Raw genomic sequence first — 144179 nt, 5'->3', positions numbered from 1 at the left:
GCAAAAATCATAACATTGCCCACTTTCATTAATACGAATGAAATATTTCACAGAACATATAATAAGCAATTAAGGAATAAAGACCCAGAATTAACTCATCGTGCCACAGGATTTCAACTGAACAGTAATTTTTGTCTCATCTTATTATAGCCAAGGCCCATTAATTAAATATTATGACCAGTTTATGGACCAAATTATATGGATGACAGTCTATCATAGAAGTATTCCCTCTATTTGCCAATTTGTAAATAATAAAATGTTCTGTTTTGATATAGGCAAACGAAAATATATAAAATAGCATGGCCGTGAAACACTTTTTCCGGTATATTTACAGGTGTTGCCGGCATAAAGAAAATTTCCATCAAATACATTTAGGATATTCTAGATTAAACTGTTAAATTATACTGAACTTCAGGACTCCTCAGGGTCCACAATGTGCTAATATATTTTAGGAATCTATAAAAGGGAATAGACAATGTTCAGCATTTTTTCAAAATTCTTTTTATGTTTTAATTATTTTATATTTTATTTTAATTTGCAGAGAAGCTCACAGTGATAACTCCGCTTGCATCACTATTTGAGAACCCAGTCCCAAGACTCCTGTGTAAATGTTTGGCAAAGAAGCAATTGCCATTCCAATGAGCTGAATTCAAAGTGGAACTGGTACCCCTAAGCATTTGATATGTACACACTTTTACCCAGTGATGAAAGTGATACTCAGGGCGACAGCTTTCTTTTGTGACTTTTCTAATTCCTCCAATTCACTGGGCAAGAGTTTCATTGCGAATAGAGCAGGGAGGTTGCTAGACAAAAGATCCAGCTGGTTACTTCACTTGGTTGCAATTACCTCTTGCTGCCTATGCAGGATTCTGCTCACCGTCCTTGCATGAGCAGGCTCCAAACCCTTGACAGAGCTCCAGTAAGACATCTCCTTTTGCAGGTCTCTCTGGGAAATACTGTGTTCAGATGTGCTGATAGCAATTTAAAGCCAACTACTAAGATTACAAGAGGTCATATTAAGGAGCTGGGAAACCACGGATTTCTCTGCCATGCAGTTTGTTTGTGAGGTCGAATATGTTGTTCCTGACATTTATTCCTTTAGGAAATGGGGATTGTGGGGAGGTGGCTGTGTGGACTGTTATTAATAAGGTAATACATGCCCCTAGCCAGCCTTTTTCTACCATGTTTCCCCCAAAATAAGACCTAACCGGAAAATAACCCTAGCATGATTTTTCAGGATGACATCCCCTGAAAGGAAGCCCTAATGCGTCTTTTGGAGCAAGAATTAATATAAGACCCGGTCTTATTTTCAGGGAAACACGGTACCAACTTTCTAAATTATCAACTGTACACCTCATCTCATTCCACCTGTTCTCTGACTCATTGAGAAAAGAGATGCTTTTGCATATTTTGCAAACTTTCTGATTAAAATGGGAGAAGCATACTCAAATCTTTTTGATATCTTTACCTTCAGCCAGTCTCCTTGGCAGCATTTGCTATATCTCAGTAAAGTCTTCCTTTTTCAATCTATCAAGACTCTTAGATTTTGACTAGCTTCTAGTTTGGATCTGGGTTTTTAAACCATTGTCTTTAAATAAATAAAATGCAGTGTAGTGAAATATTTTTGAAGTATTTGTTGTCTGAATGCCCAGGGAATGTTATAATATTTTTTCCTAAGAATGTCGCCTCACAGTCTTGCTGATTTATTATCCTATATCCCTTTATTATTAATCTTGTACTTTGCTTGACCCAGAGGTTTCATTTTGAATCCTACAGCCAATATCTAGGTGATTATTATGACACATCTGTTTCTCTTAATCGCTGGGCTAAGAGGCATTTATTTATAATTATTTCTTCTGACTTAGATACTTATATGAGGTCCTCTTTATTTTCAGACTTCTTTTATCTCCTATTGGTATATATAGGCATACCTCGTTTTATTGCATTTTGCTTTATTCTGCTTCACAGATGTGTATTTTACAAATTGAAGGCAAGGTCCTCCACCAGCATACGGGTTATGACTTGCTTTATTGTGACACTCACTTTATTGTGGTGGTCTGGAACTGGACTGGCAATATCTCCGAGGTATGCCTGTACTGTGTTACTGACCGATTTTTGAAGACGGGTTTGTTCCAGTTTGATGGAAGACCAAACCTTCTTGATCTGCTTTTATATCAATGTCCCAGCCACAGTCTCAGTTTTAAAATTGCCCAAGTAGATATTTAAAAAAATTCATCAGATGCTCATTTTCATATCAGGTTTTTCAAAAGTTCAGATGACCTATTTAAGGTCAACATATCTTGGAATCTCATGGACTTTTCTCCTAATACCGTGTTTCCCTGAAAATAAGACGTAGCCGGACCATCAGCTCTAATGCGTCTTTTGGAGCAAAAATTAATATAAGACCTGGTCTTATTTTACTATAAGACTGAGTCCTATATAATATGACATGATATGATATGGTATGATATAATAATACCGGGTCATATGTTAATTTTTGCTCCAAAAGATGCATTAGAGCTGATGGTCCGGCTAGGTCTTATTTTCGGGGAAACAGGGTATTGTAAGATTCATTTGTTCACTCTTCATTCTTTGGTCATCTTCTTTGGGGTGCCTAACTTTGCAACCTAAAAACCTGCCTCTTGCTCTGTTTCCTAGCAATTAAATAAATATAATGGATGGGCATTGACACTGAAGATTTTCTTTTTAGAACAGGAAACAGTGAACAGTGTCATTGTCTCCATGATACACAGGTGGAAGGAGGAGATGCCTGTGGAAAGCAGAGTAATTCCCATTGCTGGCTAGGGAGAGCCAGCATCTGCTGTCCAGGAGGACAGCACTTTTTCTGCTGCAGTGAAGGAGGGTTAAGGAAGTCATGAGGGAAACCCCTACCACGGACACCAGAGGCTCATTTCTTTCTTCCACATTGTGCTCTAAGATTGCTGCGCAAGAGTCTACCTCTGTCTATAGTTTTCCTAAGAACTGAAAAAGAAAAATATAAGAAAAACTACTCGAGGGAAGCTACTTTCCATTGTACCTGCAGGTGTTGGTTTTTGATCATGATCACTTTTAGATCTTTCCTGGGAAAGCCTCCATCTTGTTCTGTTTGATTGCAGATTACCACTTGGTTCTCCTAAAGGAGAAGGTGATATTGCCCAGGGCCTTTCCTGAGTGAAACGTGCTCCTCCGAGGGAAAAACACAGGGCGGCTCTGGTGGAGAAACTTCTGAGAACTTGAGGGGGCAGGTAAGGTTCTTTAAAGTTTAAATTGGCCACTTGCTCTCTGGAAACTTGGGTCATAACCACTCAGATATTTTGCTCTGCTGATGTCATGTGGTGTGGAAACCCTGTTCTTGTGTCTGAAAACAATCCTAAAGAAAATCAGCATCATTGTGGGGAGGGGGAGAATGGGAGGAATGTCCCTGGCCAGGAGGCCGGAGGTGCCCCAGGAAGCTGTTTCCTCTGAATAGTTAAATGGCTGCCTCTCAACTTGCACAATGTCACATTGAATTTGAAACAGGGAACTTTTTATATTTTTCCCCTGATTGTGCTGGCACCTGGCAGATGCCTATTTACCACAGGCATCAATACACATAGTAATCAAAGGAAATCAGAGGCACAGATTAGCAACAGCTGCAAGTCATTAGTGACAGACACGGGAAAGCACAATTCTGCACCCAACTTTGAAATAACCAATATGAGTATTTCAGAGCACGAGGGTTACCGCAGGGCACTCGCTAACATGAGAGCAGCCAAACAATAGCTGGGCTTGTCTCTCAAGAGGGCCCTTTTCTCAAAGGCAGCACCATATACTCCACATTAGAAACCAATCCATCACACGATATTGGTCCATTGAGTGTCAGCCCTTTTCAGAGTATATATGCCCATCTTCTGATCAAAGGTTATCTCAACTGAGAAATAACCTATGGCTGGTGGGAAAACTTACCTCCTTTATTATTTTAGTAGTGGGAATTTGTGTGTATTCCTGAGGGCTTAATTGTATCATTGACCTAGTTGTAAAGGGACAGAAAGCGGGGAAAATAAGACATTCCCATTTTATTTCATATTTTTTCATATTTCTATTTGGAAATCAGCTCTGATTGATAGCCGTTCTCTTCGTAGTTACATATTTTCACAGGCAGCCCTAACCTTAGCCTAGTCCAGAAAATACTATTCAATTTTAGCTTTTCCCTAATCAATTCATTCAATGCCTCAGCAGAATACCAGTTGGTCATTTAAAAATTTCTAGCTGTTGCCTAATATGTCCCAAAACAAATTTAGCCAGTATGGGTTTCTATTTTAGACCATCTCTGGAAATGCAGATTTACTGTACAACTGGGTAATGGCTTAGAGATAAACAGACACAGTGAGCTGCTGTCTGATTAGCACGACTGGGCAAAATTTAGCATTATATATATACTGCAATATATAATTGGACCATTGGACCATAGAATGTGGATTAAATTGGTCTCATCACCACATGTGGTCTCTTCTTCCTTTACTTGCTATTAAGGTTGGATTATTATTTTCTGTTTTAGAAATTTCTCCTTCTCCCTCATCTTCCTCCCCAAAAATATCTTCCGAAGGTTTTTCTAAAAATTCTTATAATAATAAATAACTTGGTTTGGAGATTAGGATAAGAAAGGGAAAAAATCCTGCCTTTTTTCTAGTTCAGAGCCAGCCATTAAATATGAGCTCTTTAATAACAAGCAGTATGCTATTATTTTAGAAGAATGCTTCTAGGAAACATGGATTCCGTGCGACACTTGGCACATCATAGCCATTCAGGTGCATATTATAGTCTGATATGTTGTTTCTTAAACTTTTGGAGGAGAGAAATTATTTTGTACTTGATCGAATACCATAATCTGTAGGCTTAGGTTAGGGAAATGTGATTTCTTGGGTCATTTGATAAGGAAGCAAAGACATTGTATTAATTCATAATTTTACTTACTAACCAATTCAGCACATATTTATTGAAAATCTGCTATGTCTCAGGGACTGTTAGGCATTGTGGACATAGCAACAAAATTAACAAATTGGTTAACGAGTTGGTTATGAGATAACCCAGCTGATGATGCAGATACAGGCAACTTACATTTGAGATGGCTGTTTGACTACAGTTCATTATATACATCTTTTTCTTTCCTTTCTCCCTCTTTTCCTTTCTTTTCTTCTCTTTTTTCCTGCCTTCTCCCTTCCCTTTTTCTTCCTCCTACATTTCCTTCCTTTTCCTTTATCTGTCTTGTGACTTAGACTTTAGAGGGACTAATCATTGTTTGTTACACAGAATTACTTAATTAAGTAAAACATACATTTGTGAGAATTAATCTGTATTAGTTAGGGTAAAGTGACTGTAACCAATCAAGTCCCATTTTCCAGTGGCTTAAACCCACAGAAGTTTATTTGTTGCTCATGCAGCAATCTAACGAAGGTGTTCCTAGTTGGCACAAGGCTTTTCTCCATGCAGTGACTTAAGAACTCAGGTTCCTTCCATCTGGTGACCCTGTCAGGCCTTGGGATCCTTGGCTTCCAGCTGGTGGACAGGGAAATGGAGTGGGAAGAAGGCACAGCCATTTCTTAACCAACTACTCCTGCAAGATGCAAATATCATTTCTGTTCATATACTGTAGGGAGAGCTGCCTAGATATCCCCACCTAGATGGAAGGGGCTTGTGAAATTTTATTCTTTGCTGAATAGATACTTCAGAGTGACAGTTCTATACTGTGGAAGTGGGAAGACAGGTATGAGTAAACAATTATGTGTCAGGCACCATGCTAATTTCAGGAGATAAAAGATATCCTTTAAGATAGGTGCCCAACTAACAAAGAACCAAGTACTAAATAAAGTCACACGTGAGCACAGATTCAGGGACAAATAACTTGCTCAGGGATGGATTCAGAAATGAGGCAGTTGAAGCAGAGACTTCAAGGGCTTCGTCTAACAGAGAAGAGGAAGGAGGGTGTCAGGCCTGAGCAAAGGCATAAAGCTGAGGAGATATCTGCTATGTCCACACAATGGGAGCAGCTCCATGTGTAAGTGCCCAAGAATGTGGGGTGACTGGAGCCAGATCAGAGAGGGCCTCGTGGGCTGTGCCTCTTACACAGAGAACTGGGATTGTGAACATGTGTTGTGCGCTTGAGACTTCAGACACAGGTCTCCTGATTCCACTCCTTTCTGAAACCCTTGTGTGTTGATAGTTCATTACATATATATGCCAGGAAACTGTTTTTTTAAAACTTGAGGCGTCATATGTGACTTTTTAAGAGGGAAGGTATTCGGTTTCCCAGAAAGGAAAACATATCCTTCGTCACCTTGTTTCTAACTGGGTAAGAATGTGCCATCTTACAAAAGAGGCACATTAAGATGTATGAATTCTCCTATCTGACTTCAAGATTGATATTTCAATATATATTTAAGCTCCCTTCCCTTTCTCCCAATACTTGTGGTAGAGAATGTGCTTTATTACAGTGCCAGAGAGTTCAGAACTCCAGTACGAAAAGGAGGCCGAGGTGGTCTCAGCTGTTCTAAGTGGAGATTTACCATGTACTGTGCTGACTAAGCGTGGCCTAGGGGACGTGCCAAAGAACCGGTCACTAAGGGATGAACATGGGAAGCCAGCTGCGACACACACACATTGCTTTTCCCAAAAGTTTTCATAACTAGAATTAAGGGACTAGAAGAGACCACACGATTTTGATGTCCCTGTATCCATGGCTTATCCTTATTGTATAACACTGTTAACTTCATAGTGAGTGTCTACTTTCCTTTTTCTTTAGATGATCTCAAGCTAGCTAGCCAATATGGTCACTGCTTTGTATGCCCACTTACATATGAAGAGAGATTATCATAGTGAAGTACATTTGTAGGATTTATTTATCGATCTAATAAATATTTAATGAATATCTACTGAAAATCAAGACTGCGTGGGTCTTGGGATGGGAAGGAGAGGGAGATAGAAATGTGGGTAAACAGAGGTTTCTGCCCACATCTAATAGAGAATGTACGGCTGTATATAAATAGCTCTAATACCACAATGACTGTGAAAAGTTTTGTAAGGAAGGAGTGGACAAGAGGAAGAATTTGTTACTGGAGGGAAGGCCTAATGGAGTACCCCAGGAACTGGGTCTGAATAGTAGAGGTGGAAGGAGGTAAATCTAGACAGAGAGGGGAGCTGGAACAGGGAGACGAAGATGAGTAAGTACAGGGCCTATTTGGGGGGCATGGCATCCTCCAGCTTGCTGGAGACAGGACTGCATATAGTACGGGAAAGGAGTGAGGGAGAGTGGGGAGAGGGAAGGAGTGTCAGGGACGTACACATTTAGGACCTGGCAGATGTGGTTAGGGACCTTAGATCCCTAAAATGCAAGGTCTACTTCCAAGCTTTCAGGCAGAGAAGGTATCACCCAGACTTTACTGACAAAGACCCTGAAGCTCAGAGGAGTTACCAGAGACCTGCCTAAGGTTACACAGCCAGTTGCTGCCTGAGGAAGAAGAGGCTCAGATCCCTCGGGGCAGGGCTCCTGGCTTTCTACATGATGCTGGGTCAGAGAGGGCGTCTGAGGACAAAGGCCAGTGTTCATGAGTCCTTAGCTTTGCACACAGGACAGTGGAGAGTCAGCCAATTGTGAACACATTTAGGGCTCTTTGAGAAAGAAGATGGTCCTCTGAACACAACCCTGCACCAACCAACCTGAAGCTTTGGCTTCTGTGTTTTTCCCCCCCTAAAAATAGAAGTCCAATTATCCTCATTACTTTGGAAGCCAGAGGGAGTTCCACGGGTTAGGAGGACAACTTGTAAGATATAAAGACAAATGATGACTATCAGAAAAAAGCTGTTGAGAGAATGAAGAGACAAAATTTCCTATAGCTTGAAATGGATAAGTGTTGTCCAATTGGCTTTTTTTTCTTTTCTTTCTTTTTTTTTACTGTAAAATACAGAATAGAGAATGCTGAAGATTTCCTTTTTAGAACTTGGTAAAAAATAATAGCAGATGAACATTAGGCAAAATCAGAGGGGGATTTTGCTCACATATGAAAGTTTATAAGAAATCTAGTTGAGTCTGGTTCCAGTATTTGCTGAAGTTTGTGGCTGTGTCAACAAAGATGGGTTAAAGTAAGCATATTTTAGATCCTAAACAGAGCAGTCTCATAGTCTGGAATAGAGAGTAGTTTTAAAATGTTTTAAAATGGGTTTTCTTTTCTTTCCTTCCAGCTGTGCCTAGTGCTAAGGGAAGATGAACTGGCATGTTCTTTGTTACATAGCAACATACCCACCCATGGGAGTGAGGCACATTACAGTTTCAAAACCTGAAGTCCTTTCAATCAGTTGATAGTGGCATTGGGGAAAATAGATTGGGAGAAGCTGTGTAGCCATTCAATATGGCACTCTAGCACCTGGAATATTTTAGCCACATTCTTTGAAATAGAGCTGATGATCTTATTGGTAAAACTGGCCCAATTAAATGGAGCAGTGGATAAAATACCCTTGCTGGGATTTGTCTTGGCATCATTTGGCCTATCTTGCCTGCTGCTGTATCTTTCAGACTCCAGTGATTATAATTGAATAGTGTGCAGAAGAGCATTAATATCCATATGAACTTATTAGTTCTACTTTTGTACCTTCTTGATTTTACTTATAACTCTCTACCATGATTAGAATTATCTTTATTTTATGTATTTGATTAGCCTCCTAAGCACCTAGGACCAAGTGACCCTTTGCTAACCCAATATTCCTTTGCTTTTCATCCATTTTCTCCCTGAAGCAAATTCAATTTTCTAAAGACTTGTGGGAATTTTAATCTTTTTCTGTTTATAAAATACTCTGTAGATTTTGTGCTTAATAATTATTGTAATATAAAGTTTTTATAAGCCCAAATCTAATACTGAAGTTTTCTTGAAATGTTTTAGGTTTGTTTTCTTTCTTCACCTTTATGGCTTATTTAGGAGCATTTTATAAAAACACTAATTTTACAAGTTCATTTCTGGTCCTATAAAAACAAAGCCTACATTTTGAAGACAAATGATTTTTAAATAGTCTTAATACTAGGAAAACTTGTTAAGATTAACATAAAAGTTAACATAATAATATTGTTTAAAGCTATAACATTTTCCAAGCACTCTCCTATTTCTGCCCTCTGGGACAGGGACCATATCTGGTGGAGCTCAGAGATTTGTCCACAGTGTCTACACAGAGCCTGGAGTATAACAGACATTCAGAAATAATTGTTGGATAGTGGGGATCCAAGATGGCAGAGTAAACACTGTGTTTGCCTTCTCCCATTACCACATTAAAATTACAACTAAATTATAGAACAGTCAACCTGAAGAATCATTTGAAGTCTAGGTGAACAGAAGTTCTATAACTAAGGATATAAAGAAGAAGCCATGTCGCGATTGGTAGGAGACATGGAAATGCAAAATAGGCCAGTGCCACACCTGCATATGGTGGCTGAGAATCAGGAGGGATATCTTGGCTGCAGAGGTCCCTCCCAGAATAGCGAGGGACTCCAGGCCCACATTGGGTTATGTAGCCCAGGAAACTGATGCTGGGAAGAGGAGTCCCCACAACATTTGGCTGTGAAAAACAGTGGGGATTCTAACCATCTCGGTGGGATGGAAGACTGCAGGAAGCCCAGAGGTCTTCTAAGGGATGGTGTACATACTTGCTCACAGGCACTCACCCTAGGCTCTGGGAGAGGGTTGATGAGCTGGGAGGTGTCAGAGACATACAGGGAGAGACTGAGTTGTGTGGCTTCAGGGAGAAGACTGGAAGGACAGTCTACATTGTCTCTGTCTAGAATTCTCCTCCTGTGCAACCAGCAGGTGGGTGCTATATTTTCTGTGTTGAGCCCTCCCTACATGGCCAAATCTGAATCTACTGTAGCCTTGTGAGCTCTGCTCACTCCACTTTGGTGATCCCTGGGGCCCTGCCCCATCCAACTCGCCCAACACTGGAGGCACTTTCTCGGCTAGTAGCTGCCCTTGCTATACCTACATTATACTCTTTGTTGGACAACTCTTGGGAGTCCAAGGGCCCCCAGCAGACAGTGGCTGGACTCAGTGTGCTCTGAGACTTTTGCTGAGTAGTTCCAGGCTCAGCACTGGCACCAAACCAAAATATACATTAACATGGTGAATACTGAAATGTTATTGGTTTCAGGGAGTGGTGACTCCCTGAAACTCTGCCTGACCCAACACCCATACTGCAGGAGGCTCTTTCATTGGCTGAGCCTTACAGGAGCTGGTAGGCAGCAGCAGGACTCAGGTGCCCTAGGCCTTTTGCTACCTCAGGCCTGGTATTGATGGCAGCTATCCTCAATTCACAGTGTGGCCTCTCCCATGTGCTTCCAGGTCCAGCACAGGGAGTGACCAACTATGAATTGCTTTGTAGCTCCTACCAGCTAATCCACAGTCAGTCACAGACAGTAGATGACCTGGGACTGTACTGAAGCCCCTCCCAAGACACCCCAGCACTAACATCCTTGGAGGTTGAGTTCAGAACACAGTAGAACACCACCCAATTAGCCCCACAAGTGGCACACCCAAAGGGCAGTCTCAGCAGGCACTAAAGCTCACTGGGGCAAATCTCATTCCCTCACCAGCAGCCCATAAGCTGTGGACATGGCCAAACCCCACATTTAGTCAGCCTGAGAGTCAATCCCACCCACTGACATGCAGACAGCAATCAAGGCTCAACTATAGTAGGAGGGCACACACAACCCACACAAGGGGCACTCCTGGAGCACCTGGTGCAGGTGACCAGGGAGACTGTCATTGAACTCCTCAGAGCACCTACTATATAAGGCCACCCAGTGAAGTCTAGGAGATGTAGCATATCTACCTAATACATAGAAACAAACACGGAGGAGACAGCCAAAATTAGGAAACAAAGAAATATATAGGAAATGAAATGAGAAAACTCCAGAAAAAGAGCTAAGTGTAATGGAGGCAAACAAACTACTAGACACTGAATTTAAAACAATGGTTATAAGGATACTCAGGGAATTTAGTGAGAACTCCAACAAAGAAAGAGCAAGCATAAAAAAGGACATATAACCCATAAAAAAGAACCAGTCAGAAATGAAGAATATAATAGAAAGGAAGAATTCACGAGAAGGAATCACCAGCAGACTAGATGAAGCAGAGGATTGAATCAGCAATTTGCAAAACAAGGTAGCAACAATTGGAACATCAAAAAGAAAAAAAATATTTAAAAAAATGAGGATTGTTTAAGGATTTCTGGGACAACATCCAGCAGGCTGACATTCGCGTAATAGGGGTACAAGAAAGAGAAGAGAGAAAGCAAGGGATTGAGAACCTATTTGAAAAAATAATGACAGAAAACTTTCCTAACCTGGTGAAGGAAATAGACATACAACCCCAGGAAATGCAGAGAGTCATAAACAAGATGAACCGAAAGAAGCCAACACCAAGACACACCATAATTAAAATGCCAAAGGTTAAAGACAAAGAAAATTGTAAAAGCAGCAAGAGAATGGCAGTTAGATACCTACAATGGAGCTCCCATTAGATTGTCAGTTGATTTCTCAACAGAAACTTTACAGGCCGGAAATATTCAAATATTGGCAGGAAATATTCAAAGTGATGAAAAGCAAGGACTTACAACCAAGATTACTTCAACTCAGCAAGGCTATCATTTAAAATTGAAGGAGAGATAAAGAGCTCCCCAGACAAGAAATAGCTAAAGGAGTTCATCACCACCAAACCAATATTACAAAAAATGTTAAAGGACTTCTTTAAGAAAAAGAAGGAGAAAAAAGAACATAAATATAAATAATAAAATGGCAATAACTATGTATCTATGAATAACCACTTTAAGTGTAGATATATTAACTTCTCCAATCGAAAGACATAGGGTAGCTGAATGAATAAGAAAACATGACACATACATATGCTGTCTACCAGACACCCACTTCAGATCAAAAGACACACACGATGGGAAAAGATATTTCATGGGAATGGAAACAAAAAATAAAAGCTCGGGTAGCAATAATTATACCAGACAAAATAGACTTTAAAACAAAGGCTATAATAAGAGACAAAGAGGGACTTTACATAATGATAAAGGGATCAATCCAACAAAAGGGTATAACTCTTGCCAAAATTTGTGCACCAAACATAGTAGTACCTAAATGTATAAAACACATATTGACTGACATAAAGGGAGAGATCAACAGCAATACAATCATATTAGGGGACTTTAACACCCTATTGACACCAATGGACAGATTTTCCAGACAGAAAATCAACACGGAAACAGGAGCCTTAAATGACTCACTAGACTAGATGGATTTAATTGATATATAGAGGGTGCCAAAAACATGTATACACATTTTAAGAAAGGAAAAAACTGTATTAAAATTGTAATACAGTGAATGGTGCTAGCATTCATTTGATTAACACCATCTGTTTAGCAAACGTCATACTGCACATTGCTACCGTAATTTGGTTCAACTTTGAAAAGTAATACATATTTAACATCCCTTAAAATGTGTAATTTTTTTTGGCATCCCCAGTATTTAGAGCATTTCATCCCAAAGCAGCAGCCCATGCATTCATTTCAAGTGCACATGGAACGTTTTTCAAGATAGACCACATGTTATGCCACAAAACAAGTCTCAATATTTATAATGATTGATCAAAGTCTTCTCTGACAACAATGGTATGAAACTAGAATTCAATTACAAGAGAAAAAAAGGAAAAATAGACAAACATGGAGGCTAAATAACATGCTACTAAATAATGAATGGGTCAACAACAAGATCAAGGAAGACATCAAAAGATACCTTGAGACAAATGAAAATGAAAATAATGATCCAAACTCTATGGATACATTGAAAGCAGCCGTAAGAGGGAAATTCATAGCAATACAGGCCTACCTTAAGAAACAAGAAAAATCTCAAACAATCTAACCTTACACTAAAAGGAACTAGAAAATGAACATTAAAAAAAGCACAAAGTGAGTTGAAGAAGGAAGGAATTAATAAAGAGCAGAGCAGAAATAAATGAAATAGTCTGAAAAAACAAATACAAAAGATCAGTGAAACCTTGAGCTGGTTCTTTGAAAAGATAAACAAATTTGATAAAACTTTAACCAGACTCATCAAGAGAAAAAGAGAGAGGACCCAAATAAATAAAATCAGAAATGAAAGAGGAAGAGTGACAACAGATACGTGAATTTTACCAAACATTCAAAGAAGAATTAACACCTATGTTTCTCAAACTATTTCAAAAAAAATTCAAGACGAGAGAAAGCTCCCAAGCTCATTTTATCAGGTCATCATTACCTGATTCCAAAACCAGATAAAGACATTACAGAAAAAGAAAATTATAGGCTGACATCCCTGATGAACATAGATGTAAAAATCCTCAACAAGATATTAGCAAACCCAATTCAGCAATATATTAAAGAGAGCATACACCACCATCAAGTGGGATTTATTCCTGGGATGCAAGTTTGGTTCAATCTCCGCAAATCAATTAACATGATACAGAACAGAAAATGAAAGATAAAAATCACATGATTATGTCAATAGATGCAGGAAAAAAAAAAAAAAAACTTTTGACAAAATCCAGCTTCCATTTATGATGATAAAAACTCTCAGTAAAGTTGGAGTAGAGGGTACATTCCTCAACATAATAAAGGCCATATATGACAGACCCACAGCTAACATCATACTCAACAGGGAAAAGCTGAAAGTGTCCTCCTTAAGATCAGAAACAAGACAAAGATACCCACTTTCACCACTTATATTCAACATAGTATTGGAATTCCTAGCCACAATAATCAGACAAGAAAAAGAAGTAAAAGTCATCGAAATTGGAAAGGAAAAAGTAAAACTGTCATTATTTTCAGATGACATGATTCTATATATAGAGAGACCCTAAAAATTCCATGAAAAAACTATTAGAACTGATAAATATATATTTATTCAGCAATATTTAACTATTATTTCTTATTTTCTTAATTTTTTTTTTAAAAATTAAAATTTATTTTTTCAGTTACAGTTGACATTCAGTATTATTTTATATTAGTTTTAGGTGTATAGCATAGTGGTTAGACATTTATATAATTTATGCAGTGATCCCCCTGATTAGTCTAGTACCCACCTTGCACTATACATAGTTGTTGCAACATTATTGACTGTATTTTCTATGCTGTACTTTACATCCCCATGACAATTTGTATTTCTTAATTCCTTCACCTTTTTTTACCCAGCTCCCTAATCCCCTCCTCTCTGGCAACCATCAGTTTGTTCTCTAGATCTATGGGTCTGTTTCCGTTTTGTTTGTTCATTTATTTTGTTCTTTAGATTCCACATATAAGTGAGATCTTATGTTTTTTGTCTTTCTCTTTCTTACTTATTTCCCTTAGCATAATAGCCTCTAGGTCCATCCATGTTGTTACAAATAGTAAGATTTCATTTTTTTGTTTTATGGCGGAGTAATATTTCATTGTATATATGTACCACTTCTTTTGTATCCAGTCATCTGTTGATGGGCTCTTGTGTTGATTCCTTATCTTGGCTATTGTAAGTAGTGCTACAATGAACATGCGATAAATGCATATATCCTTTCAAATTAGTGTCTCGGATTTCTTCGGATAAATACCCCAAAGTGGAATTGCTGTGTCATAAAGTCTTAGAGAACAGCCAGTTAGTGCTCATTACATAAAAGGAACCAGTATTAGGAGGAGGCTTGAGAAAGAAGGTGAAGAGGAGATGGGTCACTGCCCCCATAAATATCTTGAGCGTTATTCTGTGTTGGTTTGGTGTCTTCATCCTCTACAAATGCCAGTTAATTCAGGGTACTCAGCTCTAAGTAGAAAAACCAAAATTAGTCAGATTCAGTCTTTAATTTTAGATCTATAATACCAAGATGACTTAAAAATTCAACTGTGTATTCTGGAAAGTGGAGATACAAAAATTTTTTAGAGCTTTGACATGGCAAATAAACGTCACACTGGAGTAAACAGCAAGCTCATGGCCAGGTGTTGTGGGAGAACTGAAGGAAAGGTGCATGTGAATTGTGTGGAGAGCAGGGCCACCAGAGAAGGTGGGAGGGATGTCTACTACCTGGCAAAGGGTTAGAAAAGCATTCCTCTGGGACAGTGATACAAGATGACTTGGCGAAGAAATAAATTAACTTCAAGCCATCAGTAATATTCTACTACTCACAACAGTTCTTGTGCTTCAGGCAATGCAGAAAAACCACAGTGTCTAGTGTGGATGTGGGTGGGAGAAGTGGCTGGCGAGAAGTATCTGTCAAAGGACAGGGGAGGGAGGAGCAGGGGATGGCAGGTTGTGGGTGGACTGACTGATGCAGGGGAGGCAGAGGCAGATCCTGAGGGAGACTCTAAACCTCTTGCTGTGTGGCCTGGGAGCTTTGTCTAGCTAGTAAAGGAGGGTTTGCCCAACAAAATGGAGGCTCATTCAGTAAAGATATCTGGGCACCTGAGTAAAATCAGATATGCTTAGGATGTGGGAGGGAGGGTAGGGTATGGGTGTGCTTGACTGGGGGAGATTTATCAGCTTATTATACAAAGCACTGAATTAATTGTTGTATGTTAAACTCGTAACAGTTTGGCAAAGCATCTGCCCTATATTCAGAATGTTCCTAAAAAGCTGTACATGTATAAATGTATATGTGGGGGAGAGGGTACATAGTGAGGACTGGGGAAAGTGGAGGCAAGCCATACCAATTAGAAAATGCCATAAAACCATTGACTGGTGATGCATAGATGTGATTATCATTGCACGAGGAGCAGAGAGCAATGGGAAAGGCGGAATGGCAAAGGTGTTGGTCGGACCCACTGTGGGTGATTGCAGAAGGAACAGAAAGTTATAATCTAGAAATATCCCACTCAGCATTGAAATGTGAAGTCATTTTAAGAATGGAGCAGTGGTTGGTTTGAATCCACTTGGTAAAAACAATGAAAGTGAAAATTGACGCTAAATGTCTTCATTCTGACAGACTATCGTGCTGCTCTTGTTCGACATAAAGGTTTAAACATTTAGTGATGAGGGTGAAATATCACTCAAGACAGATTCCATTTCACCCAAGGCTGTCAGATTTGTGTGAGTATAAGTTACCAGGACATCAAATATTATTCCTTTAGAGATTATAATGACCTGCTGAACAAGGGCTAATTTGGAAAAAAAAATTCAATTTGTGTATCAGGGACCTTTTACTTTCCTATGATGTCTTTGCATGTGATTAGATGAATGTCTGGTTTCTGATTCCTGCTGAAGCTTGAGAAAAGATTAGATCACTCATTCCCAACTGGTCATTCCTCTCCGTAGATGGGAGAATCAGTGCTAATTGATACTCTTTATATTTAATTACACTTAATTTATTCTGTTTGGCTGCCCTGAAACCAAGAAGAGGAAAACAGTGTTCCACATGCAAATCTTTTAACATAAACATTTCTTAACCTCATTTGCTTCAGGATTGGTCCAAATATAGAATCCTTAAGATAAAATGTTTAGAATGCTTTCTTACCTGTATTTTGATCCGTCTCTTGAGTCCCTCTTTCTGGAAACCATCTCTGCGATTTCTATGATGTGAATTCACTCATTCTCTATTTCCTTAACACTCAACTCTTTTGTATTCTTTATTATTTTAATCATTTCCCAGTTCCTTTGTTAGCTTGCCTAAACCAGTTCCATAACCCTTAGGTCCATCTCTCTGCCTTTGAACCACCAGACACAGAGCTCTGGTTACAGTGCTCTTTCCAATGGCTTTGAAGGCATCAACCTTCCTTCAAAACTGCTTTCCACTTCCTTCTCAATAAAGTTCACCAGTCCCAACTCACCATTCCGTTTTCTACTCTTCCTGTGTATCCTTGAAGCTGTTTAATTTGCTCTTGCCCCAGTGTCCTGCGTTTTTCCCAGCTGAAACATCATTCCACTCTGCCCTGTCTCTTTGAATCCCATCCACCATTCAAGGAGCAGAGCCCATCTCTCCTGCTCAGGAATGCCTTCCCTGACCACTCCAGCCAAATTAGATCTTTCCCTTCTTTAACATTCTTTGAATTTATTGTCAAGTGCATTGACATGGCAGTCTAAGGCGCCAACCTAGGGAATTGAAAGGATAGAAAGGAATGTTTGAGAACAACAATAACAAAAATCATTCCAATATGAATTTTGCTACTTACAGGTAATGGAGTTCAGATAAGTTTGTTGATCTCCGTTGGCTTCTGTTTTTTTTAATTCCTAAAATGGAGAAAAGCTATTCTGTCTCCTCTTCCTGATTGTCATGACAATTAATCAATGTAATATATGTAAAAGTGCCTGAAATCTATCAAGTCCTATACTGCTATAAGTTATCATATTTGTTGTTGGAGAGCCCTGTGATTGACTCTATAAAAACCCTCTTTTGTTACTTAACACTTCCTTTGTCCCTATTTAATCAATATAACCACCCAAGGTACAAATATAATGGCATAATGTTATTTTCTAATTTATCGCTTGATCTTCTCCCTCCCCCAACCCCCTTACTTATTAGTAGGAATTCTATCTTTTTCTTGGAACTCCCCAAATGCCTCCTTCTCTTACTTTTAAAAATCATGGGGTTTATTATTGAATATATTCCCTATGATGACATCATAAGCTATATAAATGCCAAATTATTATGTTGTATATCTAAAACTAACATAATATTGTATGTCAATTATACTTTAATAAAAAATAAATAAATCAAACAAATTAAAGCGTTTGTTCAATCCAAAAAGGGCAAACCTTGAGAGGGGACTGAAAATTCCAGTTAGTCCACTCTTGAACATAAATTGTGTCCAGCCTGGTGGACACTTCTGCATTCAGTAATAATCCTTTTGCAGGCCCACATGCCTATATAGGTGGTGGAAGCTGTGGGTTGCCAAGCATGGCCACATGCCATTTGGCCACACTGGCTATGGCAGCCATAGAGGTGACCTGCTCAAATCTCCAGGAGAACGTGCTGTGGGAAGCATAGCTGATTGGTAGCCTCCACTGTCCCACCTTTAGATTGATGGAGGTGGAGCTGGGGAGGGGGTACTAGAACGGGGACATTCCTGCCCAACGTAAATGCTTATAACAGGCAACTTTGGGTAGGTACTCTCCATCGGCCTTGCTGAGACTTCTTCAGAACGCAGTCCCACTTGCTTCTCTCTCTCCCTTCACAAGTGTCAGTCCTGCATCATGGTCGGAGGACCCTCCTCACCTTCTCTTGTTCCTTTCCCCTTTATTCTTGAGGAGAATTTCCCCCAATAAATCTCTTGCACATCCAGTCCTATCACAGTATTTGTTTTTAGGAAGATCCAAAATGACATGCAAGGATTTCCAGCTTCACTCCATACTTACCGGACTTTTAGACTTGTTTTGACTTGACGCTCCTCCTCTCCTGGTGAGCTCCACTTTGGGGTTTCCCTTTGTTGCCAGCAGACCTTGGGGAATGGACATTTTGTTCTTTCCTGACGGATGCCCTAATTCTGAATTTCAGGGAGTTTTAGATTTTCAGAAGACTCATGGTTCTTTTCTGCAACTTGTTTCACTCCATCCATAGGGCTCAGCAGGCAAGGGAGAAGCATTTTCTGTGGCTGATTACGGTACATATGTCTTGTTACGTCCTTTACTCAGAGCAAGGAGCTGCCTACTACCCTTACAGTTTGAAATCCAAGACAGGAGCAGTTTAAGTTATTCTCTTCCTAAAAAATCTCGTCCATGTGACTTGCTGTTTCCACCCCTGTCCTTAATAGAGGTTCACGTGGTTTTAGGTATCCCTTCAGTGAGCACCCTTTCATATATTTTGTCTTACTTCACCATATTGTGAGGTTCTTAAACGCTGCTGCTTGTGTTTCAGATTGTTCATCTGTAAAATTGAGGGCTCGGTTAAATTATTTTAAAGAACCCTTTTAGTTGTGTGATTTCTAAGGAAGACATATATTAGAGATGGGTTGGGAAATAATTTTCTTCCTTTAAATATCATGTCCATTCTCTTCAATAATATATCTTACATTTATCCATAGACTTTTACAGTTTGCTCACATGCATTACATTTTTTGATCTTCATACCCAACTCGTGGGTATGAAATGTCAGTAAATATTAGCTGCATTTTACATGTTAGGAACTTGAGACTTGTGGAAGTTAAATAAGTTTCCAAGTTGCTGGAGGAGTCACTGGGTCTGGTGCCCCTTGTCCTACCAATCAAGATGCTGTATGACTTTCTTATCACTCCAAGTCCTGCAACCACTAACTCAGTAGTCTTCATGAAGCACCTTTTTGTTTCTCTTATTCTCAACCATCTGCACTTAGGGACAGAGAGTTAGAGAAGGTATCACAGATCCAAATGCCTAAAAGGGCCGGCAGGATCGATTAGTCACACAGGCTCAGAATACTGCATCTGGGAGGGAGGGGACTGTGATAAATTGAAGAGCACATATCCTGTCTGAAAGGGACAATCCTTATTCAGCTCTAGCTCTTTGTTAGTATTCAGGAATGCTGGCCCAGGGTGGCTAAATTTTCAGTTTTTCAAGGGAAGCTGGAAATAATGTATTTTAATGTGAGATCTGCATTTTCAGATGCTCAAAATAAATTAAAAAAAAATTAAAACCCTGTGAAGCCAACCCACACACACATCACAGTGGTGTTTGGTCCCGCAGATCCCTAAGTTAGGGACCTCTGATTTGGAGGTATGAACCATGCTTAACTAAGTCTGCTGGTTTCTCCCTCAAAATCCTCAGAAGTGATTTGAAGTATTTTGCCACTTTTATTAAAAATTTGGTATAAATAAAAGAAATAAGAACAGCAAACAATTGTTGGATGCCTACTATGTTCTAGAGAGGCCACTAGGTGCTTAACACATATCATCATCAATTCTCCTAGCAAACTTAGGAGATAACTATTATCCTTCATTTTCAGATAAGAGAGCTGAGGCCCAGAGCTAACCTAATTTGCTAAGGCCACAAAGTCAGTTAGTAGCAGAACTAGGATCAAACGCAGGCTTCTGGCCTCGGAGTGCGTTCTTGTGTTTTATTTATTACACCATAGTGCCAACATCCTCAGAGAAGAGAGAGTATGGATAAAGTGATAAATATGGTACTCATTTTATTTTGAAACAAGTCAAAAGTGGTCTCTCTATATGGAGAACTTAAAAGACAAGCATAATTTCCCCCCTCCGTCCCCCTCTCCTCCCCTTGGAGGGATTTTCTTGTGAGCATGGTTAGAAAGGGAAGAGGAAAGGAGATGGCTCAGAGTGGGATGAGCTCCTCCTTTCTTTCAAAAACTCTAAGCCAGAAATAGGCTCCCAACCAGCCAGTGTTTGGCTTTTGTATTCAGATATTCAGCCTGAGTCTGCTTTGACCGGAATGTCCTGTAAGATGGCCCCTCGCTTACTACTGCTCTCTTTTACTCCTGTTTCCAGAAAGCAAAGCTGGGGGGAAAAAGATCTTTTGTTTCAGGTCTGAAGTCAAGTCCAAATATAACAAGATCCCGATAACTTCCTCCACCCCCTAGGGTTTAAAACCAAATTCCCTCTGCCCAGATGGCTGCTACAGAGAGACAGAGCATTCCCCCACTGCTTCCTCTTTTTGTTGGCTGCCCACTGATTATAGCTAATGACTCCCAGCTGTACTGCCTCTGAAGACTAGAGGAAGATGAATCTTTGAAAAATAATTTAATAACACGACTCCTCCAGGGATGGGTGGGGCTGATGGCAATCCTGTGGAGCCCTCCTTCTTTCAGCATTTAGCTGGATAGTGTGCCTTGGATGGAGAGACAGAGAGTTGCAATGGGCATTTTGAAGCCCTCTTGGTGTTCCCTACAAGAATCTGATTGACTCTTTCCTAATCTTGGTTGAAAAAAAAAAAATCTCCAAATACTAAAAAAGAAAAGAAAAGAAAAATCAGGTCAATGCAATATACACTTCTTCAGCTCCAATCCAGAGAATCTGAGGGAATATCTTTTAGGGTTATGACTTTATCCAAATCAGATAATACTTTAGGATCAGTCTCTTTAGAGGGTTTTCCGACATGTTTATGTCATACAAATAATTCGATGTCTACAAGATTTTCAATCTTGGCAACCTGAAGTTTCTATCTTACCTTTGAAATATCAGATTCTTTGAAAGGTTGATTTCAAATACTGTGACCCATCAGAGAATAAAATCCAAGCTCAAAAGGTACCAGTCATGAAAACTATCCCTAGTACATTTGTACAGATTAGTAGCTTTTATCTTCTTCCTCCTCCTTTTTCTCCTCTTCGTTTTCATCTTCTCTTTCCTCCTTCTTTTCCTGTTTCTTATTTGTCTTCCTCTTTCAACAACAAAAACAACAATCTGAATTACTGGGTGGCTGGATGGGGGAAGAGAGGCTGAAAGAATTTTACCAACCTGAAATTTGATAGCTTTCTCAAAGTCATTTTCCAGAAGTGTATGATGGAATTTGGAATCTCTCCCCCTCCATGAAGTCTTCCCCCCAAACTGCAGCAATGCCCACATTGAATATCTCCTGTGCACAGAGCCAGGTGCTGAGGTTAGGTACATAAACAAGTCATTGGTTTCTTCATGTTCTTTCAGAGCATTGGCTGAAGAAATCACATTCCTGAACAATCGATTTTTGTGTTGTCTAGCTCTATAATGATTTCTTTATGGAACATCTTATCTTCCTGGGAGGTAATGTGGCTTTGGGGAAAGAGCGTGAACTCTGGAGTCAGAGCTGAGTTTGAATTTTGACATGCCTCTTGCTTAAACTTTCTTGGATTAACTGTTTTCATCTGTAAAATGGAACTTGCAGGCTTGCTGTGAGAAATGACCTCATGTGGGATGCTGGCAGGATGCTTTGAAAGCCTTCTTTTAAATACTTTAATTATGGTCTTTATTATTATACTCCCCATTCATTATATATTATACAGTTATATATATTTGTATATGCATACAAGTATGTGTATATAAAATCAGGCAAAGGAAGTTTTCAAAGGGCTTTCAATTGGCTCTAAGGGAAAAGAGGGGAAAATGGATTTCTATTATATAGTGCTTATAATTTAAATCTTATTTTCTTTCTTTCTTCTGTTTCAGGTGTACAAAGCAAAGCAATAGTTAGACATTTATACCCCTCACAAAGTGATAACCTCCCTTCCCCAAGCTACTACCCCTCTGACATGGTACAATACCATTGACTAGCTTCCTTATGCTATAATCCAAATCCTGTGACTATATACATATATATATATATATATATATATATATATATATATATATATATATATAAAATACATATATAAAATACATATATATATATATATAAAATTATAGTTGACATTCGATATTATTCTACATCAGCTTCAGGTGTATAGCGCAGTGGTCAGGCATCTCCGCAGTCTATGAAGTGATCCCCCTGATAAGTCCAGTGTCCATTTGGCATCTTACATGCCCTCTTGGTGTTCCCTACAAGAATCTGATTGACTCTTTTGATTTGTACAACATTGTTATTTTCATCTTGTTTTAATCTTCAGGATAATTAATGGTAGTTACCATTAAACTTATTTTAAAGACAGGAAATTAAGTCTTGGAAGGGTTAAATGCCTTCCAAGGATAATATCTTTGGAGGATTTCCCATTGTGGTTATATTGTGTAAATTTAAAAGCTTGTTTTCCAGCATTTCCATTTTGGTTTTGAAGCATTGGATCTTCTGAAAGGTTGTCTTCAAATACTTGTTCCATTCAAGGTTTTGCTCTATTCAAGAATACGATTAAACATGCATAGTACATCCTAGGGAAGCGGAGTCAAGGAAGAGGCCTGCTGCTTCTTTATGGTGACTATTAAGCCTCGAGCCCTTAGAGTGCTGAGAAGATTTTCAGCTTGATTCAAGGGCTGGCTCTCCTGGGAATGAGTTCAATAAGAGCAAAAGATAACTTATCTTGAGAAACTTATTTAAGATTCTGATTTCAATGAAATCTCTCTTTTTTCTAAATATGTATAAAATCCAGAGAAAAATGTCTCATAGTATTATGAATGAATACTGCTTTCATGAGCTTACTAAAGGGGCAGATACTGAGTTTGGCACTTTGCAGGAGTAGCTGGCCTCCCTCCCTCCTTTTCCTCTTTCTTCTTTCTTTCTTTCTTCTTCCTTTTCTTTCTTTCTTCTTTCTTTCTTTCTTCTTTCTTTTCTTTCTTCTTTCTTTCTTTCTTTCTTTCTTTCTTTCCTTCCTTCATTCCTTCCTTCCGTCCTTCCTTCCTTCCTTCCCTTCCTTCCTTCCTTCCTTCCTTCCTTCCTTCCTTCCTTCTTTCTTTCCTTCTTTCCTTCTTTCCTTCTTTCCTTCTTTCCTTCTTTCCTTCTTTCCTTCTTTCTCTCTCTCTTTCTCTCTCTCTCCTCTCTCCCCCTCCCCTCCCTCCCTCCTTCCCTCCCTCCCTCCCTCTCTTCCTTCCTTCCTTCCTTCTTCCTCCCTCCCTCTCTCCCTCCCTCCCTTGCTCCTTTCCTCCCTCTTTCTCTCCCTCCCTTTTTCCCTCCTTTCCTCCCTCCTCCTTCCTTCCCACCTTCCCTTTCTCCTTCTTTTCCTTTCTTCTCCCTTCTTCCCTCCCCTCATTGTTTTGTTTGGGAGGGGTTGTGTGCCTCACATACTTACTGATTATAGAGGGGGGCATATGATCTAGATTAGGCCTAATTCTTTCAACCAGGAATTTGAATATTGAATGCTGCTGCCAGGGACAAAAAGCAACTGGAGCTGGGTCATGTGATGGCTGGACCTTAGCTGGGCAGTCCGTGGAAGGGCTCCTGCTGCTGACGCCTGGGGCTGCCCATGGTTTTTGCCCTTCCTGAGACCTGATTATTAACCTCTTCCACAATTTGGTGAGCTATCTCAATATTTTTCCAACATATTAATTGTTTTGCTTAAATTAGTTTATGTTGCTTAAAATGAAAGAAACTTAACTGACTAGACATATATTATCTATCTTAATCTTCACAACAATCCTACATAGTAGGTATTATTTTTCACATTTTACAGAAGAGAAACAGAAGCTTGTAAGGATAAGTAATTTGCTCAAGATCAAACTATTAGGAAGAGGCAGAACTGGTATTCAAATTCAGTTCTTTCTGTCTACAAAAACCAGTGTTGTATCTACTATGCTGTAATGGCTTAAAATTGGAAAAAAAATGAACATTTAAATAAATATTTGCAATGTTTGAGACAATCTACAAAATTAATAGCTTTACAATATAAAGAGTTCTTAAGAATCAGTGAGAAAAAATTTAACATACTCATAGGAACACTCGGTAAAGGACATGAATACCTATTTTTTGAAAAATTTACAACACAGTATCATACATTTAGAAAAAACTTAACCGCATCAATAATACAAAGAATGCAAATTAAAACAATGGAGTACCATTTTCTTGATTGAAATTATAAAACTAAGTGTTGGCAAAAGTTTGGTGAAAACCTTTCTCTAAATATAGGTCTGTGCACACTTCAGAAAGAAAAATTTGTTCAGATGTATTTAGAATTCCAAATTTGCTCAAAACCTTTGATTTAGACATTTAGTCTAAGAATACAATTGGTGATATACTGAAAAATTTATGTACTAGGATATTTAACATACTGTTTTTTATAATAACAAAAGTAAGAAGCAAAGTAAATGTCTAGTGATCCGGAAATGGGAATAATTGGGGAAAAGCCAATGATATGATATTAAGTTTATAAATAGCAGAGATCTAAATATTCACTCACTCGACAATTATTTAGAGCAGGTACAATGTTCAAGGCAACATTCTAGGCTTTGGACAGACTACAATGAACAGCACAAAGTCTCCGTTCTCATGAGCTTACATTCCAGTGGGGGAGATAAGCAAGCAAATACATATATGATTAGATCAATATTTGGGATCAATAGAAAGCAGAGTCAAGGGAATAGAAAGTGATTCAGATGTGATGACACACGCACCACGATCTGAATGAAGTGAAGGATAAGCTGTATGAAGATATGGGCTATATCCATGAATTAGTGCTCTAGTACTGGATATAAACCACTGCAAAATTAAGTGGTTTAAGATAAATACAAATAATTTGTTCTCTCCACATAATTTTTCCTCTCTGAGGTAGGTAGACAGGGTTTAACTGATTCAGTCTGGGACTGGCTGGGCTTGGCACAAAGTTGAAAATAATGCCCATGTGAGTCTCATCCTTTTTGACCTAACAGGTAAGTTGGGCGATGTTCCTCTCGTGATGACAGAGGCACAAGAGGGCAAACCCTACCACACAAGTGTATTGCAAACCATTATTTGAGTCATGTTTCCTAACAATCCATTGCAAATTCCGCTGACAGGCTCCATGTCAGCAGCACAAGGGAGCATAGTCCATCCAGAGGAGGAAATATAGGTGAATGAATATTTGATGAACAATAATCCAAACAATCCCATGAGAGTAGAGCATCCCAGAAAGAAAGAAGAGCATGTGCCAACATACTATGGTGGAAGTAAGCTTGGTCCAACAAGAAGGCTAGTGAGGTTTAAATAGAATAGGTGGGGAAGAGAGTGAGAGGAGGTGGGACAGGTGAGCCTAGGTCATTTAGAGTCTCTAAGGCCAAGGTTAGGTAAAGAGTTTAGATTTATATGAGGGTATTAGAAAGTTGTTGGAGGTTTTCTGCAGGCAAATGACAATCTAATTTACATGTGAGTAACATGACCTTTATTTTATATAAAAAGAAATATGTCTATAGAAATGAGGCTGAAAGAATATACACACAGGTATTAACAGTTGCTATCTCTCAGCAGTATGGTTATGTAAAATTTTATATTGTCTTATTTGTAATGCTTTGTTGTAGTTTCCAAATTTTGAGAATAACCACAGATTGATTTTTCAAACAGTAAGAAAATTATCATAAGATAGAAAAATTAATTAAAAAGCAAGATACATCCAGTGGACTAGTTAGCCACTTTCAGCTTTAATTTCCCTGGTCTCTACACTTGGAAGAGCTGGTGAGTTAAAGTCAAAAATCTGATCATGGTTTGGTTATATCTGTATCTATCACATATATGCAAATATATATTTCAATATTAGCATATCTTTCATTTTATTATAGAATATTTCACACTGATACAAAAGTATAGACACTAATATAACAAAAAAATCATGTATTTACCACTGAGTTCATTATATAATAAAATTTTTCCTTATTTGCTTCAGATCTCTCTTCCTCCCTCCCTTCCAAGTTAAAATCTTACAGAAATAGTTGAAATCCCTGTAAAAAACTTCATTCAATTTCTCTCCTGCCATATACAGAGATAACAAGTACCCTGAATTTGGAGTTTTAATTCCTGTGAATATTTTATACTTATTCTATATGTGTATCCATAAGCAATTTATAGTGTTTCTTGGCCTGTCTTCTATTTTTATTAAATGATATATATCTATGCTTCTCTAACTTCTCACTCAGTATTCATTAATATGCATTCACTAGGGCATTTAAACTCCTATAGAGAATTCAACTGTATAAAGAGACCACGATTTTATCCATTCTCTTGTTGATGGATCTTTAATTTCTTTCTATTTTTTCTCAAACAGTGCAGAAATAAACATTCTTGTACATGTTTCCTTGTGAGAGTTTCTCCGCACAATATATACCTAGTTGTGGCATCACTGACTGTCCTTTATAATTGAGATATAATTCATATACCATAATATGCATTTGGGTATTTATCCAAAGAAATCCAAAACACCAATTCAAAAAGATATACGCATCCTTATGTTCATTGCAGCATTATTTACAATAGCCGAGATATGGAAGCAACCTAAGTGTCCATTGACAGACGAATGGATAAGAAAGAAGAGGTGGTACATATATACAATGGAATATTACTCAGCCATAAAAGGAATGAAATCTTGCCATTTGCAACAACATGCATGGATCTAGAGATTATTATGCTAATTGAAATAAGTCAGACAGAGAAAGACAAATACAATATGATTTCACTTATATATGGAATCTAAGCAACAAAATACATGAACAAATAAAACAGAAAAACGATATCCTGAGTTCATAGATTGAAAGACTTAAAATTTTAAGATTTAAAAATTTTAAATACTCCCCAGATCAATATACAGATTAAATATAATACCTATCAAAATCCCAGCTGCCTTTTTTGCACAAATTGACAGGCTTGTACAGTTCAGTGGTTTTCAGCGTATTCACAGAGTGCGCAGCCATCATCACAATCTAATTTCAGATTGTGCCATAAAGAAATCCAGTACCCACTAGCAGTCATTCTTCATTCTCCCCTCCCCACAACCTCTAGCACCTACTAGTCTACTTTCTGTCACTATAGATTTACCTATTTGGAAACTTTATAGAAATGGAACAGTACAATATGTGGCCCTTTGTGTTTGGCTTCTTTCACTTAGCATAATGTTTTCAAGGTTCATTGATATTATAGCATATAGGAGCACTAAATTTCTTTTGTATTGAATAATATTCCACTGTATTGATACACCACATTTTGTTTATCCATTCATCAGTTGATGGGGACTTAGATTCTTTCCACTTTTTGATTATTATGAATAGTGCTGCTATGAGCATCCATGTACAAATTTCTGTATATTTTCAATTCTCTTGGCTGTATATGTCGGAGTGGAATTGCTGGGTCATGTGGTAAATCTACGTTTACATTTTGAGGAGTTGTGGAACTGTTTGCCAAAGTGGCTATAGCGTTTCACATTCTCACCAATAGTATATTTCTCCATATTCTGACAAACACTTTCTTTTGTCTGTCTTTAATTCTAGCCATCCTAGTGAGCATGAAGTAATATCTCATTGTGGTATTGATTTGCATTTCCCTGATGAGTAATGATGTTAAGCATCTTTTCATGGACTATTGACCATTTGTTTGTATTCCTTTGAGAAATGTCTATTCAAACCCTTTGACTATTATAAAAGTGGGTTATTTGTCTTTTTGTTGAATTGTGAGCATTTTAATGTATTCGAGATATTAGTCCCTTATCAAATAGATTATTTGCAAATATTTTTTCCTATTCAGTGGAAAATATTCACTCTCTTGATACTGTCATATGAAGCACAAATGTTTTTAATTTTGATGGAATCCATCTTATTTATTTTTGTTGTTTTTGCCTGGGTTTTGGTGTCATAGCTAAGAAGTCATTGATTAACCTAGAGTCACGAAGACTTAAGTCTATGTTTTCTTCTAATAGTTTATAGTTTTAGCTCTTGCATTAACATCTCTGATTCATTCTGAGTTAATTTTGGTGTATGGTAAAAGGTAGGGGTCTATCCTTTTGCATGTGATATCCAATTGTCCCAGCACTATTAGGTGACAAGACTATTCTTTCTCCATTGAATTATCTTGGCACCCTTGTCAAAAATCAGTTGGTCATAAGTGTATGGGTTTATTTCTGGACTCTCCATTCTATTCCATTGATCTATATAGCCTTAATCCAGTACCACACACTGTTGATTAATGTAACTTTGCAGTATATTTTAAAATCAGGAAGTGTGAGTCTTCTAACTTTGTGATTATTTTTCAAGATTCTTTTGATTATTTTGAGTCTTTTACATTTTCAGATGAAATTTAGGATCTACCTGTCAATTTGTGCAAAAAAAGCAGCTGGGATTTTGATAGGTATTATATTTAATCTGTATATTGATTTGGGGAGTATTTCCATCTTAAAATTTTAAGTCCTTCAATCTATGAACTCAGGATATCTTTCCATTTTATAGATCATCCTTAATATCTTTCAGTGATATTTTATAGTTTTCAGTGTACAATCTCACACTTCTTTTATTCAACTTATTCCTAAGTATTTTATTCTTTTTGTTGCTTTTATAGATAGAATTGTTTTCTTATTTTCATTTTCAGATCATTCATTGCTAATGTATGGATATAAAATTGATTTTGTATATTGATCTTGTATCCTGCAACCTTGTTAAACTTGTTCTACTAGTTTTTATCTCTTTATATTTTTGTGGTAACTTATGATTTTTTATATACAAGAGTACGTCATTTGCAAATAAATGTCATTTTACTTCTTTCTTTTCAATCTGGGTGTCTTTTGTTTTATTCTCTTGCCTAATTGGCATGGCCAGAATCTCCAGTACAATGTTGAATAGAAGTGGTCAGAATGGACAGCTTTGTCTCGTTCCTGATCTTTCAAGCTTTTAGTCTTTCACCATTAAATATGCTGTTAACTGTTAGTTTTTGTAGATGTCCTTCATTAGATTGAAGGAGTTCCCGTCTACTGGGGGTACCTAAAAAATGTATACTCATGACTTGCATTCATCTTTTGTTATCAGCATGTATTACAATATTAATACAATTTTTCCCTTTCTTAAAATGTGTGTACATTTTTTTGGTACCCTCCGTATTTAGTAGTAATAGTCCCTCTTTTACTTTTTGATTTTGGTAAATTGAATTATCTCTCTTTTTTCTTAGTTTAGCTAATGGTTTCACAATTTTGTTGATCTTTTCAGAAAGAACCAACTTTTGGTTTTGTTGATTTTTTCTATTGTTTTTTTTTTTTTTAGTTCTGTACTTCCTATATTTCTGTTCTAATGTTTATTATTATTATTTTTTTCTTGCCTTAGTTTTGGTTTGATTTTCTTTTTCTGGTTCCTTAAGGTGTGGACAAGAAGGTTATAGATTTGAAATCTTCTTTTCTAATATAGATGTTACAGTTTTAAATTTCTCTCTCAGTACTACTTTAACTGCATCACATATATTTCAGCGTGTTATGTTTTTGTTTTTATTCATCTCAAAATCTTTTTCAAAGTCACTGCTGATTTCTTCTTTGATGCATTGTTTGTTTAAGAGTTTGTTGTTTAATTTGCACATATTTATGAAATTTCCAAATTTTCTTCTCTTATTGATTTCTAATTTCACCTCATTGTAGTCAGAGAATATATTTCATATGAGTTAAATCTTTTTAAAAATGTAATATTTGTTTTGTGGACTAACACATAGTCTAATGGAGTGTTCCACATACACTTGAGAAAAATGTATATGCTTCTATGTTGGATGGAGTGTTCTATAGATATACATTAGGTTTAGTTGATTTATGGTGTTGCTTAGGTCTTTTATTTCTTTCTTTATTTTATCTAATTGTTCTGTCCATTATTAAAAGTGGGGTATTAGCTTCTCCAACTATTGTTATAATGTCAAGTTCTCCCTTTAATTTGGTATTACTTCATATATTTTGGGGTCCTGTTATAATTGTCATATCTTATTGATCGATTCATTCTCTTGTCATTATTAAATGTTCTTCTTTGTCTCTAGTAACAATTTTTTGTGCCTAAGTCTATTTTGCCTGATACTGGTATAGCCACTCCATCAACTCTCTTTTGGCTACTGTTGGCACAATCTTTTTATATCTTTTTACTTCTAATTGATTTATGTCTTTGAACTTAAAATGTGTCTGTTGCAGACAGTATATAGTTAATAGTTGATTTATATTTTCTATTTTTATCCATTATGCTCATCTCTGTCTTTTGATGGGAGTGTTCAGTCCATTTATATTTAAGGTATAATTGATAAGGTAGGATTTATGTCTGCCATTTGCTATTTGTTTTTATATGTTTTATGCCTTTTTTGTTCATTGCTCCTCCTTTGTTCATTGCTCCTCTTTTACTGCCTGCTTTTGAATTACATAGATATATTTTAGTTTACCATTTCAGTTCCCATGCTTCCTTTCCTATATATTTTTGATTTATTTCTTAATGATTGTGTTGGAGATTACAATTAACATCTTAATTCATAACAATATATGTCAGATTAATAAATCTATATTACAAGAATATACAAAATATTTGTTTCTATAGATTCATTCTATCCTTTCTTTTGGTGCTAATATTGTCATACAAATTACAGCCTTCTTCATTCTGTACACATCAATATAAAATTATAAATATTGCTACATGCAGTTGTCTTTTAAGTTAGATAGAGGAAAAAGCTACAAACAAAAAACACATTTATGTTGTCTTTTAAATTTATGGAGTTACTTTTAGATCTTTATATCTTTATTACTTCATGTGGACTTGAGTTTCTATCTATCCTTTCACTTCAGTCTGAATGACTCTAGTGTTTCTCATATGGTAGGTATGCTAGTGACAAATTTGCTTAGTTTTTGTTTATCTGGAAATGCCTTGTTTTCTTCTTAATTTTTGCAGGATAGTTTTACCGGATATAGGTTTCTTGGTTGGCAGTCTTTTTTTCTTCACTTTGAGTAAGTCATCCTACTGCCTCTATTTCCACAGTTTTTGATGAGAAATCACTGTTAATATTATGGAGGACCCCTTGTACATGATGAGTTGCTTCTCTTGTTACTTTCAGCAAAAAAGTAGCAAGACATCTGACCATTCTAGATGTGGATATTTTTGAGTTTATCTTACTTGGAGCTCATTGAGGTTCTAAGAAATGTAGATTGTTTTCATCAAATTTTGAAAGTTTTTTGCCATCATTATTTCGAATATTCCTCTTGGGAAAAAGTCCCCCTCATGGCTACTGTACATGCTTTGAGCTAAACAGCTACAGACAGGGAAATTTAAGAATGGTTTGGGCTGCAGCAGTGGCTAAATTGTGGAATGTGAGAGGCAAGCACAAGGGATTCCCCCTCTGAAATCCCCACCCACCCTAGGAGAGCTTGCAGCAAGTGACATCTGTAATGTTAAGAATTATTTGAAACTCGGAAAAATCACAACCCTTTCCAACAGGAATACAGGTTGGGAAACTGAGGCTAAAGAGGTGAGAGCAGATAGACTGATGGCTCCTTGGACCCTCATTTCCTCCCAAGGACATGCTGCTCAGTGATTCTCCTTAGGAATCCTTGTGCCAGGTGTCCACTTCCCAAACCCTTAGTCCTTCCTTTAAGAACTGAGGTGACCTTGGTAAAATCCTTCTCCTTTCTTCATGGTGGTTTTCTCACCTGTGAATCGCAGTGAAGGACACATGGTTACATACTTAATACATATTTATTGGATGGAAAAAAGTTACCCCTTTCTCTCTCTTCTTTTGTGACTCCCTTTATGTGCATTTGTATGCTTGATGGTGTCCCACAGGTCTTTGAGGTTCTATTAAAAATTTCTTTATTCTTTTTCTTGTCTTTAGGTGGATAATCTCAATTGACCTATCTTCATATTTGCTTATTCTTTTTTCTGCCTGTTCAAAAGTACTGTTTGGCCCTAATAGAGAAATTTTTATTTTGGTTACTGTACTTTTCAACTTCTGAATCTATTTGGTTCTTTTTGATAATTTCCTTTTTATTGGTATTCTTTATTTTATAAGACATTGTTCTCATACTTCCCATTAATTATTTAGGTATTTTTTCATTTAGGCCTTTGGACATACTTAAAATAGCCAAAGATTTAAAATCTTTTGCTGATGAGTCCACTGTCTGGGCTTCCTAAGGGACAGTTTACACTGGCTGCTTTTTTTCTGTATACAGACCATATTTTTGTGTCTTTGGCTATCTTATAATTTTTGTTGTTGTTGTTGAAAACTGGACATTTAATATGATATAATGAGGATGTGGCAATTCTAGAAATTAGATAATCTCTTGAGAGTTTGTTGTTTCTAATTGCTTTTATTGTTTTTTGTGTTTATTTAGTAATTTTTCTGAAGTAATTCTGTAAGATCTATATTCTTTGTTGAATGTGGCCATTAAAGCCTCTGTTCTGTTAGCTTAGTGGTCAAGTAACGATTGGACAGATATATCTTTAAGTGCCTGGGGTTAATAATTCTCTCAATTTTTGATGAGCGCATCTATGTGCATGTCATGGTACTCCATCAACACTCTGTGAGGCAGTTTATAACTCTGCCTTAGCCTTGACTTCCATCTTGCACAGAGCCTCACGGTTAGTCAGAAGTGAGGGCTTTCCTGAACGTGCACACTGCTCTATGCATCTGTATGATCTTTTTGATTCTCAAGAATATGTCAGAACTTTCCAAAGTGTCCTGTGGACATCTCATTATGCTAGATTTTCCTTTTAAGCTTTAAGGTTAGCCTGTTATTTGCCTCAGCTGTGATCTACTGCCTTAATCAGCTTCAATGTTCAACAATTGCCTCTGATTGATTTTGATAAACATCACAGGAGAAAAGGCTGTTTGTACTGGAAGAACTCTGAGTCAGTTCAAATAAAGACAGCTTTGTGGGTGAGATTTTCCCTAGAACCCCAAGACAGGTCAAATAAAGACAGTTTTCTGAAGATGAGTCTTTGATGGAGCTCCAGTCCCTTCTGCCCACTCCAGTGGCTGCTAGGCTGAAGGTTTCCACTGTGATTGCATGTTACTAGCTTTTGAAGTTACCCTGGAGCTGGGGAGGGCGAGATGGGAATAGGGTTGGTAAAAATACTACAAATCTCACTGTTCTTTTCTGAGTCATCTTTTTTTTTTTCTTTCATCAACCTCATTGGGATTGCTGAAAACCTTTGGTTAATTTCCAGAGTTCTAAAAAGGTTTATTCTGACAATTTCACAGTGGTTGTCTTGCTTTTTTGGAAGAGAAAAATTTCAGAGATTCTACTCAACTCTTGTCACTGACATCACCACTTAGTCCATAACCATTTTACCTGTAAAATCTAAATCAAATATTAACCGATAAGATGAAATCATGGAATTTTTTATGCTATGCCAAAAAAAAAATAATGTTAGCTTTGCGATTCAGAGGAAAACATTTTTCTAACATATAAAATAAATAATAACACTGATCTCATGTATTTGGAATCCCAGCCTATGATGAAAAATAAAGACAACAGGAACAGGAAACTAGTTGACATAATCGGAAAAAGCCCAAGTAAGTTCAATTGAGGAATACCATCATTTAAAAAGTGGGTAGAGTAGGCGTACCCAGGAAAAGAGACTGAAGTGTATTGAACAGGAAGTCAAATTAGATGAATGTTAGGTCAAGGAAGCAAAGAGGATATTTTGATTAGAGGGAGTGAATAACAATGTTGCATGTTTTTGGGTGTTAAATAAAATAAAAATTATGGCTGTTGGATTTGATACAATAGAAATCATTGATAACTTTACACAGTTATTTAGATGGAATTGAGTGGCACATTTGAGATAGAAACCAAATTGGAGTGCATGAAGAATGTTAAGATATGAAGATATAGAACTTTGACTCTTGACAATCTTTGGAGAAGTTTGCCATGAAGTGAGGAGAGGGTAATAATGTTTAGTTAGAATAGGGAAGAAGTACATGGGAGAGTTTGAAAATTTGGAGACACTTGAACATTGTTGAATCTAATAGAAAGGGGCCAATAGGAAAGAAAGGATTAACCATACAAGAGAAACACACTTAATAATACAAGGTCCTTGACCAAACCAGAAAGGATAGAATTTGAAATGTAGATGGAAGAATTTACCTTAGATAGAAGGATGAAAGATGAGTATGTATGTGTTTTTTTGGGACAACAGAGGGAGTTACTGTCTGATAGTTTCTATTTTCTCAAGAGGTCATCTGATATATGATAGAGAAAAGATTGATGGTGGGGTGGGGGTGTTGTGGATACTTGAGAAACAAAGTGGAGAATGGGAAGGTTTGGTGATAGGGATGGTAATATTTTTAGGTAGATTTCAAGGGCCAAGAGAAGTTATTAGTATGAATTTATGATGGTTCTGGTCAGCATGGTTGAATTCCTCTGATAATACTCAGCAATTTGTGAGATATCCACCAAAATGGGGGGATACTTGAATTAGTCTAATGTTGGGATTTTGTTAGCAATTGCAACTAAAAGACAGTGGAGTAAGGAAGACCTCATTTATATAGGGAATCTAAAAAGGCCAAACTTATAGAAACAGAATAGAATGGTGATTATGAGGGGCTGGGAGTGGGGTAGGGAAAATGGAGAGATGTCGGTTAAAGGATACAAACTTACAGTTATAAAATTAATAAGTTCTGGGATCTAATGTACAGCAAGGCAACTATAGTTAACAATACTATATTATATACTGAAAGTTGCTTAAAGAGTAGATCTGAAATGTTCTCACCACACACACACACACACACACACACACAAAATGGTAATTATGTGAGGTGATGGAGATGTCAAATAACCCTATTGTGCTAATTATTTTGCAATCTATACATGTATCAACTCATCACATAGTATGCCTCGAACTCACACAATGTTATATTCAATTATATCTCAGTAATTATGGGGGAAAAACATTAGCAGAAAAGTTGTTGAGATTATGAACCACAAACTCTTAGATGAAAAAGAAAGGAAATGAAGCCTGGAAGAAGTGGAAAAGGAGAAAGTAGAGGTTTCAGTAGGACTGAGGAATATACCTGGGGTGCCAAAAAATGTATACAAGTGGACACTTTGGTCAACGTTGCTCAAGCAGTAGTTCGTTGTAATCAGAAGTGTCTGGACGCGGATGTTAACCACTTTGAGCACCTCTTGTAATTGCAGAAGTCAAATGTAACTTGTATTCATCTTTTGTTATCAGTATATATTATTACAATTTTAATAGTTTTTTCCTTTCTTAAAATGTTTTTACATTTGTTTGGCTCCCTCGGTATGTTCAGAGCAACTAAGTGTGTAGGCTGGAATGACAGTAGTCTGTTGTCAGAGGGTGGCTTATATTAACGAGTAGTTTCAGAGATGGAGCAGTTCTGAGTGATGTCAGGTATAGGAGAGAGTAGCCAAAATGGAGTGGAAGATAAAGTTTCTAAAGTCATAAAGCTGCCTTGGCTATGAAAATAAAGTTACTCAAGACAATGGCGGAATTTAAGGTAAAGAGAGAAAAACTGCAAGCCAGTTGCCAAATAATTCAGTTATGTGCAACCCATACAGTGAAACAAATATTGAAACTTGAGTCTGAAGCCCTGGATTGTACCTTTTGAAACTATACTCAGAACTGTTCTTGTCTTGATCTTCCTATGTTTACCACCTTCAGTTGCATGATAATTATTTTTAGAATCTCTCCTTTATCTGATTATAAGCTTTAAGTTCAAGCTTAGTGTCTTAATTATCATTGCATAACTCAGATTACATTATCTATGTGAAACATGCAATAAATTTCTTATTGATTAAATGAATAGGAGGAAAAAAAAAAAGGAAAAGTAGGGACTATTTTGGAGAGTAGAGAGAAACACTTTCCTTTTCCTGAGTGCATTTTTAGAGATCTTTTTCTCCTCCTCTCTCCAGCTCCAGTGGAATCAGTTAGATGCTTTTTTTTTTTTTTTTTTTTTTTTTTAATAAGAACAATATCTAGAGACTTTGGTGAAGCTGAGTAAAAGAAACAAGGCTTGCCTGCTATGTACTTTTGATTACCTGCTTCCTATTTGTCTTTCTACCACCTTTCAGCATTGCAACTCAGAATTTCTTAGTATCAAGTATAAAGTTGTCAAACAGAATTTATGTTGGTTCAGATTTTAAAAGCCTTATCATGGGTTCACTTTTTCCATCTGAAAGCCAGGAGCTGGGTAAGAGAGGACTAATTAAATAAAGAGAAAAATTAAAGTCATCTGGATCTTTTACAATGCATTCATCTTCTAAAGTTGTCCTTGGAATAATTAAGCTTTTTAATGAATGAAAATTGTTTCCCATATGGTCTGACTTGTCTGCTCCTTAGCATTTTTGCTCATTAACAAAAGTGTTATTAATGCTTTATACTTAAGAAAATCATGAAAATGGAGAATGATTTGATATGCACACACAATAAGTTCTCACTTAACGTTGTCATTAAGTTCTGTGACTTTAATCGAAATAACATATAATGAGACCAATTTTATCATAGGCTAATTGATATAAAGAGTTAGGTTCCTCCAGCATCTCATCAATGTTATAACGAAATGATGTTGAACAAAATGATGATATTCCAGGACTTGCTCTGTGTGTGTGTATTTATATATAAATATAATAAAATCTCACATTATACCATTTGTAAATACTAATTTTCTTTCTTAAACCTGGAAACTAGAGACAGCAATGAAGGATGAGGATGGAATAAATTGAATGAGGAAGGGACAACACATTTAATTCTGTGGCCTAAAGATGTAACCAGGGCTTGATTTCTCTTTTCTTGGACACATTGTGTTTGTCTTTGGTATATTCTTATACTCCTTTCTGGGATAAAAGAGTAAGTGGGCTTTGACAGCTGTCACCACATTGATCCCTGTGGTTGACCTTTCTGGATAGAGAATGTGTTTTTCTTTCTTGAATACCGTGTTTCCCCGAAAATAAGACCTAGTCAGACCATCAGCTCTAATGCAAAAAATTAATATAAGACCTGGTATTATATTATATTAATTATATTGTATTATACCCTATCTTGTATTAAAATAAGACCAGGTCTTATATTAATTTTTGTTCCAAAAGACTCATTAGAGCTGATGGTCCAACTAGGTCTAATTTTCAGGGAAACACGGTAGCTGTGTCTTCCTCCTGAAGCTATGCAGGAAGATATTGAAGAGGATGACTTTCAAGTCAGTGTTTAGTTACGGACATACACATAGTCAGAAGCACCAGTCAACATTTCTCATGCCTTCCTCTATTTATTGGTACTTCTACCCTCCCTTTTTCCAGCAGTCCGTTTTCCCTGTAAACCTTTGGCTGACCCCAAATCCAAAGCTGTGATGCTTCATGAAGGCTTCCCTTCCTCAACATGCTCCATGCTTTGCATTTCATCATTTCCTTCCCTTCAATCCTTCCATTACAATTTCCCTTCCTTTGTGAACAATGAATTAATAAATGTTAATTATCTGCTCTGACTTATCACAATGTTTAGATCTGAAGCTTACAGAACTTATCTTTTAGTTTGAGTCAAAATTTACCTATACAAACAATCACAAAAAAGCAATTAAGGGTGAAATTATATTATGTCAGCCAAAGGAATAATTTTCAGAGAAAGAGGAGGTCAGTATGTGCTGGGGTAGAGAAAGACTAATGGAATCCAAATGCACCAGTATCTGCAGATAAAGCATTGATGTTTTATTTCCTTATTGAATAACTTACTGAAATAGTTGGAAACTAATGAAATAAGGTTTATTGCTTTGTAGGGAGGTTTCTGATCAGGGTTGTATGCCCCTCAAATCACTTAGCTTCCTACATGGTGTCCTTTTCTCCTATCAGCTAAAGGCTCACAACCCCTAATTTCTTATTCATGGCGGCACTGTGCAAAAGCCAAGGCCAAACATGCACAAGCACAGGGTTTTGCTCTCAGTGTCTTCTCTGTTAAGGTTGCCTGAAGACAAAGATGATCCCAATGATGTCATCCTGACTTCCCGAGTCTTTGGATGCACAATGTCTGTCATTTGGGAAGGATCTGTCTATAGGCTAACAATTTTCAAATGCTTGAAGTTTATTTAATTTTAATAGCTTTTCAGTGAGATGACGAATCAGACTTTCTGCAAACCATTTTGTAAGAATTAGACCTGATACTTCTGTTCCCTATGGTAGACCAGTTAGCCAGCCACTCTCTCTCTCTTTTTAAACTAAATTTGATTTTTGAGAGAGTTAATCTCATTCCCTATCACAACATTATTTTTCATAACAGCAGGAAGAAGTTTGATAAACTGTTCTAGTTTCTTACATTTGTGAATTTAATTCCCACTTCGTCAAAATGGGCTTCTGTCAGGGGATGAAGCCAGATGCACCAAGTTGTTCAAGTCTTAAATGTGTCTCCAGCTTGTTGAAGCAATTGCATTAAAAACTTAATAAATATGGTTGCTGACTTTTCTGCTCCCTCTGTGTTCCTATGGCAGTTATACTATTTACACTTGAGCTTTTGCCACATCTGGTTAGAACTCAATGACTGCCCTCCCCAATCCCCCTGTTTTAAGTTACTATCTCCCTCAAGGTTTCTCTTCCACGCATTGAACTTCCATTAATTTCTTTCTTTGAAAAGAGGCAGGGTGGTGTAGCAAGAAGAGTATGGGCATTAGTCCCAGAGACACCCAGGCTTTAATCCTAGCTCTGGCATTTGCTAGCTGAAATATCTTGTATATTTTAACTTTTCTCACATTCAGTTTCATCACACTTACCTTGAAGAGTTGTTAGGATTAAATAAAATAACCCAGGCAACAGCATCTGCCACAACGGTTTGCATATAGCAAATCATTCTGCCCATTTTCCACTTATATTTATGAATTTGGCCATAATCAAGAAATAGTAATTTCTTATTTAAAGAGGGCTTATTCGAAACCTAGTTCTAAATTCCATCTACACTCTCTATAGGTTGTTATTTAACTCCCGTTGTGATTTCTTAGTTATTGTTTTCTATACAATTTTTATTATTACTTTTTAATTAATCTAAAACTTGATGCTTATGTTGTGCTTTTGTGCATTTATGTGCCTTAATATGCTCTGGTAGGGTAGCATGCACAGCCTGAAATCCATCTTGTTGGCTCATCGTTCTGTATGGGGTATTGCTGACATGGTCTGCTTATTTTGAGCATCACAGTCTTAACTGCAGAGTTCACTTGGTCAAGGAATTCAGTTATAACAGAAGTGGGCCTCTTCAACCTGGAACTCTGTGAAGACAACAGAAAATATCTATTGAGCTCCAGGGAAACATGGTACAGCCTTAGTCTGAATGTTTCCACTTCTCTTCTTGGAAATTATACACAGCAAAAAATTTAAATGAAAACAAATTCACAAATTCCATTTTCAGTAAGACCCAGAAATCTCTTAAACTACAAATTCTGTATACATGCTGCCAAAAGCAACTCAGGCTAATGGAAGCAGGCAAGAAGCTGCAGGGTAAATGGTGGTAGGCAATGAGAGGAGTGGTGAGGAGGGCATGAGCTGTGGTGAATTACAGACAACACAGTAAGTGTTCACTTCCAGTAGGGGCGGGCTCATCCTGAATGGCAACTGCAGTGAGTAAGAATGAATTCAGGGTTACCAACTTGTCTCAGTTTGTCTGGAACTTCCCTAGCTTTAGCACTGAATGTCCCATGCCCTAGGAATCTCCTCGGTCCTGGGCAAACCAGGATGTTGTTCACCCTGGATGAGATGGAATAGGATGTGGGATTGTGGGGAGATGAGAAAGGCCTTGGGGGGGAGGTTGGCACACAGATGTCAGACTATAGAAAGTACAAGACAAAATGCACCAAGAAATAATGGGGCTACTACATTGGAAGGTAAAAGATGTCTCCATTGTGGCAGTGGCTGGTGAAGAAATTGGAGAATCGCATTGGTAGAAGCCCTTCTGAACCTTAAAGGCAAAGGGAATTTGGTTGAATGGAGGCATCACTTTAAAAGGGAATAGTCTGTTGTGACAGACAGGAACAGAGGAAGCTGTGAGCTGTAGTGTGGCAGACTGGAAGTCCTCAGTCCTTCTCCCTGCCCCCTAGTAACCTTTGCAAATAGCTGGTCTGGGAAAATTAAACTCATTCAAATATGAGTAACAAAAAAAGGAGTTGGAAGAGCATCTGCCCAGAAATACTATTAAACTGTGGGAAAGGTTTGGAAAATTTTGCTATAAGTGAATGAAGAAGAGCACCAGAAAACTATTGCCAAAAAACAGATAAAAATTATTTGATATTCCATGTACTAAAAAACTTAATGGAGTAATAATAACAGTCATTAATGAAGGTATACAAAGCAGAAATACAATAACTCAGGACTGGACAACAGGAGGTGATGAATAAATTAAAAGAGGAGGTGAAATGGGATTTGGCAGAAATCATGAAGGAAATAAAATAAACAGATGAAATTATTTCAGAAGTAAAGACTAAATTAGATAGAACACAAGAAGAACAGACATCATTGAAAGCACACTCGAGGACAGAGTAGATTTAAGAAAAGTGAATAAAATGAACAAAAAAGACAGAGATAAAAAGAATTAGAGGCAAAATTATAGGAATAAAACACAAGCAAACGTGTACATATGGAATCTCCCAAGGGCGGAAAAAAAAACCAAAACAAAAGAACAGAACAAATGTTTAAAAATAGAATTCAAGAAAACTTTTCTAAAAATAAAATAAGGCATGAATCTACATATTTAAAGGGCTTACCATGCACCAGGGGAAATTGATCTAGAAAAGGCAACATCAAGACATGTCCTAAAGTGATTAGAATAAAGAAAAGATATTTGGATCCACCAGGTAAAAATATCAAGTCACTTATGGTGGAACAAAGTTGGCAGGCATCAGACTTCTAAAGATACAAATAAATCTCAGAAGACAACAGGACAATCCTTATAAGATATTTAAGCAATAAAGAATGAGCCAGACGTTTAATATATGTCCAAGATGTCTTTAATGTCTAAGTCTACAGAAAAGCAGTTTTGAATATGCAAGAACCTGGGAAATATTATTCATATAAGCCTGTTTTGAGGAACAATGAGAGGTTGAGCTCCTGTCAACCAGAAAATGGCTGGGGAAACTTTGGTGAAAACACTGGCAATGAGCATTAAATATAAATTGCAGATTTAAATTCAAAGCTAAAAAGGGGGCAACCCAAACAGTAGAAAGTCTGAAAGCAGTAGAGGGGTAGGACCAAGAATATATTTGAAGGAGATGAGGTACTCCCCTCATGGTACAAAAGAAAACAGGAAAAGCTGATTAGATGCAGGAAGATGGTTTCTATTTTCTTCTGAAATAAGACTGAAGTTCATCCCCTGAAAGGGGCTAGAAATAGGGTAAGGATCACTAGTGTAAGAGAAAAAAAATTATGGAATAGAGTGGGAAATCAAGATTCTAGACAGTCATAATAGAAATATGTATAAGAAGAGTTTGATGTTTAAGGAAAACTTGGGATGAATTTGTGAAAGTTAAGTATTTACCATGAATATTTACCCTGAATATTTATGAATATTTATTCTAAATTGGGTAGTATACAGAAGTTGAATAATTGATACAGAAGTTTAAGACAGACTTTAATATTATTTTACACCTCTGGACATTTTGCTTTGTATGTTTCTTATGCACACCTATTCACTTAGTTTCCTTTTTCTGCTATATTATATAGGATAAGGAATATCTTTCCTATTGTACCGAGTCTGGTACTGCACCCACTTCAAGTGTTCATTCAATAAAGGTTTGATAAATTAATAAATGAAACACATCTGTAAGATTCCATTCTGCTTAACAATTATTTTCCAACTCTCATCCTTACTGGTCCACCTGAAATGACTCTTACTTTTAATAATCATTTAGTTTTCAGGCTCTGAGAAAGTAATATACAAACTTGAAATTCCTGATGAAGTTTAGAATAAAAATTATAATAAAATTTATAAATGCTAAATTGCAAACATTTCTGACTTAGCAGATCAAGGCGTAATAGGTGTTTCAATGTCCCTTATCCAGAAAGTCCAGTGACTTTTTCAATAAAATAAAATGCCATATATGGAAGAGTATACGGAACACTGTGTTCATAAGTCTTCCTCTAGTTGGACCAATCAGGAACAACTCAATTGCAGGTATGAATTTACAAAGGCAACTTAGCCAGTCATTTTGGGATTGTTAAACAATCAAGCACCATAGAACTGGAGGACTATACTAACTGAGGGTGAGAATAAGCAAATATCTGGGAGCTTTAAATGAATTACAGTTTTGAATTATTTGCTTATTGATAATGGCATTTCCAAGTCTTGCTTATTGGTTTCCTACTGACCCAAAGAGAATTTTCCAAAGATATTCTCTCAGTTCAACTGCAATTAAACCAATATACACTTGACACTGTTTTCCCTACAAAATTTGATAAGCATATATTTTACTTTATTGTTAATTTACTGTGAAATGTCAATATTGAAATATAGCACACTGTTCATGAGTTTGTGTAAAAGAGAAAACATCTGAGGATTAACCAATATCAAAAGTAATTAACCAATGTCAAAAATAATTGGTTACCAAATTATTACTTACATAAGTGAAAATAAGGCTAAGATGATGAACAGTAAGCAAAACAGGAAAGAACTGAAGAAAGTTTGGATACCCTACATATTGTATAATTTATCTTTTTAAGTGAGGGCAATTTCAGAATGATGTTTCAGAATGTCTGTAACAATCACTATACCTTGGTATGGAATAATTTTGAAGGTAAAGATAAAAGAATAGTCTAATTCAAGAGGAGAGAGCCATTTCACCTTGACATATTTTATTCTTCAACAAGTGCCCCAGATCTAATATACACAGCTTTCACTACTGCATGTTTTGGGGAACAAGACTGTGATGTAGTTGAAAGATCACAAACTTTGGAAATAAGCAGAACTGGGCCCTCCCTAATCCTCACTGCAGTATCTATCAACTGTGGGACCAGAATATAACAATACCTTCTTTCTAGGATTGTTATTAAATATTAGCAAAGATGTGAGTAAAGAACTTAGCAGAAAGATGGGCACATAGCAAGTACATAATGAATGATAGATATTCTTGTTATTACTATTTCATGGCAAGAAATTTTACTAGGGTTAAACAATCTCAGAGTAACAAAACATCCACAAATCTCCAACAGCCATCTGTTTCGAGCAACATTCATACTGTGAAATGCTAGCTCACTTAAATGATTTGGAGTCCCTCTTATAACTCACCATAATGAGATTTGGCCTGCACCAGAGAAAAGCCATTAATGACCTAATTGTCAAATCGAATGGCCTGTTTTCAGTCATGATTTTATTTATTTCCTCTGTGGCATGTGATGCTATTGACTATTCTTATCTTCATTCATTCATTTGAATCCCCCAGCAACATTCCCTCGATTCTTCTCTTGTTTCACACCTGTTAGAAGTTTGAAGGGGACTTTCTGATCTCATCTTCTGTGAAGACTTCCCTTACGTTTATCAGGCAGAATCGCCACAGTTCAGCAAAAGCTTTATTCGGCATCTCGTATGCACTTGCTCCTCTTCAGGTAGGGAGGTCACAAGGATAAATGAGATTGAGGTGGTAGAAATTCCCAGTGCTTACTGTATCGAATTCTCTCTTTCCTGAACACACAGGAGGTTATATTGCTCAGTCCCTCATAGGAGATGGGGCTATGTTACTAGTTATAGCCATGAGATGTGAATGCAAATCAGGGACTAAAGCATGTGAGAGCCAGTGCACTACTTCCCCTCTCTCTTCTTATGTCGTCACGAACCAGAAATGATGTTTTGACCTGACAGTGTCACACAATGGAGGGAGTGGGTCCATGATTGTCAGATGGAGGAAATTTCTACTGACTTGCATCAGACTTTGTATAATTGAGAAAAAACTTGTAGTAAGCTGCTGAAATCTCAGAGTTTGCTATTGCATCATATTTTCTCATTTCCAATCTTATTCTATCCAAAACTACTATAGTATGATATTCTTGGAGGAAATGGGTGTGTGTGTGTGTGTGTGTGTGTGTGTGTGTGTGTGTGTGTGTGTATATACAGATAGTACTAGGAAAATGTGCGAAGTGCTATGATGGAGTAATCACAGGATGCTTTTGGGGCACTGTAGAGGGGAAGTGAACTTCTGACTGGGGATTCTTTAGGGAAGGTGTGACTTCATAGTTCTAATTCATTTCGTCCCATCACTTCTTTTCATCCCTGGGCCCAACTTTAGGAGATGCCAGGGGAGAAAGGGCCACTGTAAGCAGCAGTTTGCCTAGATTATTGTCAGTAAGAAACTGAAAACCAAGCATCTGCTTTTTCCCCGTTCAGGTTCTTGACAGCTGGGGTTTTCTTTCAAGCCGTGATGCCTGAAAAGACCAGATGAGACATTGAGGATATGAATCTTCATGATTTTTTACTTAGCACAACTCAGACGAAGGTCAATCAGAGAAGCTAGCTATATTTGAAAGATCTCCTGAATATACATTCTTAAATTAACTATTTTATGTCTTATTATTCTTTTTATTTCTATAATCTTTGTCTATGTTCCAAACACCTCATAAATTTCTCTTCAGATCTTCATGTAAGGTGGAGCTAATTGGAAAATGTGCTGTCTCTAGTTACTCTGTATTCATTTGCATTTGATATTTTTGTCATTACAGGCATACCTCATTTTATTGCACTTCACCTTATTGCAATTTGTAGATATTGTATTTTTTACAAATTGGTTTGTGGCAACCCTGTGTCGAGCAAGTATATTGGTGCCATTTTTCCAACAGCATTTGCTCACTTCATGTCTCTGTGTCACATTTTGGTAATTTTTACAATAGTTCAGACTTTTTCATTATTATTATATATTTTATGGTGATTTGTGATCAGTGATCTTTTATGTCACTATTGTAATTGTTCGGGGGCACCGAGAACCACTCATATAAGATGGTAGGCTTCACTGGTAAATGTTGTATGTGGCCTTTCCACCAACTGGCCTTTCTCTCATCTCTCTCCCTCCCTTGGGCCTCCCTATTTCCTGAGACACAACAATATTGAAATTAGATCAATTAATAACCCAATAGTGGCTTCTAAGTGTTCAAATGAAAGGAAGAGTTCCATGTCTCTCACATAAATTAAAACCTAGGAATGATTAAGGTACTGAGGAAGGCATGTCAAAAACCAAGATAGGCTGAAAGCTAAGTCTCTTGCACCAAACAAGTAGCCAAGCTGAAAGTGTAAAGGAAAAGTTCTTGAAGGAAATTAATAGTGCTACTCCAGTGAACACATGGATAAGAAAGTGAAACAGCCTTATTGGTGATATGGAGAAAGTTTTAGTGGTCTGGATAGAAGATCAAACCAGCCACAACATTCCCTTAAACCAAAGCCTAATCCAGATCTAGGCCCTAACTCTTTTTAATTCTACGAAGGCTGAAAGAGGTGAGAAGCTGCAGAAGAAAAGTTTGAAGCTAGCAGAAGTTGGTTCGCGAGGTTGAAAGAAAGACACCCTCTCTACAACATAAAAGTCAAGGTGAAGCAGCAAGTGCTGATGTACGTAGAAGCTGCAGCAAGTTATCTAGAGATCTAGCTAAGAGAATTAATGAAAGTGGCTACACTAAACAGCAATTTTCAGTGCAGATGCGATAACCTTACGTTTGAAGATGATACTATCTAGGACTTTCGTAACTAGAGCGGGAGCAGAGAGGTCAGTGCCTGACTTCAAAGCTTCAAAGAACAGGCTGCCTCTCTTTTTAGGGGCTAATGCAGCTGGCAACTTTAAATTGAAGCCAATGCTCATTTACCATTCTGAAAATCCTAGGGCCCTTAAAAATTATGCTAAACGTATTCTGCTTGTGCTCTATAAAGGGAACAACAAAGCCCCGATGACAGCACATCTGTTTACAATATAGTTTACTGGATATTTTAAGACCACTGTTGAGACCTACTGCTTAGAAAAAAGGCTTCTTTCTAAATATTACTGCTCATGACAATGCATCTGGTCACCCAGGAGCTCTGATGGAGATATACAAGAGATTAATGTTGTTTTCATGCCTACTAACACAACATCCATTCTGCAGCCCCTGAATCAAGAAGTAATTATGAGTTTCAAGTTTTATTATTTAAGAAATACATTTTGTAAGGCTATCGCTGCCATAGATATTGATTCCTTTGATAAATCTGGGCAAAGTACAGTGAAAACCTTTTGGAAAGGATTCACCATTCTAGATGTCATTAAGAAATTCATGATTCATGGGAAAATGTCAAAATATCAACATTAACGGGTGTTTGAAAGAAGTTGATTCCAACTCTCATGGATGACTTTAAGGGGTTTAAGACTTCAGTGGAGAAATTAACTGCAGATATGGTGGAAATAGCAAAAGAATTAGAATTAGAAGTGGGGCCTGAAGATACGGCTGAATTGCTGCAATATCATGATTAGGGTTTCCAGGCGGGAATTCCCGCCTGTTCTCCAGAAGTTTTTTCGCTTTCCTCTTCCCGAATCCCGAGATACAAACTGTTTTCTGTTCTCCATGATAAATTGTTTTCACAAAGTGACGGCCAATACTACCAACCACCCGGGTTCAAGGATCCGATTTTCCCAATTTCCCAACCAAATTTTCTCCGGATTCAGGAACAGAAAAGTGAAAAAAATTCCCGAGAATGGACGGGAAGTCCCACCTGGAAACCCTAATCACGATAAAACTTGAATAAATGCAAATTGCTTCTTATGGATGAGCAAAGAAAGTGGTTTCTTGAGATGGAATATAGTCCTGATGAAGATGCAGTGAAAATTGTTGAAAGGACAACAAAGGATTGAGAAGAGTACTTAGTAAACCTAGTTGATAAAGCAGTGACGGGATTTGAGAAGATTAACTCCAATTTTGAAAGAAGTTCTACTGTGGGTAAAATGCTATCGAATAGCATTGCACACTACAGAGAAATCATTTGTAAAAGGAAGAGTCAGTTGATTTGGCAAACTTCTTTGTCTTATCTTAAGAAATTTCCACAGTTATCCAACCTTCAGCAACCATCACCCTGATCAGTCAGCAGCCATCAACATCGAAGCAAGACCCTCCACGAACAAAAAGATTATGACTCACTGAAGGCTCAGCAATTTTTTAGCAATAAAGTATTTTTAATTAAGGTGCATACATTGTTGTTTTAGGTATAATGCCATTGTACTTAGTAAACTACAGTATAGCATAGACATAAATTGATGTGCACTGAGAAACCAAAAAAATTAACATGACTCACTTTATTGTGATATTTGCTTTATGTCAGTGGTCTGGAACTGAACCTGCAATATCTCTGAGGTCTGCTTATACAATGCCATTACTATAAGGTTTGCATCTTATTGACAGGGAAAATGTTAGTTTAGTCCTAACCTCATTTGTTAGGACCTCTACATGGCCAGAGTGCTTCTGGTATTTTGTTAATTTCACTCTTTTAAAGCTAAACGTGTTAGCTATTCTACAGTCAGGACTTTTTCAGTTTGTTTTCATTGCCTTTCTCTCTGCTCAAGGTATGGCTGTCCTATAATTTCTCTTGAATTTATTAATTTAACTCTTTGGTGCTTTCTCCTCTTCGTACATCCTGGATATCCAGTATTTCTCCTCTGGGCAACACTTTCCACTAAGCAGCTGGTTATATAGGTAAGGGGACACTTGAGATGAGTATGGAAGATCTAGTGTTATTTATCTAGGTGAACAAGTTAAAATATAATTCCATACAGAGCATGGGCATGAAATACCATGGGGGGTGGTTTAAAGGAACTATAAATAATTTGGTTCTGAGGAAGCATAAATGAAGACAGGAGGCTTAGTCCTGGGTATTGGGACTAGTCTTATTAGGTGTTGGTTAAGTTACAACTTAGACTTGGATCCTAACAGTTTTTAAGAGTTGGTGTATGATGTTTATGTCCACAACAAACAAAGATTCCATGAACTGGACTATCAATAAATCAAAGTCTGTTACGAGAAGGTCTAGATTCACCAGAAAGATCAATTGTAAATATCAAACTCAAAAGGCCATAGTGGGATCCAAGTCAAAGTCACAGAACCAAAAAATAGAGAAGGGGAAGATGACACTGGAACAAAGCCAGGTATAGATTAACTCAGGGGTATGGTTGGGGTCTAGAGTGAGAGGTCTAAAAGCTAGGGTGTATTTGTCTTCATGAACTGGTGTGTTCCAAAAGGATCAGGTTATATCACAGGCCAGGGCAGGTTAGACACATAGGAGAGAACATTTCAAAGAGAGCTATAGATCACATCACAGAGAACTCTTCACTAAGAGATTATAACTTATTTAATAGGCCATACAGAGTAAATTAAGGATTTTAAACAGGAACGATAAATGGTGAGAATGACATTACTGGGATCCTTTAAGTAACAGTGTGGAGGTTGGGCTGGTGGAGAATGAGACAGGAGGCAGGAGGATCCTTGGTTAAGGGATTATTGTGGTTGTTCAGGTGAGAGAAGGGGGGCTGGCTAGGGCAGGCAGTAAGATAGTGAGCACTGGACATTTACTTGAGGGTGGGCAAATTTAGAAGGTAGATTCTATACCATCTTTGTCTTACTGTATGTATGACATGAGGGAAAGGGAGGAGTCAAAGTCGACTTGCTGATTTGTAGGTGGACGCTGGTGTCAGCAGCAGAGGTAGGGAGGTCCAAAGGAGAAGAAGGTTTCATGAGAAAGATGTTGATTTAGTTTTAGATACAATGCTTTTTTGTTCTCACAGGTCATCTAGGTGTAGAGATTAGGAATCCATTGAAACTACAAACCAAAAACTGCAGGAAGGAAGAACATGGAGAGAGTTTGGAAATTCTATCAGAGAAGGCAGAGTGTCACCCTGAGAGAGGATAGAGAGTGAAAAATGGGCTGAAGATAAATCCTCTGAGTTCATATTAAAGGCATGAAAGCAAACACCTGAGGAAGGAGAGAGTGGATGGATTGGTTTTGAATAGGAGAGGAGACACCTGCATCCACTGAGTGTGGACAGGTCCAGATGAAACTAGAAAGAGTGTTAAATAGGTATTGGGTCAAAACGTTGAGGGAATTCACCTTCACATTTCCTTGGTGAAGTAAGAGACATTGTTTTCCGTTATGTATTACAGCAGGGTCAGGAAACTATTTTTCTGAAAGACCAGGCAGCCAATAACTTAGACTTTGTGGGCAAGGTGGTCTTCGTTATTCTAGTGGGAAAGCAGCCATAAACATTACCTTAAGTTAATTCTCTGTTCCAACAAAACTTTATTTATAAGAGGGGTAGTGGGCTGAATGTGGTCTGTATGCCATAGCTTGCCAACCCCCATAGTAGAGGGTTGAGGCGTGGGCTCCAGCTTGAATGCTGGAAGTTTGGAATAGTCTTTGTGGGAAATGGGAAAGAGGGAGTATTGATCGGTGACAAGGAAGAGCATACAGGTGGAACTGAGGGTCCAGCTGACATTAGAAAAAATGTGTTGATGGTGGCCCCATTTGCATTGTTTTCTGACTTACTTCCTCCTCTGTGATCCCAGAGCATTGCCTCTATTTCTGGCTAATCATAGGTGTTGCTCCCCCTAGACTGTGGACATTTTTAGGGCAAGATCCTTATGTAATTTTTTTAATAGCCTATTTTTCTCAATTTCCAGTTAACAACCATACCCTTAGCTGTAGGTATTTGGCCATCACCTCACTATGATACAGTAGGAGCCCTTTCCTGGACCTGAGCTCTGGTTGCCAGGCCTGTCTCACTTCATGTTGAATCCACCCAGGCCAGTCCCGTCTTTTGAGGACTGGTGACTAATGCGGTAACTGTAGCTGGTCAGAGAAGCTGAAGTCATGCAGAAATTATGGTTCCACACACACGCATCCACTGTTTTATCTATTCCCTGCCCCCCGTCTTCCTGTCTTTGGAACAAAAAAATTCTCTTACTTCACATGGCCAACACAGCTGTCCAAGTGACTGCAAACACAGAAGTGAATGAAGTCAGTGAAGGGATGAGTCACCACATAACAGTGTCATTTACACTTGCCTCTATCCCCACCCCCACCTCCTCCTGATGGGGATTTACTGCTTGGGAGGGAGCCCTTTGCCACATCTCTAAGGGCAATGTGCAAGGAAGAGCCTTTTGGGGGCAGAAGTAACTCACTTGGCAGTTGGGTTGTTCACTCCTGCTCCCCCTAGTTGAGTAATATCGTTTGGATTTAATGAGGAGATGGTAGGACTTAAAGGGCATAGACAATTGGCTGAGTGGCTTAGTAGTGTTTAAATCTAGAAATAGGACACACAACACACAATTCAAAACAATGCATACAATTTAGTTATAGCCTAACCGTGTCTCCTGAGTCACAACACAAAGTGAACCTATAATCAGGAAATCTCAGAGGAAGCCATGGTAATCTTAGTCCCTGCTGCTGTTGTCCATATTAATTCATGAAACATCATGAAAATGAGCATACTAGCAGGGCAAATGGTTCTGCCTGATCGTCTAAATTGAGACTGTTACATTTTATCACAATCAGTTTTATTTGGATCAATGTTGGCATGGACTTAAGATCTATGATCACTAACAATAATATCAATGATATTATTAACAAACAATTTATTTTTCTCACTGTGATCTCTGCCTTTCTGTTATGAATTTTTCCTATCTTAAGGATGGAGCTGTTCAGAATAACAGAACGTTAGACTGGTTGAAATTTCTGTTAGTTCTGCCATTGACTGTTTTTCCTGCTTTTTGTGCCCTTGGCCAGCCTTCTGTAACCATCACCCTTGCATCTCCATCTTTCAAAATTCTTTCCTCCTCTTTGTAACAGGTCTCCCAGGGCACTGCGCTTGGATTCTCAGACTGAGGAGGAGAGAGGTAGAGCAGCTGCTGGTCTACCCTGCTGCCAAGGCTTGGCACCAGGTTCCTGGGGAAGCAATAGGCACCTGGTTCACACAGGACCAGCACAGCTGGTCCAGCTTTTGACTGGCAGAGCGTGGCTTCCTTCGTCACCAAAGTGACTGGCCCTGTGATCTCGCTACAGCCTGCTGAAACCGAGAGGGACATAGTGAAAGCGGTACACCTCAGTAGAGCAGGTGCAAGTCACATTTCACTAATGAACAATGGGCACTTTGCACACAGGGAGGCTTTGATCTGAGAGTTTAAAAGCCCTTCTGTTGGACAGGATATTGGCTGAGGCAGGCAGCAGTAAGAAGCATCGGGAAGGATAATTTATCCCAGAAAATCAGTACAAGAGCAATCATCAAATAATACTTGCCGAGTCAAAAACTCCCATTCTCAGAGACCTCCTTGGGAGAAAGCAATGTGTTTATGGAAGTCTTTTAGTTGGTTCTATATTTGGACCATCACCAAAACGAGTGAAACATTTCTTCTACATTAAACTTAAATCTGTAGTCTACCCATCAGTTTCACTTCTGCCTTATGGGTTTATAGAAAACAATTCTACCGGAGAAAGAACATGTCCAAGTGAGAGCCTTCCATATATTTGAAGACCCCTCTCATGTCTTCCAGGAAATGTTAACAGGGCATCTTTTAATAAGTTAAAAAAAAAGTAAATTTATAGATACATACAGTAAGATGGCTGTCTTCATGTACTAAATGGTGCATTTCCCTGCACAGTGACCTTGAATACCATGCTGAAGATTTCTTGTCTCTTCCCCTATAAAATCAGCAGATTTGTAGGTTTTTATGATGGAAAAGACCTTCGAGATCTCCTTTTTTAAGCCCTCATTTCACAGACTGGGAACCAGGCTGACAGAAGTGAAGTCATACAGTAGTTCAGAGCTGAGATGAGAAGCCACACAAGCCTGGGACTTGTGCCTGTGTCCTGTTGCCCTGATAACGTCCGTGATCAAGTACAGGAGTGATTGTGATTTGGTGCCAGGCAAGGAGCAAATTATCCACCCCCCTCTTTAAGTACACAGGGCTTCCATCATCATCTCACCTTCCTTTCCCTATAACCTGCTTTTAGAGGATGACCTGATCTGAGACTATGTGTGAATTTCAGCCAATGGATTTCTATTCTTATGAGTATTATTTCCTTCCACTTTTCATTGAGGAGTGTAGAGTATTGGCAAGGGATTTGAGGTTTCATAAAGCAGATGAGAGAGGAGCACTTAGGGCGGGGGTAAAGAGGGAATGTCCATATAAGGGAAAGTCTCCTTGGGGCAAGGACTGGGGACTCTCCACATCTGTAAGGACCTGTTTGGTACAGCCAGTGCCAGACAAACAGGCATATTCTTTTCATGTGAACACTATAGGAATGGCTGATGAGTCAAGAGATAAAACTCAAAGAAGAAAACCAGCACAAGTGAATTATTGCTCAAAAGCTGGATATGCCAGGAGGCAGGTGGGTTTACAGCAGTGAAAATATAACCCCTGTCCATAGATCTATAACAGGGCAACATGGCTGTAGAGCAGACGTTGCATCTGAGCTCAGTGACTGTCATGCCTGAGGCAGAGGAGATGCCTGCCTGGGCGTGTGCATTTGACAGAGGGTTATGCAGTATTGAAGTATGCAAAGAGACAGGTAGGAGCACAGAGTAGGAAGGGATATATGAAAATCCGCAGTGGAAAGGTAGAGAGACGTGGGTTCAAAGTCTAACATCGAAAGTCTTTGAGCCATTATGTCAGCAAAAGTACTTTGTACCTGGGAAGGTGTGTCTGTATGGCCATTCTTAGTTAGGCTCCGAACAAGTGGGGAATGGAATGTTTCAGAGACACCAACATCACTGTTTTCAAATCCTTGCTGTTGCTCTTGGATTGGAAGCTTGTTTAAGAGGATACTTGACAGCAGATTAACTGAGTTACCCTCCTAGAGGAGGTCCTCCCTCCCACCCCCAATATGCTTCCTCTCCTTGTCAGGACTGGCTTAGGACCAAAACAAAGTCAAACCTGGGGCAATCAGACCTCTGTGAATTCAGAGGAACCAGGCTAAGAAAGACAGCGACTGATATTGTAAGTATCCGTAACACTTCACACTTTCCTTTTTCCCCCTTTCACCTTATTAGTACACATCTCTGCCATTTACCATATTCCTCTGGACCTAGCAGTTTTTTAAAGGAACTAATCGATTAATTTTGCAGGAACACTGTAGCAAACTAGATTATAATATCATTATCAGACAGTAATTATTTGGCATAGAAGTCAAAACAGGCAAGATAAGTGAATTCACCCTAAGGAATATGAAAGTTAGGTATCAGGTGTGTGTGTGTGTGTGTGTGTGTGAGAGAGAGAGAGAGAGAGAGAGAGAGAGAGAGAGAGAGAGAGAGAGAGAATTAATCAACATGAAAAACCTATCCCTTCAGAAGAATTGGAAATATAAGGCCGAGGATATTACGGATCCCTGTATGTATATCACTTCAAGTTCTGGCAATTCTCTTTACCACGATCAGAAAATTACTGCTGTCCAGTGAGTGACCTGCCATCTGTATAGTATTCGGTATTGCTAAGGGGTTTCAAGAGAACTCTATTCCACAGCAATCTTATTTTTCCTAACCAATTATTTTTGAATCAGTAGATTGTTTTTTGGACTTAGAATTTGTCTTTTTGAATTCAGTTGACATTTATTTCCATTTTTAAAAGGTTTGCTATTTTTAACATTTTGAAAATATATAATTGAGTTAACAGTGATAGCCAGTTTTGCTGTTTACTTTTATTTTTGATTTGAACTCTGCTCTTCACTCTAAAGCTTCCTGGTAGATTTGGGCCCTTTAAATCTGAAATGTCCTTGCTTTGCTACCTATTGGTGGGCTACAAGCATTGCTATCCTAGACTCTGAATTGATAAATGCCTACTCTTTTTCTTATGGTTTTCAAAGAGAGGTTGGAAGGAATGTGAGTGGGTGTTTAAATCTGCCCACATTTTTCACTGTGCTTCCTCTTAAAATTTCCATTTCAGACTTCATCTACCATTTAACATTTACTTTGTCTATGTCTCTTTCTTTCTTTCTTTCTTTCTTTCTTTTTTCTTTTTTGGTTTCTTTCATAATTCTTTTATTTATTTTTACTTTGCTATGGTTGGAAAATTTTCACTGGGATTTCAACCTTTATTCTTATTTTGCAATTAGTATTTTTTTTATTGTTTTGCAATTTGTATTTTTACTTTTGTTGCAATCCCAAATTGCATAAATTGCCTCTTCCTGCCTTTAGGATATAGGTTTGTAACCATTTAGATTTGCTTATTTACTCATTTCTTTGTCATTTTCATCAGAGAATCCATGGATTCGAATGAGTGTGTAGATGGTAGTCCCCTAAAACCTTTCTCATCCATTTAAAAAATTTCATGTAAATTATTTATTTTGATTATTTAAATGATATGATTTCTTAACCAAGTTGAGAAAACACCAAATATATAATGGATGAAAAAAGAGATCAATAATAATCCCAACTTTACAGCCAGCTACTATTAATATTTTCAGATATAGTAGAAGCCCTCTTATCTGACATATTCAGGATGGATGAGTTAATTGAAACAGTTGGTAAAAGCAAAAAGTCATAAAAGTAAAATGTCTGTGCCTAAATTTTATGTTGACTTACAACTTACACTGTACGTTAAATCAGTGACAGTTTTTATGTACAGGGTATAGAACACTATGTATAATGATGACAACAACAACAACGAGATTTTGCTTGTAAAATTAAGTACCAAAACAGTGCTTTTCAAACTTTGGACTTCATAATCAATCCGCTGTATCCTTAAGGGCCTGAGATTCAGTTTAGCTAGACCTCAGGTGATTCTCAATGATGATTATTTTGTAGTTTAGTTGTAATTTTGATGTGGTTGTGAGAAAAGGCAAGCACAGTGTTTACCTAGTTTGCCATCTTGACCAGATCTCCTCTCATCCGTTTTTGACTTGCTGCTCAGTTTCTCAGTTGTCCTTCCTTCAGCATGGTTCTGCTTGACTCAGGATTTCTCTGCCACAGAGGCTGGGAACAATTAGAGAAGAACCTTGAAATCTGTCACATGGTGACAACAAAATTCCCGGGAGAACATATTTCAATTTTGTGGTGAAATTAAATGGGCCACTGGTACAGGGAGGCAGAGCAGGACAAGGCCTCTTTTGCCCACCCACTGAGCTGTAGTCTCATTTTGTGCATAAAATTGTTCTCTGCTTTGTGGGCATTGGGAGACTTGCTCAGAAACCCTGAAACATTTATTGTTTATGTCTCTCCTCTGTTAATCAAATTGTGGTCTGCATTCAAGCTCCAATTAACTTGAAGTCCTTTCAAAGATTGTCTCCTGTCTCCCTAGTATCTAGCACAGCACAGAGTCCGGAACATAACTTGCTGTCAGTATGTATTTGCCGAACCAACAGGTAAATATGTCCTTTCCCTAGTGCTATATTTGGTAGGCATTCAATAACTTTATTAGCAGTTACTAATAACATATTTAATAATCACAGGCTCCACACTTTTTTGGTCCGTGTGAAATCTCTCCATTTTTTCTCATTACATCAAATGCTTGATTTTGTCTTTTGTAAGCAAATATAAAAAAAACTGGGATTGTTCAGTTTTTCTGAGCAGAGCTTAGGAGAACTGGATTATATGGAGAGAGAAAACACTGAGTAAGTATTTACTAACAAACCTTGCTAGGATGAATATTAGCTCTGAGGTTGTGAGGAGGCAGAATGGTAATCATAAATTTATTTTATCTGTGCAGGTAATCAGCTTACCTTGAAACTTTCTTTTATGTGGTTCTCTACATTGATCAGCAAACAAAGCAGCTCACTGCTAGATCTCTATTTAACTTCATTCTGTGTAGATACGGAGAAGATGGTGATATCTTTCCTATCTTGATGGCAGATAATTCATGTTAGCCCAGTGTTATCCTTGGTAATATATGATTATTTGAATATAAAATCTTAATAAGGTGAATACTTTTAACCGATGTTCCCAAGAATTATTTGCTTAAAGCTAGAAGGGGTAAAATTCAGTGCCTTTGAGCAATTCTGTTAAAAAGTTAATATCCTTGTGTATAAAATGGTGGCATGGCCACCCTTCTTACCTTTTAGCATACATGTCTCTCCTCACTTTCTTTCTAACCCTTCCACAGTCAAATACTACTTTGAGCAAAATGTGAAACATGGAGTCTTGGATCACTTGAAAATTAGATTGCAAATTATATCAATAGGAATATCTGCAGCATATTGGGTTGTGAGAATAAGATATAAATAATGAACAAGTACTTGAGTACTGGAATATAGTAGGTGTTCAATAGCTGTGAGCTTTACAAATGAGTGTGGATGCTGAACACAAAAATACAAAACCAAAGCAACAGTGTAGAAGCATATATGTGGGCCACATTTGAGTGCCTCCATGGCACTAAGGAATAAAGGCAACGAAACGCCATGTGTAGGAAATAATCTTAAATTGATTCAGTCTGTCATTCTGAAATGCAGAGAGAACCTTCCAGAACAGAGCAGAGCTAACTGGATATGATACCGTGTTTCCTCCGAAAATAAGACCTAGCCAGACAATCAGGTGTAATGTGTCATTTGGAGCAAAAATTAATATAAGACCTAGTATTATATTGTATTATATTATATTTATTATATATTATATTATACTATATTATATTATATAAGACCCGGTCTTATATTATAGTAAAATAAGACCAGGTCTTATATTAATTTTTGCTCCAAAAGACGCATTAGAGCTGATTGTCCGGCCAGGTCTTATTTTCGGGGAAACACGGTATGTTGGTACGGGGCATGGTTGGAGGTGTTTAAATGACACAGCAGCCTCAGAATCTTGTTCATGTTTTTTGGCCAAGCTTTCATTTTTCTTTGTATTAAATATTTTCTACCCTGATGCTTGGGAAAGTAATAGTTTTCAAGAAAAAGAGCATTGGAATGAAAGAATTAACCAAGGATCCCCTTAACTTTCCAGTTGTCTCATTGTGCTCACACATTGCATCTAGGCTTTTTTTTTTTCCTCTTGAGATTAAATCATTTAAAAATTAAGTGGAAAACAAACTTTTATTTTTTTCTGAGAAAGAAGTGAATCCCTCATTCCAATGTTGTGGTTCCTTGATCAGTGGAAGATGATCTCATCATCCTGCCAACCACTGGGTGTGTTCACTCAAAATTAACCTACACCATTAATAAATAACAAGCATCCTTCTTATAATTGCAGAGGACTTGGGTCTTGACCTTGTGCCCCAAGGACCAATAAGTTGCACTCATTTAGAGATAGTTCTGGAGTCACAGATTCTGCATTTAAAATGTCCACATCCAATTCTTTAGAGTTCAGCTTGGTATGATTAGCTGAGTATTCCTGCTACATCTCAAGAGACAGAGACAGGCTCTTAAGCAGCATTTGTCCTAATTGCTTTGTTTGTATTAACATCCTCAGAACTTTAATTTAACTTATTTGGAAGGGTACCTTTTTGTTGTTGTTGTTCTTCCTCTAACTACCCCCGAATGATTTGAACTTCTGTTGCATGTTGGATCCTTTCTAGACCTGGCTTTTCACTACGACTTTACTCCCAGGAGTTTTCAGCTGTGGCTACAAAACACCGTAAAAATGGATTGAAAAAATTTAGCCTGACTCTAAAATTACTTTTCCATTCTCACGTACCAGTACTTTCTTTCAAGTGTGACTATTTTTCCTGTCTATGCCCTGAGCACCCTCCTCCCTGTGCCTTCCCTCACGGAATTAACTCTTCCTAGAAGGTCTTCTCCCAGCCCTGCCTGTTTAAGTCTCCAACCATTCTTCAATGATTAGCTACTAGTAGTTCACCCCTATGAACTCCTTCTGGGTTCTTGTAGCTGGAGACACACTCTCCCTTTTCTGCACTCCTATAGCTATCTCTGGCCTCCTCGTGCCCATTGCCACATTCTGCAGTGGACCGCCTTTATTGTGCCTTGGTGTTTATTGCTTGGTTTTTCTAGGCTGTTCCCATTTTAAAAGGTGGGACTTTGCTTCCTTGATGGTTTCCAACCAAAGAGCTCCCTCAAAGAAGTTGCTCAAAAACGTTTATTGACTGAAGACACAAATATACCTAGGAATAAGAATATACTAGACTACTTTTTTCCCCCTATTTTTAAAGTGGATTTTGAAATTATATAGATACAGTATATAATGCAAAATAATTTCCCCTTCTTCCCCAGACATATAAACCATCAAAATCATAAGTATAAAGAAGCACAAGTGTGTTTGTAGGTGCATGTCTGTGTTTTTGGGAAAACATAAGTTGAAGTTTTGGCAAACTGATTAAAAAATAACCTTGTAGTGTGTGTGCCCTATTATTTTATGCAAAATCTATTGTGTCCTGGGAAAGGTTGTCTTCGTGTTGTATGAAACCTGAGATGCATATCACCCCTCTAAGTTTGGCTTTAATTCAAATTTCCTAGAGTTACAGCTGTGCCCCTTAGGTGCTAACTCACCACCACTGTTCACTCTTGTTAAATTTTCTGGCACCTGCACACATATTGTGACTTTCTTTTTGTCTCCAAAGAATATATAGTCACATTAGAGAAAAACTCTGTCCAGCTTCTTTCCCCTCAGTGCGCACTGATTTCAAAGTTTTTTTTTTATAGCTGAAGGACCCACAGAGTTCAATTTAATTGCTGTTTCATAAACTTTCAATGGCATTCTGCTTTCCTCTTTGGGGAATAAGGGATCTTTATGGCACAAACTCTTCCAATTGCTTAATAAACTTTAGTAGTAAATTTAGATATAAAGAAACAAATTCTATTCAGAAAATCTACCCGCTGCACATAATAGGGTTATTTATAACAAGAACATCTTGAGGAATAAAGTGCAGGTCCTGCCCTCAAAAACTCAAGATATCAACAGATATTAAAAAATTAAAACACAGCATAGTGTCAAAAGGAATACAATATAAATATTAGAAAGAAAATATAAAGTGAGGCCTTCAGTAGTCTGACAAGAGTATTGTCACAATTCGTGAGAGAATGTGTTTTAAAAACTTGAGTATACCTTGTATTGCTGTTGAACGGGGATATTAATGGCAATTTCAGCATCGGTTTATTGTGTGGAATAAATGAGTTAATAGATGTAATCTATTTAGAATACTGGCTGGCACGTGCTAAGCAGTCAATATGTGCAATTATTTTCAATGATAATTTCTCATCTCTATGAGTCATTTACAAATAGTTGCTATCTTGCCACCATTTCCCCAATAGAGAGAGGACCTGGTAATAGTCCTTCCAAGTACATAAAATATGTTACAATGAAGGATTATGCCACCTAGAGCTAGAGCTATGGAGCTATCACAATTAAGAAAAGAAAAAAAAATTAAGGCTCTTATATGTTCACAACAACTTAGCTAAAGGAAGAAAGCTTTAAATGACACAGCACACAACAAGTGTCTGATGGACTTTTAATGGCTCATGTAAGTTAAGTAGGTCTTGCATGAAGCACAGTATCAAAGCTGACCAAAATGAATAACAGGAGCGAGTCTTCTGAATGACCAGTCAGACCTAGGAGGGAAAAAATAAGATGGCCATGTTATTTATTGCTATATCAACCAATGAAACAAATTGATTGGTTAATCGTTTGTTGTTGTTATGTTGGTTATAGATAATGTAGGAGCAGCCACTCACTTTCAATTTGTTTTTAATCACACAGCATGCTCACAGTATTCTAGTGGGGAGAGTCTATCTGTTTGGCCTTGAACCAGTTATTACCAACACTGGACATAAGTACAACACTCTAAAGTGGAGTATACCTCTTAACTGTTCCTGAACTAAAATGCCGTGGCTCTAGAGGATAGAATTATATGATGGATTCTACAGGAAAATGATTTGCCACTCATTTGAGAGTTTCCTTTAAAAGAAATAGTTTAAAGTGTGTGTGTAACAAATGCAGAGCATTGCTCAATGTTGGTTTGTCAAAAGATTACAATTTAGTCCTTGAAATAAACGTTTCCCAAAATAACAGCATTTGGGAAACTTTGAGCTCTGTTTTAGTCCTTTCACAGGAACTAAGAGGTCTTTCATATTCTGAAGGCGGAATACTGAGTAATAGAAGAAACAAGAAGTCCTCAGTCCCCGTGGCTCTGCCTGGGGACCCACTGGACTATTATTAGCATGGGATACAAAATAGATTTGGTAAACATTGGAAAAGTCTTGCCAAGCAGCATTGCAAAGACATATGGTCTTTTGTAAGTGCCATGACCATTATAAACAAGCAAGATGTTCTAATTAAGAAGTCTTTGTAAGGCAACTTGTTCTATAATTTAGCACTGAGGTTCTGAAACAGACAGGCAAAACCGGGGCTTGGGTAATCCCTCTTCCTTCTTCCATCCAGACTCTTTTACGGCTGAAACAGAGAGCTGCCATCTCTACTTTGACCACTAGAGGGAGGGCAACTACGTGGAATTACTCGGCTATGGGGGTGGTTTCTCCAATCCACACTAGCACGCTGGCCTGCTCACTCTGGTCTTCACAACAAATCGATCTGTCACAGAAACCGATTTTTCTCTGGCTTTTAGAGGGAGTGGAAATGTAGGGGAATGTGTTTCATCAATGCATATCAGTCCCATCTTTTATGTTCAGTGGGGTTATGGTGTGGATATTGTTTTCTTATTTTTATGAACTTCCCTGAGCACAGTGCAGGTCTGGTTCAACGAGGGAATGACGGAATAAGGGGCCATTTTTCTAATCTGTCCTGCCTTGTGCAGTGTGCCTGGATTTTCCACTATGAGATTATCTCTTTTGAGTTAAAGAATTTCATCTTTATGACAATTTCATGGGATAGCATTTTGACTAGAAGAACTTTGATAACTCTTCCAACCCTAAAATTCTATGATTCTCTCTCCTCACCTGGAGTATTAACTTCTCAAGGGTAAAAAACTGTGACTTAGATATAACACCTACTGCCAAGGTTGATCCCTTCGGATATGCTTGCTAAAGAGTCCATGATTGAAATGATTGATAAGACTGTCTCGTTTATATGATTATTTACTATCTAGAAACACCATAAAGAATGGAGCATAGTTTTGATTCTCTTAGCACATAACTGTATTGCCTCAATATTTTAAAAAATCTGTTGAAACTTAGGACAGTAGTAGTTAAAGAAAATGGAAATGCTACTCCTTTGCTCCTCACTATAACCACCTTCCCCAACATACAAACAAATATATACCCATTCATAGGCCCACATATCTCACACACCAAACCCACACATACATATACAACACACACTCCCCCTCACATATACAAATTCAGATTCTAAGGCAAAAGTCTTTCCCAAACAACATTATGTTAGACAATCAGCAATTGTGGGGGAAAAAAGTCTCTCTTATCCTCATAAAGCAATAACAGAGTAAAATAAATTTAAAAAAGAATTATCTATGATTTACTAGTGAGAGAGGTATTTATAGATCTTTTATAATTTCACATAATTATAATCATAAAAGGTTTAGAGAAGTTTAGAGATGATGGTGATATTTAAAATCACCCTTCCTCTTCTTCTTGTTATTTATTTATTTTTTTTGCTTTAAACAAAGGAAAAAAAATTGATGCTGAGGAATCACACAGGTGATTATTGGTGAGCTGGGACCAGAACTCAGGTCTTTTAGCTCTGAGGCCATTCTGTTACATCTCATAATAGAAATATCAGTGAAAGCTATCCCTAGCATTGAGAAGTAGATCTTTCTACCAGATTCTGAAGCCAAACTATGTAAGGACTTAGAATCTGGAAAGGAAGCTCAGCTGGAAAATATTCCTAAATAAAAAATGAATTAGGACTTGAAAAATAAGCTTTCCATAAAGAGCATTCTAATAGGAATTCTAATAGGAAATAAAAATGCCTAAAAATAAACTATGGAATAGGAAGACTTCATTATTAATAATTTAGAGCCATTCATAACAAAGATATAGACATAAAATAAATACATTGTTTATATCCTGCTTTTGACTGAGTCACAGGAAGAACTATGAATGAGAACATAAAGATAGAGTTGAGCTGCTTTGTGTTTAATTTGATACTGCTCCTTTAATATAAAGACTGAAAATATCAAAACTTACCATAATTATCTTAATGCTAATAATGGAATTTCCATCTGTTTGGTGAGACTACAAATTCAATTAATTCTAATGTGGGTTCCAATAAGCTCTTTATGAGTCTAAAGGGATTATTAACACAGCAAAGTTTGAAAGATTGAATCACAATAACAATTTCTTGCAAGATTTTTGAGGCTTTGAGCAGGTTTGCTTTCACGAAAATAATCATCTATTAACCTAAGGCAGTAGAAGGAGCAAGTTGGGAAGAGAGGGAACAAAGGGATGAGGGATAAAAGGTAGGGAGCAGAACGGCATACCTCATTCTTGTTTATCTGGCAAATGAAAGTCAATGCCAATGTCAGTTGCTTTTTTTTTTTTTTTTCCAGTCTGACCTCAAAAGGATAAATTCTGTTTAGGATCCATTTTGTAAGACCGAGGTATTTGACAATATTGAAAAAGGCTGAGGCCTCTTTTGGATCCCTGCGTGCGATTGTAGATACAGTGACTCAATCAGTCTGGACCCCAAGATTGGGCCAGTATGTAGAACTGGCACACATGTTGTTGGTGGCAGTGCATTCCATAATCTGGCTCTGAAGAACATAGTGAAAAGAATTATTTGAGAAGGCCTTCCCCAAACAACAGTAGCAAAATGTCTACTGGTTTATTAAAGTATTAGTTTAGGTCTGAATGTTACAGGTATCGTGAGCAGTATATTCCCACTTAGGAAGCAATACAGTTTTCAAGCCATGGGTGGCTAGAGGCAAGTCTCATCCTTAGTCTGAATCTTTATACATAAAAAAAAAAAAGACATCAAATTCAGGTTTTCATGCATGAATTGAATTATCTGCTTCTTCTATTTCACAAGAAGCTACAGGGACCAGCATATTTCCAGTGTCATATTACATGGCCTAAGGTTGTGCTAGCCTTGCTATAAAAATGCCTTTTGCAACTCTTATTGCCACATTTTCTTCTCTTTGGCATTGCGGATGTACATATCACATCACCATAGGTTGATAGGTTCCCTTTTGTACAAGTCTGAGCTATTTCTTCAACCACCCGGTCCCAAGGACTGGTCTCATGCATGCCTTCACGAAGCTGGCTGATGGATCACCTAGTGACATACTAGTAACTGGCCAAGTCTCTCTTTTCTGGATGTGTTAACTCCCCAGGCTTCACCACTGATACTGCCAGTTTGCCACATGACAATCAGCTGAAGCTCAAAGCCAGGTGCTGCCTATGACATCTTTCTGCGAGTGACCCTTGTCTGCTCTCTTGGCATCCAATGACTAGTCTGTTCTGATTTGTAGATGCCTGCGGGCTGCTCCTCAGTGTACTGGAAAGGGCTGGTCATTTCCTCCCCTACTTAGGGACAGGACAGCAGAGCCTGCAGGCAGAGAGCTATTAGAATGACCATTTCTTAAATACAATCAAGCCCTTTCTTTATGGTCTTTTCCTGTTTCTCTGCTTCCCCCAAGCCTCCTTTTCGTATGCATTCATGATGAAAGTGGTGCCTTGGGCACTTCAAAAAGCATCTAAAGGAAAGGCTGGGGACCTTTGAAAACCCCGTTGCTCCACCCTCCACTCTGCCCAGGACTCATGGGTTTCATAGACCCCACAGATATCACTGTATTTCATTTCGCTCGAGTCTGGTTTTCTTCCTGAAGTGAGGCAGTCAAGGAGCTTGGGATGGTTAATTTCAGGGAGAAGAGAAACATTTTCTTATACTGTATTGTGATTCATAAGGAGAGGAATGGGGTTTAAAAACAAACACCCATTATCTCTAATAATATAGCAATGTTACATTCTGGTAAGTTCGACTAACAATGAGAAGAGAAAATGGAAGTGGGGGTAGTAAGAAAATACACTTCTTAGGTCTTGGGCAGAGCAGTTAGATCAGCTTGGTCTTCCAGGGGGCTTTCTCCTCTCTTCCTTGAGAATAATCAGATTTTATCACTGCATGTCTTTTCTGGCTTTTGGAATTAGAAAACTGAGAGGGTTGCCAGCTGGGTCCCCCGGTTTTCATCAGGAATCAGAGGTAGGAGCATTTTTGGCATATCCCGCACATTGTTACTTTCAAGATCTTAGAAAGAGAAGAAGGAAGGAATAAGAAATCAGAAGAGAAGCTGCTCTGGGCATCCGTACAGCATGCCCTCCAGCAGAAGGTTATTCATGGACAATGCCACCAAGGAGTGATCTTCCCCAGATCCTGAATTTCACAGATCCTGGAGTTGAAAAGACCCCAGGACCATGATTGTTGGGAGAAATGTGGACGTGAAAATTGTCCAGTGGGCCAGAAGACCTATGATATTAAGAGAGCAATAGTCAAAAGGTAGAGCATTGAAGCAAAACCTGCTCAGGTAATTCCTGAAACCCACTCTCAACAAAAGGGCTGTTGAGCGTGACTGACTGACTCCCCATCACCTTTCCACCTGTTCTTGAGCTGGGGCTCTTCCCAGTGAGCCAAGAAAATAAATAACCTTCGGGTTATTTGGTGTAGAAGAGAAGTTGTCCACTTGGTCTCAACCTGACCTAGTGACTCTGGTGGCTGGGGGCAGAATAGAGTCTGGGAGACAGGAAGAATGCTGAAGAGGAAGGGATGCCAAGAAGATGTTTCTGGCGATAGAGCAGCTGGCATTCTGCTCTCATTGAGATTGGCTGGCCCAGGAGGATCCTAATTACTGCACAACTGCTGCCTCCATAATCACTGTGACAGGAGCAGTGTGGGCGGAAGGAGCTGTGAGATGGAGCCGGTTGATGCTGTAGAGGATATTAGAATCCCTATCCGTCTGTCCTGCCCCCCACCCCCCACCCCGCCGCCCCTTCAGTCAGGAAGCTGTTGCCATCTGCCTGTTAAGGTTGAGCCAGCTGCCACCAAGAAAAGGGCCAGCCCCTCCTTCCTCATCTCGAGGGGGTGCACCAGCCCAGCCTGCAGGTCTTTCTCTGGGCCCTCTGGCCAGAGGGGGTGGGAAGGCTTCCAGGCAGATTTTTCTTTCTATGGGAAGCCAGGAGGAGAGTTCAAAAATAAAGTGAGGGAGAGAGAGAGAGAGAGAGAGAGAGAGAGAGAGAGAGAGCGCGCGAGAGCGCGCGAGCTGGGCTAGGGGAAAAACAAACAAACAAACACCTAGATTTAAAAAACAATGAGACAAGAGACTTCTGTGGAATTATCCCCACATCAAAGAAAAGAACTATGAAATTTATCATTTGGGGATGTTGGTTAGATGATCTCTTCAATTCAAGTAATCAAGAAAAATAAAGCAATTTTCCCCTTCCACAGCCTTTATGCTTCACGTGAGAGATTCCCCCCCCCCCCCCCCCCCGCCGCTTTGGACAAATTCCAAGGTTTAGGAAAGAACAGTCTCTTGTATGGTAACATACATAGTACCCTTGAGGCCAACTTTCCAATGAAGTGTGAGAATTAGCTGGAGGCTTCAGTCGGTTTTGAGGGAAATCCAGAAATAAACCAGGGGTGCTAGACCCAGGGCGAAATGGGCATGTGAATGGATGAGGAGAGGCAGCTATGGAGAAGGATGTATGTATGCCCTGCTTTGATTTGCCTGTTTGTTGCCTGACTCTCAGGAAAATACCAAGACTGGCCATTTACAGGGACTTCTGATAAGATGCTAGTGTCCTCTGCAAGTTGTCTTTTGCAGGGTTTTCAGGCTTCTGATACCAAGGAAACTTCTGGAAGAAGAAAAGGCATAATGGATTTGTTGGCTGATTTTGTTCCCCTAGGAAGACAGGTGATTGGTTACAACATAGTGCTAAGTCCTGGAAAGCCCACGTGTCATGTTGATGCTTAGAGTAGACTTATTGGGAGAGAAATCTTGTGGAGTCGTAGAATTTAATGGCTTTTTATTCCACTTTATTTTTTTATTCCCCTTTATTCAGCACAGCATTAGTTTTATTGGCCATTGGCTCTACTGCATTACACAATCATAGCATTCCCTATTGTGTTGTACCTCTGGGTTCCCATGTATGAAGCTAGTCACTCTCATAAAGTCTTTTCAGGATTTGTCTCTCGATTACAACTCTTTTTCAGTTGCTTCACAAGAGTAAGACAATATTGAGATTGGTGAAGTTGGGAGGCTGAAATGTTCACATCCTAGTACTTTGTATAAAGAGCCACTACAAAATACACCTGGCTTTTGGAGTATAAACTTTTGTTCCCTAGACTCTTTTGTTTATTCTCTCCAAATTCTTTTAGCTTGATTTATGAGTCTGAATGTGATTCTAACAACCATTCCCCTTGGAAAGCGTCCCTCACACATTGACATGAGAGTCTGCAATTTCACCATGAACTCTTAATTGAACCTTTTACAGAGAGCATTTGGAATAAAATATGACTTGAGTCTCTTTTCCATAGTTCTGGGAGTGTTGTAGTAGGTCCCAGTCTTTGACATTACCAGTAGCCATGGAAAGCATTTTAATGAGTATAGTTTTGGAAACAATAAGAATCATGAATTTGGGAGGCAAAGATTAATTGGTAGAGTAAATGACACATACATACATAGGTTATGGCTAGCTCCAATTCATCATGGATCAGTTTACTCTGTGTTCACAGACGTGCAATCATTGATGGCATGTAAGTAGGCAGAATGGAGGCCATGTAGCCTGGACAGTCTGTTGTTGACATACACCCTTGAAAGTATGCTATCTTTCTTTCATTAGGGTCTTTGATTTTCTCCATTCCCACCCTCGCCCTGTGTGGTTTCAGCATTGGGTAGTAGGGATGAGGTTGAGGGTAGAGGTGGATGTGTCCCTGTTTTCCAGCTTCACACATAGGCTGCTTCTAGGTTGGCTCAGTTCTCTGTAACTTCAATACTCTGTTTTCCGTTTAGGCTAAATAAGTTCCATACAAAGTTATGTGATTCACACAAAAGAATGAAATTGGACTCTTATCTAATAGACAAATATTATCTCAAAATGAATGAAAGACCTAAATGGAAGATCTAAAACTGTAAAACTCTTAGAAGAAAACATAGGGCAGAAGCTTTACAATGTTTGATTTGGCAGTGATTTTTTTGAGTATAATATCAAAGGCACTATAAAAAAAGAAATGATAGAAAAAATAGACAAATTGGTCTTTATGGAAATTTTAAAATGTGTATCAAAAGACAATGTCAGGAGAGTAAAAAGACAACCCACATAATGGGAGAAACCATTTGCAAATCACGTATCTGATAAAGGCCTAATATCCAGAATATATAGAGAACAACCAACCAAACAACCCAATTCAAAAATGGGGAAAGGACTCAAGCAGACATTTCTCCAAGAAGATACAGTGGTACCTTGGTTTTCGAACGTAATCCATTCTGAAAGACAGTACGGGTTCTGAAACGTTCGAAAACAGCTGACAGCTAGGCCTCAGGATCTTGCACTCAGCGGAAACTATGTGACATGTTTGACTTCCAAGTCATGTTCGAAAACTGAAGCATTTACTCCCGGGTTTATGGCGTTCATAAACCGACTGAAATGTTCATCAACAGCGACGTTCGAAAACCGAGGTACTATTGTATACAAATGGTCAATAATCACATGAAAAGATGCTCAACATCAGTAAGCATTAGGGAAATGAAAATTAAAACTGCAATGAGGTACTATGTCATACCCATTAGCATGGCCACTAACAACCATCACCACAACAAATAACAAGTGCTGACTAGGCTATGCAAAGCTGCAATGTTGAACCCTTGTGCAATGTTGGTGGGAATGTAAAATGGTACAGCCATGTGGAAAACAGTATGACAATGCCTCCAAAACTTAAAAATAGGATTACCATATGATTCAGCAATTCCACTTCTGGGTATATACCCTCCAAAATTGAGAGCAGGGTCTCAAAGAGATATTTGTAAACCCATGTGTATAGCAGCAGTATTCACGACAGCTAAAATGTGGAAGCAACCCAGAATCCATCGATAGATGTATTGATAAGCAAAATATGGTATATACAATGGACTGTTATTCAGCCTTAAAAAAGGAAGAGAATTCGGACATATACTACAACATAGATGCACCTGGAGGACATTATGCTAAGTGAAATGCCGGTCACTAAAAGACAAATACTGTAAGATTCCACTTACATAAGGCATTTAAAGTAGTTAAAATCATAGAGGCAGAGAGTAGAATGGTGGTTGCCAAAGGCTAGGGAGGAAGAGGGAGAAATGGGAGGTTATTATTTAATGGGTATAGAGTTTTAGTTTTATAAGATGAAAAGAATTATGGAGATGGATGGTGATGATAGTAGCACAACATAATGAATGTATTTAATACCACTGAAATGTACCCTTACAAGTGGGTGAAGGGTAAATTTTACGGTATGCATATTTCACAATAAAAAAATTAGATAAAAAAGTGATGTGATTATTTACTATGTCGCCCTCTGTACTCTAACTGGCTTTATACACTTATTTTAAATGTGTATACACATGTTTCTATCACAATTGATTTAATATGGTGTTAAGTTAGTACTTATAAACATCTAAGTGCTGCACAATAGGTGAAGTTATGTCAATTAGTGTATAAATAAGTGCATTAATATATAGGCATTACTAATTATGTTTACAAATGGAAAATGCTCAATATATAATTTTAAGTATCAAGATGAGAACACAAAACTATGTACTGTGGTGATCTCATATCTGTAAAAATATGCAGAGAAAATAAACTTATAGGAAATATAACAAGATGTAAACAGTGGTTGTCTGTTGATAGTGAGTTTGTAGGTAATTTTTCTTTTCTGTAGAATACTTTCTGCAATAAACGTATACTATTTCTATTAATAGAAACATATTTATACAATGAAAAATAGTCATAAAATTGGTATTTTATATTTAGATAACACTGGATATATGTCTCTTTTACACCTGGTGAAAAGGTTGACTGAATATACCTGAATAAAATTTGGGAAGCAAGCTCCTGATCAGAAATATACCACTATTATGAAACAGTTTCTAAAGATAAATATGAGCTGTCTTAACAATATTTTGACTTCCAGTTCCTTTTGCAGGCACATAATCTGCCATGCACTGGAGGCCTGCCAGCTAGGGTAATACCGTTTAACAGAGGTTTATATTGGTAGCATTTTCTTAGTGAGATGTAAATGCCACAGCTGGTGAAGTGGCAACATTAATTAGCATTGGGAAGTATGTTGGGGATAAGAAGGAAGTCACCAGAACTGTCATGGTCTATGACTGCAGATAAAAAGCAGGTGGAAAGGCAGGTAATGCTCTTTCCTCCATCCTTTGAGACAGTAGATAATATTAGCTGGATCATATGCATAGAGGTGAAAAATTTTTGCTTTAAGAGCTGACCATATAATTTCTTTTATGGGAAGTTTCCATTATTTGGCTTGATATATGGCTTAACCATTTTGTTTGGGAATTATGTGAGTGAAAGAAATCTTAGCTGAATGACTGAATGAGAGTTGAATAGGACATGTGAAGTGTAGGGGCAAGTGAAGTAAAAAAGGAGAGAGAAGGAGCATCAGGCTAAGTGCGTGTGTGTGTGTGTGTTTTCATGAAGAGAGTCTTAATAGAAGGCAAGAAAAATTCTGCTGTGTTGATAGAGTGATAGAGTGATGATAGCCACAGAAACTTTAAAAAGAGAAACAATTCTCTCGTTAGCTGATCTGTGCTAACGAGATCAGCTAAATAATCATCCCCACCATCTTGGCTGACATAACCTTGAATTTTCAGTAGAGTCTACTACATATCATGGCCACACATGAATAGTCTTTTTGGAAAATCAAGGAGAAATGGCTGTATTCTATGAATGGGTTGACACAAAGAGAAGGCAATGAACGCAAGAAGAGAATTGGAACCACTGATGTTACCGTAAAACATAAGTCTCCCAAGAATCCCAAGAAATATTGAGAGATATGATGGGATACCCATTGCACTTAGAATAAGATTTGCAATCCAAATTTCAAAGGAAGTGTCACTCCAGGTGATGTCTGTGTTACAGCTGCACTTTTACAGAGGCAGATATTTAATAGTCATCATTTCAGATTGATTGATTAATTGATTTTTGGCTAACCGAATGGCCAACCCTGGAAAAATCTCAATCAAAAGTTTGGATTTTTATCAGTTTATAGGTTTGGTCTCTTCTCCTGCTTGTTCTAAGTCATACAATTTGTAGCTGAGATTCTTAACTGTCAATTATCTGTTCTCCTGCCAATATTTTAAAAACATAGGCATGGGAAGAAAATAACCATAAAGACATTTAATCAGTTACAAGAATGGGATTTATTTCTCCCTACTGGGTCATGTTTTCCAAAAAGTCTTCAGAGAGTTTAAGCTGATTAATATTTGTCATGTCAAAACTACATAATCACAGTTCAGTCCATTAGTATGCCCGTGCTTTTATAGCACAAGACAGAGCAATCAATTTATCACTAAAATTTTATTTGTTTATTGTCTAAACAAATAAAAGCAGGATTGGAAATTATGTTAATGCTGTTCGTAGTGATTTTTGGGCTTCTTATTTTCCCTTAGTAATTGACGTGTTGGATTCAGGATATTTCTACCTGTGAGAGCCAAATCCCTGGTTCTTATAATGGAGCATGTCCTGACTATCAGCTATTAATCAAGGTATTTAAAAGTGAGGGTGAGAGATCTCATTTTGGATAGTTTAGTTTCTTATTTATAAGTTTTTGAGGGCCTTCTTTTTTTAGATGCCTTTTCCCCTTCCCGCTCTGTTTTTTTTTTTTTTTTAGATGATTTTATTGAGACCAATAAGGAAAAATGAGTACACAGGGATTATCTGTGCTTAGAAATGCACATTTATGGAACAGTAATTTAAGGTTGAAGTATTATTAGACAGACCAAATATGGCATCTTAAAAATGAAGTAGAAAGTAGGAAATTTGGCTTTTTCTTTATATTTTATTTCTTGCAAGCTCTGGGATGTTGGGCAAGTCACTTAGCTTTTCAACTCCTCATTATCTAATCTAGATGGGGATAGTAATATATATCCTGCCTGAAAATACAGGATTGAAGAAAATGATCACCTGCCTGCCCTAGCTATAGAGCACTTTCTCTCTATAGCACCTTAATCTATTTTTCTTCATAGCAATTATCCCTACCTGATATTTTACTACTATATATGTTCATCTTTTTATTTTCTGTTAATCTAATAGAAAGTAATCTCCATGAAAACAGGGTTCTCCCTGTGTTGTTTATTGCCAATGGTAGGGCAGTATATGATCAATAAACATTTGTTGAAAAGATGAATCCTAGCTGTGAGACCTAGGATTATAAAACAGAATCTGATACAGTGCAGGGGTTAAGCTCTGTTGTAAAGATGCCATGATTCAAATCTCAGCTCCACCCCTTTCTGGCTGTGACCATGGGTAATTAGTTGTTTAGGGCCAATGTTACCTTTTGTCATGGGTAAAATGGGCCTAATAATCGTATTGAACTCTGAGTTGTTATGAGAGTAAATAAAATAATTCATGTAAAGTAATAATCATAGGGTGTGAGTTCATTTTCAGTTGTTGCTATGAGTTTCTAGATTCATAAAGCATGGACTCATCTTTTCCAAGCTAATAAAAAATTAGATGATGTCACAGTAACGACTTATAATGACAAAACAAAGGTTTGTTGTTGTCTCATAACAAATGCTATCTCCTGGTAGTCCCAATTTTGTGGTGTAGTTATGTTTGTGCTTTTGAGGAGGGAGGAATGCAGGTTGAATGGAGATTCTTTCACAGGATGACCTCTTGTCACTATCTTATTGTCTTAATGAATGGTTAAACTGACAGGAAAGTGGTGAGTCAAGCTGAAGGGGTTGATGAATTACTCTGAGGAACCTGAACAGATCAGTGTTCAGGCAGTAATGAAGGTTGCGGTATTGTTGGGGGCACAGACTAATGGGGAAGAGGACAAAGTCAGGTGGCCCTGAGCTTGCGTGGGACTTAGAAGGATGGGGTTGTGCCTCTGCTCAGACCTAAGCCTGTCCCCCTGGCTTTAGATCCATGGAAACCCTGATAGTGGAAGGGATTAGGAATGAGGAATAAGAAAGAAAGGAAGCTAACATTTACTTAGTATCCCCTATTTTTTCAGGCACTGTTAATAATTTTAAAACTTATCTCATCTAGAGAGAACAAGGGATTGTAAACCTATTTGAAAAAAATAATGGCAGAAAATTTCCCTAACCTGGTGAAGGAAATAGATATATAAGCCCTGGAAGTGCAGGGTCCCAAACAAGATGAACCCAAACAGGCCCACACCAAGACATATCAGGATTAAAAAGCCAAAGGTTAAAGACAAAGAGAGAATCTTAAAAGCAGCAAGAGAAGAGAAGGTAGTTACCTACAAGGGAGCTCCCATAAGACTGTCAATTGATTCTCAACAGAAACTTCACAGGCCAGAAGGGATTGACACAAAATATTTAAAGTGATGAAAAGCAAGGACTTATGACCAAGACTAATCTAATTAGCAAAGCTATCATTTAGAATTGAAGTACAATAAAGAGCTTCCCAGAAAAGAAAAAGCTAAAGGAGTTCATTAGCACCAAATCAGTATTACACAAAATGTTAAAGGGATTGCTTTAAGAAAAAGAAGAAAAAATATATATCAAAAATATGAATAATAAAATGGCAATTACTACATACCTGGCAATAATTACTTTGAATGTAAATTGATTAAATGCTATAATCAATAGACATAGGTTGGCTTAATGGAGAAGAAAATAAGACCTATACATATGCTATCTACAAGAGACCCACTGCAGTTTGAAAGACATGCACAGATTGAAAATAAATGGATGGAAAAAGGTATTTCATGCAAATTAAAATGAAAAACAAAAAAAGGTGGAGTAGCAATAGTTATACTAGATCAAATCAACTTTAATACAAAGGCTATAACATGAAACAAAGAAGGACATTTCATATATAGTATATGCAGTAGCCAAGATATGGAAGCAACCTTGTCCATTGATGTCCATAAGTGTCCATTGATAGACAATTGGATAAAGATGTGGTACATATATACATATGAGTATGCCATAAAAAGGATGAAATCTTACCATTTGCAATGGCATCTGTGGACCTAGAGAGTTTAAGTGAAATAAGTCAGGCAGAGAAAGACAAATACCATATGATTTCACTTATATGTGAAAACTAAAATAAAAAAAAATAAGCAACCAAAACAGAAACAAATTCATAGATATAGAAAACAAATTGATGATTGCCAGATGGGAGGGAGGTTGGGGGACAGGGTGAAAAAGGTGAAGGGATTAATAAGTACAACTTGGGAGTTACAAAATAGTCATGGGAATGTAAGGCACAGCATAGACAATATAGTCAATAATATGCTAATAACTATAGTGCAAGGTGGTTACTAGACTAGTCAGGGGGATCACTTCTTAAATTATATGAATGTCTTACCACGACGCTGTACACCTGAAATTACTATAATGTTGAATGTCAACTGTAATTGCAAAAATGTATGTCATCTGGTCTATAATAATCCTTGAAATAAGTGTCTTGCTTATTTAATAGTTGAAGGCCTGAGGCCGAGGAAGGTTAAATATCTCAGTCAGGGTCAACAGTAAATAAGGGATGGTTCAGCAGACCTCTCTGACTCCAGAGACCGTGCCTTTCAATGCAGAAGTCTGACCTCCAGAGAAAGGGTCAGGGCCCTGGTGGCTCAGCACTTGGGTCTAAGAAATCTGTGTGGTACACTAGCAGCAAAAGGGGACACTGAGCCAGCTGCCTTCTCAGGGGGATCTTACATGTTTCTGTCCAGCTCAGCATCCAAAGTGGACGCAGCCTAAGGTAGAAACGTGTAGGCTGGTGGAGAAGCAGACTTTTGGGAACCAGGGAAGCCTTTCCTGCCCCATCCCAGCCCTTTGCTCCACAAAACTATGCTGACTTAGGTGTTCTTCGGGTACAGTCCCACAAATCACTCGTGAGTGTACCCAGCTCTGTCACTGACACATTGTTTTATAGCTCTCTTCTGTATTCTAGCGTGCGATTCTTGAGTGCAGGGAAAGTAGTTTAGTCATCATTTTGTCTTTAGTATCCGATACACCGTCTGGTGTTCATGGCTGCTAAGGAGTGGAGTGGGGGGAATGGATGGGAGTAATAGTTGGAGTTGGTCTTGAAAGTATCAGCAACTCCTGCCTTATTTCCTGTTATTAAACTCTATTTTAATATCCTTTGTTCCATGACCTTCTCTCTTTTTGCCTACAGACAGGAATAAACTTGGCAGCAGTGGTTCCAGAAGCAAGGTCACTGTTCTCTCTGCTAGAGGGTGTGGGAAGAAGGTGGTGGGCCCAGAGCTGTTCTGTGTCACAGTGAGTTGGCTCTAGTCATGGCCAAGAGGTTATGCAAAGATTGTGAACGGTTTGTCAGAGTTGGAAAATATCACAGAAGCTGCTGACCTGAGAAATGCAGGGTATGTAAGAGGCCATATCCAGTGACCATGGGAAGGAAACAGACTTAGCATGAAGGCTGCCCCTTGTGGCATTCTCTTTGGTTAAGCATCATATTTGAATTGACTGCCACCAATTTTTACATGGATAATATGAACTCCTGCCCTGAAGCTTGGATTAGGGAGGCAGTGTAGTGGAGTAGTTCGGAGCCTGGACGCTGTATCCAGTCTGCATTTAAACCTGGTTCCACCATTTCCTGGCTCTGCTTGACCTTGGTAAATTTATGTAAACTCTGTACCTCAGTTATCTCATCTGTAAAATGGCAATGCTTGGAGGATTAAATAAATTAATACATAGGACACGCTTAGAACCATGCCAGCATTAGGGAGCATTATTGAGTGCTATTATTATTGTTATTGGGATGGGGTCTTCAAAACTTTATGGCAGCATTGAAATGCAGATTTCAAAACTTTGAGGATTTGCTTGTCAAACTAGACACATTGAATGAAGCCCATCATACACGTCAGTTGATGGCACTAAAGAACTAAAAAATCAAATGACTAATGAATGACTTAGGGTAGTGGAACAATCACTAGACCCCATTAGATTTAAAGTTGCAAGTCCTACCATTAGAGCAGGATGATCTTGGAAAAGTCCCTTCAGCCCCTAGTCTCAGTTTTCTTTTTCTTTCTTTTTTTTAAATGCAAGTATTGAATTAGCTCAAGGATGGCACGTAAGTGTAAGCAACTGCTAATTCACCCTCCGTGACCAGGGACGGCACGTCTAATAGATATCAGCACACTTTCCTGCTGCTCAGAACGTATCCCAACACTGCCGGTTAGGAAGCCATTACCAGCTGAAGGGTGTTAGCAAATAAAACCGATATTCCTTTCATGGCATCAAATGCTCTCGAAGGGTCCTTCCAGTTCTATACTTCTGTGATTTAATGACTCAGAAGTGAGTAAATGTGTTAGAAGTTGATTTTTGTGGATTTATTATAACTGGTGTTGGGAACTTTGCAGGACGCTAAAGGATTCAGGGAAATAAAAAAGCTTTCTTCATAGTCAGGATAAGAAAATGTTCCCTGACTACTTACCATAATCCTTATGTTTCAACGGGAAGTCTTGTGAGGCAAAGAAGACCCAGGAAGGAGGCAGTCTGTGTTTTTGAAATTTGTTCTTCTTGATATTGTCCAAATCTGGTTTTTAGAAGGCTCTAATATGCCTCATGGATGGGTGCTGGCATTTTGTCCTTGTAATGCTGAATATGTTGACATGTGCTAATGGTAGATTTTTGAGAGAGATTTTTAAACAGGAGAACTCTTCTAAAACAGGGCTCGTTTGTGATCTATTTGAAAGTGAATCTACACAGAGGAGTAATCGTAGGCCAACAACCTTTTCTGGCTTCTATATGTGTCTATAGATGTTTTGATCAGACATTTTTGACTAGAAGCTGATCACCTTGGTAAGCCTGGCTTAGTGACAAGGTGTCCTTTATGTAGAGTTTGGAATTCAAGCCTATTTGTATAAATATATTTCAGAAAAGTAGTAATATGGATACCTTTGAAAGAATGTCCTACATTTTGAAGGCTTTGGTGCCAAGTTCCCCTTTCCCCCTCACAACACCAGGGTTTTATTTTTACTCTGGAATTGGACAGTTCTGGAGCACTCATTTCTGTTCCCATATATTTGAGATAATAAATCACACACTTTCCTGCTGCTCAGAACGTATGAGACTGAAAGATAGCAAACTCCTGAAATTAAGTGTCGTAGAACCAGAGAAAGACACTGTTTCAACAGTGTCAGGAAGCAGAATTTTGAACATCCAGACTACCCTAATGGATTGCACTTCGATCACTTGGAAATTTTCTTCCCGTACCTAAAGAACAAGATTGTTACATACATGAAAAATAGACTCAATTTGCTTACTCTTCACAGACTAAAGCATGAGTTTCGTCTCTCCACCCAGTTGGAGAGCAATGTTTTGTGAGGGCTCCGGGTCTGCCATTCCACATTCCTCAACAACCAACACAAAGCTCGTCACTCCTCCCTGTGAGAGCGGTCAATGGGTAAGCTTTGTGACTGAGATCAAGTGTTCTTTTCTGTTTTTTGTTTTTGTTTTGAAGTAACTTGATTGATTACAAAGAAAATCCTTTTGCTCATATTATTTATACCATTGATGACTGCACTTCCTTTTTTTTTGGCAGTTCTCTAAAAACCGTCTTGCTCGGTGCTAACTCGGAATTGCAAATTCCCTTTCTGTGGGAAGAGCTGGTGCTGCTGGAGCAGTTTTAGGCTTTCCTGAAAGTTAGATTTGTTTATGTCTCTCATTTGCAATATATATATATTTTAAATAGGAAATTCTTACTCCTTTTGCTTCTTTGGGACAGTAGGCAAAACTAGAGCCAAAAAATGGTAGCAGGAGAAATAAAGTAAACCAGCTATTGCGTGGTGGGGATGAAAGAGTAGGGAAGTGAAGTGTGTCTTTGGGTCTTCTAATTCTACCAGTTTTGTAAACAATTCCACCCTCACTCCCACCCTCCCACCCCCGTGTGTTAGCATCCTTGTATGTCCCTGTCATTACGTTTATTACGACTTTACTTAGGGACAGCAGAGGAGCTTGATCTATTCACTAGTTCGAAGGGGCAAGTGACTGGTTGTCTTAAAGTGCCCCCTCCTTCGGACAGCCGCCTCCTCCATCATTCTGCAATCACTCTGTAAGTAGCTGATTACACACCATGAGAATCACAGGGACAGCTAACATTTTCTGAGCACTGACTATGTGTTAGGCGCTGTGCTAGGCACACCATGCACTTCCTCGTTTCGTCCCACAGCACCCGTATGCATTTGATATCAACATCTTAAAAATGGGGCATTTGAGGGTTAGGCTAATCAGATAAGTCAAGTTGCCTGGGGCCCTGCGGTCAATACCTGATGGAGCTGGGATTTGGTTCTACATGCCATGCTCTCAGCCGGCTTACTATTAATAGTATTCCAGTATTTTCCTGAGGACAACACTTAATGAAAGTTGTTTGATCACACAGTCAGTGAAATATCATAATTGGTAAGAGATATGGAGGTGGCTGAATGTTTCTTTTGTTCAGCCTTTAAATGACTTGTAACCTATTCACCTGGGCGTCAGCTTCCTCTTCCATTTGATCATGTTTGTGTCTTGAAACTCAATGGGTTCTCCTCACAAGCATGATAAGAAATCCCAGAAGGAAGAAACCCTGGAGAAGAAAGGAACCGTGACAGGTTGACAGAGAGGGTGGAAATGAAAAATCATAGAGGTAGCCGTACAGTCTAATCGTTAGTGTTATACTCCAGAGGGAAACTTTAATACTAAGCGTCGAGAATTCAATCCTCCTCATCATTTCTCATATATGGCATATAATTTGTGTGGGGATTACAACCTGAATCTTCTTAGGTACCTCTGGTTTCTGACACAGCAGCAGCCTTTGAATCACAGAGTGTTTTTTTTTCCCCTGCTGCTTAATCTCCAGAGCAGCCAATTTAGAGACAGGAGGAGTTTTTACTTTATCTGTTCCAACCACACTCCCACCTTATGCCTTTGTATCAGGAAACAGCTTTGACTCTCTTTTGCTCAGGGTGGGTTTGTCGATATGTGTGTACTTTGTGTGTGTGCAATGGGATCTTCCTGAAGATGCTAGAAACAATTGGTGAACAAGTGTGGGGGGTGAGGACCTATATTGTGTAACAAACTGAAGGGACCAAGGAGGCTGCATTTGTTGTGAGTTAAAAGGTTTACACAAAGATTTTCTTAGTAATGTCTAAGATTTTAATAGGGTAATTAATCTTTCTAAGTGTTAGTGCCAGATTATGGGATCAGCTATTATCCCTGACTGCAGAGTAATCCTTTGTGTGTTGCTATGAGCAGGACTAAGTGAAGAGAATACTCAGGTTGCCAAACAAAGATATGGCTACAGCTAGCTTGTTTAGCTTTTTTAATGCATTTTCTGGTGCACTTAAAAGAACCTCTGTTTCTGTGGGGCTATTATTGCCCTTTAATAGCCATGGAGTTGAAGGGAAAGGCAGAGAAATAAGTATACATGGTTTGTGCTTTTTATTCCTTTATTATTATTATTATTATTATTTTAAAAATAATGACAGACGTATTCATTGGAAACCTTATTTCAAGCCGGAAAATACAGTTTATCAAACAGCAGGACCTTCAGGAATAAGGGCAAAAGGTTTTCATCTAATTCTAAAAGTTCTGCCTCTTTTTCTTTTCTTAATCTAAGTTACGTGAAAATGGCCCAGTAATTCAGCAAGTAAACAAAACTCAAAGGGACAACATAGCAGATAATGCGACTTGGCTATATAGCCTTTATGCAAGATTATTTAATATAGCTGATCAAAATATTGATTATAAATAGATTTTTTTTTCTTTGTAGTCTTTATATATATTTAAAATAAAAAATTTCAGAGCCTACCATACCTTGTGAAAACCCTGCAGGTAGAATGATCACATCGCAATCCAGCCAATGGCCTCTGCTCTGGCTTTGCTTAAACTTCCCCTTGACTTTGACGAGGATTGTGGCTCTGGCTGTCTAGATGAAGCAGTTATTCAGAACTGCATGTCTATTGTTTTGGCAATTGGTTGTAGTTACCACTTATTTTCCTAATACTGCTCCAACTATTTTGTTTACATGAGCTCTTGTAATTCTCAACTGCTATTATCACTGCCCAGGTAGAAAAGATTTCTTTGAACTGTAATTCCTTCCTTGTCTGTGGGGACACGCCCTTTGTGCTGGCTCCACTGTTATGATTGGATGCTTACCACAGGAAGGATTACTAGGTTTGTTCTTTCTTGAACAGTGTCTGTATTTTGGCGTTAAATTGTACTTATGTTTGAGATCTGTCAGAGGATGTTGGTGGGTGGTGAGGAGACGTTCCGTAATTTGTTTGCTTTTTATATAGAAGTGATATGAGAATGATGATTTAAACAGCAACAAAAACCCAGTGTTTTCCTGTACAGGGCGAGGCAGTGTGTTTTATGGCGAAGTTTAAGGAGTGAGGAAGAGCTTGGGCTGGGTGTTCTGGTGATGTTAATATCACATCAGTACTTTAGTTACGTCTAAAGGAGTTATATAGTTGTATTTCTATCAAGGTGCCAAACTTCCAGTACCTGAGCTAATGGGAGGAGGGCCAGTGGAGATGGGAAAAGTGCTCATGAAAGTGAGAGGATTATCAAGATGCATGTAAATATCAATCAGCTGGCATCCCACGAAAAATGGTTCATGCAGCAGTTTGGGCTGGGTGCTTGCCAAGGTAGCCCTCATATATTAGGTTGTGCTCTCAAGTAACATTCCCAGACTGCTCCTGCTGTGGGAGGAGTATTACCCAAGGACAGCCATGCTATTATTCAATGAAGGTCAGATAAGAAGTTGTGTTTCCCAGCCAAGGGGGTTTAAAATGCTCTTCTCATTTTCATACCATGCAGAATACAGATCGCGGTAGAGGAGGTATGAATCAGGATAGCACATGCAGAAAAGTGAGTGAGGGAGCTGTAGCATCAAGCAGTTGTTCCTGTTATTAAGTGAAGGCAGCAGGCAGCATTTTGCACACTTTGCACCTTTTTGCACAGCGATTGATGGAAGGAAAACAACCTGGAGAAATAAACTAATAAACACTCATGATTTGAAATGAGTGTTTAACCTTTGTGGATGAAAAACCTGAGCTTTTGGGGCAACTCTTTGGGACAAGCATACGGAAACTATTGTAGACCAAGATAGGGCGATGTACACTCTGGAAGAATTCGGGTTGGAGAAGAGGGGAGAACTGATTATTGAACTTAGGAGACATTGTATTCCTCTTGCTGGTCCACATTAGTTTGTGCACGTGGGTCATATTTCAGGGTGTGGATTTTCACAAATCCTCCTGTTGTCTTCCTAAAACTCTTAATGTTGCTGAGTCCCTGGTTTGAGTGGACTTCTCACTATTCCTGGCAAGATTCTGGGGCCCACATTGGCCCACATGAAGAAGTATAAACTGGAACAGAAAGCTGCCTTGACAAGCTTAACTTCTGAGTGGGTGTGCTCAATTCCATTGTATGTGGACAGCTAGTGACTATTATAGAGTAACTCTTCATCTAGCTTCATCTATATTGCATTTGAAATATTGCCAAAGACATGCTGTCCATGTGGATGTGGGTACGAATTGTTTTGTGGGCTTTTTTTTCCCTTTTTGCCCTTGTGTAGTTGAAGAAATTGGGAACAGAATAAAGAGAGTGAGATTGGGGGAGGATGGGCTTGACTCCCCTTGATGAGGAGCAGGATAGAGTAAGACTTCATTCTGCCACAATCATTTCTCTTCTTGCTAATGACAAGGTCAAGTATCCATATGTTGGAATTAAAAAAAAATTTTTTTCAGTTCTTTAGCGGGTTCATGGCAACTCCAACGCAAGTCACCAAGAATAGTGAAAAGTAAACAGAATATCAACTCAATGATGGGAAGAATGACTACACTCTCACATTATTTATCATAGTTTCTCGTGTTTCAAAAAAGTTCCAATTACAGAATCACTTCGTGAATGTCAGTATATTTATCAATTCAGTTTATGATAGTCCTGGAAATTTCTTCATACCAAACAGAGGGAAATAATAATGACATTTTACATGGAGGTTTTTTTTTCTTATCCTTTTTAGATTTTAAATTCATTTTTTAAAGATAATCCATGGCCCTTGTAAAAAGAAAAGTCAGAATGTACAGCGCTAAAAAAGCATATTGTCTAAAAAAATCAGAATATACAAAAGAGTATACAGTGAAAATTAAGTTGGAGTGATTTTTTTAAAAAACATTTTAACTTTTGAGCATAGAGATTTTATACAGCTCTCTTGCATTTTTTATATAAATAGAAATATCAAATATATGCATTTAATTTGGAAGATTCTTCTTTTGTCCTGTTTTTTTATTTTTTTAATTTATTTTTTACTTATTTTTTAAGCTTAAGAATGTTGGTCAAATTGGTCTACTTAATGGCCTTAGAAACTTCTATTCTTGGAAAACGGTCGATCAGGTGAAGTTCTGGGAGCATTATACATAGAATTTGAAAAAAACTGATCTCTCTTTCTCGGGACTATCCATTCTTCCTTCCAGTCACTTGCGTTTTTGGTTCCTAGTAGACACCACAGAGCTTTACACATATGTGTTAGTTATGTATATTCATGGGTTAAGGAGGGGTTGCTGGTCTCATTTCCAACTCCCACTTAGAGATAATGACCTGAGAGAATTGTACTACTGAATAGAAACCTCAATTACTATCTGACAATCCAGCTGAAGGAGTATGTTAAAAAACATACTTCTTTGAAGCAGCCCTTCCTTCCTCCCTCTTTCCCTCTCTTCTTCCTCTTTTTCCCCTCTCATCTCCTCCTTCCCTCTCATCTCTTCCTCCTTCTTCCCCCTTCCTTTCCCTTCCCTTTTCTTCTTTCCTCCCTCTTTTTATTCTCTCCCTTTTTCTTTTCTCTCTTGCCTTCTTTCTTCTATTTTATGGCTATTTTTGTGTAGAACTCTTTTTTTAAAGGTCGATAAAAGGCCTTATCTTGGAACAAGAAACATAACTTTAGTGTCAAGTTAGGCTAATATCACTAAACACACACAATTAGCTAACGTGCTAAGGAATGATTTATAAATTATGAAATTCGCAGGAGTAATTTTATAAAGAGAAATAGCAACTTTATTATGCTATCTGCACGTGTCACATACATTCACATGCATAGACATGTGACTATTTTTATTTGCAAAATGCTTACTCATATTTCAGGAAAAGGGCCTTATAGATCATTCGGTTCATCCATCTCATTTTACAGACGTTGGGCCACTTGCCCAAGATATGTTTGTCACAGCTGTGTACAAAACCCAGTCTTTGGACTTCTAAGATTCCCCCATTATATCACGAGGTTATGTGTTTGTTTTGCATATATTTTTTCTAAACTTATTTTAAAAAAAAAGAACCTATAGAAAATTTAAGAAATACTATGGCAATGCTGAGATAAATACTGTGATCACCAATAGGCCAATATACCCTTCATCAGTTGTTAACATTTTGACTCGTTGGTTTTGTTCCCTATCTTTCTCTGTCTCTGTATGTATGTATGTATGTATGTATGTATGTATGTATGTATATCTTGTTTTTACACTTTGTTTTTCCTTTTTTTCTAAGACATTTGAAAGGAGTTGCAAACATCACTCTTAGATAAGTCAGGAAGTGTCTCCTAGAACAAAGACTTTCTTGTACATAAGAACAAGAAATTATCCCAATTTAACATTGATACCATATTAGTATATTGTGTCATTATTCTCTATATTATATATTATTATATGTATCATTATGCTAAGTATTATGTATTCAGTCTACATTCAGATCTCCCAACTCTCCTTGTAATGTCCTTTAGTTTTTCTTTTTCAGTCTAGTGATCTGAATGAGGATCACATTTTGCATTTAGTTGTCATATATATTTAGTTTCTTTTAATCTGGAATGATTCTTCCATCTGGCTTTTTAGGGTCCTCTTTTAACACTGACAGTTTCAAAGAGTCAAGTCCAATTGTTTGGTTGAATTTGGATTTGTCTGATGGTTTCCCCGTGATTAGCATCAAGATAAGCATTTTTTAAAGGCAATAACACTCAATAGGTGATGAGTGTTAATAGGTACTACCCGTGACTTGACATCAATAGGAATATGCTGTCAGATTGTCCCATTATTGTTGAGGCTAACATTTACATTAAAAAAATGAATCTTTATGGACAAAAACATTTAAAGGCCATGAAAAACACTGTACGAAGAAAATCATTTCACTTTGAGAATCCTATATATTTGTGATAGAATAAGTCATGCAGTCAAATAGCTTAGAAAACAATTTTGAATTACTCAAAGCAGTATGTCTTGCATCCTGTGGATTTAAAATTTGCCTTTATTTCTAAAAGTGTGGTATGTAGGCTTTAGTTTTCTCACTGTCATTGTAGTTTTATTAATAAATATCAGACATTGGATCACAGTAAAATCTCAGTTTGTCTCTTCCTTCAATATAGGAATTGCTTTTTTTCCTCACCTCATCCTATGTATTTCTACATTTTGAAATACTGAATATCTCATGTCATTTGAAAACTGGAAAACTGCTCAAGGATATCTCTAATATAAGGCCCAAGTCAGAATGCCCGAGTATAGAATGGTATTAATTCTGAAGGCACGGTTTCACAAAAGGAATTCAAAGTGTTAAGACTTTATTGAGATGTACTACATTCGTGTGAATCCTGTGTTCAGACCTCACAGGGGCACGCTTCACAAGTGAGGTTGGCTGCTTTACATATGGCAATGGATCTTCTTCTATTCCTGTCCTCAACCAAAAAGCAAATTCAGTCTTGTATGCCGAAGGCTCTGCTCTTGACTACCGGTGATTTAATCATTTACTCATGACTAAAAAGCTTGAGTGCTAATCTTCTGAGTAGTTACAATGCCATTAAATATGGCTGGAAAGCACCTATGAAAGAATATATTTGGGAAGTGTTTTTTTGGGGTGGTGGTAGACAGAGGTAGGGCTTTGCTTAGATCTTACAGGTCATTCCATAATTTGACTGATTTGCTATTTTTTTCCTCATATTATTCTGAAAATGTGATCACTTTCATGATTTTTCTTCACTATTTAAATGGCAATTATAAAAAGTATGCCCAAGTTGTGTTGACTTGAAAGAAAATAGAACCTCTCAAGTCAGTTTAAAAAAAAACAAAACTATCACTATTCTTTCACTTGTAAAAATCATTCACACTCTCTGTAAGAAATTTAGTATCTAGTATGTCACAACCATATGTATTTTGGTATATTTTCTTAGGCTTTTATTTTTATTTTTTGGCCAATGAAGAGTTTTGCTGATTTGTATTACATAGTTATTATATAGTGTATGCACAGTTTTTCTTTTGTAAACAAAAAATTATAACATAAGAATTTCTCTTACAATAAATACCCTAATCGTGATTTTGATGACTATACAATATCCTATTATAATTGTGAGCCATAATTTATTTCATAGTCCTTATTTTTGTTTATATAGATAGTGTCTATCCTTAATCATGAATTTGTAACTAAAGATTTTCCTTCATTTCAAAATATTACCTAGGGATGTCATGACTTTTGATATATAGTTTTGCAAAAAAGTAGTAGCAGGTTATATATTTTTTATTAATATATGTGATTACACAATATATATGTGAAAATATAGGTAATAATTTCACTATCAAATTGTGTATTATATTTTATAAAAAAGAATGCTAATTTTATAGGCCAATCTTAAAAACATTTATCTTAACTTGTATTATATGAAGGCACAAACTTTCCCATGTTTTGTGATCCAAATATATTTCCTCTTTCATGAGTATCTATATGTCCTGTGCTTACTTATCTTCTAGAGTTTTGATGGTTTAAATATCATATTTTATGTGCTTTTTAAATAGAAAAAATATGAAACTCATTTGGCCCTTTTATCTGTTATAAGGTTATTTGCCTTTTACTTAACCCAATTTTATCTTTGTCTTCTCTACTAAGGCGAAAAACATTTAAACTGTAAAGAGTGAAACTAACGTGAGTAAAGATGACTGAAGCTCAAGAAAGTGAGAAGCACTTTGCTTCTTCAAACCTGTGAAACTATTCATTCTCTAATGAAGTACTTTTCAAAGTAATGAAAGAATTTGGAGATGAATGAAAGAATTTCCATGATTATGGAAACAATATTGCTCATCTTTGAACAAGATATTATTTTTTTAAATTAATAAAACTATAGGATGTAAGCTTACTGTCTTATATTTTGAGGACATTTGGCAAAATTATAGATGAACTGTTTATGAGAACACAAGAGGAAAGAAACAGTGACCAGTTAGAATCAGAATGAGGCCATAAGCAATATTTATGTCAAAGCAATTATGTTGAAGGGGTTATTAGGTTGAAAGACGGAGAGAATTCTGTGAACATAGTCCATTTTATTTCTGCAGGGCATTCATTGGAAACTTTTATAATATTCTTGTAGCAAAATGGAGAAGTATAGCCTGGGTGATATTCTGTGAGGTGGATTAACAGCTGGTTAAAGAGCTCACACAATAGGATATTGACTGATGGGAGCTTCAAGCTGTGTTCAACAGGGCTCCAAAATAAGCTATAGTTTAGTGAACATTTTTCTAATTACTAGGATGAAGAGATCAAAGCCTTCTTATCAAATGTGCATAGGTCCCAAACTGGGAATGTTAATGAATACAGGAATCTAATTGATGGAAATCATGGTAGTAGGCATACATGTAAAGTATAGTAAGCTTAATAGTTTAAAACAATGAATTGAGCAAATATAAGATGGGGAGTCTTCGCGCAAGTAAAAGAATTGATTGTCTCCACTGTCTGAGAGCTCCAAACAAGGGAAGAGTATATTCTTATTTGTATCAAAGTTTTCTGGAGAAAACAGAACCAATAGGACACACACACACACACACACACACACACACACACACTAATTTGGGAAAGGTTGACAGGTCTGAAACCAGGCAGGCTGGAAATTCTGGTAGGAATCAATGTTGCAGTCTTGAGTCTGAAGGCAGCCTGGAGTCAGAATTCCTTTTTCTTATAGGCGTCTCATTATGTAGGATAATCTGCGTTAGTCAAAGTTTATCATTCACAGCAACATCTAGATTGATGTTTTACCAAATAATTGGGTGTCATAGCCTAGCCAAATAGACAGAGAAAATGAACCAACCCGATGTTATTCATGGAATATTGAGCTGAAGTGATAGAATTATCATATCTAGATCAATAATGGTCAACATTTACTGTTCTCTGCACAGCTCAGAGCACATCTCATAATTTGGGTTTAGTCCTGGGTAACAGTTGTGAAGCTTATTTCTACTGGAACAAGTCAAGCATTGAGTTGATTGAATAGTAAAAAGCTAGGAAAACACCCCATTTAAAGAATACTTGAACAAACTGTGATGCTCCTTAGAAAAAACTAAGACCCAGAAATGCTCTATTAGTTAGAACTCTTTTGGTTGGAAATGAGTCATACGGACTTATGCAAAAAGTGAAATGGATTGATTATGTAACTGAAAAATCCAGGAGTAGACCCGGCATAAGATTCACCTGATATCCTGATACCAAACTACATCATCTGATCTCTTTCCCCTGTCTCTTGGCTCTGATTTCCTTGGTTTCATTCTCAGGCAGAAACCTCTCTGTGAGGTGGTGCCTGAATCTTTGAGCTTGAATCATTCTAAACTTAACAACCCATAGCAGGAAGAGAACTTCCCTTTCTCAAAGGTTCTGTAAAAACAACTGGAATTGTGTCTCTTCAATTTAGCTTGTGTCAAATACCCAGTTAGAAACTGAGCCTGGTGCAGGAAATTTGTATGTATTTATTGGCAGGTCTGGGCTATATACTCATTCCAGCGTGTATACCTTTAACCCTTGCAAACAACCATATGGATTAAGCATGAGCAAGGTGTGGCTAAGGGAAAATTAGACGCTGTTACGTACCAGAAGTGGGTGATGGGTACTGGCTAGCAAAAAAAGACAGCCTTCACTATAAATGACCTGACAACTATTTTGCAAATATTTGTAAGGCTGTAATGTATGAGAAGAACTAGGTTTTCTAGTAACCCCAAAAGGGAAGAACTGGTGTCAGTGGGTAGAAGTGAAAGGGAAACAGATTTTTCTCTACATAAGGAATAATATTCTCATGGAGTACCAGTATGTTGCATGTTGTAAAGTAACCTGTGCCTTGCCCCTCAAAGAATTTATGTAGAAACTTGATGGATATTGTAGAGGCGATTCCTGTTTGTATTAAAGAATTGCCTAGATATATTAGACAATCTCTTCTGTTTCTGTGACTTCATTGTTCTGGTATCTCTATACACATGTGTGCCAGGGCATGCATATAACCTTGTGGTTATTACATGCCCAGGAGGGAAATTTAATCCAATTGCCTGATAAGGGCATTATTTAATGTCAATTGTTTTTGAATTGTTACTTCTGTGCCTACTGAGTTGATTCCATGTTTCTAGTCTTGTTAATACAGCAAGACATAGGTAGCTAGCTACACATGTGGCGAAGAAGATAGAATGCTGACAAGGAATGGAAAGACAGATGGACGGGGTTCACTTTATCCTAGTGTACAGGTCACTTCCACAAACAGAATATTCAGTGGGGTTCACTTTATACTGGTATACAGGTCACTTCCACAAACAGAGAGAATATTCAATTTCCACTTTATATTTCAGTTCTAGTACCAAACACGGAGTGAATGTACACTATAAGGAAGAAATAACACTAAAGGGAAGCCCTCAAAGATAATTCTATCATCCATAACACCAGGCGCTTCCTGGCATTATGACTAATAAAACTCAGCTGAAAACATGTTCTAAATATTTTTATGTACAAAAAATAGAAAATTGTAATAAAATAATGGCTGTTATTTCAAACCATGAGTATAAAATGCCCCTGGGACAGAAATGCCTAATTATGAAATAAAACAACTTTTGTATCCCTCAGGCAATGTTCAAAAACTATTGCTCTCTCCAAAGTAGTCAGTATAATTAGTTCAATTCCCCAGAAGAAATGAAAAGTGTAGGGGAATTCATGTAGGACTGTAGCTCAGGGCTGTGTCTTGGATTAGGACCAAATGGACTATTAAAATGTGAGTGTGAAATAAGTATATCAATATCATGGGTCAGAGGAATACTTCTAACACAAATTACTTGATATTATCTTTGAGTCATAAGATTCATATACCAGGGATACCAAAAAAATGTATACACATGACATGTAGTCATCTTTTGTTATCGGTACACATTATTAAAATTTTAATATAGTATTTTTTTCTTAAAATATGTATACTTTTTTTTGGCACCTTCTGTATTTGCTTTTCAAAGGTAAGTTGAGAGTTATTAATTCTAGGAGAACTAGGATGACGTTTGATGGAAGTTTATTCCAAACGTTGGTTAGCCATGCCTACCTCCATGCCTCAGCTTTTCCAGTCCTCAAATGGGGTTAAAAATGCCTATTTAGAAACAGGAAGCACAAAAACAAGCAAGCAAGCAAGCAAGCAAGCAAACAAACAAAATGAAAGGGCAAGAAATAGAAGGAAAATACCAAGATTTCTCTTATGTTTCCCCTTGAAATATTTTAGAGAGCTGTAGTATTTGATGGGGAAAATATTCTAGAATTATAAAAATTATTATTAGGATAAGTATCTTAAATTTTGCTACCTAGAATTTATTCCTACTAAACTGTTTCTAAAGACATTTATTTAAAATTATTTTGTGAATCATTTGTTAAGAAATACTGTATTGTTCTTTCTATTTTAAATGCAAGCTGGGCAATATATGTCAAAAACATTTTAAAAATGAGTTGGCTACTTTATAGCTTCTGGAGATCATTGCTCTTTTTTTTTAAGCTAGGATGCTGTACCTTCTATGTGGATCTCTTTTGTTGACTTTGGATTCATAACTATGGCCTCGTCCTCTTGGTTTGTTCTCAGAGTGGGAGTTGAATGCAATCTGTGTCAGTCATAATCCTGGCAGGAAACTGAGTAATTTGAAGAATTTAATAAGGGGACTATTAACAACAATGTGTTCATATTATAGAGAAATCACAAGGTACAATCCAGAATGACGAAGGAGAGGAGGAGTTCCCAGAGACCCGAAAGAAAGAGAGCTATGGGGAGAGGGATGCTTGGCCAGAGCTGTGACCTTCCATCAGAACCATCTTTAGTGGGACTGCAGAGAGGGAGCTGGGTGAATGATGACCTGACCTCCATCTTTTCCTCTTTCTGATTCTCTGTCTTCTTTAGTGGGTTTTCCTCACTGGAGACGGCAAGAAGCTTGATGATGGAGTTGTCTACACTGATTTCTGTCTACTCTCTGATTTCCTGTCTACGCTAATGGGTTCTCCCTGGAGAATCCAGCTGGCAGCCAGAGTTCTAGAAGCTTGCTGATAGAGTGGTCGACACAGGTCAGCCTCCCGGGACACACGGTGGAGAAGAGGGCACAGTGGATTTGGATGGGGCTGACAGAAGAGATCCAGGATGGTCTGTAGTAGCATTCCATTTTCAAAAGCAGAAATGGGATAAGAGGCTGCTACTGCGTTTGACTAGATTTGAAACAAAACCTCAGAGGTGGATGTAGGAAAGTTGCATTGTTTTGTTGCAGAATAAAACACATTTAGGTCTTTGTCAATGACTGTAGCCTGAGAGTTTGTCAAGCCATGGCTTGTTGCAACAAACCCTCTGCATGACCGAGCCTCAAGGACCCCATTTGCTTACGTCTGGTTTTAGTCTCATCTTCTGCAACATGAAAGCAATTTGTCTGGATGAGAAAATATCACATATTAGGAAACTTTGAAGGACGCTTTTCTTAGAGCCATCAACACAGTTTTCCAAAGACTGGAGATGCTAAGAAGGGAGCATTAGAGTACTCAGAGGCACTGAAGATGACAGCTCAGAATAAGAGATGATTTTAAAGATTACTTATGGCAAAAAGGAATATCCAGGGAGGTTTTCGCCATCTTTTTTTTTTCCTCATAAAATTCAATGAAAATGAAAAATTTGAAGTGGTTAACACTAAGTCCAGAAAAAAAAACTTTTTTTTTTTTCTTCTCTTCTAAATTAGGCAATTAGTTTCTCCTGTTAGGAGAGTTTCCTCTACTTCTTAATGATTGGCTTAACTGAGAAAGGCTAAGTAATTTTAATAATCATTTTATTATTATTTGATTATACTATCTTAAAAATTAATATATAAAACATGATAATTTTATAGCAAAACATATATCTTCACATAAAATATCTTTATGTATTTTAAAGGTTCTCCTTAAACATAAAGATATGTTCATTTTTATTTCCTCTCGTATTTCTATTACTTCTCTCTCATTTACTCTGAAGCTCAACTCTGGGGAAAATGGTTTTGATTGACTACATGGTTTCAGAGTTTTCACAATTTACTCGTGGATCACAGATACATTTTGAGACTAAATAAAATCGTACCTGTAAAAGTATTGTGAGTCTTGAGTGGAGGAGTTATGTGGAGTCAAGGTGTCCTTATTAACCAAAGGAGCTGTCATTCTCTAAACACAGCCATAGTTCAGGGCACAGGAAAGCACTTCAGTGACGTGGTCATCTTCCAAAACCTTCAGTTTATTTTACAATTAACAAAGTAAATGGGTCTTATTTGAATTGTAGACTGGGTGCCTGCAGACCTTAAGGACACTTTTGTATGCATGTGATGCCACTGGATACGAGGAACAGTATAAAAATACACCTCTGGCTCTGAGATGCTTTCTAAGAAGACAAAATAGAATTTGGACATCCATTGAGGCTATGATGGTGATTTCAACTTTGTGGCTTCCCTAGACTTGCAAGTTTACAGAGGTTAGTCCCTGCATTGCTCTCCAGATCAGTCTCCAGCTTATCAGCCTTGGAACTGCTTCTTTTCTTATTTTGTCATGACCGGGGGTCCCAAGAATCAGAAAAATCTAATTGGAGATTAGTTTTTGTGAAATGGAGACTGACAAACTCTTAAGGAGAATTGAGATAATTTCTTTTCACTTGTTTATTTCTAAGTGTTGAGGAGAAAAAAAGGTTTATTGATATCTCAGAGCATATTTGATATTACAAAATCTATCAGTACAGTGAAAACCAAATTGTAGGAAAGAAGTTAATTTGTTTCATTAAGTGTCTCTTTTTGCTTAACTATCCTAAAAAATAAGCACAAATAAGTTACTAGGAAATTGTGAAGACAAACTTGTGTGGAATTTACATTCCAAGTTAGACAGCGGGTTATTTCCAAAGCTCTTTCTGTGTGATGTGGTTGATATGGGAATCATTGGAGCAGAATTTTTTTTCCTGGTTTATTTTACTTATATGATTGGTTTTGGGGAAGAGATGCAGAAATTGGGAGAAGTTTGTGGTTGGCGTTTATTGGATTACAGTTTTTAAAATTTTATGCTTGCAAACAGAGCTCTATCTCTATGAAATTGATATGTTTTTAAAACTAAAAAAGTTATTAAGTGTACAGCATCTAATTTTCAGATGATGAGGACCTGAATGGAAAGGGCAGGAGTAGGAATAAAAAGGTGAGAGGAATGCAAGAGATATTGTAGAAGAGGAGTGGCTGTGTATTCTGCTGAGAGGCAAAGTGAAAAAAATTCCAGTGCTTTGTGCTTGGGGTTAACTGAGAGAATCATATTAACATTAATGGAATAAAGATGTTTGAGGGGCAACTTATTTTCAGAGGGGGGGGTGAGGTGAGGAAAGGGTATATAGTAGAATCATTACATTTGCAGATACAACATTGGCAGCATCCAATATTCCATAATGACACTACAATGTTTCAAGACATATGAATTTGTAATGGAGATGATAACGCCTTCCTTGAGTTGTGAAGGTTAAATGAGGTAACATATATAAAGTGCTGAGAGATAATGGTTATGATTATCACCATCATAACAAAAATGTTAAGCAAGTATTGACTAAGTCCTATGTATCAATATTTTTGTAAGATTTTTACATATATTAACTAATTTAACTCCAATGGCTCAGTGAAATAAGTACTGATATTGTCTCACTTTACAGATGAGGAAACTGAGGATTAGTGAGAGGCAAGCAACTTGCTTGTTGCTACATTAAGTGGCAGAACTCAGACTCAATTCAGATAATGAGGCTCCAGAATTCAGCTCCTAATCGCTCTCTTCTATAGTCTCCTGGGCAGAATTTGAACACATAAGTCTGGTATGGAGTGCAATAGCAAGTTTTCAGTTACTGAGTGCTCCTGGCCAACAGCCTTGCATTCATACCTCAGTTAGTAAATCTTGTGAATTTGAGGATGCTCAAAAGATTCTGGGAAAGTCAATGGGTCTATGAGCATAAAGGAAAAGACTTGAACACTTTATGTAAAGTATAAAGACACAAGGTCAATTCCTTAAAATATCCACGAACAAAGGAATTCACAGTAATGCAATAATTTCAGCCCTTTTATACTAATTTATTTGACAAATGTTTTTTGAGCACCTATCACAATGTTAAGCACTATAAAGCATTTGATGGGGAAGAAGAAAATTCCTTCTAACAAGCTTACAGTGTAGCGTGAGAGATAGATGAATGAAACCTAAGTACAATACAGTGAAGTAAGACAGTTGACCCTTGAACAATGGGGGTGGTAGGGACAACTCCCCATCCCCTAGTTGAAAATATGCATCTAACTTATGATTTCTCAAAACTCAACTACAATAGGCACTTCACCTCATGGATTCAACTAAGCGAGGATAGAAAACTATTTTCATTCTGTGGTTGGGAATCTGCAGTGGGGAATGAGAAAAAATGAGAAAATACACCCACAGTTGGTTGAATCCACAAGTGCTAAATCTGTGGATAAGAAGGGCTGACTGTATTTATTGAAAAAAAGTCTGCGTGAAAGTGAACCCACGCAGTTCAAACCTACGTGGAGGTAAGCACCAGGAACACATTACTTGGTCATAGGAGGGTCAAATGTAATACTTTTTGGAAGAAGTGATGCAAAACATGGAAGTTGAGGAATGAATAGATCAGTGCAGGCGAAAATGAGAGGGCAAGTGGAGAAGTGGGAGGAAACAGGCTCTGCTTGTGAAGCTGCAACTAGTTCAATATGGCTGAAAGGTGCAATTTGTTGGGATGAGCACCAGGTAGAGATAAAGTTGGAGAAGTGAGCAGCAGTCCGTTTTCAAAGGCTTTCTAGGTTACGGCAAGGAGTTTGATAACTATCTTGAGGGCCGTGGAAACTATTGATGTGATTTAAGCAGAGAAGTGTAATGGTCCAGTCGCATGCTTGCAATATATCTGGAGCATACAGATATGCTGGTCTAGTCGTAATCTTGAAGTGCCTTTGGGGAGTTTTTATTCATACCAACTTTGTGCTGAGCACCCATTGCACATATAAAGAGCTTGTAAACCATATGAAGGAAAGATAAACTTTCACCTAAATTTTAGCATGCAGCATGTCCTTGTTTTCTAATGAGTACAGTTTGATTTTGGTGCAAACTTAAGGACAAATGTGTATAGTCAGATTGTTTCACTACAAAATCACTAGCTATTTGACCGGGGATGCAGCTCAACTTGACTTCTAGTCTTGGTTGTGCTCTGTGAACCCAGGACAAATCAGTAAATCATCTTATGCCTTGATTTTTTTTTTTATCTGTAACTTGAGAAAGTTGAGAAAAATCATCATTAAAATTTCTGCTGAGCTCTGAAATTCACCTATTGTGGTTTGAAACTTTTCAAACATTTCACTTACATGAAAATTGACTAAGTTTTACTACACACTGTCTTTTCTGTTATGTTTTCCCCTCCTCTCTTGAGTGATTTCAGTGGTAGTTTTTATTGCAGAGAGAGGGTGAAATGACAGTAGGATATTCAAGCTGAAGAAGAATTTAGAGACCACCTTATTCATTCCCACATGATACAGATGAAGAGACTGACATCCCCAAATTATGTAACTTATACAAATTATAGCAGTGGATCAGCAGCAGAGGGAAGTCCAGAGCCCAAGGGGGCTTCTGAATCCAACCCAGTTCTCTTTTCACCCTATTTTGGGGGTCCCTTTCCTTAGCTCTGCCAGGGCTATATAGGCTGATGTCATAGGTAATAAATTGTGAAGAAAGTTGGGTACCATGGAAGCTTTCAGATGTTTTTTAAGTAGAAGTGATTGTATCACTGCTAATTAGGGCTACTATTTATTTTTCTGTCTTAAAGTTGCCTAAAAAAATAAAATATATATTTGTAAAAATATATAAATATATAATGCATATCACAATTTATTACATACATACAATGATATATGTAATAGCATATATATTTTGCTTTCATATTCTTCATGAATGATTCCTTCTTTTGTACTAATGTTTCCGCTATGGTTTGTCTTTAAAAAAAAAGATTTTCTCCTTTTTTTCCTACCTCCATTTCTTTTACATCAGCAACTAAATGATCTTCCTCTTAGTTCAGGAAGCTGGCAGCCTCCAATCTGTAGCCTTTAGATAGCCAGCTAATTAAGGGGAAAGCAGGTGTGGATGGCTCTATTCAGCCTGTAAATAAGTGCCAAAAATTAAAGTTATTGGTCGGTGAGTGCTAGCAGGTGGAAGCACTGTTTTATACCTTTAATAGAGGAGGGGAAAAGCCAGGCAGGTTAGAAGGCCTTACGGGTAAGAAAGGAAAAAAATGACTTTTTATGACTGAAAGCTCTTCAAAAGAGAATGTGTCTATTTCTGAATCACTGTCTTGTTCGGGATTAATCCTAAAGACATATAATTGCCTGCCCTAAGGGTGTAATGTTCCCTGAGCAGTGCTCCATAACCTGTATGGCCTGGGCTGAAATAATTCATGGTCTCAAGCTGATATTTACTGGCGTACCTCATGACTGACTGCAGACATTAGTGCCTGTGTTCTTTTGTGATTTCTCTTCTCCATTTTTTACATATGCTCAAATGCCTCGATTTCCTTATCTGCAAAATCACTCACTTAAATGCTGAGAAAAAAAATATGATCTATTGTAGTGCAACTTAAAACATTACTTAACGAAACGATTTGGAAATAAAAATTTATATGAGGAAATGAATTCCTGGAAGCATACTTCTCCCTTTGTCATTTCTTTTTTCCTCCTGATCCCCCCCTTTTTTCTTCCTTTGTGTTTAATAATTTATTTTAGCATTTCTTAACTGGAGGACATTTTTCAGTAGGGTGTTATGGCAGAAGACTACAAAAGCTTCATATATTACACATTCAAAATACATTAATACATGGCTGAAATGCTAACCAGTACAATAGAATAATTATACTGTATCTTCACTGAAATTGTACACATGGCTTTGTGATCACACTCATTAATTTAGATCCAAATGAAGCAAAATTATTCTGCATGGCTGCTCAGTTAATTTATGTGATATAAGTAAAGAAAAGTTAAATAAAGTGTGATGGAAAAATGAGACTGCAGCCAGCAATTAAATTAGGTCCAGAGGAAGAGGTTCACTCATCTCCCCAGGCTTCTTGGCCTCTCTTGTCTGCAAAATTATTCATGTTATTGCAAAAATTTGTCCATTTTAAGACTGTATCTTGGAATGTCTTGATGGAAATTCTGAAGGATATCCTTCACAGCCAATTTTTTTTTGGGGGGGGGAAGGATAATGCCCTGATATGATAGATGCTTTTGCTTTGAATTATTTAACTATCTAGGTGAAAGAGCACAACAGTGTTTCTGTTGCTATGAGTTGAGCTCCTAGCAGAATGGGAAAAATGCTGTGCTGTATTGTGTGGTAGCTTTAGGGGTTTGGACATCTTACAAGTAAAGTACATATTATATATAGTTTCAAATAGACAAAGAAATAAACTTTTTCTTTCTTTCTTTTTTAATTGAGGAGAAAAAAAATGTGTCTCCATGATTTTCTAGTAGTATAGCAATGTATGTATATATTTTAGAAAAAGCTACCCTGTTGCTCTCTCCCTTATTTCAGCCCATTTCGGTGTTTGAAAGTGGTAACTAGTTTCATTTTTGTGATCAGTGGGAGTATAATTTTTCTTACAAGATGGAAAAAATGTTTATATTTCTGTATACTGAGTATAGAAAAGGGACTGATTTTGAATTTCAATGCCATTTGAAAGCATCCACAAAGCCTCTGTCCTTCATTTCCTTAAACTTTCATTTCTGTGAGAGAAAAGCAGATTTAATTCAATTAGAAAAAATTTCACTGGCCTAAATTCCAGAGATGTACATAGAAAAATGCCATAAGAAAAGATGAAATACTGCCATTTGCGACAACATGGATAAATCTTGAGATCAATATACTAAGTGAAATAAGTCAGACAGAAAAAGTCGAGAACCATATGATTTCACCCATATGTGGGATATAAAACTGAAGACAACAAAGGAACAAGACAAGCAAATAAAGAAACAAAAACTCATAGACACAGCCAATAGTTTAGTGGTTACAGAGGTAAGGAGGGAGGGGGGTGAGAGAAGAAGGTAACCGGGGTCAAATATATGGTAATGAAAGGAGAACTGACTCTGGGTGGTGAACATATAAGCAAAACATAGTTAAAAAAAAAGAAAAAAAACATAAATGGCAGGGCCTCTATCCTCCTGACTGCTTGAATCTCGTAGATTGAAATTAAAAAACACACACAAAAACACACAAAGGACATGTACAAGCAGCTAACCAATTCTGCCACAAACGAGTTGATGGTTCAAACTACAATGGAGATTCAAAGAGAAATACTTCAAATCCAGGTGGCAGTGGGGTAAAGATGGCCTTCATGAAGGATATGAATTAGTAAAGTGAGAGAAAAGCAAAATGTTATGACTTTGGGGGAGAATTATTCACTTAGGGAAAGGAGAAGAAATGGAAGGATAGAGAGCAGTAATCAGAGACACAGGTGAACATGAGGATGATGTAATTCAGTGAAGTGTAAGGAGAGAGTTTCAAGAAGGACAAGACCAACAGAGACAAATACAGAAGGGTGGCTGAGAAGGAGTGGGGCCCGGGCAAGACTACTGAATTTGGTGCTCAGAGGTCATTGGCTACTTCAGTGCAGTGATGAAGACAGAAACAGATGGTAAGTGCTTAGGATTGGATGAGCAGGGTTCAGGGTGTTACTCTTTCAAGGTGAACAAAGAATGTTGAGATCAAACTAGAAAACAGGAATCTTTTGTGAAACTTGGATGTAGGACTTTGAGCCTTCCTTGATAGATTTTCCAGCCCATTGTCACTGAAGCTCCCTGTCCCGTTGAGCATGATTGTTACCCCAGCATTGCTTTCCCGTCATGTGCTAGGATTATCTGGAATAAGGAGGTCATTTCTCAGTGTGAACCTCTCCTGTCATATACTGACTATGAACATCTCCCTTCTAGGTAAGAACTCCATTTTCACATTGACATGTTGCTTTCCTGTCACATTTCTGTGGCATAAAAAGTGACTGCTACCATTCATTGGTAAAGTTGGAGGTCATGATTCTAAAATATAGTAACTCATACATTTCTTGGTTGTAGAGAAGTAGGAACGCAGTTAGCTGCCACATAAAAATAATGAGACAGATAGCTAAGGAGCAGATTTCAAACCTCCCTCCCCGCTCCTTGCAATCTTATAATAAGTTCCCTTCCATCCAGGGGGGGCTCCATGGATGGATCTTTGTATCCCTAAAATCCATTCTCTCACAAGAACTAGTTGTAATTCTGAGTAAAATTTGAGTAACATTTTGATCAGAGGAATGGGATGGAAAGGGGGGGAAAGATAAAGAAAATAATTTAATAGAATAGAACAGTTTCACATTCCAAATCCATCTAACAAACCTCTACTTTCTATTTTCATCATGAATGGAGAAAATGTCCATTTCCCTCTTTACCTTTCATTTTATCCTGCTATTGATAATGTTTTCCTTTAATACTTCTTTGTGTAGAAAAATACAGTATTGAGGAGTCAAGTAAATATATGGTTAAATCTTGTTCTCAAAATTCCAAATATAAGTGGCAATACTTTCTGGCAGTATTGCTTTTTTTTTTTTCCTACTTTAACTCTTTAGAGTATTTCACTTCTCATCTCTATTCTGTGCCACATAATTTATGCAATCATTTTCTTGGTTTAAGGCACTTGAAAATAAGGTCTTCTTTTGCATATCAAGAAGTGTACAAAGTTCCAAACATTCTCTCAGACATTATGAGATCACTTGGGAGAAAAGTGCTGCCTTAGCAGAAATGTTGTAGCTGTCACTGACTTGTGGAGGCATCACAAGGAAATGAAGGGAGACCAAACACTGAAGAAAGCAGTCATTTTAAGTATAAGTAACCCCAAGAACAAAGTTTTGTTCATTTATAGTTTCCACAATTTTAGAAAGTTAATGCCTAGCTTTTTTCCTTGGCTCCTTTTGTTTGTGTACAATTGTCTTGAGACTGGTTTTCTAGCAAATAGTGTGCTCAAATATGAGAGTAATTCATAAGAATGTATTTATTCAGTGAATCATTAAAACCACATTCACATTTTTACTAAGCTATATACAGTTTTGATTTTCTATGTGAGCTGTTTGGTGTAGCATTATATATTGTTATATTTGCTTTGGAATATTTATATTGAATTCTTATGAAGCTGTGCTCTTTATTTACTTTAAATTAGCAGTCTAATTTTGTCTTTTGTTACCCTAATGTAACTGTCTTCCTCTATCTCCCTCTCCTTGTATTAGTTCTACCCTTCTCTTAGGAGGGTAAAATTTACCTAAATCTAGGAGGGTAAATTTAACTAAAATTAAAGATACTTGCCTTGTAAGGCACATCCTGTGACCACTGATACATTATTCTTCCCCAAGATCTCTGCACTACCGGATAACTTTACTGTCTTTCTGTGTTTCCACCTCTGACCCTGACTCACTTTACTCTGGGTTTAGGTTCTATGAGTACATGGTAAATAGTTTCTTTCTGATGTGCGTTAAACTGTGTCCCCTTCTAATAGATATGTTCAAGTCCGAATACCCAGTACCTGTGAATGTGACCTTATTTAGAAATAGGGTCTTTGCTGATGTCGGTAACTTAAAAGGAGATCATAATGGATTAGGATGGATCCTAGTCCAAGAAAAGGGAACTTTGAACACAGACACACACAGGAAGAATACTGTGTGAAGAGTAATGCAGCTGCAAGTCCAGGAGCGTCAAGGATTGCCAGCAACCCTAGGACAGAGAGGCACAAAACAAGTTCTCTCTTAGAGCTTCCAGAAGGAACTAACCTGGCCATAACATTACCTCCCGAACTGTGGAAGAATAAATTTCTGTTATTTTAAAGAACCCAATTTGTGGCAATTTGTTACCACAACCCCAGGAAGCTAATATACCGGTCTGTTATATATTTTTAAAAAATTATTTAGTTTTAATAAAAATAAAACTGAAACTAGGTAATGGTGAAAACTATTATTCAGGCTTCTGGGTTGCAGACAATAGAAACTGATGTTGGCTATTTTAACTGGCCACTAAAATAAAATGTATTAGAATGATAGATGAGGCTAACGGAATTGACAGGAAAGCCGGAGAACTGGGCTGGAGACCAGGCAGGGCACAGTGGCAACAGCTGTAGTCATGCCATGGGATCAGTTTTGGGATGTCATGTGCACTAGATATGTCCTGCTCTGTGGTTGGTTCCTGTGTCTTCATAGTGAATTCCTTGTGTGATTTTGCTGCTTGTCCCTGAGTTACTCCTTCTGGGATTGACCCGCAAGTATTCCAAGCAGAGCCTTGACCATGGGGCTGGGCCTTGCCTGCAAGGGAGCAGGGATAGATCACATCTCCCTTAGCTCCAGGAGTGGGAAGCAGTGATTTCTCGTGACTTCTGTCTGGGTTTTCTTAGCATTGTGTAGACGGTAAATTTTGCTCCAGATGCTTGTTAAATGACAAGGCAGGCTTTATTTGAGCTACTGCAATAGGGGAGGGAGGCTTCAGTGTGGAACTGAGTTCAATTCCAAGTACAGCAAAGACGGCTAGAGGTTGGTAGCAAACAAGCAGAGTGAGGGGGGCAGTGGATGGAAACTTACTGAGGAACTTGATCAGATATCAAAGGGGGGGGGGTCTTGCTAAATTTACTTAACAGGATTCTTTGCTATTAGGTTGGTGCAAAAGTAATTGCGGTCTTTGCAGTTATTTTTAATTCTTTAAACCGTAATTTCTTTTGCACCAACTTAATAAAACTGGGCTCTGCAGGTTGAGGTTGAGGTCTAGTGAAAAAGTGGGCTCAGAGGAGCCTGACTGAAGTTAGGTCAAGGAAAGAGTCTTTTTGTCATCCATTCATATCCAAAGAAAAGAATGTGTATAATAATGGTCTAGTTATCTTGATAGTGATTTATTAGGAATTCGAAAGGGGTAGGCAGCCCCTTAAAATGAATCTGCTTGGCTTGAAAATGAGTGTTAATTGCCACTAGTTGGAGTTCTAAGTAATGCTGCTTTGTCATTTACAGGATACAGCCCTTACTTAAACTCTTCTATAATTTGTCTGGCTGGGGAAAGTTGCCTTCATTTTTGATGTTTACTTTTTCTTTTAAGTCTCTTAACCTTCTTTAGCATCTAGAGAAGAAAGAATAAACCCATCCCCTGTGCTGGTTTTCTTCATTTGCACCCTTCAGTTCAGTTCTCTGCCATCCTCTCCTAGCTCCATTCCCCAGAAGGCTATTCTCTATCTGGACCAACTTCCCTTTGGGGTTGGTCAGTGGGAGGCACTGGCAGGAGATCGAAGGGTAGAAAGATAGAAAGGTCTCACTGTCTACTTTGGTGGCATGATTCTGGCAGCAGATATGTTCTCCCTGTCCATGGCTCCTGTCAAGGCTCCAGCTCTCACTAGGGCACTGTAACTATTTCTTCCTTTTGCCCATTCACTCTAGGGATGGAAATGGCTTCTCACTGGTTCCCTTAATTCTGTCCATAACACTGCAAATAATCTCTTCATAAAATCTCTTCTGATGAGCCATCAGATCTGTATCATTTTCCTAAAAACCGACTGGGACATTTGTTCAATCATCTCCATAGTTAGATGTTCTCTCTACTTAGCCATAATTCTAATTTTCAAAATTCTAGTCAAAATCTACCTTCTTTTCAAGCCCCCCAAGATTATATTCTGGCTATTTCCAGAAAATTGTGATGGATGCCCTTCTGAGATATTATGTACTTACATGTTTTCACTTTGAATGTGCCTAACTCATTAATTAAATTATAAGTGCCTCAAGTACATGTACTGTCAAGTTTACATACAATACTCTGCCCAGTTTGACCTCTGCAAGATCTTGTATATACTGCATGTGGTAGGAAAAACTGGCTAAAAAGCAACAAAGTCCAAATACATACAAAGTTAGATGATCTCATATTGTAGTTGTGAAATACATCACATTTAATATTTATTGCATTGGATGCTTTGAATTTCTGGAAAGAAATGTATAGACATATATATTCTTATTTTTTATAGTTTAAAAAGGAAGGGAAAAAGAAAGGTTCTTTATTCTTGCTTAAACTACTATGGCACTTTTATTATATTTTTTTCCAGATTTATTGAGATAAAGTTGACATATAACATTGTGTAAGTTTAAGGTATACCGTGTAATGATTTGATACCCATATACATTGTGAAATGTTTATCATAGTAATGTTAGTTAGCACATCCTTTACCTTGCATAATTACCATTTTGTTATCATGAGAACATTAAAGCTTTACTCTTATAAACAATTTAAAGTATACAATACAGTTTTATTAACTATAGATACCATACTATAAATTAGCTCTCCAGAATGTATTTATCTTGTAACTGAAAGTTTGTACCTCATTTCTTCCATTCTTAAACCCCTGGCAACCACCATTCTACTCTCTGTTTTTATGAGTTCAAAGTTTTTAGACTCCACATATAATTGAGATCATACAGCATTTGTCTTTCTCTGATATATTTCTTGTAGCATAATTCCCTTAAGGTCCATTTATGTTGTCACAAATGGCAGGATTTCCTTCTTTTTTGTGGCTGAATAATATTCCACTATATATATTCCCAATGTAAGAAACTTCCAAAACCCGTAGAGAATTTTTGTAAGAGTTCATTTGAGTTAAATGGACAATTTCCTGGAAGCAAGATCTCAGATGCTTCTTAGAATGGCAGCTTGCAGCTTCTTTTATACATGTTGTATTAAGAAAAGGAAGATTACAAGAAATTGGGAGAAAGCATGGAGGGTATTGAATTATAGGATAGTTAACAACCTTATGTGCTCCCTTGAGGGTGGTTATGGGAGCCTGAAAAAGAGGCATTTCAAAGGTGTGTTAACCTAGATGCAAAAACAATAGACAGTTCTTGCTTAAGGCAAAGAGAAACCTTTTACTAAAAAAAGTATGCTTGGGGTGTGATTACCAACCAAGACCTGCCCACTTAAGAATTTATGATCAGATCACCCTGTGAAGTTACTTTTGGTTAGATTTATTATAGCATCCCCTTTTTGTTATATATATGAAGTGTGATTAAAAAATATGTATGTATAAATAAAAAAAATTATTACTCCCCCTTGCATCGAAAACACTTATCCTATCATTCTTGCCACTTTCTGAAGCAGTTCTGGAAGTCCTCTTTCGTGAGTGTCTTTAGTTGCACTGTCATGGCTGCCTCGATGTACTGAATTGATTCAAAATGTTTTCTTTTCATTGTCATTTGGACTTTGGGGCAGAGCCAGAAGTCACACGGTGCCAGATCTGGTGAATAAGGTGGATGAGGACACACCATAATGTTTTTATTGGACAGAAATTGCAGTACCAAAAGCTATGTGTGACACGGAGCTTTGTCAAGATGGAGGATGAAGTAAAGACACTCATGAAAGAGGACTTCCAGAACTGCTTCAGAAAGTGGCAAGAATGATGGGATAAGTGTGTTAGGAGCCAGGGAGAATATTTTGAAGGGGATTAATGGCAATGTGTCTTTTACTGTAATCATTTTTTTAAAAAAATGTAAACATTTACCATATTTTACGATCACACCTCATATATATTCTTTATCCATTCATCCATCGAAGGACATTTAGATTGTTTCCATGTTTTGGCTATTGTGAATAATGCTGCATTGAACACAGAAGTACAGATATTTCTTTGAAATTCTGAGTTCATTTTCTTCAGCTATATACCCAGAAGTGGGATTGCTGGATCATGTGGTAGTTCTGTTTTTAATTTCTTGAGGAACCTCTCTATTGTTTTCCGTAGTGGCTATATCAGTTTACATTCTCACCAGCAGTGCACCATGGTTCCCTTTTCTCCACATTGTTGCCAGCAATTTTTTTACTTATCTATTTGATAATAGCTATGCCAACAGGTACAAAGTGACATCTCATTGTGGTTTTGATCTGCTGTAGTGAGTCTCCTGCAGGCAGTATATAGTTGGGTCTTGCTTTTTTTAAAAATCCATTCAACTACTCTATGCCTTTAATTGGAGCATTTAATCCATTTACATTTAAAGTAATTACTGGTAGATAAGGACTTTCTATTGCCGTCTTGTTAATTGTTTTCAGGCTGTTTTGTAGTTCCTTTGTTTCTTTCTCTCATGCTGTCTTCCTTTGTGAATTAATGATTTTCTGTAGTGGTGTAATTTGATTCCCTTCTCTTTATCTTGGGTATATCTACTGTATGTTTTTGTTTTGTGGTTACCCTGAGGCTTACTTGAAACATCTTACAAATATAACAATCTATTTTAAACTGATAACAACATAACTTTGTTTGCATACAAAAAACTTTACCCTTTTATTCCCAACAGTTTATGTTTTCTGGTGTCACACTTTACATCTTTTTATATTGTATAGCCATTAACAAATTAATTAGCTATAACTACAGATGGTCCCTGACTTACGATGGATTGACTTTCAATTTTTGAACTTTATGATGGTGCAAAAGTAATAAACATTCAATAGAAACCGTACTTCAGTTTTTAAATTTTATCTTTTCCAGGGCTAACGATGTGTGATACAGTACTGTCTCCTGCTATCGGGCAGTGGCAGTGAGCTTCAGTTCTCAGTCAGCCATGTGATCAGGAGGGTAAACAACCTACAATGTACTTGGTTGCCAGTGCTTTTTGGCTATTGTGTTTTGTGTTTTTTAACCCCATCATGTGTACAAAATACCCTTCTGTGTCTTCTGCTTCTGGTGATAAGATGAGGAAGGCAATTAATCTTGAGTTAAAAATTAAGATACTCGCCTTATTGTAAGTTAATATAAATGTTTTGAACATGTTTAAGGTAGGTTAGGCTAAAATATGATATTTGGTAGGTTAAGTGTATTAAATGCATTTTTTACTTGTGGTATTTTCAACTTATAATGGGTTTATTGGGACATAACCCCATTGTAAGTTGAAGAACATGTGTATTTTTAATATTTTTATAATTCAACCTTTATACTATGTTGTACACCTGAAACTAATGTAATATTGAATGTCAACTGTAATTGAAAAGAAAAAGATCAAATGGGATATACAGTCATGTACCACACAATGACATTTTTTTGGTCCATGACATTTCGGTCAATGATGATCCGCATATATGATGGTGGTCCCATAAGATTATAATGGAGCTGAAGGATTCCTATTACCTGGTGACATCATTGCCATCATGGCACAATGCATTACTTACATGTTTGTGGTGATGCTAATGTAGACCAACCTACTGCGCTGCCAGTCACATAGAAGGATAGCATGTATGATTATATACAGTACATAATACTTGATAATGATCATAAATGCCTGCATGACTGGTTTATGTATTTACTGTACTATACTTTTTATTGCTACTTTAGAGTACACTCTTTCTACTTATTAAAAAAGTGTTTGCTGTAAGACAGTATGCTGTGTTACGCTGGCAGCAACCTCCTACCTCTTGTGTTTACCATGTCTTTTGATTACCTCATTTTTCTCTTGAGCTTGATTTAATATCCTGTTGTTTTGTGCAGGAACATACTCCATAGACGTGTGACCTCAGAGCAATGGGCTATACCATATAGCCTAGGTGTGTATTAGGCTATGCCATCTAGGTTTGTATAAATCTATTCTATGATGTTTGCACAGTGACGAAATTGCCTAAGGACACATTTCTCAGGATATATCCCGGTCCGTAAATGGTGCATGACTGCATATACATATACATACACACACATATGTGTATATATATATATATAAAACTGAGGAGGGATACAGCTGACTATGACAGAAAGACAAAGTTCCTAGATAGTGTGTGAAGATCAAACCCTTAGGTACTAACAGTGTGATTGTGGGCAAGTCACTCATCCACCATGAGACCCTCATGCAGAGTTTTGATTTATTTGAATTCAATGTGTATTCACAGAATTCCTGGCCTTTTTCAGGAAACTTAGCTGCAATAGGAGCTCTACCTTATGTCAGGGCTTAATTGTACCAGGTGGTCTTTCGAGTTAATTAGCCATCTTGAATCCCATGCAAATGATTTCACTGAACTCTTGAAGGAAAAAAAACCCTGAAAATATCTCTCTTAGATTGGGACTGTGCAGGAATAGCTGATTTAAGCATATGAAGACATTTCCCTAATATAATGTGCGTACCTTTCTAAGCAAAGGGCCAACAGAAATTCAAATCTGCCCTCTACTGAGAACTCCTTAGTTCCCATAAAGGTCTTAGAAATGTTCCCAGTCACAGGAAACCATGACCCAAGAAACTCCATTCTTAATCATTATCTTGGATAGGTGGAATCTTAATCTCTATGTCATGCTACCACAGATCTTATTGTGGCAAAAGGAAGGGAGCATACAGATTCTAGGATGGCCCCCTAGTGATCTTTGCCTGCTGATGTTCACCTCCTGATGTAATCAACTCCCAGTGAGTGGGTGGAAGCTGTGATTTACTTCTAACCAATAGAAAGTGGCAAAGGTAATAGATGTCACTCCCTGACTATGTTAAATTATAAAATAATCTGTTTTGCTAGTAGTCTTGTTCTGGAGAATCTCTCTCTAGGTGGATTCAAAGAGTAGTCAGCCATAGTGGGAGATCCATGTAGCAAGAAGCTGGGAACAACTTCTAGGAGCTGAGAGGAACTTTCAGTTGACCACTAGTAATTAATAAAAAGAAAATGGATTCTGCCAACAGCCTGAGTGAGCTTGGAAGTGGATTATTTCTTAATCAGGGCTCCAGGTGAGATCACAGCTCCTGCTGACACCTTGATTACAACTTTGGGAGATGCAGAGAAAGGCAGCCTGCTAAGTTGTGCCTGGACTCCTGATCCACAGAAACTGAGATAATAAATATGTATTGTTTTAAGCTTCTAAGTTTGCAGTAATTTGTTATCCAGCAATAGATAACTAATAAAAGGAAGTAAATATTCTATTTTACGCAATTTGCTATATAGCTGTTTATAATTGGAAACATACATTTGGATTCTAAAATTTTTTGAATGTTTTCAAGTTACTTTATTTTTAGTATAAGAAGCAAAGAAGGCAAGAATAGTATCTTGGCAAATATACACCACACCTGAAGTTCTATGCTGTCAAACTTGCTCAAGCCTTTAGGTGTGCAAAACAGTTGGGAAGTTTGAAAAATATGTTTTCTTCTCCATGTTTGCAACCTGACACACTAACATTTGGGGTTGGGAGGGAAAGGAGACATTATTAAATGTTCATTGATGAGTATTACATTGGTTGCATATGACCACTTCTTTTCATCAATTCACAATGCATTCAACCATTTTGAGCTTTAGTTATTATTTTTTATCCAGTTATCATTGTTGATGCTTTTAGTTTGGTAACAGTCAGATTGGCAAAAAAGAGATGATTTGGCAAAGCCTGGGTTCTGGAGGCCTCCTGAATTAGGCGTTTGCCTTTGTACAAACTCAAAGAACTTCCACAGGCAGGAACTTGCCTTTCTCGTCCATGAGTCCCAGTGTTCTTCCAGGCTAAGCCCCAGAGATAGTAGGCGGGGGCCCAAGCACTAAAATTTAATGAGCCAGTCATGCAACAACAAAGAGAATTAGCTCCTCAGAGGCTGAGATGATTTCTACTTCATAGCACAAAGCCACTTAATAAGAACACATAAAACTTTGCTTTTGTTTTTTTTCAAGAGAATGTAGAGAATTTATCAGAAAAGGGGATATGGGCTCAAACTCACAGAATGTTTCTTCTCTCAAATAGTATATCAAATAATATAACCATTTGTCTGTAGCCATGATATATCTGATATATCTGGTACATTATTCATACTGTTCACCTTACAAAGTGGGCTACTGCTTTTGCCATTGCTATAGGAAATATGTGGGCACTAATTCTAGATCAGGGATTCTGAGCCTTGGCTGCATGTTGGAATCCCTCGGGAGCTTTAAAAATCTCAAGGCTCCTGTCATACTGCAGAATTGCATTTGAATCTCTGGGGCTGGGTTGAAGTCATCAGTAATTTTTAAAGCTCTCCAAGTGATTTCCAAGGTGAAGCTAATGCTGAGAACTCCGGGGACTTTGATTTATGTTTGATATTAACACTTTCTCTGTGGTCACACATTTGACGAGTTGAACTAAAATTTAACTCAAGTAAAAATCAGGAAATAAGCAAAAATACAAACAAACCAACAAAACCAGAGAACAAAACAACAGCAACAACTACAAACTTTTTTTTTTGTCTCCCAAAGGTTCATTAGCTCTTTCATCACATACTTCCTGTGCATTTTTTTTTTTGGTACACTCTGCTAATAGTTGGTGTTTAGAATGACTAAGTCCCTGACCATACAGAATTTTTAATCTGCTGTCTGATATAAATGAATAACTTCAATGGAAGAAATATTGAATGTTATGTAAGCATAGAGGAGAGGAATATAATTTAGATAGAGCTAAGGTGTGTAAAATCTTATTGAATGATACTTGATTTGAGTCTCAAATGAAGGAGATTGACTGAGATGTAGAAGAAGAGGAAGAGCATTATAGCCTGAGGGAACTGTGTGAAGACACAAAGGCAAAGAAAAGCATAGTCCTTGTTGTAGGCAGTGTAATGTCTCAACCCCACCCTACACGATGTCCACAGCCTGATCTCTGGAACCTGTGAATATGTTATGTTACAAGGTGAGGGGAAATTAAAGTTGCAAGTGGAATTAAATTTACTAATCAGCAGATTTTAAGATAAGGAGATTATCACGGGTTGTTCAAATGGGCCCAATGTAACCACAAGGGTTTTTTTTAAAGTGGAAGAGAGGACAATCAGAGAGAGATAGGAAAATTGTACATTGCTGGCTTTGAAGAAGGAGAAATGGTCAGGAGCCAACGAATGCAGGTGGCCTCTAGAAGCTCAAAAAGGCAAAGTAACTGATTTCCCCCTACAGCCACCAAAAGAAATGCAGCCCTGCCAATATCTTGATTTTAAACTTCTGACCTCCAGTCCAGTGGGATAATAAATTTGTGTTTTTTCAAGCTATGCAGTTTATAGCAATTTGTTATAGCAGCAACAGGAAGCTAATCCAGTCCCTTGCAGGGAACTGCAAGTGGAGATAAGTTTGGGATAAAGTGTTAGTGAGCCATTGAATGACTTTTGGCAGGGAAAGCAATGAAGCAGGAACATATTGTAGAAAAGCCACAATTGTAGCTGTGTTGATAATGGTTTGAAAGAGGGTCGGAAAGAGTTGATCAAAATGGTGGCATGAGGTGAGCCTCTGTAAATTTCTCCTGGAATTTACAACAAATAGAACAACTATAACTCCACAAAGGACTCCCTGCACAGCAGACAGGCAAGATGAAGAGGCACACTACTGAATTCATCTAAAGGTGGGTGAATCGTGCAAGCAGGGGACGAGGGAAGGGAGAAGTGCGGAGACAGAGCCACGTGTGCGCAGGACGCAGACCTAGCTCAGTGCTCCAAGCTCACTACATCCCGGAACTACCGCAGCTGTGGGAGAGGGAAGAACTTGGACTGCTAGGGCTCTGTTTATGGCCCACAGGGTTGAGGGGACAGCATATAACACGGCTAAACCCATCGCTAATGGCAGAGACCTTGAAGCAAAGACTGAGGGAAGAAGGCTGAAAACGGTGATTGAAGCCCTCACTGCGGAGCAGAGAATGGAAGCCTTAGGCACTGAGACTAGCCGCCCCCTCCCAGAGCTCGCCCTGCACCCACCTGCCCAGTGCTAGAAGTGGAACAGAAGCAGTGTCAGATCAAAAGAAGAGAATATTTGCTGTTCTGACAACTGTGGTCCACAGACACAGATTCGCAGCCCAACTAGTTCTGGCAAAGGGGAGGGAACTGTGAAAGCAGGACAGGCTGTGGTGGTGGTCGCTGCCATTGCTCTGGGCCATCTCTCACAACTCACCCTGCCCCTGGCCCCAACTATCTGGGTGGATCCCTGAAAGAGTAAACAGAGCTCTGGAGTAAACACATGGGCTCTGAATCTGGTGCAGGAAGAGCTTTGGAACTTCAAAAGCTCTCTGCATACCCACACAGACACTGTGCCCTGTGACCCAAGCGAACTATTAACAGAGGAGAAGCCCATCTCCCAGGGAATCCCCCCATTGTGTGAGAATCTGGAATAGTGCAGAGAAAACATAGCACTACAGTGTTAGAGAGAAAAAAAAGGCTGCAGTTGAAGAGAAAATAAAACATTCTACCAACAAGTACTGGAAAACAAAAGAAAGACCTCTTCCTATCAACCTGTTGCAGAAGCCACTCCTGTAGATGTCTAGGAAGAGAAATAATAAATGAGTAATTGCCATGAATAACCAAGGCAACAAGACAGCTCAGAAAGAAAGTGAAAAGTCTCCAGAAAAGGAAATTAAAGATATGGAAATATGTCACTTAAATGACAGAGAATTCAAGATTGCAGTTCTGAAAAAACAACGAAATACAAGAAAACACAAAGGCAGTTTAATGAACTCAGAAACACAATCAAAGAACAACATGAGCATTTTAGAAAAGAGATTGAAATTTTAAAAAAGAACCAAATAGAATTTCTGGAGACTAAGAACTCAATAGAAGAAATTAAAAATGAAATAGCCAGCTTAGGTAGTAGACTTGACCAGATGGAGGAAAGAATCAGTGACATCGAAGATAGAAACCTGGAAATGACACGGATGGAAGTAGAAAGAGACTTGAGACTTAAAAGAAATGAAAGAACTCTACAAGAACTTTCCGACTCCATCAAAAAGAGCAATATAAGAATAATGGGCATGCCAGAAGGAGAAGAAAGAGAGAAGGGAACAGAGAATATATTCAAACAAATCGTCGATGAGAACTTCCCAAACTTGTGGAAAGAACTGGATCCTCGAATCCAAGAAGCAAATAGAACACCTAATTACCTCAATCCAAACAGGCCTTCTCCAAGGCACATTGTATTGAAGCTGTCTAAAATCAACGACAAAGAAAGAATCCTCAAGGCAGCCAGGGAAAAGAAGATGGTAACCTACAAAGGAAAGCCCATTAGATTATCATCAGATTTTTCAGCAGAAACTCTGCTAGCCAGGACAGAGTGGAACCAAATATTCAAACTATTGAAAGAAAGAAATTATGAGCCAAGAATAATATATCAAGCAAAGATATCCTTTAGACATGAAGGAGGAATAAAAACCTTTCCAGACATACAAAAGCTGAGGGAATTTTCTAATACACAACCTGCACTACAAGAAATACTAAAGGAGGCTATTCGACCACCATAAACAGGGACAATTTGTGGCAACCAAAACATAAAAAGGGGGAGAGTAAAGGCCTGAACCGGAATATGGGAATGGAGAAAGTAAGTGTGCTGAAGAAATGGAATACTCTAAATATCAAATTTGCTTTTACATAAACTTAAGGGTAACCACTCAAAAAAAATCCAGAACTGAAATATATACTATAATAAAAGAAGAAACAGAGGGAAACATCAGAGAATACCACCACACAGAAATAATAAACAACAACAAAAAGGCAAAGAAACCATGAGGACACAGTCTTACCAGAAAACTGAAGATAGAATGACAGGAAATCCTCACATATCAATAATCACCCTAAATGTAAATGGACTGAACTGACCAATAAAAAGGCACAGAGTAGCAGATTGGATTAAAAAACTAAACCCAACCAAATGCTGTCTCCAAGAGACACATCTCAGCTACAAGGACAAGCATAGACTCAAAGTGAAAGGGTGGAAATTGACAATCCAAGCAAATGGTACCCAGAGAAAATCAGGTGTAGCCATAATGATATCAGATGAAAGAGACTTCAGGGTGAAAAAGATAACAAGAGACAAAGATGGACATTTCATAATGGTAAAGGGGACTATACAACAAGAAGACATAACAGTCATCAATATTTATGCCCCCAATCAGGGAGCACTGAAATATCTCAAGCAACTACTAACAGAACTAAAGGGAGAAATTGACCAAAACACAATTATACTAGAGGACTTAAATACATCATTGACAGCTATGGATAGATCATCCAAACAGAAAATAGATAACGAATAATAAATGACACATTAGATGAAATGGACATAATTGACATATATAGAGCATTTCATCCTAAAACATCAGACTATACATTTTTTTCTAGTGTACATGGAACATTCTCAAGGATAGACCATATATTGCGACATAAAATCAGCCTCAGCAACTTTAAGAAGATTGAAATCATACCAAGCATATTCTCTGATCACAAGGCTTTGAAATTGGATATCAACTGCAAAAAGAAAGCAGGAAAAAACACAAATACATGGAGATTAAACAACATACTTTTAAAGAACGACTGGGTCAAAGAAGAAATTAGAGGAGAGATCAAAAGATACATAGAAACAAATGACAATGAAAATACATCCTACCAAAAATTTTGGGATGCAGTGAAAGCAGTTTTAAGAGGGAAATTTATATCATTACAAGCCTATCTCAAGAAACAAGAAAAATCCCAAATAAATAACCTCATGTTACACCTTAAAGAACTCTAAAAAGAAGAACAAATGAAACCCAAGGTCAGCAGAAGAAAGCAAATAACAAAAATCAGAGCAGAACTAAGTGAAATAGAGAACAAAAAGACAATAGAAAAAATTAATGTGACAAAGAGCTGGTTCTTTGAAAAGATTAACAAAATTGACAAAACCTTGGCTAGACTCACTAAGATAAAAAGACAGTAATTAACAAAATCAGAAATGAAAAGGGAAGTTATCACGGACGCCACCGAAATAGAAAGGATCATCCAAGAATACTATGAAGGACTATATGCCACCAAATTCAATAACCTAGAAGAAATGGGCAAGTTCTTAGAAACATATAGCCTTCCTAGGCTAAACCATGAAGAACTGGAAAATCTAAACAGACCAATCATCAGTGACGAACTTGAATCAGTCATCCAAAACCTTCCTAAAAGCAAAAGTCCGGGACCAGATGGCTTCACTAGTGAATTCTACCAAACCTTCAAAGAGGATCTAATTCCAATCCTGCTCAAACTCTTCCAAAAAATTGAAGAAGAGACAGTACTCCCTAACTCATTTTATGAGGCCAACATTACCCTGATACCAAAACCTCGTAAGGACAACACAAAAAAAGAAAACTACAGACCAATATCTCTGATGAATACAGATGCAAAAATCCTAAACAAAATTCTAGCAAATCGAATACAACAATGCATTAAAAAGATTATTCATCACAACCAAGTGGGGTTTATCTCCAGGGCACAAGGATGGTTCAACATCCGCAAATCCATCAATGTGATACATCACATAAACAAAATAAAGGACAGAAATCATATGATTATATCAATTGATGCAGAAAAAGCATTTGACAAGATACAACATCCATTTATGATTAAAACACTTAATAAAATAGGTATAGAAGGAAAATACCTTAACATAATAAAGGCCATATATGACAAACCCTCAGCTAATCTCATAATTAATGGTGAAAAACTGAAGCCCTTTGCTCTACGTTCAGGAACACGACAGGGCTGTCTGCTATCACCGCTGCTTTTCAACACAGTGTTGGAAGTCCTTGCCAGAGCAATCAGGCAAGAGAAAGAAATAAAAGGCATCCAAATTGGGAATGAAGAAGTTAAATTGTCACTCTTTGCAGATGACATAATACTATACATAGAAAACCCTAAAGACTCCACCAAAAAGCTATTAGAAACAATCAACGAATACAGTAAAGTTGCCGGCTACAAAATCAAGTACAAAAGTCCATTGCATTCCTATATACTAACAATGAAATCTCAGAAAAAGAAATACAAAAAACAATTCCTTTTGAAATTGCAGCAAAAAGAATAAAATACTTAGGAATAAACTTAACCAAGGATGTGAAGGACCTATATGCTGAAAACTATAAGACATTTTTAAAAGAAATTGAAGAAGACACAAAGACATGGAAAGACATTCCGTGCTCATGGATTGGAAGAATCAACATAGCTAAAATGGCCATATTACCCTAAGCAATATACAGATTTAATGCAATCCCCATCAAAATCCCAATGGCATTTTTTAAAGAAATAGAACAAAAAACATCAGATTTGTTTGGAAACACAAAAGACCCCGAATAGCCAAAGCAATCTTAAGAAAAAAGAACAATACTGGAGGTATCACACTCCCTGACTTCAGCTTGTACTACAGGGCTACAATAATCAAAACAGCATGATGTTGGCAGAAAAACAGACACATAGACCAATGGAATAGAATTGAGAACCCAGAAATAAAACCACATAAATATGGACAGATAATTTTTGACAAAGAAGCAAAAAACATACAATGGAGAAAAGACAGCCTCTTGAATAAATGGTGCTGGGAGAATTGGATAGCCACGTGCAAAAGAATGAAACTGGACTGCTATTTGTCACCATGTACCAAAATTAATTCAAAATGGATCAAAGACTTAAGCATAAGACCTGAAACAATAAACTGCATAGAAGAAAACATAGGTACTAAACTTATGGACCTTGGGTTCAGTGCATTTTATGAATTTGACTCTAAAGGCAAGAGAAGTAAAAGCTAAAATAAATCAATGGGACTATATGAAACTTAAAAACTTCTGCACAGCAAAGGAAATCATTGACAAAATAAAGAGGCAACCAACTGAATGGGAGAAGAGTTTTGTAAACAGTGCCTCCGATAAGGGGCTAATATACAAGGAACTCATGCAACTCAACAACAAAAAAACAAACAACCCAATTGAAAAATGGGCAGAGGACCTGAAGAGACATTTTCTCAAAGAGGACATACAAATGGCAAATAGAAATATGAAAAAATGCTCAACATCACTAATCATCAGAGAAATGCAAATAAAAACCACAATGAGATATCACCTTACCCCAGTCAGAATGGCTATCGTCAACAAGACAAATAGTAACAAGTGTTGGAGAGGCTGTGGAGAAAAAGGAACCCTCATACACTGTTGGTGGGAATGCAGATTGGTGCAGCCGCTGTGGAAGGCAGTGTGGAGGTTCCTCAAAAAATTACGAATAGAATTACCATATGACCCAGCAATCCCTCTCCTGGTTATCTACCCAAAAAATCTGAAAACATTTATCCGTAAAGACATGTGTTCTCCAATGTTCATTGCAGCTTTATTTCTGGTGGCCAAGACATGGAAACAACCAAAATGTCCTTTGATAGATGAATGGATAAAGAAGTTGTGGTATATATACACAATGGAATACTATTCGGTGGTAAGAAAAGGTGATATAGGAACATTTGTGACAACATGGATGGACCTTGGGAGAATAATGCTAAGCGAAATAAGTCAGACAGAAAAAGCAGAGAACCATATGATTTCACTGATATGTGGTATATAAACCAAAAAGAACAAAAGAACACGACAAACAAATGAGAAACAAAAACTCATAGATACAGACAATAGTTTAGTGGTTACCAGAGGGTAAGGGGGGTGGGGGCAGGGAGATGAGGGTAAAGGGGATCAAATATATGGTGATGGAAGGAGAACTGACTCGGGGTGGCGAACACACAATGGGACTTATAGATGATGTAATACAGAATTGTACACCTGAAATCTATGTAATTTTACTAACAATTGTCATCCCAATAAACTTAAAAAAAAAAAAGAAAGAGGGTCAGCTGCAGAAGGGAGCAGAATATGAATAGAGAGGAGAGTAATGCAATAATTTGAACAAGACTAATAAAAAAAGAATGGTCATAACTACTCTCACCGAGGGCATGCTTATGTAGAACACTGTATTTTATACCTTAAGTTCTAATCTTTAATACTTAAAAACACTTTCAAAGGAACTGTTAATATCCACATTTTATAGGGGAGGAGACAGAGGCTCAAAGAATTTAGTTAAGTTGAATCTAGGTTGTGCAGCTGATTATTGTTGGACTAGATTTGGAACCAGGTCTGTTGACCTGGTTCAAAGGCCACAGGCCTTCTACTGTATCACTGTGCCTGTAAAGAAAGACAGATCGCAGCTAACCGGGAATGAGTGAGCAGATTTTAAAAGTTGCAAGAAATCAGGACCATTGGAAACAGTGTCCAGAAACTTTTCATGGATTTAGAATAACTAAAGTTAAATAAAATGAACCTCAGTTATGAAGAAAAAAATGTTATATACTGAATTTGTTTCTTTTCTATAAAATACTCAAACCTTTACAACTGTGCCAACAATTTTCAATCAGGATGTAACATAGTTGCTGCCATTGAGAATCCACACTGTTTCGTGCTATCTGATGGGTGAAGATTGAGCTGATATAAATCAGTGCAGAGTGGGTGCAACTGGCTGTGATAAATAATAGGTAGAGTGTAACACCAGGCCAAAATCAAGAAAGATGGCTTGCTTGGGGAACATGTAAGAACTTTCCTGCAGGATGATAAAAGAATCACGGTGAGGGACGTTCATAGTTCTACTCAAACACCTGCATAATTATGAAGGATGACCAAGGGTATAGTGGATGAACTTCTGCTCATTTAGTGTGTTATCAACATTCTAACATTGAAATGCAACAAGTCTGAGGATCACTGGACTATGCTTTGTTCATTTCTGTCCCGTCAGTGTCTAATAGGAGCTGTATTGAATATCTGTTGACTTGATTAAATACATACGAGGTCTGACAACTAAGTTCGCGAACGCCCCCTAGAAACCATGCTACATACTTCATTGTTGAATATCACTATGATCACCTTCTAAGTACTCCCCTTGGGAAGCTATGCACCTATACTAGTGCCTAGTTACAATTTTGGAACTCTTTTTCTGGAATGGCCATCAGAGCTGTTGTCATATTACCATTGATGTCCTGAATGTCATTAAAATATCTTCCTTCTAATATTTCCTTTATCTTTGGGTAAAGAAAGAAGTCACTGGGGGCCAGACCAGGTAAATAGGGAGGGTGTTCCAATACAGTTATCTGTTTACTGGCTAAAAACTCCCCCAATGCCGTGTGAACTGTTGCGTTGTTGTGATTCAAGAGCCATGAATTGTTGGTGAAAAGTTTCGGTCGTCTAACTTTTTCACGCAGCATTTTCAGCACTTCCAAATAGTAAACTTGGTTAACTGTTTGTCCAGCTGGTACAAATTCATAATGAATAATCCCTCTGATATCAGAAGAGGTTAGCAACATCATTGCAACAAGTTCACGAACTTAATTGTCAGACCTTGTATTAAAATGCATTTTGTTATAATTGTTACTGGTTTTGGTTATGATGTTAGCTGTAATCAATTATAGCACTAGTCCATTTGTTAATGATATCTAAGGATTATTCAAATTCTTAGATTATACTATCTATTAATTCACAATGAAGATTGCCTGACCTAAGACAGACTTTGATTAGGCTACAGTATTTTCTTGTATAATCCAAAGAGATTGTTATCACATGATATTTGTTTTAATAAGATACGGTGTGTGCTATTTCTATGATATTTGGGTTGAATGTGATTTGGCTCAGAAAGCCACAATGGTGAAAATGTTTTCTACAGACTCATGCAGACAGTTAAAAAAACAACACCTGAAAGGATTTGAAAAGAGTGGATAGGACTTCATTGTTATATTCTCACCATTGAACACTCACTAATGTTAAAATGGACTGAGACACACAAGATCCCTAGAAAGATAGAAGGAGAGTGAAATCGATGAGCAGACTCGGAAAATGCAGAGTAGAACAAAACAGTGCACACTGAGAGGTAGAGAAGCTGTCAATAAGTCAGAGGTTTAGAGATGCTGAGTTAAAGAGATATGGCAGACTACTGAGATGGAGAAATTCTGCTCATGGATGACATGAATCAATAAACGGGAGGTCGCTAAAATGCTTCCTTTTGTGTAGTGTTATCATACATCTGTCCAAAATGGGACTCCCTTCAATTTCCAGACTGTATATCTTTCAGACAGTTTACGATCAAGCTTAGTTTCTGCCGAATCCTCAGTGTACATGCTTTTATGGGTTGGGTATGTATTAGGAGTTTATTAAATGCTGAGATGAATTGAATATTGTAGTTGTTGACATATAGGAAAATTGGATATACTTGTTCCAGTTTCTAGAGGTCTTATAGTTCAGGGGTCCCTGAATGCTGGCTCGGATGATGTGTCAGAATCATCTTCAAAGAATATATAAAATATAGCTTTGTAGTTCCCTCCGCTGGAGATTTGGACTCAATATGCTTGAGGCTGCTCAGACATCTGTATTTTTTATAAGTGCCTTAAGGGGATATCGTGCAGGGGTTGGTAAACTTTTTCTGTAAATGGCTAGATAGAATTTCAGACTTTGTGGGTTATGTTATCTGTGTTACAACCGCTAAACTCTGCCATCGTAGCATGAAAGCAAACATAGGCAACACAGACAAAAGAGCATGGCTGTGTTTCAATAAAGCTTTAAAAAATAAGCAGCAGTTTTTTCAACAACAACAAAAATTAAACATAGAATTACCATATGACCTAGAAATTCCATCCTTGATATATACCTAAAAAATTGAAAATAGGGACTCAGATGCTTGGACATCAACATTCACAGCAGCATTGTTCACAATAGCCAGAAAATGGAAGCAACACAAGCACCCATCAAAAAATGAACAGATAAACAAAATGTGCTGTATACATAAAATGGAATATTATTCAGCCTTGAAAAGGAATGAAATTCTGACACATGCTACAACATCGATGAACCTTAAGGACATTAAGCTAAGTGAAATAATTTAGACACGAAAGGACACATACTGTATGATTCCACTTATATGAGGTCCCTGGAGTAGTCAAATTCATGAAAAAAGAAAGTAGAATTGTGGTTACCAGGTGTTGGAAAAGGAGGGAACATGGAGTTATTGTTTAATGAGGACAGAATTTCTATTTGGGATGATGAAAAAATCTCTGGAGATGGATGGTGGTAATGGTTTCACAACAATCTGAATGTATTTAAAACCACTGAACTGTATGCTGAGGAAGGTTAAATAGTGAATTTTTGTTATGTGTATTTTACTACAATAAAAAATAAATTATAATATATAATTAAGAAGCAGAAAAACAAAAAACAAGGCACAGATGGCAGAAGGCACAGATCTGACTTATGGTTGTAGTTCACCAACCAATGGTGGTATATCCTTAGTTAATAGAACAACTTCTGTTCAGCTAATCTTCAGATGGTTCTCCAGGTTGATTGTTCTATAATTTAGTTGTAATTTTGATGTGGTCTTGGTAGGAGGCAAGCACTGTGTTTACCTATTGTGCCATCTTGCCTGAAACTCTTCTTAGTCATATGTAGATCAAATTGCATTTTGTATTACTGTGATCTACTCTACTACTCCAAAATCTACTTGCCACTAAATACTAGATAGGGTTTTCCGTGAGGAAGTATTCCAAATGCATCACTAGCTCTCCTGTGTTTTTTTTTTAATTCTCTTTGCCTCTCTTTATCTCTTGTTTCTTGTGTCATTAAGTTGCTTGTCTTCCCATATGGAGAGGAAGTGAGGACAGAGAGACTGGAAATGTTCTCCCTAAACTACTCCTGTTGGCAGAGAAGTGAAACCCCTCTAACAACGAGCGAGCTATGAGGAGTTTGGTGATACGTCTTCTCTCTCCAAATGCTATTGATTTACTTTTCTTTCCCCAATTATAATTTAGAGATCAAACTTCAGCAAAGTATCTATTCACTTTAAATTTGAAATTCATGAATGACTACAATTTAATGAGGCTTTATTATTTGTAAGGGAATGACCTATTATTTTTACATATAAAACGGGAATAATATTTAACATGAGGCAATCATAGGTGTTTTATGTATAGAAATTTTGTCAACCCAGTAAATTTTGTACTTTAAGGATTGAGGTAAGAGTGAGAAGGATGTAAAACTAGTTCCCTTATTTATAACAGTATTCTTTGTCCTTTTACTTTCCTCACCAAACACCTCAGAGAAGTCACAAAATAGCATGTTTTAATTAGCGTGGTAAAATAGTGCATTTATTATATAGCGAATAGATTAATGCTTAAAGAAGGGTACTGACTGAATTGGCAAGTTTTTATTTTTATTTCTTTGCTCTATTATAATCTCTTTTCTTGTATTTGTCACTATTGTTACATATCTTAGATTCCCTTTGAAAGTATAAAAGTGCACTTCATAAAGAGAGTAAGAAATAAATGTAAGAGTGTGTGTGTGGGTGCACACGTATGTGTGTGCACGTGTGCTGAACATGCAATTGCAAAGCAGCTTAGCGTGAGAACAAAGTTTACGTATATTTCTAGTGTGTTACAGTCTGCATGTATTGTACAAGGTGAGCTATTTGTCCAGACTTATGTTCCCAAGTTTCACTGAGGAATTGTGGAATGGCACACTAGTACATATGCAACTTTTAGTCTACCAGAGTTGGCTATTGTTTTAGAACTTGTTTTGTTGAGGGACATATTATGGTGGTATCAAGGCCATCTGCGTGAGCCTCAGTCTACACAAATTTGTGTGCTTAAGTGCACATACTGATGTGCGTCATTCATTCACACATTTGCACACAAGAAAGAATCAGCACTTCCCTTGCCCGTGTAGGCAATGTGCTAGAGACTCCAGGGTCGAGGAGCTGAAGAAGGCTTGATTGCATGAGGAAAGGCTGTGACCTAGATTAGTGGTGGCGGAAATCAAACAGTGATTGGTGGAAGGGTGCGGGGATGAGATAGCAGAGGTTAGAAAAATAGCAATGGTAGCATTTCACTAGTAAGGGGTTCCTATATGTGAGGTCTGTGCTAATTGCTTTACAGACTTGAACTCTTTCAGTCCTTAACAGCACTATGCACTTTCTATTATTATGCTACTTTATAGGAAGCTTGAATAACCGTGATTACAGAGCTACCAACTGTGAGAACTGGAATTCTAACCCAGAGTTTAACTTCAGGGTCTAATCTCTTAACCATGAGCTCATTAGCACAAGCTCCCACTGTAATTATCATCCTTTGGATGGGAAGAGAATGCCACCAGTGGTATTGTAGGAGTTAATTCCTTAAAAAAGTGACAACATAAGGGGGTTTCATGGAAGTAGAGTGTTAATTGACTCTAAGTCCTAACTTAAGGAAGCTTGAACTGATAGACTGTGGAATACTGCTTAACCTCTCTGAGCCTTGTTTTTCTCAAGTGTAGATGGGTGTTAGTTTTACTACAGTTTATAGTATTAGCATGAGGATTAAATGAGATAATACATAAAAAGTACCTTGGTTTAGTACTTGGTAGAGAATAGGATCTCAATAAAAACTTCTATTTTGATGATGAATAAGATGCCTGGCTAATTCTATATGCCAGAGTTACCCTGCTATTTGATTCTGGATGAATAAATGATTGGTAATTGTTAGTCGTCTTATTTTGTATGGGATGCTGTGGGGACAGAGTCCCAGAGAGCAGTTTCCAGGCTCTCGGCCTCATGTGGAAAGGTGCTGGCTCGGGTAGTAGATGGCCATCAGCTGTGACTAGTTGACCATCAGCTGTTACCGGTTAGCCATTAGCCACTAATATAACTGCAGTGGCTACGCTAGGGGGTTGGTGGGTTGGCAGAGAAGCAGACGGTTGGGAGATTGCGCATCGTGTGGAGACTGCTTCCTGTATCTCCAACCCAGCCGCCATCGAAAATATAGTGGCATGAACCCCCTATCCATGCCTCCGTTGGTGTTCCTTTTTGGCCTCACCATATCCTGCGTTCTTGTGTGGGAAGCGGGAGCTGAGACCCTCCATGACAGATACTTATTTGTTTGAATAAGGGCCAGGGAAGTTGGGAACTAAAATCAAAACTAATAAATGTAAAAGGAAAGAAAAGTAAACAAAAATCTATTGTGTATTGTAAACCGACAGTGATTTTTTTGACAGTGATAGAACATAAACAGCATAATTTAAATTACATTTCTAATCATAATAATTTGCACTGTTTTAGAGAACAGATTTCCTTCCCAAAGACTTCAGAGTGCTTTGCTGAAATATCTTAAAAACTCCCCGGACTGAGTTCAAATTATGGCCTCCTTTTTTCCCATCTACTGGCTGTGGGGCCCTGGCAAGTCTTTAGCCTCCATATGCTCCTTTGCTTCATCAAGCAAACAATATTAGGCTCAACTGGATGAAGAACAGAAAGTGTGTAGCATAGCACCAGGCATTTAGTGCCACATTCATTAACAATTAACCTTCCCTTTCCCATTGACTCAAAAATAATACGAAACCAATTAACAAAAAGTTTTCTTTGTTCTTTCCACAAAGCAAAAGAATGTCAAATGTGTACATCTCTTGTTTGTCAAGCTTCAGTGTTGAAAAAATCCTCAAAATATTGCTCAATTACCTTATTTGAGACTGATGGGCCCAGCACCTTGGTTAGGAATTTTGCCTACAGGTTTTGGGATTCTTTTTTTTTTTTAAACTAACATCTCAGATGAGAAATGTGTCTTGTAGCTGGTAGCTCTGCTGTGCTAGGTGACATGCAAAGGCATTGTTATCCTGCCCGAAGCAAACTTTTAGGGCCATATTTGTGACTCAGAGATCTGCTAGTCAATGATAGGTAGCCAAGAAAGCTAAAGCTGGAGGAGCTACGGTCAGCTTCCTCCAACCTGGCAACTGGTGGCCTTAGCCCAAGCATATTGTTGGTGTTTTATTAAAAGGGTTGATTTGGGGAATGTTGTGTTTGCCATGCAGTGTCATGCCTCGAGGCCTTGGGTTCCAGCCTTTATTTATATGTCTAATTGTTGCTATGGAAATTCAATATTTAAAGAGGTAATTATTGCTGATCTTGTTGCATGTGTCCATTTCTGATGTCCAGCTGTTAGCTCTTTAGCTCCAGTCTAGCAGATTAATTACTGCTATTGATTACTTTGAGCTTCTCTCTTCACACCTGCAGTCTGTGTAATTAGCTGGTGGCCTCCTCTGAAAATTAGGAGCAGTTTCATCCTGGCATTTTGCCATTTCCCAGCCATGTGCACTGCACTGATGAACAAAAGCAAATCTATTTTAAATAGAGATATCTGTGTAATGAACTCTTTGTGTTTTTGAACTATCCGTGGATAATTCAAATTACCCTCTGTTAGCAAATATTGTATCTCATTTGATAACTATCTGCAAAGAAAAAAGTTCCAAAACACTGGTTTTTATTCCCATTTCCACCTTGCAGAAATTTGCTCCTGTGTGTTTTTTTTTTTTTTTTTTTTTTTTTTTTTTTTTTTTAAATCAAAATAACTTTCTAATTCTGCTGCCGAGGGTATCTGGGTTCTGGAATAGGTTTTCTAATGGAGCTTGGTGGACGCAGCTGAGTTTGCACTGTGAGTCTTTCAGACATCCAGGTATTAGTGTTCATCCTTTAGTTAGATTAACACTCCTAGACTGAGTGAGAATTCACTATTCTTAGGAGTCGTTGATCTACATTGGGCATAAAATAGTTTTAATAAACAAGGATTTAGACCGAGATATGAGAGTGGTATTGCAGGAGTCGTCAACATTTTTTTTCCAACTTTATTTCACTTAATAAGATGTTTTTGTCTCTGCTTATTGGAAACCAAATCTGGCATTGCTAGATATTGAAATCTAGAGCTCTGCCTCCAATGCCCCATTATGGTGTTTTCTCATCTGTCATGCATGTATTATGCCTAAACACTCAGGAAATACAAGTTTGTAGTAGAATCGGGAGTGGACTTCCCAAGTCATGACATGCAGTGATTATTAACATGGCCAGCTGTTCCTTTCCATGTCGACAGGGTCCCACTGATGTTCCCTTTAGCCATTTAACTTGTGTTATTATAGTAAGGGTTATTGCTTATTGTAGGAAAAAATTAAGTGGCTTTCCTCCTGCCCGTGGCATGCATCTGTCAGCTTTCATTTGAAGCCGAAAGTGGATAAGTATGTCCCAAAGCCCACACAGCACATGGAAAGAAGAAAGTTTGGAAAGTTATCACTTGTCAGAATGATGAAAGTATCATTCCACTTATGTCAAGCACAAATGTGTTTGCTTGGACCACAGAAATGTGGGAAAGCTTCATCAGCTCCAGAGCAGACTCCATGGAAGCAAAGCAATGCAACCTCCTGCAGTCTGGGGAATCAGGTGAGAGACGGGCATGGAACGGGAAAGAGGAAAAAGAGTAGGGGCACTCACTCATGAACTCAACGAAGCTTTGGGGCATCGAATGGGGAGGCTGAACACGGCCCTCGGACCAGAAGGTCCCCAGCTGGAATCGCATCATTTCCACTGTTTCCAGATTAAAATTTAAATTGTGTGCTGCCATTTGGAGGCCTTCTGGGCAGGGTCTCACAGAGTCACCAGTTACTAGGAATACCTCCTATTATCACAGCCCTAAAAGCTATTTGAACAGCAGCCTAATGTGACTGTGATTTCCAAGGACCATTTGCTGTTATAGCAGCTCTGTTCAGATGTGAGTGGGAGCAACTAACCAAAGTTGCCTTCTCATAGTACTGTGTTTCCCCGAAAATAAGACCTGGCCGGACCATCAGCTCTAATGCTTCTTTTGGAGCAGAAATTAATAGAAGACCCGGTCTTATTTTACTGTAAGACCGGGTGTTATAGGACATAATATAATAATATCATATAATATAATACCGGCTCTTATATTAATTTTTGCTCCAAAAGACGCATTAGAGTTGATGTCCGGCTAGGTCTTATTTTCGGGGAAACGCAGTGCTAGAGAGGAGGATCGGTGGCACCAGAGAAATACCTCACAGGCCATAAGTACAAATTCAGCCCAAATAAACAATCTTTCTTTCCCCTCATTTGGGACCAGTCATCTTAAATTCTGGAAAATACCAACACTCTTTCCCTTACAAGAGTATAAATTTTAGAAATGCCCGCGAATCACAATTTCAACTCAGCTGCATATACAAAACGACAGTTTCTTCAAAGGGCGCTGCAGTAAAATACAAAGTGATAGTTAAATAACTTTCCATACTTAGGACTACATAATACCATTCGACTGACAGGAATTTATACATACATACGCATATTTTTATTATTGGACATTGTAAAATTCAGCATGCTTGCCCTCGTAAGTACCTGAGGCCGGGCACAGCATGTGTACCCTGAAGTTAGACGTGTCAGGACCTCTGTGGTGTGTGGAGCAGCTTCAGTACCCGCAGAACAGAAATGAAGAGTCTATATAGTTGTTTTTTTAAACTGGATTTATAAAACCGGTTTAAAGTTAAGTTTTTAAAACTGTGATGAAGGGTAGGTACTTTTGTATGTGTGTGTCCAAAGTTACCGGGAGTACATAACATGTTACACCACCATACTATAAAAAGCTAAGTGAAATGAGAGGTGAGAATTTATCTAGTGAATGATAAAACTGGTGTAGCTGACGTGTCAGGTGCTTATTGTGTGCCAGGCATTTTGCTAAGTGCTTTGAATGCATCGCCTATTTTGATCCTTCCAGCAGACCTGTGTTATGGATGCTGCCATTCTCAGGATTTTACACATGAGGACATAGAAGCTGACAATTTGCCCAACTTGACCAAATCTAGGAAGTGACTCCGTTTGTCGACCAAGCCAGACTTTGAACTACTTCTGGTTGTGTTATTCTGGCTATATAGCCTTGGTGATATGATACTGTTTATCTGGATTCTTTAATATTTGGATTAACCAAATGAAATATCCACTCACATACCCGGGGTCCTTGGGCCCAAGTAGTATTACTTAAGGCTTAGTCTAACATTTAGTTTTTTTTTGTAGTTTATTGTAACTTATTACGGGCAGTTGTGCTAGGAGTTCCAAGATCTTGTTATTTTGTCTATAAGGGGAGAGCCCACATTAACGAAATGTGGGGATGGAGCAGAACTGGGCATCTGTGCAACTGTTGCCTGACTGGGTCATTTGCTCAGCGACTGCCATGCCTTCTCCTGTTGGGAAGCCTTTTTGCTGGGAGAATCACAGATTATTATTGATTCTGTTACTAGAAATACGGGGAAAATCTCCCTCCATACAACTTTGCTGCTGTTTCTTTCTATCTGTGTACAATTATTTTTGTTTCACTTAGATGCCTGAAAAATGTATTTTCCAAGGAAGCAATCAGAACAACATCTCTCTTTCTCTCTACTTATGTATAGCACACATATGTAGGATATGTTTTACTTTTCTATAACTACATTTTGTTGTATATGTATGTGTGCATTGCTGTTACGTGCGCGCGCGCACACACACACACACACAACACCACAATTTTGCAGTTCCGTGCAGTATTTCTAAGATGTTTTCTGGCAAGGAGCTTTGAGGGAATGGAGGGTAGGACCTTCTAAGTGTCAATACATATGTAAATATCTTCAGATTCTATGAGCCTTCTTCATACTTTCGATCAGATTAGCATGTGGAAGGGAGTTGTTTTATGATCTTTAGCCCACATCAGATAACCCTCAAGAAGTTCTCTTGTGAAAACGGAGAAAGTCCGAGTTTCCTGATCTTATACTTTCCCTTTCTGTCTAATAATGTCCCATCCCTAGCGTCAATTCTCGCCCTAATGAGCTGAAACTACATTAGTGAAATCTGAGGCAGATAAATTGATTCAAACCTTGGTTTGATGATCTTGCTTAAGACATTCAATTAATTCTGTTTTGCTACAAGCTAATTTATGACTTTGTATTTGTTCAAAACAAATGTTGAGGATACAAAGCAGTGGGAGACAAAATAATGAATTATTCCACCTTCATGTGTTCATCATGTGCTCACCACAGTAAAGGAGGAAGAGAAAGAAGAAAGAAACGCTTTTGATGTTCGATATATGGGTATTTTCTTATCATATCAGACAGTCTTTAACTGACATAAACACATTTATATTCCTCTAGGAGATTCTAATTAGTGCAGTAAATGTTGGGTTTATTAATTGTTAAAATTTTCTTTATTTACTCAGTAAACAGTTTTTTTCTTCTCTTTTTCTCCTTCCTGTCTCCTTTCCTCCCTCCCTTCCTCCTTGCCTCTTTCCCTCTCATTCTTCTCCCCTCCCTTTATCCCTCCCTCCCTTTCTTCCAAGTAACACTTGGGTTAATGTTCTCTTTGTGGTAAGTAATGACTGGCAGATTGATAAGGCTGTGATAGAGTAACAGATATTTTAATCCACTTTTCTGTGGCAAAGCTTAATAATTGATCCATACGATTTGAAAGAGAAGAGAAAAATCTGAGAGTTTTAATGTAATTTACAGCCCTATGCCACACACTGGTGTGTTTTCAATGAGCTTTTCTAGATCTACAGGTAGTGAAAGTTTTCTCTGCTGAGGTGCAGAGCAACTTGTCAAGACATCCTGCAGGGAAGTGTGTTCCAAGAAGGTCAGCCGGGGAATAGATTGTATTAGGTGATGCTGTGGTACATAATTGACTTCCTCTGTGGCTGGAACGTGATAGAAAGGAAGGTGGCGAGGAAACTGCCCCTTCTCTCTATTTCCTGTCCTCTTTCTCACTTTATTAAAACTGCTTTTATCTTTCTTCTTTGCATTCTTGCGGTCTAAAACTCTAATTCCACCCATGTTGCTGAATTAAAAATAGGAAATATTTCTTATAATAATGAGCCCCAAATTTCCAGACTGCTCTGTTTTATAAGCCTTCTATTTTTCATGTATTTTTCTAAGGGCAAACCCCAATCATCTTCCTCTCCCCTGCATGACAGCCACTGTTATAGTGTGAGACAGGTCAGTCTTGCTATGGTACCAAAGAAAGACATATTTCTCGGGCATCTTTGTTGTGATGTTTTTGCTTTCTATACTCCTGTTCTTTGGAGAACTAAATATATCCACCAATCTCAATACACTTTTCATCCCCAATAACCAATAACTGTGAACAAAATATGCATTTGCCCATGTCACAGATTTTCCAATATTTCTTCTTATGTGAATTGGAAAAATAGATACTTAAAATGGGCATATATCAGTCAATTTAAAATAAATTCTCTCTTCATGGTATAAAGGATATTGTACAGAGTGTATTTCTTGTGTTGCATTTTTTTTTATGTAGTTCTTGGTACCTACTCTTCCATAATTACACTGAATTAGGGACAGCATTAAAGTGTCTTCTTAGGGCTTGGCAAGATTAAAAAATAAATTTGCCACCAAGAAACTAAGAAATTAAATATTACCAGACATGGCAAACTTTCCTGAACCTCTGTATTGGATAAGTCTTTATGGCTCTGACTAGCATTATTCAGCACAGTTACTTTTTTTTTTTTTTTAAGTGTGTTTTTCCAGGACCCATGAGCTCCAAGTCACGTAGTTGTTTCAGTCTAGTTGTGGAGGGCGCAGCTCACTGGCCCATGTGGGGATCGCACTGGCAACCTTTCTGTGAAGAGCACCACACTCTAACAACTCGCCCCTCTGCACAGCAACTGAGCAACTGAGCAACTGGCCGCCCCTCTGCACAGTTACTTGTAATGCGGGCCAGGCTCTAATACCCTTGTGTGGCTCTCCCAGAGTATTAGATCTGCTTCCACCATGCAGCTCTTCAGCTCCCTCCTCTCCTACACTTTACCTTCCAGACAATGTTTTGCTTGTTGAGTTGGTGCTCAAGACGGACTTTTTTGACTTTCCAGATTCACTTTACATGTTGTTTAATCTTCTTTATCACTTGCAATATGGAATCATCCATTTTGCCATTTAAAATATCTATATAGAAATATATCCTATTTAAATCCTGATGTTAATTTAAAGTTCTCTGTGTAGGTAGTATCTTTTGGCTATGGCAACTCCTGCAAATTGTCACAATTATGTTTTTATGCATAATTAAAAGAAAAAGACAAAGCTTTGAGTTAATGTTTTTTCCAGTGAGTTCTAATAAGGAAATAATGAATATGGTTATACAAATTATAGGATGAAAACAGGATTCATTTTAAAGTGAACTTTCTATTACCTGAGTTCTAAAGTGACATATTTGAAGACTGACTGAGTCTTCAAAATAACCTGTCTCCAAATTTAGTAATACATTAAACTAACTATTTTAAGACATGGTCAGAGACTGGATAGTTGGGTTAAACAAACTCGGCTCTGGAAAGCCCATATAGCATGGTTAGTATAATTTTGTATAGGAGGAAATAATACATAATTATAAATTATTATTGAAGAGAATTCAATCTTTCCTTTATTTAGAAAGCTTTTCAATATTTTGAAACATTTTACAGTTATTATTAGGCACAATAGTTATTATATTGACTTTTATGGAGTATATACTGCATGTATATTGAAAAACTCAGGTATTTTTCTATTTAAATAGTTGGGTATTTCCAAAAGACAGTGACATTTTCTTTTGGACTAGGGTATCATGAGGGCAGTACCCCCTCCTTTCCCCTCCCCTCCCTTCACAAATATCAACTGAGTGCCTTCTCTGAGCCAGGCATGGTGCTATGGAGATATAGAACTGAATAAGACGTATAAGTCAATCACTATATGATTAGTATCTTAAACCTAGAACCTAAAAAGTCATTCTTGAATCTTTTTTTCTCTCAACCCACACAGTCATCAGAGACCTTGTTGACTCTATGTCCAAAATATTTAACTTGGATCTGTTACACCTCCTGCCATAACCCACGTCACCATCACTTTTCACCTAGTCTATTATTAGGTTGGTGCAAAAGTCATTTCAGTTTTTGCAATTATTTTTAACCTCTTTAAACTACAATTACTTTTGCACCAAGCTAATAACAATCGCCACCTTATTGGTTTCTCAGTATCGCCTCTTGTCTTCCTTAATACATTCATCTTCTACTAGCTAACATGTTTTAAAATAGTTAAAAGTATAAATCAGATCATATAATTTCTCCCACTTTTAACCCTTCAGTAGCTTTCATTCCTTTGTATCTTACTATGAATTCCTAGTTCCTTCCTTTGTCCTTACATAATTTGACCCCTGCCCACCCACTTGCAAACCATTCCCCAGGGACACACACATGCTCTTTCTGATCCTCTGACAAATCAAGCTTATGCTTGCCTCAGAGCCTTTGCCCTTGATTGTCCTTCTACCTAGAATGATCTTTCCTCCCATCTTGATGTCTCACTTCATCGCTTCATTGCTGTCTTAGCTCAGATGCCACCTTCCTGGAGAGGCCTTCCATCACCTGGGCCCCGCCCCCTCAGCCTCCCTCTCTGTCATATTGCATTGTTTTATTTTTCTCCTGGCACTATTGTTAATCAAAATTATTTTATTCATTTATTTGTTTATACATTTATTATTTGTCTCTTCATCTAGAATGCAATCTCTGTGAGAGTAGATACTTTCTGTATTCTGTTCATTATTGTATCCTTAATGCCAAGAACAGTGTTTAACATATTCAAAGCACTCAATCATTTTTTTTTTTTTTTGTACTAATAAGGTCCATGACCATGTGGACCTTTCACTTCAATAGCTAGTTTCCCACTACCTTTTGCAAATTAGATAAAGCCTGCTGGCTTCTATTTAAGAAACTTTTTTCAGTAGTTTTACAAAGTTTAAGTCAATAAAATGATGTATTAGTCTGTTCAGGCTGCCATAACAAAATACCACAGACTGGGTGGCTTAAACAACAGAATTTTTTTTCCCCTCACAGTTCTGGAGGGTAGAAATCCAATAATAAGATGATGTCAGGATTTGCCTTGGCAGTGATTTCTTGAATATGACACCAAAAGCACAGGTAATGAAAGAAAAAAATAGATAAGTGGGATTATATCAAACTATAAAGCTTCTGCACAGCGAAGGAAACAATCAACAAAATGAAAAGGCAACTTATGGAATGGGAGACAATATCTCCAAACCATTTATCAGATAATGGGTTACTATCCCAAATATATAAGGAACTCCCAAAGGCATCCCCCTTCACAAATAACCCGATTGAAAAATGGGCAAAGTAACTGACTAGACATTTTTCGAAAGAAGTCATACAAAAGACAAACAGATATTTCATATCTATATGAAAAGGTGCACAACATCACTAATTATCAGGGAAATGCAAATCAGAACCACAATGAGATATCACCTCACACCTGTTAAGATGACTTTGATCAAAAAAAGCCAAAAAATAACAAATGTTGGTAGGAATGTGGAGAAAAGGGAATCTTTGTACAGTGTTGGTGGAAATGTGAATTCTTGCAGCCGCTATAAAAAATAGTATGGAGTCTCCTCAAAAACGTAAAAATATAACTATCATATGATCCAAGAACCCCACTTCTGGGTATATATACAAATAAATTGCAATCAGGATCTCAAAGAGATATCAGCACTCTCATATTCATTGCAACATTATTTACGATAGCCAAGATATGGAAACAACGTAAGTGTCCATCAATGGATGACTAGATAAAGAAGATGTGGTACATTTATACAATGGAATATTATTCATCCAGAAGAAAATATTCAGAAAGAGGGAAATCCTGCCGTTTGCTACAACTTGGATGAATTTTGAGGGCATTATGCTAAATGAAATATGCCAGACACAGAAGGACAAATACTACGTGATACCACTTGTATGATAACTCTAAAATAATAAAATTCACAGAAGTGGAAAGTAGAATGGTGGTTGTCAAGGGCTGTGTGGGGAGGAGGGAAATGGAGAATTATTTGTTAAAGGGTACAAATTTTTAGTTATATGCGATAAATAATACAGTGCGGCATAATACCTAGAGTTAACATTAGTGTATTGCATACTTAAAAAGTTGCTAAGATCTTAACTTAAATGTTCTTATCAGACACAAAAAATAAATAAGAGGCAGGAGGAAACTTTGGAGGTGATGGATAGGTTTATGGAATAGATTGGTGTGGTGGTTTCATGGGTGTGTACTTATCTCCAAACTCATCAAATTGTATACATTAATTATGTACAGCTTTTTGTATGTCAAAGAAATTCAAAATACAAGGTGCCTTTAGGGTTGATTTCTGGTGAAGCCTCTCTTCCTGAGTTATAGACAACCACCTCCTCACTGTGTCCTCACAGGGCCTCTGTGTCACATGGAGTGAGAACTCGGATCTTTCTTCTTCTTTTTGTAAGGACACCAATCCTGTTGGATTAGAGTCCCACCCTTATGACCTCATTTAGCCTTAATTACCTCCATTAAAGCCCCTATCTCCAAATATGGTCACACTGGAGAAGTGGACTGCAACATAATGCATTTTGGGGAGACACAATTTAGTTCATAACAAAGGGTGAGGAGAAAAGCATTCATTTTAGTTTCTTAAACTATTATAGACTTATACAATCCTACACAGGAAAAAGCTGAGATTTTTTGGCATACGTTATATCAAAATTTATGTGCAGGCAAGGAATTGTTTGACTTGTAGTATATTTCAATGCATGCTATCGCACAAGTTATGGATTTTCATGGATATTTTATTGTACTTGTTGATTTGCACAATGGGACACAAACATGCTGATAATTTAAATTCGGATTAGACTTTTTTTGTTGTTGTTTTTAGTGTAAGGACTTGGCTAGGTAACATGCATTGCTAATCATGTTGCTCTTCTCAGGAGTTTGCTTGTCAAAATTTCCAGAAGCTTTGTGCTCTCAATGAGCATTGTACTGTGATGCTCACAAATTTGCCATGGGACAAGCTGACATCCATGATGCCCAAGTAGGCTCCAAAAACAAAATGACAAATAAATTGTGAAAATAACTCTTTCTCTTTTCCTTTTTCTTCTCACCATGTCTGTCTCTTTTTCTCTCTGTCCTGTCCTCAACTGTTCTTCGTTAGGAGAGAATCATGGGTGAGAGATGATCCCCTTAATTCATTTTGCTTCCTATTTCCGTAGCATGAATATTTAGGACATACTTAAGGATGGCTTCTAGGCACTGATAGAAATGGAAATTATTTACCCTAGGAACCCTGCATGTATTCTTGTTAATTCACTTGCATACTGTTGAATATATAAGATATTGCTAGGACTGGAAGATTTGGAAACTCCCCACCACCCTCCCTCCTTTTTTATACTCCATTTTTAGGGTGAAGCTTGTGTTGTTGACTAAGTTACAAGGTTTTCTTTAGTAGGTACAAATAAAAATTAGTTGGGAAGATTCACGTATGAATTAAGTTATTGCCTTGCTTTGTGCCTTTTCAGGAATCTGGAGAGGAATAAATGGGCCTACATGGGTAGCTATTTTCAGTAACTAAGTAATTTAATAAAAACTTAAAAAAACATTGTATAAATATGGCTGTGATTATATATGCACAGGATAAATTCCAAAAAATATTTGGGATAAGCTAAACTAGTATAGAGTTTGATTGATATGAAATTGCTTAAACATTGAGAAGCTACTAGAGCAATTGATTGTGGATTGGAATTTTAGAAAACCTTCACATAGACTCTGATAAACTGGCTGCTGTCCTGTAAATATGACAATGTGGGACAAACACAAAAATATGATGACATGTTGATTGTCAGATCTCACTTAAGAACGCATATAAGGAAACTGTTATCCACATATTCTAATAGAATATATCTAAATTTGGTTCTGAACGTGATTTGGCTTGGATGGGGTGGGAATGTTGTTCACTAGGTTTGAAATATTTTAGGAACTTGAAGAAAGTAAAACTGCATGTCCTATGAGAAATCCTTTTATCCATCTGAATAAATAAGCATTTTTTTTTTTTTTTAAACTGGGCAGTCCTGTGTATTCCAGCTGCAGACTAAATGATTGCTTCATTCCAAACCTCCTGACTGCCATGGAACCATCTGGTATGCGCTTGTGTGTAGGAGTAGGTGAGACTCCAGCTAACACTAAAGTCTTCAGCTGGTCCAAGTGGTTTCTTATTTACCGCTTCATAAACACCTGGGTACAGAGGCACAGTTAAAACTACAGTCTGAATCTCTTCCACCCATTTTTAAGCTTTTACTTTTCAGTTTCTGACCTCCATAAAAGTGTCCATTTTTAGGGAAATGGTTGGAATGGGAGAAAAAAACAATTGTACCTGAGAAAAAAGAAACTATTTAAAGTGGGAAAGATTTTATTTCATTCACACTTAGAGGTTTTTCTCCAAATGTTGCTTTGGATCAAGGGGAAAAAGGTTTGTATCTGTTTTTCCCTCATATGCTACTTTGAGAAATGTTCAGGTGTTATGTGAAATGATTATGCTAAATGTCTGTGAGCACTTGAGTTTGGTGTGGCTATATAGTGAATCTATAGTACCCCAAAGGGAACAACGGTAGGAAGATAGGCAAGGTAAGGAGTTTCTAAAAAATGAAGAGCTAGTGTGAGATGGGCGAGTAGGGGATTAATGAGAAATTGGATGGTCTGAACAGATTGTGTACATATTTCCTTCTCTGAAACCCCTAAGACCTCTTATTATACACTGCATTGAGAAAATAATCTTGCTTTTGTTTTAGTGTCTTAACTATATACTTTCATCACTGCTGTACATTTTTTTTTTAAACTTGGCTCAGAAAAGAAGGGGTAATATACAGGAGCTCGACACGGTGACTGGAAACTGGTTTTGGATCTGGCACTGGCCACGAAAGACACATTATTAATTATTGTTAATACATGCTATTAGTGCTAAACTACATATACTACTACAATTAAAACGATTATTAGTATAATGTCTAGAACATCATCTTTCCTCTATTGACAAATCATGCTACAAGCAGAAACAGCATCGTTGGGAAAGAAGACTGCCCAGACACGGGCCTGTGGTACAAAATGCAATGAGTGTGGTCCACAGGCTTCCACTGTCTGGTTGATCCTTACTGGAGTACTGGCAGTGCCTGATTCAATTAGTAATCACAGATGTAGCCATTGCTATTTCATGACTTTGAGAGCCTTGGTTGTGAATTATATTCACAGATGGCAATTTCTTTCTAAATAGGGCCTTTTGTATCCAAGGATCTGAAGAGTCTTGCAGTCTGTGATAAAATAGAGTTTTTTTCCCCCATATCATAATACATCAGACATCATTGTATTTGTCAAGACTTTGGTCAATAGGGCCAGGCAAAACCCATGTGCATGAGCAATAAATTTAGCCAGATTTTGTTTGTGAGAATAGTTTTGCTAGGTACCCTGCCCTAAACCTAACCAGGATACCTAATGGCTAACATATATAATTCCAAATAATTCCAAAGTGGAAACATACTGGGTTTTAAAGTCTGATGGTATTATTCCATAAAAGCTGGGCCTTTCTTACTGACAGTCCTGTGTTTTATCTGATGGGACATCCAAAAACATAAGGCCTGGTCTTAGTTCTGAAGGAATCCACAGCCTTTGGGAAGTCAATTTTATAAGATATTTGGTGGAAAAGTGCCAAGTGTATGCCATCTTATAAGTAGTTTTGCTATAAAGGCATATGTCTTGGCTGCAGAATTTAGAATGAACTTAATTTAAAGTGGAACTAAGTGTTTCCTACCAGAAGGTTTGAGAGCCATTCTGTCTGTGAACTGGTAGGCGGATCATTCTGTTGATGAACCAGACAACTATGAAAGGTCATTAAAAGCAAGTGGATGGGAACTGTACTGAAAGTTAAAGAGTTGTTAAAGGTACTATGAGAAGGGTGGATATTTGAGGCTTCCTCCTGAGGACCAATAAATAGAGATTTCCACACTCATTGTTATTGTGGTCTCATTGTATAATTATATACAGGTCAGAAGTTGGAGAAAAGCTGAGAATTTAATCCTTTGTTATAGCCATTGATGTTCCTCAACAGAAAACCAGTTAAGACAAATTTTGCCTATTGCTCTGGCTGCAGAAATTGTAGTATATAATTCCCATGCAAAAAAAAAAAAAAAAAAAAAAAAAAAGAAATGCATCAGAGAGAGAAACACCAGATTGTTGACACTCTCATAATGGAGTATGGCCAAGGCAATTGTTGATCTCTTACAGCTTTTTGAGGAGTTAGCTCAGCAGTTAAGCTCTGAATAGGTCCACCCTTCTGTTATTTAGCCAGCAATCTGCTCCCTTCCATGATGGAAGAAAAGCTGAATGGCAAAATTTCATCTCTGTTCAAATTAGAAACCTGTCTCCTATAAGTGGGGTCCCTTCCTTCTCCATTAAAATTTTCTACTCCTGAGGAAAGAAAAAAGATCTTGGATATACAGAGGGTGCCAAATAAATGTAAGAAAGGAAAAAACGGTATTAAAATTATAATACTCAATATATACTGATAACAAAAGATAAAATACAAGTCACGTTTCACTTCTGCCATTACAAGAGGTGTTCAAAGTGGTTACCATCAGTGTAATTTTAATACAGTTTTTCCCATTCTTACAATGTGTATACATTTTTTTGGCACCCTCTGTGTGTGTGTATACACACACACACACACACACACACACACACATACACATATATATAGCACACCAATCATTCCATCAGCTGTAAACTTCATTTGGTAATTTTTTTTTTTTGCTTTCATTGAGTACTAGGAGAGTCTAAATCTGCATGCTATATACAAATCCATTATTCTTAGTACTGCTACCTATAATTAACACTGCCCGATGGAATTTAAAAAATATTTATAAAAAAGGCAGCAGAGTGACAATTACCATTATCTCCCACTACACTCCTCCTCCTCCATGTTTTCATCAAGAGAGCGGTGTTGTTACTTCAACAGGCACAGTGTTGTGGTGACTTTTGTGATACAAATAAAGCAAGACTGAAATTCTAATTGTGAAATGTAAAAGGAAAGTAATTTCTTCGTGTTGGTTAATTCCATCTTTGTGTGATGACAGCAGCTGTGATTTCCTGCCTCGTGTATTTTAACAGATGGCATTATTTCTTATGGAGTGTTATAGTAGCGACCGAGGTGACACTGAAGGAAAATTCTGTGACAGTATGTTAAGTAAGATACTACTGACAGCCCTGCTAAGCAGTGAGGCAGAACTGCATGTCGTGGATCTCTTCTCAGTTCTATAGCCCACACCAAATGGTTTCCATTTGCGGCATGTGGAATCAGAAGGGAAAGATGAATGAAAAATTATGTTCTTTTCCAAATTCACTTGTTTGCACATCATTAGTACGCCTGGAATGAAGGTTCAAATCTGCCAAAAAGATACATTTATCAACCCAGTATCATACTGTTGTACCTTTCTATGAAAAGCAAGAAAATGGAGAGGCGCTGATAGGCATGAGTTCTAAACCAGGATCTTTCCAAGTTATTTTTCTCTGGGTTGGCTTCCTTTGTGTAAAAGGCTGGAGTTGGAATAAGAAAAAACAATCTCTAGGGTCCTTTCTACTCCATTGCTCTGTGATTCTGAAGTTTTGAGCTTTGTGCTTTAATGGCACAGAAGACAAAGTGAATGGAATGTATGATGGATATGCATGATCAGTTGCTCAGTATGCTACTGATATTGATGCAACATAGAGCAGAGACCAATGGACCACATGTCAGCAGATCTGGCCATGGTTCAGCTATGAAGCAAGTCACTGAGTCAGTGTGCCTCAGCCGCCTTACCTCCTTCTCAAGGCTGTAGTCAAGGTGTAATGGGATTATGTTACTGAAAGATGATTAACAAACCCAACAAACATTACGCAACTGCCCTGTGCTAGACACTGTGTAAAGTGCTGGGGATTCAATTGTGGATAAAGCATCGTCTTTGTTTCAGAGGAGGATGTCTAGTCCGGGAGACAGATAGATAAGTGGGTGTTCATAATGGAATATAACAGGGACTTTGATGGGCACAAGTCTCGGGTGGTATAAAAGTATATAGAAGGGGCAGCTCACCCAGCTGGGGGCACGGAAGGCTTCCAGGAAGTAGCGGATTTTAAGCTAAGGCAAATAGAGGTGGAGAGGGATGAGCAAATGGCATGGCATGCTTGTTGAAGCAGGATTCAGAAATCATTATGGTTTGGTTTACTTTCACCACCAGTCTGAAAAATAGGAGCCCAACAGTATCTTGGGTTTGGATGAACAAAGAGTGTTCTTATTTAAATATTCTTGTAATTATTTATGTCCTGCCTCTTTTCTAAAACAACTGGGTTTTAAGAGCCTGAGCTTGAAAAATCCTCCAGATCTTCCTCTTTACAAAGTCCCCAAGAGTTTTATGGGGTGCTTTGAAGGGAGGTATGAGTGAATCTACCTTGACTGTAAATGGAGAAATGATAGTGGCTTTATATATAATTAGAAATTTGGCCTTCTTTTAATAATCTTCTCTAAGAGTAGGGCTATCAACTTGCTGCTTGGTGACTAATAAATCTGACTCATACCTTCTCCCTATCAGCTACCCTCCTCCTTACTAATGTTTGACATTTTATAATTTGAGATCGCCGTCTAAGCGGCACACAACCAAGAGAATGATGGGATTTCTTCCTGCAGTAATGATGTTGAGTAAGAGAAATTCACCAAGTCTGCCATTGCCCGTGACACTCTCCACTGATCTGCATGGATGCAGATCAGTGCATCCAAAAGCATTAGGATGACCTTTGGTGAGAATGTGGCTAAGTGGGGAAGAAGAGAGCCCTTGGTGATAGAAACTGAGCCGCATCTCTGACCTTGGTGACAGAAAGAATGTCCTGCTGCATCATTTCTTCTTTAAGCCATTGTCTTTTTATGAGACTGCAAACAATAAATTAGATGGTAACCCTTGTGAACCCACCTACTTCTGCACCAGTTACCTGAATTTGCAGTTTGGACCCAAACTACCCTCCAAGTCAGAGAAAATGCCAGCAGTGATCCCAAACCTGTGCAGGACTGTGTTCTTTGCTTGGGATTTGATGTGATAAACCTCCAGATATTTTTAATGCTCAAACCTAGAACTGCAGACATCCATATTTGCCTGTCCTCTTAGATGGCTTACAGGCATCTGAAAGTCAATATGGCCACAGTTGAGTGAATGACACCTCCCCCTTCCCTTACATTCTTCCTCTGGGGTCATTGTTTCAGTGTTTCAAAGTAACAGCAGTTTTCTTTACCATAATTCTTTTGGAAACAGCACTGTTTTTGTTTAGATGAAAGTCTTGAATATTCTTCTTTCCACCTTCCCAACCCTTGCCAGGAACCTGGGCGTCAGCTGGCACCCAAACCTCAGAGTGAAAGACATTTGGTCTGTTCCCAGTGAGGAAAGCTACTGCGTTATGTCTCTTCTGGAAAGGAAGGGAAGAGAGAAGAAAGACAAGGAAATTGAAGGAGAAGTAAGAAAGAAGGAAGGAAAAGAGGAAGATAGAGAAAAATTGAGAGGAATTGAAGGGACAGTGAAATTCCGTAATGGTCGGTAAGGACGCCAGTGGATATTTTAAGAAAAGAGATGTCTGAAATTCTCAATAAAAGCTGTTTGTTTTAAAATGCAAACTCCTCCATCTTCATTGTGAAATCTTATACAGGATATAAATTACTGTGTGTGTGTGTGTGTGTGTGTGTGTGTGTAAACCAGTGTAGGTGTTGAGTTTCATTTTCAGGTTGACAGAGAACACAGTAGAAACAGCAGGAGAAGAGAGGGGACACAAAGGAGCCCAAACGTTAAAAGGTTCCTAGGAATCACAGCAGTCTTTTGAAAATAATAGACTTGTATAGACGGTGGATTGAAGGTTCAAGGCTGTTTAACTCAATCTCAAGATAATTGGGTCCCTATGTATCATCTTAGTTATCAGCTGTGTCTACTGCATAAGGTAAAACACATTGGATTTGACCTTGACACCCTCTGCACCTGCCACCTTCCTTCGTCCTCTTATACATTGGGCCTGCCTCCTCTCTCTGAATTACTTGTCACTTTGGAGTCTGGAACTCAGACACTGAGGTTCTCCACGCAAAGTACAAAATTGTGTTCATAGTGTCTGTAAACAGGAATGAACACTTTTAAGTTAAAACTCTTAAAAGGTTTTTTTTGTGGGGGGAGGTCAAAACCTACTGTGGGGTAATGCCATCCCAAATTACTATAACACATAACTACCAATGATGAGGTTGAATCAAAAGGAGCGCCAAAATTGTACTGTAGTTTCTCTAGAAGACATGACGATGTTGACTTAAAGATGGCGGCAAATTCTTTGCTGCACTTCTCATCAAGGGATGATGTCTCTTTCCCCAATCCTTGAGTCTGAGTTGGCCCTTTAATTGGTTTTAATCAGTAGAACACAGAGAAAGGGATGCTGTGAAACATCTGAGCCTGGGATGTAAAAGATTGGCAGCTCCACTTAGAATATTTTCTCTTGGGAGCCAGCCACCAAAGTCTGATTTACCTGACACCATAATGCTGTGAGTAAACCCAAGCCAACTACTTGGAGAAAGAAAGAAGCATAGAGAGGTGAATTGCAGTACCAGACATAAGAGTAAAGAATTCTTGCACTTTTAGCCTGACCTACTCACCAGCTGAATGCAGCCAAGTGAATGATCTCAGCTGACACTACATGGAGCGGAAGAATGACCCAACTGAGTCTAGTTTAAAATATTGACCCATAGAATTGTGAGCAAATAAAATGGTTGTTGTTTAAGCCACTAAGTTTTGGGGTAGTTTTTATGCAACAATAGATAGCTGAAATGATACCATATGGAGGTAACAGAACTAGGCTACATGATTCTAGAAGAAATGTTTTTAGTACTAGCTCTGCTGAGGTTTGACCATCAATGCCATACCTACGCCAAGGTATGAGACCAAGTTGAAATAATAATATTAATATAGTTTTTATTATTTATTCAGAATATACTCATTTAATCCTATGACAGTCCTCTGAGGTAGACCTTATCTCAGTTTTAAAGATGGTGAAGCTGAGTCTGAAAGCCACATAGAAGTAAGTTTTACTCAAATCCAGGTATTCTGCGTCTATATTGTTCCTTCCCAAATAAGGCTGGAATCAGTCAAAGCAACACTCTGAATAGCTTCCCATTAGTAATTTAACAGTTGTTTAAACAGGAAGAGACAGAGGAACTCGGAAAATGCCTTTCAGTACTTCACTAAAGCATATCCCCTAGTTTGTGCTATTGTTGTAATCTAACTAGTTACTTGAATGTGAAGTGGCAAAGGTAAAATTGAATTCTTGAACTAAATTGGGTGGATGCAAAACTATTGCCAGAATCCAGATTGTCTGGAAATTTGTGTTCCAAATAATTGGCTCAAATATCCGCAGCAGAGGTTTATGATGGAATTAGTTCTTTAAAAAGAAGCCAGTCGTAATCAACAAGATCACTCTCTGAACTTACAAAGTAATTATTAATTTTTAGCTAAGACTTTTTAGTTACTTTCCATGATAGAGAAAAAAAAATATATTTTGGATCATGCCCAATACTGTGGCATGTGAAATTCTACTTTTTAAAAGAAGTATTATGATCAATTTCAGATAAAAATATCTTCTATATCCAAAACCTTGGAGCGAACCATTTTTAAACACATTACTTGTCGTGTGACCTAGATAATGTGATGACAGCCCTTTGGAACAATGTCAAGACTGCTCCATACATGTGTCCTTTATGAGCAGGCATTTCAATATGGCAGCTTGAATCACACCCACAGTTTTTCCTGCATTAAAATATACCCAAACGTCTCCTAACTCACTTTAAAACATGGACCAATTTAAGATCTTTTTATGGTTAATTATACAATTTGACCAACATGGAAAGATGAGCCAGGGAAGTATTCTTAAATTAAAACTGAAAATGGAAGAGATACACAGCAATAGAACTTGTGAGGTAAAGAAAACTTGAGCCATCATGTGCAGTAGACTTGAGGATAGTACTCAAGTGACAGTTATAAATACCAGCCACACCATTCAACCTTCCCTATGTGCAGCATAGAATGGATGTCAGCTTGTAGTTATCAAACATTTTAAAGGCAGAGCCATAAAGGGAGTTGTGAAAATACTTTACCCTAGTGATGACAACTATTAGTACACAGCTTGGTTCTGAAAATTGACATTTAAAGGAAGATAACTTGAAAGGATTCTAATGCCTGCATAGAATTTCTATACCCAAATTTCGTTATCTGGTCTCTTATTGTTTGGACATATAGCATGCTTTCATATCTTATTTTTCCCGGTTTAAAACAATTTTGTGCTGGAATTTGTAAAAAAATCTTTGTACAGCTACATAATGATTTCCTTAGTGGAAATGTCTAAAATTAAAATGGTTGGGTAGAGGTGTTATGCATTTGAAATGAATGGTCATATAGAATGTCTATTTTTGAAGTATCTGATGTCTAGGATAGTCATTATCTGCCACACTGGTTAAATTTACCTTAAAATGAAAATAATCCAGATTAACCTCAATATTTAAACAGTATGGTATAGTCAGAAAAAAACTTTATTAAAAGTACGCTGATGGTAACCACTTTGAGCACCTCTTGTAATTGCAGAAGTCAAATGTGACTTGCATCCATCTTTTGTTATCAGTATATATTGAGTATTACAATTTTAATACAGTATTTTTCCTTTCTTAAAATGTGTATAGATTTTTTTGGCACCCTCTGTATAAACACCAGCCAGCAACGTAGAAATGACCCTAGAAATGAAAATAAGATCTCTATGATGACATTTCTTGATTTTAGGAAGATCAGGATTAAACATCATACAGCACTTCCTGATGGAAAAAAACCTGGGTCATAGTTGGAACAAGGCTGTGATGATATTAAGGCACCAATAAATATTTAATTTAATGTTCATCTCAGTGCCAAATATTGCACCTGGAGATAATATCTGATTGGATTTGGACCAAAAGGATAAATAAATGAACACTGGCTGTGAACACTAATTTATAAAAGTTTTACTTTATTTCAACTATTCTTTTGGACTACTCTTTCAAGTCTATCGTTCTTGATTTTGAATTTTCAGTAGTTCTCTGTTTTTACCTCTACCCTTAGAATCTCTCATGGTTTTCCATTCTACCTACTCATGATAAATGTTTGTTGTCTTGTTTCCTTCTGCTTCTTTCTTTTGCATACCATAACTAATGCTTTGCTTTGCTTGGATGCTAGGGGATATTTCCAGTAAAGTGAAAAGGGAGAGGACTAAAGAAACCGAACTTAAAAAGAAAGATTGTTCAAAGAAGACATGTTTTAAGTGTATATATGATGATATATATATACATATATATATATATACATATATACATATATATATGTATATATATATATGATCTTAAGTTGAATCAATTAGTATATTACTATTAAACAATTCTCATTTGATGAGTCACATCTAAAAAATAGTTTTATTATTTTAAAACTGAATCATGCTCATTATTTAAAAAATTCTAACTATTAGGAAAATATAAAGATTATCATAGAACTAATCACATGGAATTCCTCCACCAAAGCATAACTACTGTTAATATATTGGTGAAAACTCTTTTAGATATCTCTTTATGAATGCATATAAAAATACAAATGTGCCTACATGCCAATTTTATGTAATTGGGATCACACTGTGTACACAGTCCATACTAATATAGTTCATACTAATATATATATTAGTATGTATATATGTATATATACATACCAATTTATATGCATATAAATATATATATATATATACACATGTATATATATATACCAATTTTCAGTACGTATTCATGACAAGAAAGATTCTATATTATTTTTAATGGCTGCAGGGTATTGCATTATTTATTGCATTATTTATTTAATAACATTTATGAGAAAAACAACATTTATTTTTTTCTCTTTCCTTTCTCCCTTTCTTTCTTTCCTCCCTCCTTTCCTCATTCCATTCTTCCCCCTTTTGTTTTTCTCTCTGCCTATGTGCCTGCCAGAAATGTTGTCTAGAGAGAGCATATGAATGGAAATTCTCATCAACAAATCGTTAAGTGCCTGATTTCCCCCCCTTTTTAATACAGATTTTGATACTATACATCTTCTAGAATGATGTATAGTTGCTTTAATTTGCATCTCTTTGTAAGTAAGAAAGAACATCTTTTAATGATTGTTGACCACTTAAAAGTTTTGCCTTTGAGTAATTTGCCTATTCTTGTCATGTGTTTTTTATTATCCTAAAGAAAACTTTGAGCTCTTTGCATATTAAGGATAATAATCTTGTCATATGCTTTACAAATGTTTCTTCCCAGTTTGTATTTTTATTTTTAAAAATGTTAATATGCTTTATTTTCCTCTTATGATGAAGTATTTAATTTTATGTGGCCAATTTATCAGTGTTTTTGCTTTATGCTTCTGAGTTTTTATGATATGCGAAAATATTTTCCCCACTTTATGATTATTAAAAACTCATTTTAAATTTCAGTCAACAATTTTATGGCTCAATTTTACTTTAGATAAATGACATGATGTCCCATCATTATTATTATTGTCTCCAAATGAGTAGTTTGTTGTCCAAAACAACTGGCAATATTTTTCTACTTAATAACCAGCTTGTTGCCCCAATGATTTTGTTGAACAATAATTGGAACTATTTTTGAACTCGGTTTTGCAAAGTTTTCAAAGTTAGTTAGTTGGAATTTTGAATGGGCATTTGAATACATTTCTAGAATGTTTTAATTGAATTCAGCATATGGCAATTTAGAGAAATTTATGTTTCTATAATGCAATTCTGTTCATGAAACCACTTATTCATTTATTTATTCACATTTTTATTCTGTTATGTCCTTTAGTAGTGTTTCAGGCTTGATAATTGTTTTGCCAATTTATTAATATGGTATCAGTTTTCATTTTTTATTTCTTTGATAATAACTAAGAAAGATCATCTTTTTGTACTATTGTTGATCACTTTCTTTTTCCTTTGGGGACTTGCCAGTTTATGTCCTTGTGAGTTGTAAAAAAATAATTTGTAAAAACTATTTGCATATTAAGACTAGTAACCCATTGTTATATGTTTTATAAATATTATTTGCCAGGTTGATTTTCTTTTGCAAATATGTTTGTAGTGCTTTTATTTTTCTATTACAAGGAACTGTTTCATTTT

Source organism: Rhinolophus ferrumequinum, chromosome 9 (genome assembly GCF_004115265.2).
Source record: "Rhinolophus ferrumequinum isolate MPI-CBG mRhiFer1 chromosome 9, mRhiFer1_v1.p, whole genome shotgun sequence".
Taxonomy (NCBI): domain Eukaryota; kingdom Metazoa; phylum Chordata; class Mammalia; order Chiroptera; family Rhinolophidae; genus Rhinolophus; species Rhinolophus ferrumequinum.
This window is presented reverse-complemented; position numbering follows the sequence as displayed.